This window comes from Harpia harpyja, chromosome 3 (genome assembly GCF_026419915.1).
Source record: "Harpia harpyja isolate bHarHar1 chromosome 3, bHarHar1 primary haplotype, whole genome shotgun sequence".
Lineage (NCBI taxonomy): Eukaryota > Metazoa > Chordata > Aves > Accipitriformes > Accipitridae > Harpia > Harpia harpyja.
Genome location: NC_068942.1, coordinates 26,156,651 through 26,278,546, shown reverse-complemented (window position 1 = coordinate 26,278,546; position 121,896 = coordinate 26,156,651). Strand labels below are relative to the sequence as shown.

At 40.9% G+C, this 121,896-nt stretch overlaps 1 protein-coding gene across 2 annotated transcripts; it reads left to right on the top strand.

The window, feature by feature from the left end:
- Positions 1–806: 806 nt before the first annotated feature.
- Positions 807–85,234, top strand: CD109 (CD109 molecule). Of its 2 annotated transcripts, none has more exons than XM_052781703.1 (33): positions 807–914; positions 2,459–2,619; positions 19,445–19,473; positions 23,094–23,324; positions 23,469–23,594; positions 32,474–32,513; positions 33,157–33,241; positions 35,475–35,571; positions 36,653–36,788; positions 37,659–37,768; positions 39,498–39,737; positions 40,090–40,191; positions 40,286–40,348; positions 41,848–42,024; positions 44,513–44,665; positions 45,415–45,489; positions 45,945–46,005; positions 46,555–46,690; positions 47,455–47,572; positions 50,287–50,400; positions 50,614–50,832; positions 52,403–52,547; positions 53,542–53,718; positions 57,792–57,873; positions 59,178–59,406; positions 59,941–60,106; positions 61,233–61,423; positions 65,009–65,164; positions 65,250–65,315; positions 72,355–72,491; positions 76,712–76,868; positions 77,284–77,386; positions 79,908–85,234. In XM_052781703.1, the coding sequence occupies exons 2-33, from the start codon at positions 2,604–2,606 to the stop codon at positions 80,096–80,098; spliced, it is 4,128 nt and encodes a 1,375-aa protein (XP_052637663.1). In that variant the 5' UTR covers positions 807–914; positions 2,459–2,603; the 3' UTR covers positions 80,099–85,234. The 2 variants fall into 2 exon arrangements, with proteins under 2 accessions (XP_052637663.1, XP_052637662.1); XM_052781702.1 differs by lacking the exon at positions 807–914 and adding an exon at positions 1,981–2,141.
- Positions 85,235–121,896: the final 36,662 nt, after the last annotated feature.

Below are 121,896 nucleotides of genomic sequence, written 5' to 3'. Positions count from 1 at the left end.
ATGGAGCTTGCATGTTGTTATGGAATGGCATCTAACACTTAATTTCTGTTTATCCATTTCTTATCCATGATAAGTCTATTCAGGACAGATGAAATTCTAATATTAATAATCAATTTCTTCTCTTACTTCCTGCTGTAGGATTCCTTTACTGGTATTCTTGTAGAAGAAGAGATCAAATACATACACAAAAGTATCTTTAAATAACAATCCCTTAGGAAAAAAAAGGCAAGATGGGAGTCCACGATACTGTTGCACAACTGGGCAAAGTCTGTGACGTTTGCAAGCACTTTCACTAATGGACTTTTGGGCTACATCCATGCTAACGAATTAAACAGTGCCAGCAAATGTTCTTGGGACTGGAAGTTGATTGTCTCTGCCCTCAAGTTGACCTCGGCACGGTTTTGCCCTGGCCAGCAAGTGCTCTCTTAAACAATTTGTGGTGTGGTTTGGGGTTTGCATGGACCATACCCAATAGGAAGTTTGGATGTGGCCACCTTGTTTCAGAGACTAAGAGAGCTGATTAGTATTGACAGGTAGAGTGGAGTGCCAGTTGGGCTCAGTGCCAGAGACCGCAGAAATGTGTACTATGAGTAGCTTTACCGTCTGAGGCTGGGGTGCTTGGGATGCAGCACTACTTGGAGGCACTTTTCCACACCAATTTTCCAAGAAAAGGAGTGGCAGTGAGTGTTGATCTTCCCTGCCACAAGCAACGAGTTAAGGACTTACAAATAACAACAGCAAGCATCTCCCAAACTTTGCCTTATCATGCACCTTCTGCAGGTGAGGAGCTGCCAAGACTGACCTTCCAGGCATGAGCTGTGGTTGCTGTAATATTACCCCTTCCCTAGTCTACAGAGATGGCACCCTCTCTCCTGTCACTACAAAGACTGGCGCTCCAAAAAGGACCAGCAGAGGTATGAAAACTTACAAAAGCAAGTTTAACAGATGTGAAAAGACTGCATGACCACCTGGGATACTGTTAGAACACAGTGTTTATGTACATTTACTGTTCATATCTGATTTTCCTAAGAACAAAACATGATGCTTCTATTCAGGGCTATAACTGACTGCATTTTGTCTGTGTAACACAATGTGGAGGGTGCCAGCCCAGCGCTTCTGAAGAGGCAGACTTCAAGAACAGGGTGGAATTTCTAAGTGTATTAGACTTGTGCAGGGACGAAAGAATTCAGATAAATCAAAACATTGTTAGATATCTGTGTCTGTTCTACACAGTTACAGTGGACACGCTGAAGGAGCAGAATCTCACCCAAGCTGCATCAGTGCACTTTTTGGACTCTGAAGGGGGGGTTAAGATGCATATGCAGGCATGACCTTATTTTGCAGATACTGGGCACAGAGGACAGTCCAGCCGGAGCTACATTACCAATCGGTTCACGTTTAGGTAGCTACAAGGCTCCCTGAATTTTTGCCAGCATCGTTCTCCCTGTTCAGACCCAGAACCGTTCCCGACTTGCCTCCGAGCCTGAGCCCCATGCCAGCGCGCCTCGGCGGGCTCTCCAAGCCCCTCCAAATCTGTGCAGAGCAAAGCCTTATCGATAAACGGGCAGTTCCCGACAACAGACTGCCACTCCCCCGGATGCCCCAGGCAGAAAACATTACTCTCGGCGGGTTTTTTATTGTAGGATGTTGCGCGGCGGGTTTTTTATTGTAGGATGCTGTGCTCCCCTGGGAATCCCACCCGCTCCCCAGCTGCATCCGCCCGAAGATGTGGGGTGCGAGGGCTGCGGGGAGCAGAAACGCATCCCTGGCCGTGGATGTGTCTAGGTACAGATCTCGCCGCTTGGCTCCCCGCCCCGCTCTCCCCCGGGCCGGCCTCGGGAACGCCCCCGCGGGTGCTCATGCGGCTGCCGCCGGCGGAGCCTGCCTGGCGCTGGGGCAGCGCCGGCCTCTCCCTTCCCTCCTTCCCTCTCTCCCTCCCTCCCTCCCCCGCCCGGCCCCGGTCCCGATCCCGATCCCGGCTCCGGTCCCGATCCCGGCTCCGGCCCCGGCCCTGCGCACAGCGGCGGACCCAGCGCGGCCGCGGGGCAGCGCGCAGGGAGCGCCATGGCGCGGCCCCGCAGCGCTGTCCGCCTCCTCTTCCTCCTCCTCCTCCTCTTCTTCTGCAGCTCCGCGGCGGCCGGGTATGTGGGGCCGGGTGGGCTGGGGTCGGGCGGGTGAGGGGGGCGGCTCGCCTCCCCTCCCCGCCCGGCGCGGAGGCTTCCCCGGGGGCTCCCCGGCGCCCTGTCCGGAAAGCGGGCAGAGGAGCGCTGCCTTCTCCCCGTCCTGCAAACCCTGGGTGCGCTCGGGAGCGCCTGGTGGGTGAGCATCCCCTCCAGCCTCCGCAGCGGAGAGAGCTTCGCGACATGTATCGAACGTTATGGTGTGGACGCTGTTACTTTTTGGGGGGATTGTATTTCACTCCCTGCCCTTTCTCCCTCTGCCCGTTTGGATTTTCCAGACCTACGTTCCTGGTGGCAGTTCCCTGGAACATCAGGCCTGGAGCAAACGTGACTGTTGGGGTGGCTCTGCTGCCGGACGGCCCCGCACAGGTCACCGTGAGGGGAGAAGTGATCAGAGATAACGAGACCATCTTGAGCGGGGAGATGGTCTTTGAGAAAGGTAAGAGAATGGAGTTGGCCTGGAAGGATTTAGATCTGCCTTCTGCTACAAGTATTTTGTTGCTCGCCAAATAACACAGCTTCTAAACGGTACTAAAATCGGAACTTTATTTTGCCAAGTAGGGGGCACTTATGGGAAAATAATGGTGTACTCTGCTGTCTCTGTGTGCAGGTGGGCAACCGAGCTGGGCAGTGAGTGGTTGCAGGGGTGTGCTAACTCCTTGTAAACTCTGAAAATAAGCAGATAGTAGCGACGTGTGATGGATATGGGGTTTTTGAGGAGCCAGGAAGCACTCTGGTCCATGTAGTGGGGCCGCTGAAGAAGAAGTACAGGAGGAGGTGCTCACTGGTAGGCTTGTTGTTAAGGTGCAAGGTGGAAGCAACTGGGATAATGATAAGGGTGGAACAAACAAGGTGATACGGCAGCTGGAGCTGGCTGCTTCTCATGCCTTAAGAAAGGGAGAACCTGAGGACAATAGCAAAGTGGAGATGATCGTGTCAGACACCGTTACTTGGAAGCTGTGTGCATTTGCAGACACAAATTTTTGAGGATCTAGAACTGAAGTGTGGGACAGGTTGGGGGTTGAAGATAAGTAAATCTTAGAGCAGGCTGATTTATTGTATGCCCCCTGGGCAGCCGAGGATGTTGTGGCAGTTCTGAGTAGCTGGAGGGCTGAGATATCCTGGCTATTGCTCCTTTTCATAAAGGCCAGCTAGGAACAGAAGCATAGCGATGTTATGCCTGAGATTTGCCCTCATGAGAGAGAAAGTATTTTGTCTGGATAATCCAGCTTTCGAACTGCTCTTAGTATGAGGCAATATAAATGACACCCAAACTCTAGCTTTTTTTTTTTGTCAAAAGTAGAGAGTCTGGGTGCAGTATGAGGTCCCAGAAAAATCTACTCTGCTATAATGCACTTTCTTCTTGTTGGTGCCAACTAATTTTTCTATTAATGTCTTATAGTTAATGTAGATGCCTTAATTGGAAGCGTCACACCTTCATTTCAAAGCCTGCATGAAAGCTCACCTCTCTTCACAACCTGTAGAGAAGACTGAGGCTTTGAGTGTGATGGAGTGCATTTGACCAGATCAAAAAACTCATGGCCCCGTGATGCAGAAAAGCATATCTGATCAAAACTCTTCTTGCTATTTCAAATATTCTGAAAAAGTTTTCCAGAACTATGCATTGGCAGGTTTTACTTCAGTTTGGGTATTGTTCATCCACTCTAATTTTATATTGTTATCAGGTATATGTCCTCCAGCAGCCAGTGTAAAAGCATAAACCTGAGGCAAATTTCCTGTAATGCTATGGCTGATTAAAAAAAAAAAATATCTAAATGTTCATTCCTGATTTAAATCAAATTTATACACCTGATCTGTTAGTGTCCAAATCTAACACTAATAGTTGCGGTGATGTATGCCTAAGGCAATGACTTCAGGAGAATGGATTTGCTAGCACCTAAAATCTGCATGCAAGACAGATTGGCTGTCATGCCTATGGTCCTTAATCTTAAGTCTCCATAACACACTGCATGCCATATTTAGATTTTGCTTATTCAAAAGTACAGACCAAGCCTGTTGGACTAGACATTGCAGAGGATTCAGCAGTGCATAAAGGAACATTCTTACTCTGTGGAGAAAAGAACTTTGATGTGTTTATTATGCTATTTGTAGTGAGCTTGCCTTTTTAAGTTCACAATTCCTCTTCAAACCTTTCCTGCCAGTATTTTGATACAAAACCCAAACCGAAACAAACCCAAACCAACTGATTTATTGTTTTTAAAAGAAAAACTGTCTTCTCCTTTTCTTCCTGCTTCTGTTCTGTTTAACATCAAGTTCAGTGAGCCTTGCATGAGTTTCAACCTGTCTGTTGTTGTCCTTTTCAACGTTAAAAAGCAGACAAGCAACTGGTAATTCCAAGCATGTGAAAATATGTGGATGTCTCTATCTGAACAGCACACAGAACGATGCTTGACACTAGGAGTTGCTGAAGTCAGGGGAACAGGTGTGACACTGTATCAGACTCGATATAGTGAGGAAAAACGAGAAATGCTATAGCATGTTACTTGAAGTGCATGGACTTATTGATAATCTTTAATCTTTTTCCTGTTTTTTAAATATATATTTGAATTTTCCATGCTTTTTTACTTGATAAATGAAACGGAAAAAAAAAAAAAAGGTGCCAAGCATGCAGTGTATTTCCTCTTGCAAAAAAATCTTGAAATTTAGTATGTGGCCATCCATTCTTTAAAGTCAAGTTATATAATCTGTTAGTCATTTGTTCTCTGTGAACGAATGTGTAAGCAAAACTGTTACGGGCCAGGAGCAAGGGAGCTGCCCTGTAACAGAGGATGTAGTGTTGAAAGTGCGTATCCAAAGGTGCTGCAGGAGTGGATCAGATGTGAATAGAGTTACTCAGAGAGAAAGCAGTTTGTCAGAGAGAAAACAGTTTGTCAGAATAAGATTCTAAAGCTTTAAATTCTTCACTGAAGAGCAAAACAACCTTAAGACAAAATATGTAGCGATATTGTAGCTGTGTTAGTCTAAGAATGTGACTAAAGGAAGACTGGGGGAGGTTTTATTAGGCCAGCTGTTGCCGTTGAAGGAAAAAACCCAAACATATCTCCAGGCACACAAAATCTTCTTTAAATGACATCATTGCTGCATATATTAATGCCCCGAAAATGTTGCTTTATCTGTCACTTGGGCCCATTAGGTTACACAGAGTGGCTAATACATTGGTGTTACTGTTCCTGCGGTGCACATGAGTTTGATGACTTTTATTGCCATGTGTCTATGCAAAGTAAGTATTAAGGGAGGCAGAGTGTAACTGAAGTTGTTGACTGTGCTGAATATCCAGAAAACTGGAACTGCTCACTTACCTTGGTTAGGCTGTAAATTCAGTGGCACTGTTGCCTATGCTGGCTCAATTATGCTCTAGATTTTTCCTTGCATGGTGACAGCAAAAGCAGGGGATTAACTGCTTTGAGAAACTGATCTGACTGAAAATTAAAATTTTTATTTTGTTGAATATTTTTTTAGGCAGACATGTTCCCTGGTTTGGTGTGCCAACATTTGTGCTGATGCAACTGAGGTGGGCACAGAGCTGGGAATTGGATGCTGGGGACAGAGGACAGGCTGAGGACACTATTTTTATTAGCACTGTTTAATCTTGCAGGCCGAGTTCAGCCAAGTACCTAAGCTCAAGAGCTATTACATACCTGTCTGGAAAAGTGCATCTGCAGTTGCTTAAAGTTAAGGATGCGCTCTGGTTCTCCAGCAGCAGCTCAGTATGGTACATGTGCCAGTCTAAATTTCTGAGTTAGCTCTGTAAAAGGATTTTGTTGAATTAGAATCACAGTTATTTTTTCTTTATGTAATATAACTCTTGCTTTATGTGCTTGCCTTCTGATGGTTGATAAAACATTCGCTGTTTTAATGTTACTGGAAGTGAAATTTTGATATCTGAGTGATTCTTGGGAAATTGTCCATTAAGGAAAGGCTTTAGCAGTGGAGGTTGATTCACATCTTTATTGTGCTTTTCACATAACAAAAAGAAAAGAAATGTATTTGTTAATAAGTGGCTAGTTTGTATTCTTTGGAGTGAGGGAGAAAGTCTGGATGCACACACGTTTAAAGAAGTGCTGATATTTTGAGCTTGGCTCAATATTCCAGAATCCAAATGTACTGTAGCAAGTGAGATTGTTTAAGACCAATGTTTTGGTACAGAAATTAAGTTAATTAGATTAAATGCAGTGAAAACAGACCAACTGAATGTCTGCAAGCAGGATGTTGCTGCTACAGGTAAACTTTGTGTGAGCAAGCACAACCAAAAAAAAAGTCAGTGCGTCACCAGGAGAGAATAGGTTTTCCATTGTCTGCAGCAGACTCCAGAAAAACACAAAGCACTAACTAAAGCTGTTTCTGTGCACTGTATCAAGTCTTGACACATTTTCTGTGGAGATGCAGTATCAGAAAGATCCTCAGCCTGATTGAAAATGACTGCAGAAGATAACAATGGCTTATGTGCAATTTGAGCCGTTGGGTTTTCTGGGTCAACAACAACAACAACAACAAAAGATGGGAATGACAGACAGGCAAGTTAAATTTTATGCACGAATGTCTTGATTTTCAATGATTACAGTGAAGGGTGACTCTTGCCATGCATATTTATCCAGTCATTGATCAATAAAGATGTAGTTTGAATTGGCAAGAAGTGTTGTCTTACAGGGTTTGCTACCCAGACATTGCAATGTGTGTTAGTGTATGAGAAACCTTATACCTTAATTGTGAGAGCTTCTGAAAAGTCTGTTTTCCTTGTTGGTACTGGAATGATTTGGAAAGAGTAAGTAGCATGTAAGTTGAAAAAACAAATTAGTTTTAAGAAAAGCTTTGATGTGTATTGAAGTGTCATCATTTACCACACTGCGTAAACGTTTTTAATTCTTAAGAATAAGATTTAGTTAGAGCTTCTGGTATTTAAAGGTACAACATAATGTATTTAAGGCATGGTGAATGAGAACTACTTTGTGAACTGAAGAATCTGGTTTACAATAGCATGTGTAGTTTAGTTCACTGTGAATTACTTGTACGTGTTAATTAATTTGAACTGCTTTTCTGTACTTCAAGAGAGGAGTAAACGTACTTGTTAACAGAGGTTACTGGGCTAGAGCATGGTGAATACTCAGCTAGGATTTACGAAACATGACAGCGTTTGTGAGAACGTCTGTCAAGCTCAGACATGTAGTGATCATCCATATAGACAATGGAGAATCTGCTTTTACCAGAAGGCATGTTTTGCATGCTTAATGATATGGTTCTGACCACGTTGTGTGTGAAACAGTGAAAAACACTAGGAATAGTAAGTTGTAAAGTAACAGCTAAATGGGAATGAATGGCCTAAATACACCAGTCCCTTTTGTTAACCTTTAGTTGCCTCTGTACCTTATTTCAGAATAAAATGACTGACTCACTGGTGACCACAAAATCTATGCTGAAAATCTGTGGGGTAACAGGTTTTGCTGGGAGTTTAGTGAGAGAGCTCCTTTCTGCCTAACTCTGCATCAATGCCTAAAAAGCCAAACAGCAAGAGAGCAGGAGTCCCATGATTTTGTGTCCATAACTTCCGCCTCCAAACATATGTGTAACTGTACCTCATGAAAAATAAGTTGTTAAATAGTCAGCATGTGCAGATAACCTATGCAAAATCAGAATGAAGGAAAAGTTTTGGGGAAGGAAGTGTTGGGGCTGGATCCAGAGACAAGGGAGCTAGTAGAGAAGAGGGCACTCTCCTACGGGCTTTTGTATTGCTGGAGTACCGATAAGACAAAAAAACAGGTTTCTGTGCCTGTTGCTGAATCCATCCTGCTAACAGGCCCATTAAGTAGTTTGCGGAAAAATGGAAGTAGCAATCCCATCCAGTACTTGAGCTTTATCTTATTGATTGGATGCTGTTTGAGATTTGAGGGAAAGAGTCCTTCTGTCACTCAAGGCTTATGTGTTTGTATGCGAGGTCGTTCTGGTCACCATGTTCTTCACTGATATCCAGCCAAGGAGAGTGTGGCAGATCGAGCGCTATAGGCTGTTTCACAGTACTTTGCGAAGGGTGGAATAATTCACTCATAGCTGAAATGGTGGCAGTGGGGCAGCTCTTACAGAGGAGGGAATATCACATATGCCAGTGTGGGGTTCCCTGTTGCTACTGTGAACTGGAGGGGCTTTACAGCTTTTGGGAAAGGGAGGAGAGAGAAGAACAAAGTAAAGGCTGTGAATTTTGGGGGAAAAAAATAGCGATGCCAATAAACAACAGGAATTGGGAGGTAAGATGCTATCAGAAACAAGAAGGAAGGGAAGCAAAGGGAGAAAGCTTTTGAGGGATTCATATTAAAGGGATAAGTACACATTACCCTAACATAGCAGAAAGGTAAGAAATAAACTAAACATGATCTTATCATTGGCCAAAAAACAACAGAAAAAAGGAAAACCGTGTGTATAAAGTAAAAATGAGATCAGATTACAAAGGTTGGGTTTAAAGGAGTAGCTTGGGTAAGAAAGGACAAAACTGGAAAGGCCAAACCATGAGTAGGAAAGAATGTGAAGGATAAGAAGGCAGCATTTTTAAATATCATATTGGTAGCAGGAAAGCTAGAAAAGGATGGGGCTTGCTACTCACTCTGATGAGATGGGCATTGGTCAGTGATGCTGAGAGGCAGTAAGTGTTCAGTCTTCGCTGAGAGGATCAACTCACTGCCATGGAAAAGGGTTAAGAATTAAGGCAACAAAAGGGGAAGAACACGTTAAAGAGTACTTCGGTAAAGTAGATGTTTAGGTTTGATAAAATTGCCTGTAGAATATTTAGGGAATTGACTGAAATAATTTTAAAACTGCTAGGTAAGTTTTGAGAGCATGAGTGAAGAGAGAGGTTCTGGAAGATTGAAAACCTGCAAAGAAAATGTGCTCCACCATGGGCTGGCGGGGGTTGTAGGTGGAAAAGAAGTGGGACATTGCTGTATTTTGACTTTAGTAAGGCTTTTGATAGTCTGGCGTGGCACTCTGACAAGCCAGCTGGGGAAGCGAGGACAGCATGGAACTCTTATTAAATACGTTTGGCTGGATGGAAAACAATGTTTGCAAAGTAGGTCTAAGTGGTTCACTCTCAAACTGGAAATGGGTTGCCCTGAAACTGTATTGTACAGTATGACTGAGAAGGATGAAAAAGGGAGAATGTTTATAATGTTTATTAGATTAGTGAAGGGGTGGCAAGGATGCTGGGAGGAACAATTAGATTTTGAACTCATTTTGGCAATAAGGGAAATGATTAGGGGAAAAACTGGAGTGTGATTCACTAGGGCAACTGCATAGTTCTGCTCTTGAGGAATAAAAGAGTGTGCTTTTACTGGATGGGGAGGGTGAGGCAGCAGTCCTGCAGAAGAGGGAGTGTGTGTGTGGGGTGGGTAATGATTTAAAGGTACCAAAAAGTGAAAGCTTGTAAGTAATGCTGGGGTGCTCAAACAAGAAGGCAAATGCTATACTCAGTATGTATACACAGAAATATTTTCTGTAAGCTATGAGAAAGTATTCTAGTAATCTTCACAGGTCTAATTAGGCATCCTGGGGAATGCTGTGCCTGATTTGGGGCACTCCTCATGGAGGCTGTGAACCAACTGGAGAAATTCTGGGGAGAGCAGAGGGAAAGGTCGGAGATCTTTCAAGAGACAAGTTCAAACTGGACAGAAGAAGGTGGGCCTTCACATGAGATGGAAATAAATTGTGGAACTCAGTGTCCCAGGTGGTGTGGATGGAAAATGTGATTACATAAATTCCTGAGACAAAAGTCCATCAAGGGCTGGTCCAATATAAAGACACTAATTTTGCCTTTTCAAGCCCCAAGTCTGAGATTGCATAGGCTGGGAAGAGTACCTAAGGAAGGGTCACTGTGTACTTGTTCTGTTTTTATGCTGTTCAGATGTCTGTCCTTGACCATTGCTGGAGACAGGACCTTGGGCTAAACTTTTGGTTTGACCCTGGGAGTCTCTTCTACATTCTGGAAAGCATTTGAGGAGGGATGGGAGGAATTGGGGTGAAGTGTCGGGAGAATTGTGCTAGGCACCTGGTTATTACACTTCAGGTACATAAAAGGTAGCTTTAAAGAGAAAGAGGTGGGAGCTAACAGTGGATCTCCAGATGGGTCTAGGGTGATGTCCTTAGTGGTGTCTAATTAGAAAGAGATCCAAGCCGAAGTGTTGAGGGTTATAGAAGTAGCTGCAGAGGGTTATAGAAGTACCTGCAGAGGCAGGAAGCAGTTGGGAAATTCATGGGTCTTCAGGCATACACAGGTGACTTCTCTTCTCATGAGACTCTTATGACTATCTGCACTGGCAGTGTTGCTGGTTCCCATGCTCTGCTATCCCTGACTACCTGTTTGTGAAGGCAGAGTTAAGATCCTATCTGCAGAGGTTGAATAGTACACGGCAAGAGATGATGCTGGCTCACCTAGATTCACTGCAGTCCAAATAAGTAAGTGCATAGAAAATGTGGCCAGAGTGACAGGCCCCTTCTCCCTTCTCTCTTCCTGGAGGTGCAGCTGTGAGGTCCAGGTGCTTGTTTTATATGGTTAGGGATTTATATTGTCTTTATTTACCGATGAAGGAAGTCTCTGGTAATATTTTTATACATCTAAATGATTTTGTGATCTCAGAAAAGTTATGTGGCTTTGTCATCACAGACTCTGAATGCATTCCAGAAAATGGAAGAAAACCAATATGAAAACAAACCTTCTTCATTCACTCCCTCTAAGAGGAAACTTAAATAGTTCCTGAATGTTTATTTGCAGTGAATGAGTTTGAGAGGTGTCTTGACTTTGAAATTTTGCTCCAGTTGCAGCAATTGATGCGATGAGGGTGGTATTAGTACCGCCAAATCTCTGCCATAGACAGTCTTAGCCACATTTTGTCCTAGTATGATTTCCCTATGTAAACTAAAAACTACAGCTGCTTTAAATCGCAATGATAGTGGCTTTGTCTGTGTTTATTCCATGGACATCAGAATGGATAATAATGATGGCCAATAGTGCCTTGAAAGCCGGATGTGCAGATGCCTTTGAGTTTGTGTATAGTCACCAAGGGAGAACCGAAGTGAATGAAATGAATTTCCCATTTAGTTGTGTAAAAGGCTTAAGTCTGAGATTATTCTGAATTGTCTGCATAGTTTCATAGACTGGATCTGACGTCAAAAAAGTTTTCTCTGTAGTATTCAAAACTTGTCTTGCTAACAGCTCTAAATTTATAATTCATGGGAATATAGTTGTTTGGGTATGGTAGGCAGTGATAATGTCATGCGCATGACTAAAAGTCCATGGATGGCTCTTAGAGGCTGGTCTCAGGAAAAAGCTGGAAAGAGCCTGTGCTTGTGTTTAAGTGTCTGGGGTGGTAGCTGCTGGATAGCTGTCAGAAGGTCTCTGATTAAAGAGGTGATTTAGTTTTAGAAATATGAAGCTGTTTTGTTTTCCTACCTGCCATGCATTATCCTCAGATAAACCACAGAGTGTTCTAAAGTATTGTGTTCTTGCAACTGGCCGTTCTCTGACCACTCAGCTGAAAGTGGTATAATCCATCGAGTTGGTTGTTTTACTTTAGAAGACTGAGTGGAGAATTAAATGTCTGAAATACAACCTAAGTCTAAAAAGAAATTAGAAGGGCCAGTCTGCAGGAAACTTGGTGCTTGCTTGTGGAAGGGATCGTGGATGCGGCAGGGCAAGGGAAGGGTCGCCCAGCATCAGCAGCGTCTGTCTGTCTGTCTGAGGGGGTGGGAGGTGGTGGTTTTCCCCAGGGGTGGATCTGACAGTGCTGGTGAGGGAAGAAGGGCTGAACTGGTAAAAGGGACAAGCAGGGAGGTACCACGACTCCTTTGCCATGTGAAGTAGAAAGACACAGGGAATGCTGTGGTGAGGGGGCAGAGGAAAGGAAGGACAGCACCCCTTCTCTTCACACCTTCTGGTAAATCTGTATCTATTCTGTCCTGACCATGAGTGTTTCTGGTTGTGCTTTCTATGATTGTTTCCACCACTCTTCTGATCATGGTGTAAAAGCAGATTGGGGAAAAACCTTTGGATTTAGCTGGAGGAAGTTTTTTTTTTTTCATGAATTGTCCTGGTTGTCTGGAAAATATCCCTACACTCTTGTTGTGGTTTAACTCCAGCCAGCAACTAAGCACCACGCAGCTGCTCACTCACCCCCCCGCCCCACCCAGTGGGATGGGGGAGAGAATCAGAAAAAAAGGTAAAACTCGTGGGTTAAGAACAGTTTAATAGAACAGAAAGGAAGAAACTAATAATGATAATAATAACAATAATAAAATGACAATAATAATAATAGAATTGGAATATACAAACCAAGTGATGCACAATGCAATTGCTCACCACTCGCCAACCGATGCCCAGTTAGTTCCTGAGCAGTGATCCCCCCAGGCCAGCTCCCCCCAGTTTATATACTGGACATGACATCACATGGTATGGAATACCCCTTTGGCCAGTTGGGGTCAGCTGCCCTGGCTGTGTCCCCTCCCAACTTCTTGTGCCCCTCCAGCCTTCTTGCTGGCTGGGCATGAGAAGCTGAAAAGTCCTTGACTTACTTGGTATAAACACTACTTAGCAACAACTGAAAACATCAGTGTGTTATCAACATTATTCTCATACTAAATCCAAAACATAACACTATATCAGCTACTAGGAAGAAAATAAACTCTATCCCAGCCAAAACCAGGACAAATGTCCTTCCAGATTTTTCTTCCTATCCAAAATACATACTTTTCTTGTGTTTTCAAAAAAAAAAAAAAAAAAAAAAAAGAAGGAAGCATAAATACCAAAGCCTAAACTGTCCAGGGAGTGAAAAATATTTTTTCTTCATAAAAGAAGGCCTGCAGATCTGTCAAGTTCACAGTTTTCTTTAAATGTGTTATATTCCTCATCTATTATCCTAAAATTAGCACCCAAATTAATACTGGTTAGTTATGCAAGTAGCCCAAAATACATAACGTGAGCCACTGCTGTTAGGTTATGGCTAAATTTGGGCCAGACAATAGAGGGAGGGGCAATACAGGACTCAAAACGCATGCAATAGGGATTGCTAGTGGACATCAGTGTACGGGCAGTATTATATCAGTATTTCTGTCCTATTAAACTGTCTTTATCTCAACCTATGAGTTTTACTTTTTTTTCCTGATTCTCTGCCCCATCCCACTGGGTGCAGGGGGAGTGAACGAGCAGCTGCATGGTACCTAGTTGCTGGCTGGGGTTAAACCACGACAACATTGAAGAACATTATTTTTTATTTCTCTGATGTGAGTTTTTGAAATAGACTTCACGGTAGAAAAAATTCCATTTACCACTGCAAAGACAATGCTTTTCTGTAAACATTTCCTAAGCACGGATATGTGAACACAGCTGCCAGAAGAACGATGTGGCATCATTTCAGTAAATCAATCTGAAGTGATTCCAGTTATATTTTTCTGTTCTCACACTGGACTAAGAAGGAATGAGGATATAGGTAGAAAAGGTTAAGTGAGAAAGTCTGTAGCGATACCTGCCACATGAGCTAGAATATAGAGTCAAGACCTGAGTTTGTGTAAATTAGTTAGAGACTGAAGTGCTGCTGTACTGATTTATATTGACACAAGCTCTAGTTCACTGTGCCAAGCCATATAGTCATTTTTCTGGAACCTCTATCGTTTTTGGGGAGCGGAAGCTGAAATATTTACATCTAGTCCTAGTGCTGGTGGGATCAGCTCAAGAAGGGGTAGCCTAAGTTTCTGGGTTTGGGTCAGGCCCGTGCAATGGGAAGAATGTAAGATGCCATCGTTTGTACAGCTCTCCATAAGTCTAAAAAACCATGCATGTATTTGGCTCTGTAGATTTTTTCCTATTTGCTTTGCTGATAACAATACTATTAGACCTCCAAAAAATGGCATGGAGGCAAGGTACATTAAAAAGATGACTTAATTTCCTACTGCTGTCTGTACTGGTGACATGTCAGTACTACGCTTTTGGTTCCTCTTCTGCTGGACTGTCCTAAATGCCAAGGACTCTGAGGAAAAGGAGGCAGGACAATGTGGCGTTTGTTTCCACAGTATTTCCGTGTATTTCCTCAGTGCAGTATTTATTGAATGAATACAGTACAAGCTTCAGGAATTCTGTGAGAGAAATGATTTTGCGAGTGACGAGGAAGGATATTTTTTCTTGAAGGATCATGTGACTTCTGTGAGGATTTTTTGGTTGGTTGTTTTTTAACTTTCCTCAAGATTAGCCTGGAACAGTCCACTGATTTTTTCCTGCCTCCTCCTTCAGCTAGGGCACAGCTCCCAGCTGGGAGTTTTCTTTAACTAATCCCTTGCGGTAGCAGGGACCCATGCTCTCACTCTCGCCTGGTCTTTCCCTTCCGTGGCCCATTGCAGTCATGCTGGTTAGTCCGCTGCTGCGGAGAGCAGACGTGACAAGTCAGGAGGAAGCATTTTATGGTCTGTGATGCATGGTGCAGGTGGTGTGGCTGTTCCGGGCTCCTTTCGAAACCTACTTCTACTGCCTGGAGTTAGTTACCTGTAATCGTTGGGAGCTATATTTAATAACTGAAGGGATCCCTTGCAGGGATGTGCCGAAAGAGGGTGACAGCTGTTGCCATTTCTGGGGACAGTGGGCTTGACTGATGTCATGTGTAAATCATGTGGAATTGTTATACACTGCATGTGGGTAGAAGTGTCCAGCTGCCTGAGAGCAGAGCTTCCAGCAGAGCAGTGCCATGCGCTATCTGTTGGACCTTGGTTAACTCCTTATAAACCTGACATTGCTGTACAATTAAAATGTAAATTTAATTCATCAAGTGGACAGAAAAATGTGGTGAATTTAAGCAATTCAGCATTGGCATAAAAGAAATATTTTGCCTACGGCTCTTGTTTGAGCACATCCGAAGCCATCTCTGGGCGTAGCTGAGCAGAGCTCCAGGGGATTGATTGCAGCTTGGTAGTCTCTGAGAACATGGGAAAATCTTGCATGACAGGGAGATTCACCGCAACGCCAAAAAGTTTCGGATCTGCCCAGGCTGCTCAGTTCCTAACAAAATAATTACATAGTGACATGAATTGGAAGATTACCTCATGCCCTGGAGGCTCTTTTATGATTTTCATGGCTGGGAACGAGACGGCACTCTGGGCTTTATCAAGGCAGCCTGGGAGGCTTTAGCTCCCCAACACCGCTTCAGAATGTAAAATGCTTTCCAAGTTGCACGAAGGACAAGTGACTGTGATTTAAATCTCCCTCCTCCCCAACTGCTTCCCCCTCTGCATCACAGGTGTATCAGGCTCAGACCTGATGTTAGGTCTCCCAGGCCTGGGAACATGGAAGAAACCCAGTATTTCTACCTTAAGATTTCTGTCTTTTGCATGCTAGTTGTTCTCGAAACGGGTGGAGGCAAGCAGGCACTGCCCTGATGAGAAAGCTGCAAAGTACCTGCCATGTTACGTGAAAGGTTGCTTTGAAAGCTGTTAGATGCTGCGCAGGGCGATGTGTAGCAGTCTTCTTCGGCGCTCTGCCCTTGCGGTGCGTCTGTACTAGTGTGTTTGCATTGGTGTGGGTAAAGATGGAAATAGAAACCCCGTGGTGTGGGCTATGGTATGAATATCAGATTTGTGCTTGGTGTCTCCCAACGTACTGAAGTCACTGCTATAGCCGTTGCTATAATTAGCTGTGATGGATAGATTAAAGCTAGTGTAGCAATACTTACGATGTGCATATCCACTCAGATGCGTGTGGTACAGAAAACTATGTTCCTGTTCCTTGTTAATAACTGATTATCAGCAGTGACAAAGGTTGTTTTTTTCTGGTGACGGGTTGTGGTCTTACAAAGCCCAGCTTTAGCACAGCCTTATTTCACAGACGGATGGGAACTAGAGCAGGGTTAGGCTTTTAGTATACAAGTGAGAGAAATTTCAGGAGGTAGCTTTATACCATCTCTGCTGTTGCTAGTTACCCTACATCCAGCTTCCTTTACCAGTGAAATATCATAATCCTTTAAAAAAAATTCTTTCTAGTTAACAGTAACTCTGTCTCTCCTGAGTTAGGAAGACCTAAGTTTCCCTTAGCTAAAATGATGTCTCTTTTATTGTGATTGTTCGGGCATGGAGTTGTTTGGGTAGATGTTGGGAATAAATACATCAGTGAGTGGAGAGGGGTTTACGCTGCCTACGAATCGGGTACTCTGCAGGACTGTGTAATTCCTCTTCTGTAGCTGGTGGTTGTCCTGTAGCCCTGGGTGCCAAGCAAGCTTGGCCAAGCGTGGGGCTCCCTGCCACCATGCAGTGGGGCAGGGTGCCCTCTCTGCTGGCTACTGAGAAAAGAAGTGTGTATTTTGCCTGAGACTCCTGTCTGCAAAACTTTAAAGGCTGGTGGGGTTGCTCAGAGTCAATGACTGCATGGACTGCTTTTCAAGTGAAGAGGAGAGAGGGATGATAGGAAAAAAATTGTGGCTTTGACAGTAGCATAAACATGCTGTGGAAAGAACTGTGTTGCTTAGGCCCCGATGCCACCCATCCCTGTTAAGCTTTTGAATACCAGAATGAAGTACTGGAGTGTGCTACCCACAAACTTCATTTGTGCGATATGAGTCATTTGGTTTAACCCAGGTTATAACTTGAATAGGTGGTACATATTGGATGGGATTTTTCCTTTAGCACTCTGGCAGCAGCCAGGACAACCTGTGTTCAGTCCATCGAGACTTCCTTCTGTTTGCCACTGTCAAAGGAAAGAATTCCTTGACTTTTAAAATTAACATTTATTGGAGTTCAAAAGTCAAGTGATTGTTTCATCTTGGAATGCTTTTATGTCCAGGATCAAGAAGGACATAAATGAAATAAATTAATTCAATTTTTTTTGCTTACTCCATGAAACAAATGAGTAAAAGATGGGTATAAACCCATTGCTTTTTAGGAGATACAAAAAGTCTAACTGAATGGAATCAGCAGAAGAAAATATGAGTCAATATGAGTCAGCAGTGTGCCCTAGCAGCCAAGAGGGCAAACCACATCCTGGGGTGCATCAAACACAGTATAATCAGCTGGTCAAAAGAGGTGATTATCCCGACGAATTCAGCATTGGTGTGGCCTCACCTTGAGTACTGTGTGCAGTTCTGGGCCCCACAATTTAAGAAGGATGTTCAGGTACTCGAATGCATCCAGAGGAAGGCAGTGAAGCTGGTGACAGGGCTGGAAGGCATGTCCTATGAGGAGCGGCTGAGGACTTTGGGTTTGTCTAGTTTGGAGAAAAGGAGGCTGAGGGGTGACCTCATTGCTCTGTACAGCTTCCTGAGGAGGGGATGTGGAGAGGGAGGTGCTGAGCTCTTCTCCCTGGGATCCAGTGATATGCCTGTCAGTGTTTAAGAGGCATTTGGACAATGCCCTTGATAACATGGTTTAACTTTTGGTCAGCCCTGAAGGGGTCAGGCAGTTGGACTAGATGATCGTTGGAGGTCCCTTCCAACTGAAATATTCTATTCTATTCTATTCTATTCTATTCTATTCTATTCTATTCTATTCTATTCTACTCTATTCTATTGTAAAATACATTACATAATTAAAATAAAAGCTGTGGCACTAATGGTTCCATGTTGTAATGATATCCAGGAGCTTAACAGCACATTTATTTCGATTCTAAAAATATTTGAGGCCACATTATCTAAAATAGTTACAATAATAAGTTATATTAACCCACATACATTAGTATGTTAGTTACTTATTGCCATGGGGATGTAATGCAGTGAGGATGGTTAATTCTGGGTGCTCCTTTGCTTAAGGGTGGTAAATCCTGTGCATGGTTTTGAAAATTTTAGCTTTTATCTGAGCTGCAGAATCAGTGGAGAATAATAACTCGGGTGGAGTAGAGGATTGAATAGATTGTAAAGGTGTTTCAGTCTATGTGAATGTAAAGTAAAATATTCAAGTAGAGAACATGGACATCAGACCCCACCAAACAGAGAAGTAATGTTGCTGTAGACTGGAGTTCATACTTTTGAAGCCCTGCGAAAGGTATCGCACATCTTCTATCAACCATGTAAGGGAGGAAGGGGTGGAGTGGATGTATCTGGTGCAGAGGAGGCTGAGAGCTGGTGCCCAGTGAAGAAGCAGCTTTAGGTTGTTGTAGAGGCAATGGCTCGGCACAGACATACTGCCACACTGCTGGCTTTGTTTCATAGCAGTGAAACCACCAGGTAGGAGGTTACCGCTAGAGGGAATGGCCAGTTTTTTGCCGTTTTGCCTTTCTCTAATAACGTGTAGTTTAAAGTCTTTTCCTTTTTTATTCCTTCTAGAAAGTTGTTAATCTTGATAAAAATGACTACGAAAAGTAGTCGCCTGCTAAACTGCAGAGGAGATTAATGCAAAATATCCTGGGTTTCTCTTACATGTGAAGGAGTTGCAGAATCAACTTCTTTGCAGAAGCAGAAGGATGCTTTGGTCTTGGGGCAGTGGTACCTGAGAGGGTACTTGTTCTCAGGGTCAGCAGTGCCAAACCATACCCTCCTTGTTCAGGTAGCTCCTAGCTGGGACACTGTTGGCACCCTCAGACCATTATTTAAGTGGAACACTGCATTGCAGTTTTTCTGGGCTGTTGTGCTCTGGCTGGTTCTTTTAGCAGATTTGGGATGGTAGTGATTTTTAGGGAGCTGCTGAATCTGGTAGCCTGATGGTGGGCAGTTAGTGTCTCTGGGGTATTGGGGTTCCCCCCTGCTGGTGTGCCTCTGGGCTTGTGGTGATGGCTGAGTGATGAGCTGAGTGCTCCCCTGGCATGGGGCTGGGTGTTATGGGGGTTCCCCCACCTGCCGTCCTTCCTTCGTGCTCCTTCATGCGTCTGTGGAGATGAGCAGCTTATCCCGTAACCTAATGGTGCCTGACAGTGGTCTTGACAGGACTTGGGAGAAATAAATGTGGGGAGTGAGATGTTGAATGAAGTATAAACACAATATGTCAATACTGACTAATGCAGCAGTTGGTCCAGCCTCTGTATTTTTTAGTTTCATGTCCAGATGGTGTTTGGCAGCAATCACCTGGCAGATACGCATGTGCATGCTGGCCAGCTGGTTGCAGCCATTGCATGTGTGTTGGCTGGATGGTCCGTGTGCCCTGAGCTCCAGAGTAGCCGCATCAAAGGAATTCGGTTGTCCGATGGGTATTGTGGGCAGTGTGGGAATGGGGGAGGAGCACTGCTCTTCTAATTAACCTGATAATGTTGATGTTTGGGTAAGTTTTTTATAAGGTTTCTGACAGTGTGGTGTTTCTTCTTTTTTATTCAGATTCCTTTGGGACTCTTGTTCTTCCAGTAGTAAGTATTTCTTTCCTCCTTCCTCAGAAAATGTTGACTGTCTGTAACTTTTCACCAGTTGGTGTTGATGAGATGATGGATTTTGTATGTGATCCTAGCTATTTTCACATTCTCAGATGAGTGTATTTACTGACCAATAAGCCAAGGAGTTTTCAGGTCAAGTGCTCTGTACTTGTTACAAGTAATTACAGGATTTGGGAGCTGATTTCTAGCATCAGCACAAGTTATCATAAAATTTGAACACAGAACTTTGCTCTGTGGTTTTTTTTTGAATGGCTGATACCTACATCTCTATTTCAGACACACCATGAGGGCTAATTAGAGCTAAAAGAATTGTGCAAAGCAATAATTGAGAAGTATTAAAATAAAAATGTATTTATACACAGTCTTCTTAAGGATTTGGAAATGCACGTTCAGTGAAAGTACATAATAAGCTCACTAGTCAACAAAAATGTATAATATCAAATTATGTGTTGAGTATGAATCGTGAATTTATAATCCTGGATGTTTATCATGAAAACCTGATCTAAAGAATTACGTATTTGTGTCAGGAAAAAAGTTTTACCAAAGTCTTTATTTTTTTCAACATCTGTAAGTCTGAGTATCCCTAAATCCAGTGGGCTTAAATTCTGATCTGAAATAAGCTGTATACCTGATGAAATAATCTGGAAATGTTTGATAGATGGATAATCAATGACAATGAGCAGCTCAACATTATGAAGCCTATTAGGTTGAAATGCTTGTTTACAAACTGCAAGTTAGCAAACATAGAAAATTCAGTTTAAAAAGAAAAAGATTAAATCAACAAATTCCTTGATATAATCTGGCCAGGTCTTAAAACTAGGCGAGGTGAATTCCTCCCTCTCTTGCCACTATCTGAAGTGATGAAAACTGACTCATTTTTTAACAGTAAGATGTTTTTTTCATTTGTGTAGCCATGGTAGACTTATGTTCTGCCCAAAGTGTAGTTGGCTGGTAGCAGAAGGTGGGTAATGAGTTTCTGGTTTCAGCTGTCATCTTTTCCAGAGGAAACAGTAGCTTCCTTGTCTGAGGTGCTCGTGATGGTGGCTGGTGTGGTCAGGAGAAGTATGTGAGATGGCCTTTTTTTCTTTTACATTAGGAGTGCCAAAATGGGGATACTAATACCATTCACTTGGGGGATGTGTTGACTAAGATAAAATATTTTCATAGCAAGTTCCTACTACCTACTGTTAAAAGCTGCCTTGCTCATATGTGGGTTGAGAAACAACCCTTTAGAGAAGGAGTTGGTGGGGCTGAGGTGAATAGTTACCATTATTGTAGCAGTGACCTTCTGGAAGTGTTGTATTAGTGCAGTTTCTGTTAGCATAGATGTGTGAACAGAAGGTGGGTTACTTTGCACCTCATCTGTCCTAATACACTGCCCTGGCAATGCAAACTTCATTGCCTCTGGCTTTTACATCAAGAAAAGTACAACAGGCAGTTTTGTCACCAAGTTGCAGGAAGGAAAGATCTTTTGAAATAGAAAAAATATAAAAATCAAGGGAGGAACTCATGCTATCTATCTTTATTCATGATAGGAAAATGATACAGAAAAATATGAGGTCTCTAAATTTATAGAAGAAGAAATCAAAGGCAATCCTTGCAAGTATGTTAAAATAATGCTGTAAGAGCACAAATCACTGCTATGATGAGACAAAAAAAGCTTATTTTCCCCCCGTTTTGATTTTGAAAGTTTATAATGTTTCCTGGACTTCTTGTAGGGAATCCTGACTGCTTTTTAGGGAATACACCTTCTTTAATAAATGGTAATATTAATAAATGAATTAATTTTGAGGTAATATTTGACAGATGCAGTAACTAAGGCTGTTCCTCCTATTTAATGTGTTCCAGAATACTTGGCATGGAAGTTGGAGAGTGTTGAAATATGTGAATCATATGTTCTTGGCAATGTGTTTACAAAAACCTGCAGTTGAAGAAAATGCAGAATCTATTTCAGTATGGAGCTTTGCACCTAAAATTTAGTTATATAAGTCCAGATTTTAAAGGGGAAATCTCTTTCTTCCTGTGTCATCATACACCTGCTCAGAGTGAAAAAGAGAGCCTGTTTATTTTTCCCCTTCCTGATTTTTTTTTTTTTACTTGGCTTGTTTTTAAAAACAGAAGGTCAACAGAGAGGGATGAAATTGTAGTTGATTCCTCTTTATAGGTAAACACACAGAGAAGGAGACATATTTGATACAGACAATTGCATCTACCTCGTTTGTCACCCTATGACATTTTTCCCTCTTTGGGAATTTCTGTTACCTCACTGTGTGTTCTTAAAATGAGTTTTGACAGCACAACAGCCTTTCTTTATAGAGCTTGGTAGGATACTTTTGAAGTGCTGTGCCTGGTGAGTTAACAGCTGTAATTTTCATTACCAGTGCAAGAGGAGTGCTTCACTTCCATATGTTATGCTGAAAAATGCAAGCCTGTCTGTTTTAGTTGTCTTGACTTCAGAGATTTTACTCCAGATTTACTGTTGTAACTGCAAACAGAAGCATGTGACTCTTAAGCTTTTTAGCAGGGCTACTTGTTGGAATGAGCTGTGTGCTGTGTTAAACCCCTTTTCCTTCTTCAAAGAGACGCTCCTAAGCAGACAGCAGTACAGAAGCCAGCATCTGGGCTGGGGTGTCCCTGGGGTCATTCGTTGCCTGTGTAGGCTCTGCTCCAGGTGAAATTCCCATGTGCTGCAGCAGCTCTGCTTCGAGCCTTTCGACCCCTGTGGCTGGGATTCCTCCCACCTAACTTTGTGAAATGAACTGCTGCAGCTGAATTATGAGCTCTAGATTTCCTCTGTCCACTGGAGAGACAGAGAGAGAGATGTGTGCATGGTTATTCTGATCTTAAGTGGTCTAAATTTCCTTGCCAGTGGTATCTGTCTGTGTTTACTGCCAGCACTGAAGGAGCCTTCAATGTCTATCCTAAATAAGTGAACCATATAAAATGTCTCTTCCTTTATTCCTTAATATTTTGGGAAGAATAATTATTTTACTTTCTAGATGAGTCGCAACATGTGAATCATTAAACTGAAATGAGACAAAATCAGTGAGGTTTCTATTGAAGAACAGTACCTCACCTCATGAGATCTTCATTCTGAATTTGACTTTTCTACCCCATAGGACATGAAGCTAAAGCTTGTAAGGTTTTCTTACTGTCCTGCTCATCTTGCCCACATATAGCTTCTTCAGCTCTTTTATTTTTGGAAAATTCATTACCAAAAAGTGATGAAGTCAGAAAAAAATTAGCCCCCAAAATCAAACCCAAGAAATTTCTAAGTAACTGTGAAAAGAAAAGAGAGAGCACAATGTGTGTGTGTCTATGCATGGTATATGAATACATAGATACTTACATTGTTGAAAACCTGATTACTACTGAAAATTAGATGCAAATACATTGAAAAGATGCTTCTGCTAACACATTTTCAGGTAATTGTTGAAATGACACTTTAAAGCCCTGAAATCCTCTTTCTCTTTTAGAGAATTTACATAAGTTGACAAGTTCAGGAATGTCAGATCTTTATGTCAAATGTTTTTGGAATAATAGTATCTTCAAGAATATTTTGGATAATTAACAGAGTCTCACTATTTTGTTTTTAGCTGCCTTTGAACAGTGCTTCTGGGAATTATGAATTACTGGTGGAAGGCCATGCTGACGGCCGGCGCATCTTCTCTAACCGTACCAGCTTGATGTACGTGTCAAAGAGCATCTCCGTATTCATCCAGACTGATAAATCTGTTTATAAACCGGGACAAGACGTGATGTTTCGGATTGTCACTGTCTATCCTGATCTCAAACCTTACAAAGCATCTCTGAATATATATATCCGAGTAAGTGTCCACAGGAACCTAGTTGTACATTGGAATTTGTCATACATTTCAACTTTATGTGACAAATAAAGATCATACATATTGCTACCTAAATCTTGTTAGCAAGACCACTTGCATTTAACATGCATTTAACATTTCTCCTAGGACCCTCGGAAGAAATTGATTCAGCAGTGGTTGATGGAGGAGGGTGATTTGGGCGTAGTTTCCAAAAAATTTCAGTTATCAATGAACCCTCCACTAGGAGACTGGTCCATAGAAGTGGAAGCGAACGTAAGTATTAACATTGCCAAATCACAGAGAGATTCATTTCTCTAGATGTGAATAAAATTGTGTTTACTTTGGTAAAGCAAAAGCAGAAATAAGCATGGACCATGAGATGAGGAAATCCTTCCCTTGTGGCAAACCCAAGATATTATGGAAACCTCACAAGATTTTCAGTAGTATATGGTTTTGTAAGGAAAGATATAAAAAAGAAGCATACATATTTTATCCTAAGGTCTGTGTTTTGATTCTAAAATACAAATGTTATTTAAAAAGTGAGGATTTTTCATATTAATATAAAAGAAAGATGTTAATGGAGTACTGATTTTTTTTTTAAGTCAAACGCCCTTATGTTTATTTTGTAAGCTAATATACAGAAATTCATTCTGTCCTGCTGTACAGCCAGTCACTGTCTCAAGGGGTGTGGAATCAAAGACTATTTACAAATCTCTGCCTAGTTTTAGGGGTGTTTCAGCAATTCGCAATGACTGAGGAGTTACTGAGGAAAAAATAACTATGCGAAATAGAAAGGATGAATAGTAAAGCAGAACTATGGCATAACAAAACTGGTATGATCTAGTTTGCACGTTGCTGTTGGTAATAGTTCTATCAGTCCAATCATTTAAGCTGTACACTCCTCATACACCGTGGAATATGTTGCAAAAATAGCTGGAGGTTTAGCTGTTCAAAACTGTGTGTCAGATTTATTCAGCCTGCTTTAAGTGCCTGTAATTTGGGAACTGCATTTCCGACTTGGCTTGCAGTGGCTGTTCAGAGATATTTAGCAAGTACAAACAGGACTGCTTAATGTTTGCTAATGAGGGAGATGATGGGGTAGAAAGCAGAAAAACTCACGTGATCTTATATTACTTGAGAGTAGTATTTACCAGTACCAGTTGTATGTTTGATAGATTCTACAGGCTGAGGTAGGTGAGGGTGGTGCTCAAGTGAGTGTCAGGACTGGATTTTTCGAACACATTCTCATGTGGGTGTGGAGTTGTTACTATTGTCTTTGATGGGAAAAATGTTTTAAGTTGTTCCTGCCCTTGTTCCTGTGCTTGGCTGCTCCTTCCCATCCCTGCGCTGCTGTTCAAGAGCTTCCAGTCACACTGAGGCAGCTGTAGTAAGGCTGAGATCTAAAGCATGCCAGTGAAGTAAGTGACCCAGATTGAAAAGCATCTCTGTGTTTTCGTTTGCCTAACTCAGACCAGTTCACTGATCTGGTTGACAGCACAGCCCCACTCACAGCTGCATAGGTACTTTTCAGGAGGTGGGGGAGTGTGGCTCAGACATGGGAAGAAAGGCTGGTGACAGTGGCGGGCTCCTCCATGGCTCGCTTGCCAGGCAAAAAAGTGTGTGAATTTTTGCTTGGGCTTTCTGTGAAGTCTCAAGTAATCCTGAAGTCAGGAGGGCACTGCTGAAGGAACTGCAGCAGCTGTTTTCAGGATCTGAATATGAGAGCCACTCCCTCTTGAAACAAAACCAAAATGAAGAGGAAAAAGAGAATATTGTAAAATTGAAAGAAAAATGCCTTATAGATTCATCTGGGCTAATGAAACAGCTGGGAGAAAACAGACAAGTGAAGTGAAATCTTAGACTGTAGTTGCCGGTATTCTAAATTGTAGCCATTCAGTACTACTACAGAAGGTTAATGAGCCTGGAAAACATATGGCAGGGTGGGAATGTCTCTCAAAGTCATGAGTAACAAAGAGAAAGTAAATAGGGAACATTTTGTTCACTGTCTCTTCCAATACATAGCTAGAGGGCACCAGGTGAAGGAGGTAAAGAGCAATTTCAAAATAATTAAAACAGCATAACTGAACTATAGAGCACAGCACCAGTGGGTGTTGTGAATACTGAAAACTCAGGTGGGATCAAAATATGTCTGGACAAATTCACAGAAGTACACTCCATCAAGAACTGTTAATTAGGAGGCCCTGAGGCTTGAGCTGACACAGTGTCACTGCTGGCTACCCTGGTTGATGCAGTTCTCTTGTGTTGAATCTTGGCTGCTGCCAAAGACTGGACATTGGCCTTCATGTTAGATCTACTGGGGTACAACCTTTCCTAGGTTGTTTTTATCATGTTTTCATCTCATTTTTCATACTATTAAATTTTTAAAACTTAGGGGTTTAGCACAGAGTGTTTGGGGTTCTTAATAGAGCTCTAAATGCTTCAGCAGTATGAAGAATACCCAGGGGCAGGGATAACGCTCATCACTCCAGGATATCTTTCTCTGTTCACCTTTGTTACAGGAGACAATTCAGGGTGGAAAGTACTGCAAAATGCTTTTGGTACATTTAACAAAGTGCTCTTTTGGGAAAAGATAAACTTGGGCAGAACAGAAGTGGGATTCTTTTTTTCATTGACAGAGGAAATGGTTAATATTTAAGAAACACTGCATTTAATAAGTGGAAACAAGACGAACTAGGAGAATAGGTATCAGTATAAATGAAAGTCTGAACTCTTGCATATTTGTAGGAAATGTAAAGATACCAAGAAAAACTTGATGGTTAATAAAAGTATGAAAGAGTTTTTGAAGTTTGCTAGAAACAAAAGAAATTCCAGCGGTGGCAGAGCCCAGTAACATGAGCAAACAGTAATTATGTGGCAGAGATGGAAACATTTAATAGGGATGATGGTTCTGAGTGGTTAAGTGAATCTCAGTGTAGGGAGATTTGAAAAGACCATCAGAAGATGAATGCCCTTAACAGAAAAGAGTTAAGTGAGGTAACATGGGAAACTATGGACCTGTCATCTGGCGTGAGAAAAACAATGACAAAGGTGATTTGGGATTCCACTGTCAAAGAATTAAATTCTTTAAGGCTATTATGGATTTGGTTACTAAGGTATATTTACTGACGTAACAGATTTTTGTAAAGGCTTTTCATTGTACAAAATCCTAATGAAAACCAGCAATGTATGTAAAGTCTGTCAAAGAAGGATGGATTGATTTTTGGGCAATCGACACTCACCCAGGGTGTTTCTACTATAAACTGATGACAGAGTTTGCAGAGGGAGCCAGGGGAGGAAGCTCCACGGTGGGAGACTGCAGAAGTCCCATCTGTTGACTGTATATCAAGGTAACAAATGAATCAATGCATTTATTGATTACAGTCTGTGAGTGGTGTTACAGGTTTTACAAGGCTTTTTAATCTAGTGGAGAAAGGCATAGTATGAACCAACTAATAGAAATTGAAGCCAGACAAATTCTCTTTGGCATATATGTCTTTCATCAATGAAGCTCTTAATCATTGGAACAAACAAAAAATGGGAGTGAGGGCTTCTCTATTGCTTGATGATTTAGCATCAGTAATGGTTGCCTTTCTGGAAGATGCATTATAATACAGAGTGCTGGAGTAGCTGAATACTAGGGTAACCAAACCTGGGATAAAATGAGGTCAGGCTAAATGGTTCCTTCTGACATTAAACTCTTTGAATTGAAAATTAAAATAGAGGAGAAAAAGAACAGTATATTACATAAAAAAAAAAGTTGTAGGTTTTGGGGTCCAGAAAAACCTGGCTATTCTTACAATGCTTATCCTGTGGAAGTAAAACAGCAACCCCGAGCCCCACACATAGAAACTTACGTTGTTTACTTTCAGACTCCTTTTCCTCTGTTGTTCACACCTGCTCTGCTTTAGTTTTCAAGTTCTGTGTTAAAAGAATGTAATGACAAAGCAATATGCATTATTTCTGTAGCACGTGCCTACGCAGCATCTTACATTGGATAAGGCTATCATATGCAGAGTATATTAAATAACTGTTGCAATATTCGCATTATTACACTAGGTCTGTCTCATGGGTTGTCTCACAGACTGTTATTTTTCTGATAGCATGTCATACCACTGGATTAATGAAATCTGCAAGAAACCTTGCAGAATAAAGGAAAAGAGCTTTTCTGATGGGAAGCTCTTTTTGATTCTCTTGGTTACAAGTGAGCTTATGCCCTGAAATACAAGGTCATATGGGATGGGATTCAGTTTGAGATTTAAGACATGTGGATGTCTCTATGCAGGTGATGTGGTAGAGATTTAGTTGGTGTTTAGTGAAAACTAGTGAGTGACCCAGATCACTCTGAGTGGATATTCCTAGCTATTGCCTGGATATTCCTTGCTGTTCTGCAGCCGTTCTGCTGTCCAAGGAAGGTACAGTTCTTTTCTGTGTCATATAGAAAGTTGCACAGATTCACCAATCCCTTCCTGAAAACAGAGGTCACTGAGAATTTAGATTTAGTGCTAAGGAATAATTAGTATATGTCTGGCATTTTTAATAGATCTACCTGCCTATCCTTAACTAGTACTGCTAGCCCTGGGTCCGCATGGCATCCAGCGCAGCTTATGGATCTACTCAGGGCTTTAGGAACATCTTCAGATGGCAAACCTAGGCTGATCTCCGTATGACTTAGCTATCCTGATGCCATGACCTGAGCTTTCTAGTTAAATAGTCAGCGGTCCAGCATTTATCTCAGGTTTCCCTCTTGTCTTTAAAGAGTGTTGTTAAGTCACTAAATAACATTTCCCTTGTAGTGGTTACAGATCAGTTCCCAAGTGTACTGAGTTGGGATTCCTGGAAGTACTGCTTCTGAATCCTGTTTCAAATCAGGTTCTGGCTGCTTGCTGCTGTTAAATGTCCTGTAGTACTTTTTAATAAGAGTTCAGGTGTTAGCACAGCTGTTCTGAGAAAACACAAGACAGAGTAATTACAGTCTGGTTCCCAAGTCTTCACCTTGTATTTTAGTTGGATGTCTTATATTTCCTGTTGTGGAGCCTGTTGCTGAAAGGCTTTTAGTTGCTGAGTTTTAGTAGTAGGTATCTCCAACCAGAATTTGTTCCTAGTTACAAGGCATTTTGTAATCTAATTTATGGAAGTTGTTATTTGGAAATTTATGATCAAATATTGAAGAGTAGTAATGTTTCAGGTGCAACAAGGGCTTTCTAAAATATTTTTGAAGAGTATTATATTTTTTTAAAAGCTTCAGGTAGAAAGCAACTTTCAAAATCAGGTGGGTTTTATTATATACTTTACAGTTGGAATTTTTTAACTTTTGAGGTTTTATGTATGTTACAGTGTATCCACAGTGATGTTTTACTGCTAGGTCAGCTACAGATTTCACATTTGATCCATTGAGTTTAAGGTTATATATACCATTACTTAAAAAAAGTGTCACCTTCCTTCAATATCAGACTGTACATAAAACCTTTGGAACTGGCTGTGTATTCAGTAGTTTGCAAATGAGCACTGATATTTAATCAGGATCTGACATCGGTGGGACTCTGCTTAGTTTCTGGAGACCGTGCTGGTGGATTCAAACAGAAGTTTGGGAATTCATACAGTATTTTATTTCGGGGTTTATTGCCTGCATGTGAAAATAAAGCACGAAAGTGATCATGAAATGCTTCTGTTAATTCTGTCTGGATAAAAATCTATTTTATTTAGCTGCAAAGCAGAGGCAGAGGAATGTTTCTGACGGGGGCTGTGCGATGGCGATGCAGCCACGGGAATACAGCCGGTGCCAGCACTGCGCTTTTTCAGGGCAAAGCCCTGAGACCACACCCAGAGTCTTTCCCGATGCTATAACTTGTGACGCACGTAAATGTCAGAAACAAGTAAGAAAATGGACCTAGACCAGATTCGTTTTAGGGACTTTCAATTGCCAAAGAAGAAGAAAAAATTTGGGGAGAACAATTCCTGTGATGTCACTGGTTGGATTAGACCCAGATGACTTCAAATAGGACTGGTTCATCACAGCAGAGCAAAATCTGGACCGTAGTTGTTAGCGATTGTTAGATGGAAAGATCCACAGCATCTAAGGCTCAACTGCAGAAAGGCTCCATCATCCTCAGGATCTCAGAATACTTATATGGATCTCTTTTTGGCACTGTTTTCTTAATACTCTGGGCAATGTGCACAGAATGTAATAGATGTTTTGCAGTTTAAGAAATGCTGATTTAGAGCAAAATGCTAATAGCCTGGAAGGGTGAGTGTGTTTGAGAAGCAGGAGAAGGCATGGAAGACAAAAACTGTACTAGAATAAAGCAGCTCTGGAAACAAGTGGAATAAGTGTGGTGGTGTTTTCCTATTGTAAAAAAAAAATCTCTCTTGGGTTGTATATATAACTAACTGCTTGTCTCAAAAGCCACCACTCCTGGAAACTGGTTTAACAACTTCCACTCCAAAATATTTGAACAATATTTGCCAGAGAGACAGCCCTGCCCTGAGGAACTGAACTGATACGGAGTGGTTGAAGTGCTGTTACTTGTCCTATTCCAAACCAGTTTGGCTGAAAAGTCTGTGTTAGTGGGAAATGTGGCTTGGTGTTCAAATCATCAAGATGACCTAGTAGGGTATTTTCCTTTCCCTGCACTGTGAAGCACAGCTTGCTTTCTGTCATAAAGGTTGTCATTTTAGAGAAGGTGCAGCCAAGAGCGCTAGTCTCACTTTAATCTCTGTTTTCTACTGCTTAAAGTTCTCTTAGCTTTTAATTTTTTTTTTTTTTTGACTTTTAAGGTAATGTGAAACAAAATCTCATTTTCAAGGGAGATGCTTTTTCATCCTGCCAGCTGGGGTAACGTTCTGTTCATGGTTTGCTTAACGGCAAGGATGACATACATGCTTAGCGTTGGAAATAAAAGATGTACAGAGAAGCAGACATGAGATAAATTCACTACAGGTCATTTTCCTAAGATTACCTGATAGTAATCAGATTGTGGACTGCATATCAGTGCTGTACCATTTTGTGTTGTAGGGATTATGATTTGCACAAATGTTGTGAAAATAGCAGATTCGGCATATATCTTTTCAAGCCTAGGAATATAAATACGACAGTTATTTTGGTGATCGGTGACTTAATAATGGAATCAGTAGCGATCTGATTTTTATTTTGATAGAAGTCTTTTGCTAGGAAAAGTGTAAATATAGAGGTACAGGGGTCTTAGTGTGGTCTGAGATGCTTAATTTGCAAAGCCATTGATCAGGTAAGAGAGATCAGTTATAATTGTTTCCAGCTTAGATCCTGGTCCTGGGGTATTTCCCACAGGAGTTCTAAGTTTATCCTCTCTTGCCACAGACACTCATTCCCATCTGACATATCTTGATGCTACCTGACAATTGGTTATCCATATTCTGTCTCCTTTGCCCCACATTTCAAACCGTGTTCACTGAGATACTCCAGCACGTATGGTAACTTGTAGTGGTGTCACTGTTCTCAGAAATAATCAAAGTAATCAGAATTCTGAGCTCCACATCAACATAACCTCATCATGCAATTGAGCAGCAGCTGATGATATTAACCTTTCAAAATAGCCACCTCCTAGTGACAGACTGTTGTCTCTCTTGATCTTTTCCCTCTTTACCAGAAGACTCTTACGCGAAGAGGCAAAATAGGCTTTCAAAAGGAGCCTCTCCCTTTCTGTCCTTTGGGAAGTGGAGACTTCTTCGGTTTCTCAGCCCGTTCTTCCAGCCCGGCTGAGCTCAGATTTTCCTCTTGGAAAATTGTTGCTCCAGTGTAATCGCTGTGTCAAGCAGATCAGCTGAGATTGAGAGCTCCAGTTCTAGGTGCTGCTGGTAAATCACCTCATGCCATTTCCCTGCTGATGGCAACTTTTGGTATGATGCTGTAAAAAAATCATTGAAGGAGGGTTATATGTCTGCAGACAAATGATGTACATGGTTGGTCAGAATCATAAAATCATAGAACCATTTAGGTTGGAAAAGACCTTTAAGATCATCAAGTCCAACTGTTAACTTAGCACTGCCAAGTCCACCACTAAACCGTGTCCCTAAGCACCACATCTACATGTCTTTTAAATACCTCCAGGGATGGTGACTCCACCACTTCCCTGGGCAGCCTGTTCCAATACTTGATAACCCTTTCGGTGAAGAAATTTTTCCTAATATTCAATTCAAACATCCCCTGGTGCAACTTGAATTACTCGTACTTTAGCAAGGAAGAACAATTGAGTAAGACAACAAAAAGCAAAATTTATGTGGCTGACTACTGTGACTCTTTGGCCCGCTGTCATTGTACCAAAGAATAAAAATAGCTGCTGAATTTTTAATGTTCAGAGAGTGAAAAAACCCTTTAAAATTAATTTCCCAACGATGTGCCACATATGGCCTGATGTACCACATCTCAAAGATGTGCCAGAATATGCTTTCAGATACCCTCCTGAGAAAATCAGGAAATAAGTGAAAAAATTAGAAAAATAGGAAAATAGAAGAGAACAGAAGTAACAATATATTGTATAGTTGTTTATTTCTTCCACTGATTTTTAACTAACAAATAAACAAGTCAGGAAGATATAACCCAAGAGTGTCTCTGCTGAAGTAAGTATGCACTGTAGACTGTAAGAAAATTTTAGCTGCCTTTTGAATAAATGAAGAACCTTAAGATTATACATGCTTTTGAAATGGTCTTGTCCTCTAGATACTGTAGGAGCTTCTCTTTTGTGTAGAAATACTTGAGTTAATTTTAAATGAGCTAGTAAAGGTACTGCTGGTAGGTCAGTCATGGTTCATCATGATGACTGTGAGTACTTATGCTAGGTAGTTTTATGCTAGCTAGCTCGGATATTTGTTTCTTTATACAGAAAGCAGGCATATGTAGATGTCTGCAGATCTGAAGCTCCCCAAGCTCTTCATTATATATACTTACAGTCTGCCACATGTGAGCTTCTGTGTCCTTCTGTGGTGCAAATACATACTACTGGTTCCTATAGGAGATCTGTAACAGGAGCTGATAATGGTTGAGCCATGATTTAAAATCACATCATGTCAGAAATTGTAATTTAACTTGAATATGGGTGGGATTTGGCCTAGAGGGTATGTTAAACTTGGTAATCTAACCACAATTGTATGTATTTTCTCATATGATTTTTTTTCATTAGGGTCAAGTTCATTATCAAAGATTTAAAGTGATGGAATATGGTAAGTGTTACTTAAGGGCATCTAGTAGTGACCAAAATTGGAAGTTGATTCTCCATTAGTTTAGACTAGCTTCCCTTGGCTAGCACGAACCTTTTGAATACTCCCGGAAAGTCTAATTTCCAAATCTCTTGCTTCTCTGAGACTGATTCTGTGTCCTGAGAGGGAACATTGTCCTATCAGCTGCCCTGTTTATCTTTGCTAGTTTTAATGACCTACTACTGTAGTGTCTGGATGTCATGCAATCTTAAAAGTACTTATATTAAGTCTATGAGATGCAGTTATTGTCCCTGTTTTTCCAGGATCATGCAGGCAATGTGTTCTTCCCAAAATATCTGTATGAATGTCTGATCATGAAGCTTGCTGATGATTTTGTAAATGCCGAATAAGCTAAACGTTTTCTATTTCAGTCTTCCAAGCTTGTGTGCAGACTGCTCTTATGATGCTTGTTGTTATCCTTTCAACAAAAAGTCTTAGTCTGGGGCATGAATATGGTTGGGTTAAAAATATATCTTACTTCATATTCCTTAGGAAACTGTAGTAGTCTATGATATTACATGTTCTACCCTTATTACTTAAAAAAAGAAAAAGATGTTATTTCTTGTGTGAATTTAATGCTTTCTGTAATTTTTTATTTTTTTTTTAGTTTTACCAAAATTTGATGTTATGATAACAACACCATTATACTACTCTTTGAGAGAGGAAGATGTAACTGGTGTTGTCACTGCAAAGTAAGTAAATTATTGATAACATTGTCACCCTCACTCTTAAGAAAATGATTGTGGGCCTCTAAGTGTCAAAGTGAAAACTTATATTTAGAATGCTGAAAAAGTGCCTTCTAGTCAAAATTAGTTCGCTAACATCCATTTCTAGTAACTGGATTTTTTTGTAATACTGCTAGATAGATCTTCAGACTTCTAGTTAGTTTTTTTGGTCTGATAAATGTATTTCTAGACTATAACCAAGACATTTTTAGCTACCTTATTCAGAAAATTTCTTGAGTCTTTTGCTTATAATGTATATTTTGAGGCATTTTTTTGTTCTTACGGCTCTTTTATGGTGCTCTCCAACTTACCATGTCAAGGTCTGTAGGTAGAGTAACTATATTTTGTTAGACTACTTGGAAAATTATGCAAACTTCTGTGCACATCCTTCTTGATCCAATTTATCCACATTGTGGATTTGAGGTATATACTTCTCCTGTCTATCAAAATACCTATACCTGTAAAAGGGTGAAGAATTAAAAACCCTTGAGAACTTCAAAAGAGACTCCACTGTAGACTATTGTATAAATAATATTTTATTTTTCAGCTGAACAAATACCTAGACAAAAAATTTAGGATACGTTAATCTCAAATAGAAATTAATTTTATTTTGGGAAGATGAGAGCCAGATAGAGGTACCTGATAGGTCCATTCAAGACGACCTGAAATAAAAGGTCTTTCGTAGGTTATTTAATGCATAAAATACGTAGCTTCTAAAGAAGCACTCCATTTATAAGTAAAATGCAGAAATGACTGTTTAACAGGCTATTTTAAATTAAATGTTTGGACTTTTGAGAAAAAGCTTCCTTTCCTAGAGCCAATGCAACCTGATATTATAAACCATCTAGGTTTCTCGTAAGGGGCAATTTTTTAAAAAAAGTTTTCCTCAATTTTTTTCCCCAATCTGCTTTGCTTTTGGAATCCATTATATGCCAATGTGAATTTGGTTTCCTAAGTTGTTTTGGTCTTCCACAGGGTACTTGGCTCCTTTATTAGATATACTCATAAGGTATTTGAAAGTGTACCTGTCTGCTGCAATAAATCCAGACTTGGATGCCAGTGAATTGCCTGAAATTGAATCCCAGCAGTGCCAAAGTTTTACTGATACGTCATCATTATTTATAGGGAATGACTTCATTCCTGATGACTGTTTTTATAGGCATAATGCCTCTGTATACAAAGAGTTTATATGTCCCTTACGCTTGTAGATGTCATAAAACCCTTTCCCTTTCTCATCTCTGGAGTATTATTAGATTAAGTTAAATACAGGGATGCTACCCAGTGGCAGTATCATTTCAGGGTTAATGGCAGCTTATTACTGTAATTAGGTCTGCTTGGAAAGACTGAGTTCGGGTGCAAGACAGTGTTGTCAGAGTTCTTCCTGTAACTATGCTATTTGATTATTCTTTTCCTCTGCTTTTCAGCTTTGATATCTCTTAGATGGCTGCCAGTCAAATCCATGATGATGTAAAGTACTTAAAGTTATCACATCTGAATGTATTACTACTGATGGACTAGAATGATTTTGCTCCCCTCCCCACCTCCTTCTGTCTGAATCTGATAATATCGTGGTTTCTCTTATGTATAACTTTGAAATATTTGTACAAAATTTTTATTTTATTACTGCTCACTGACTGCAGGTTGCTAATGGCATTCTCAGAAGTGAATATGTTACAGTTTTCAGATTTGCCACAGCTGCAAATTATGTTTGCCATGTAATAATGCCATGATTTCTTTGGACTGTGATTACTAAATAATTTGAGTACAAATATCTTGTGATCTTTCATTTTGTGTTAGCATTTGGGAAGCAAAACACTTGCACTTCCCACGTCCCTTTTTAACTCTACTTCATATTAGTTATGATGCTACGTTGGTGTTCTATTCAATAACTGGCTTCCAGCTTAGCTTAATATAGTTAATTTTCCTACATTGTCCAGCCCACAATAATAGTAATAGGTTTATAGAGCTCTTGTGCAGGAAAGAGCAGCACTGTGTGTCCTCTCCAGGTTTTGGGCTTCTGACTTTATTGTCGATAAACTGGTCTCAGTATTGAAAACTCCATGTTTCAAAGTGCAGATGTGTTCTAGCCATGTTTGAGGCCAAGGAAAAATATTTTAGTAGAATCTTTTGCCTTGAGAGCTCTTCAGGAGCCCAAGGCCTGGAGGTGGCGCGTTGTTTGACTTTGACTGATGTGTTTCAGGTACACATATGGAAAGCCAGTAAAGGGAACTGTAACGGTCACTTGCCTTTCTGTCTCTTACTGGACAAACAAGAGAAATATAACAACAACAATGGAGGTGAGTCTTCTGTTAGCAGTTTGTAGCGTTGTAGACTTTAAGCCTGTGTCTTCTTTTGTAAGTTAAATATGTCTGGGACCATTCTCAAGTGCTGAGTTCAGCTGGCATGGTCTATGGAGTGACTTACATGGATAGTATTAACTCTTTTCAATTTCCAGAATAAAGTGTTTACATTCAGACTGCTTGTTGGGAATGATACTCGGCTGCTGTAGTCCCTTGAACTGTGCCTGGAAGTTATTTTGGAGCATGCTAGTTGGCCCAGGTAGAAAAACTTTGCAGGAGCTGCTATAGCAGCATAAGTGGTGGAGGACCCGTGCCCAGGAATGCTCCCTGGCTCTGTGTGTGCCCCTGCACGCTCAGCCCTGTGTTACAAGGCCAGAGGAGACCACTGCAGTTGTCTAGGTGGAGCTCTAGCATGGTAGAGACCAAAGCATTTTGCCTACTAATTGCCTAGTAATTACATTGGAGTTACTCTACTAGTTGTAACTTTGAGCATGAAATTTAAAAAGGCATGCAGTTTTGATCTGAAGACTTAGGAGTGGTTATAGATTAATGGTATCCCTTTGCAAAATCAGGCATTTTACTTTTGAGCTGTGGACTGTGTTTAAAACCGGTTCAATTTCTGCTAAATGGTGTGCCTGTCATTTTCTGTTGGCTGACTTCAGCAGTTGGCTGACTTCAGTGCCTTCAGCAGCACTTGGCCTACAGAAACTCTGAACTCAGGTATGTTGGATTGGCTATACCCCCCTCCTCAGGTAGGGACCTGTTCATTGTATTTTTCTGTAAAGCATAGGCGCCACTGTTCTGGCCATGTAGAAGTGGATAATTCTAGATATTAGGAAAAAAAACCCCTTTCTCCATAAGGCATTGTTGACTCTAAAGAGTAATGAACTTCTGTGGGATTTAATAAAATGGTTACCGAAAGCAAAAAGTAAAGGTCAGTGTTCATAATTTTCTGGTGTTGACACTCCAGAATTTCTGTGTGGGGAAAGCTACAGGACTTAACCAGAAATAAGCTGTTGTAGATGGAAAGGTGTCCTTGGCTTTATTGGCTTAACAATTTTTTTCTTCTACACTGCAGATAAATGGATCTGTGAATGTAACCTGTAACAAGCTTATGTTGCAAAACTTGAACGCTGGTCAGTCGTGGCACCAAGGTGACAGTGATTACACAGAGCCAATAGAAATTATCGCAGTGGTCACCGAGTCGCTCACAGGTATGTGTCTGTGTGATGTCTTCTGAGAGAAATCCAAAGAGCAGGTGGTGCTGGAAGAGCTTACCACTATGTGGAAGGGCTTGGAGCGCTAGAAAAGTGTCATGTGTATCTACATGCAAATATATTATATGAAAAATATATTATCTAAACTGTTCCTTGCCTAGATATTAAATACTTTAACCAGCTGTTAACTCAGTTGAATACAGTTCTATGCTAAATGATTATTAAATAACCAAGAAATATGTTTAGGTGGGGGCTTAAAATCAATGACTGATCACTTTTGATGAGAAAAGCAGGCATAAAGAATTGCTAGCATTAGCCTGAGTCTTACAAACTTAAGTTTAATCATAACCTTACCTTACTTGTTTGTTTGTAAACCACCTCAGTAGAAAGAATTCTCTGGCCCCATTTTGTCCACTGTCCACCCTCTTCTAGACGGGCTGATTTGCAAACTTAGCCTTTTTGTGAGTTCATGTTCCACTGTACCTTGCATATTAGAAAAATATCATTTGGTACAAAATTTCTGCCTATCCCAGAAACTAGGTTTCATTACAGACTTTCTGTAGAAAGCCTGTCAAGGTGAAGTTGGCTGATTTGGGATTCCTAAATTCCTTCCTTGTGTCATTCTGACTTAGTCTGTGTAGAGTAGAGCACTACGTGGTATGGCTTATTCAGCGTTGTGAAAGACAGTACCAGTACGTATACCACCTTTGTACCGATTCTCAGCTGGAAGGCTGAAGAGCGATAGGAGTGGAAATGGTGAAAACTATGACAGAATTTTTTAAAAATCATGAACAGTAAATAGTATTGCTGCTAAAGGATTATGTATGCCAAAAGCATGTTGTCTAAACACATACAATTCTTCAACAGGAATCTCCCAAAATTCAAGCACCATCATATTTCCAAAGCAAAGTGACTATTTTATTGAATTTGTGGACTACTCTAGAGTTATAAAACCTTCTCTGAACTTCATAGCTACTGTAAGTTCATTTGTTTTATTATGATCTATGCATAAACAAATGTGACGACTTCTGTATTTTTGCTTAGATGCCAAAGCTTGCCTCGGATTTTTAAGTATAATTTACAGATTTGTTTTCAAATTACCTCTTTTTCATGATACATATCGGCAAATACTAAACTTAGAGGCATTTGCTCTAGAAAAGGGTAAAGTGACAGGGAATGCTGTAGTGTTGGCAGGATATATTTGAGTATAGTTTGTCAGCATTCTTGTGGAAGAGAAATCTTTTCAGTTTCTAGCTGATTGTTTTCCATTAGTTGACTGTGCTTTAAAACAATAGAGCAGTTATTGAGTCCCAACCCTCCCAATAATATTTGTATATGGAAGTGTGTGTATACATATATACACACAAATATATACTTTATATAATGCATATATATATAATTAAGCAACTGTTACAAAATTCAGTAAAACTCATCAAACCACATTGCTCTCAAGTGAGTGTCTTTTCTGCCTTCTGTCCTGTCTTTCTCATACCAGTTGCAGTCCTCTCACAGAAGTATTTCACGTTCTTCATGCTGTCCATAGTCTGCGTTCGGTATTTCTACGTTTAGCAGAGGTTGCATATTGCATCACTGCATTTTGCTTGAAAAGGGGAATCAACTTTACAATTCTTGAGCCTTTACTGTATAGAAATCAGACCTAAATACCAATAAAATAGACTGAATATGCACTTTCAGAGTAGATTGGCTCAAGCTATAGCTAGCCTGATCATTTGGGTCTTTGGTTTCCGTCCTTTTCATTTTCCTTGCCAGCATCCCAGTTTGACTCCAGCTCTCACCTGCTTCTTCTTCCTCTTCCAAAGATGAGCTGAGTGAGGGGTAGCTGAGGCATTTAGCAATGCTTGCAGCTGGCAGAGAAGAAGGTATCAGTTATGCTCCCAGAGGAGTGTGAAGGAACAACTGCTACTGTTACTAGTAAGTGGAGATCTGCATACGCTGTACAGAGAGACGATAGGCAAATAATGGCAGAGGAGGAGAGGTAATGGAGTGACCGACCTCTGAATTGAAAAAGAAAAGGGAAACATTAGTTTGGTTTTGAATGTAGAAGTTGAATTTTTGGAGTGTGTAATGCAGAAAGAGAATAGTTTTACTATGGATGAGAATCTGCTTGAATGTGGGAGTAAAGGTTGATGTAAGTTGTAGTTCTGATTGATGGATGCTGGAGTGAAGAAGTTGCAGATTGTCAATTTTGGGCCTGTTTTAAGTATTTCCTTCAGCTCATTTGATGAATCCATAAAGACACCTAACTTGGCACCATCTTTGCTCATCTGACACATTTTCCTGCACATGACATAATGTTAGTTTGTCCTTTGTTGTGGCGGTGAGATACAAGTGATAAAATTAAATATTCCAGCTGTAGGTAGGATATGTGTAATTTGCCTAAGAGACAAGCATTTTCAACAAGAAGAGTAATTGGGAGAGCTGAAAGGCAGGTCCCCTCTCAGTTCCATCTGCTTTGCTTTTGCTCTTTTTTTACTCCTTGGAGTTACGAATAACTTTTTTCTTGGCTGACTTGCCTACCTGCAGTGCTCACAAGGGATTAAAAATAAAGTTACTGATATGTGAGAAATCTGAGGATGCCCTTGTTTTTTTGATATGATGTGTGTGCAAATATATTGTTACATCTTATGCATTGTGCATTTTAGTCTTACCCTGTTCAATGGGTGTTTTCTTTCTTTTTGTTTTTAGCTAAAGGTGACACGTTCTGATAGCAACCAGCTGACAGCTGAAGAGAGGCAGAATCTTGTCACAATCACTGCACAGCAGTCAGACGTGCTTTTTCACCACTCTTCACTTTCTCACCTTGAGAATGAGGCAACAGAGGAGAGAAATCTGACAGTCCATGTCCTGAATTACACGGTCCCGGAAAATGGAATAATTGATATTGAGTTTCCAGTCCTGTCTGACACAAAAACTCTGAGAGTTCAGGTATTACTTTGTAATATGTTGCTTTGGAGCAGTGACACACCAAACTGAACGGGCTGTGATCAATCACATGCTGTTCCTACCATCTGCAACAGCTGATATGTCACCTACTGTTATTTTGCTTACCTCATATTCATGTTAGAGCTGGAAAGAAAGTGATGGAACCTGTCGAAAATTGATCTAATAATTGCACCAAGATAGCAAGGGAAAAAACCAAACAGATACCCAAAGCAAGCAGTAGGGTGGTCCTGTACTGCCATTAAGGCTACTATGCTCTTGTAAACAGTACTGTATATGTGAACATCACACAGATTTTGCTGTTTTGTTAAGAGCTTTGTTTTGCATTGTCTCACAGGCAGAGTTCCTCAGCAGTAGGACCGACATAGGTGTTTATGATGTGTTCAGCTCCCCCAGCCAGACTTACCTCCAGGTTAAAACAAAGAGCCAGGATATAAAGGTACAGTCTGAGACAAAACTTGCCAAGATAAGAACTGTTCAAGTTACTCCTCATGTTTCCATACTTATCCATATGAATTGTATGCTTTTCCTAGGCTGGGAAGCCTTTTGAGCTGAGCATTGCAAGCAACAAGCCAGTGAGGGAGTTCCACTATCTGGTAAGTTACTGATTTTACATATGGGGACAATCCAAGATGACTTTTACCAACTTGAGAAATACTCCAGTGAGTGGAATGTGATTGAACATTAGAGGGATTCAGCATTTTTTATTGTGCTTTGTGAAAGAGGTGGCCCAAAAACTTCCTTTCCACTGGGATGGTCCTTTTTGAACGAAAGCTCCATTTCACTACCTAGCAGAAATGCCGCTGGCGCTGTAAGGAGGTGCTCTCCAGGAGAAGCGCGTCTCTGATCTGGGTGTTGGATTACCTCTGCTTGCAAATGTGTGAGACAAGGTGCAACTGTGAGAGCAATACTGTCTCTGTGCAGAGCAGCTGTGATGGGAGAAGGGGCAGGGATGTCCCAGGAGCAGCCCAAGCTGGGACTTGTCAGCAGGTCCTGCAGGTGCAGGTGGAAGGAGGGGGCTGGCGGAGCCTCTACGCAGGTTCAGGACTGTCAGGGCTGAGCCTGCAGGCATGGCGTGAGGGGAGGACCTTCCTGCTGAGGAAACAGGTGGTGCAGTGGGCAGGGTGGCATTGTTAACAAGGGAACTTTGTAGAAAGCATTTAAAATAAATGGCTTGGGTAATGGCTTGTTTAATGGCTCGGCTGCTGTACTGTATCTTACAGCGTCTGGACTGAAGGGTTTATTATATATACCATCATCAGTCTCCCATCCTGTCTGTAACACATGCCTGTCTTGTGCACAGTCTACACCATAATGATCGTGATAACTACAATTCTTTTTCTTTCAGAGACTTTAATAGTAAACCGAATAAGGAAAACCTTAGGACAGTATAAAATGTGGACATTCATGAGTATTTTCTAAAATAGAAACACTCTTTAGAAGATTTAAAAGCAGTCAGGTCCAATGCAGTCGAAGGCAGGGAACTGCTCTTCATGGCTCTGTCTTCATTAGTAAGTGGTATGGTCCAATAGGAACAGATTTAGACTGAAAAAGTTGATGCTATGGGCCTGAACTCCAGGTATTTCAAGATACCTTCAGACTAGCTCTAATACGATCTGGTAAAATGAATGCCTGTTTTTAACTGGAACATGTTAGTGGGCCCCAGTTCACACTCTTCCATGGTGCAAACCAAAGTGTGGTAAGTAGGGGTGTTTGAGAGATTTGCTTTTAAAATTGTATTCCTGATCCAAACTTAAATGCTATTATAGGTGACCCACATGACCCAGCGGTATTACTGTTGTATTTTTATGTTCTCATAGCATATGTTGTGCTGTGCACTCGTCGTTGTAGTTCTTTACTTGTCCATAGTGATACAGGAATTAAAGCATGGAAAAAAATCTATATCTAATATTTAAATATTACATTACCTGCCTGTTCCCATAGCCAGTCTCATAGAACTGGTCAACCACATAGTAAAAGAAAAAAAAATCACAGCTGTATGTCTCTTACTTTAACAGCTATTTATAGAAGGAATTGCAGAGCTCATGACATACTGAGATACCAATATATTGAGTGTTTCATTTTTCCCTTTCAGGTGTTATCTAAGGAACAAATTATGGCTTATGGCACAAAGGCTGCAAAAACATTCACTTTAACAGCAGAAAATTCCTGGGCTCCTTCAGCATGTATACTGGTATTCTATGTTGATGAGCTTGGTGTGGTTGTAAATGATGCTTTCACTGTCCCTATTCAGCCTGTTTTGGATAACAAGGTAACTATATTGAACTTGAGTCTGAGACCATGTTTTTGTCTGTTTGTTACATGGTAAACAGTATTTTAGATCATAGGATTGTAAATGTAAGAACTTCCTCACTGAGCATCTAATCTGAGGTTTGCATAAGTCCTTGGAAAGACTTTTGATAATACCAGTGCAGTTAGGGTCCAGCTATTGCATATCTGAAAGAAATTTCTACTAGCCCTATGTTTTCCACATGAACAGACACACAGCATCTCCTTGTGTTTTTAATAGTTTGGTCAATTAGTGAGCCAAAGTTTGCTCTGGCCAATATAGTGGAAAAGTACTCATAAGTGCTCTAAGTGTGGAACTGTAAACGTTTATGAAGACCTTGTTCTAGCCAGGCAGTGGTCACATTGTATGTGGTGTGTCCAAGATGGTGAGAAAGCTGCAGGCACACGTTTGTTGATTATGGTTATTATGTACCAGCATCTGAAGAATCTAAATAAATAAAACCCAAATAAGACAATTTAGTTGAAACTTGGGAGTTTAGGGTAGATATAGATTCTAATGAGAAAGGCATAAGGTTGGTTCAGCCTTCTGGAAACAAGTTGAAATCTTTCCACTGGTTGCAGTGTCCACAAATAAATTTGCATTATATTTTGTAGCAATGAGGTAAGGCCTGATCTTGAAAATACCAGTTTGATTAAATGTAGTTTATGGATGAAAAACATGATCCTAGTGTATCTACAGAGAGGATGAAAAATTGGGATGATAGATTATGAGAATTTAATATCAACCTTATTGTATTTGCTATATTTCACTGGATAGTGAAAAAATGTAAGATAAGGAAAGAACTGATCTCAAAGGCTTCAAAATTTCAAGCTATTTCCATTTTGCCATTTCAATGCTAGCCACTGAAATTAATTCAGTACTGTGGAAAGCTATTTTCTCTGTAATTTGTAGCCTTGCCAAGCATTTGATTTCTGTAAATGAGTTAGTAAAATCAAATATACAGAGCTGCAGTGCCACAGTGTACCCAGAAACAAACCATTTTTCTGCGTGAATCAGTCTGACGCTCATTGACATTGAAGCACATGGTGCTTCATTTATGTTGGCAACATTAGTGTGTTTGCTTTTGCTCTGTGATTTTCATACTGAATGTGCTTGGAAGATACCATTACACAGATTTATCAGAGGAAGGATATGATGTGGCTGTAGAGTCAGATGTCTAAATACATGTATTTACACGTAGGGTCAAGATTCAGTTGCTTAAGCACAGACATCTAGTCTCCTCCAAGAGGCCACAGGGTGTTCAAGGTGTCATCACGGGATGGGTGGATGTTTGAAAGGTCCTCTGGGAGACCTATCCCTTTCTGGAATGGGAGCTGAGTGTCAGACAGCATGCTGCGGGACATCTCAAGTGGTTCCAGGTGCCTTCAGGTGACTGAGTCTCATCTCTGTATGTGAGTTACGTGTCTAAACTCAGTTTACAGAGAATCAGTTATCCTAAAAGAGTGTGGTTTTAAGTTATTCTTCCTGGACTGCAATGCCTGCTGCAGAAGGGTAAGTTACGTGTCCTGTCTGGCAGCACCACTGGACGTGTCTTGCATACCTCTGAACTTCTCAAATGGCTCCGAGTGCCAGTGTTTGTGTAACTGAATCCCACCCACAGCCAGTACAGTCAGTGGAGCCTGTAGGACTGTTTCCTTCACCACCACTTGGATTTATGCTTCATGGTGAGGTAAACTGCTATCTAGTCTCCATTATTTCTTTTGGCTCTGTGTGTGGTGGGAACTTAAACACTGAACTGAAACGTGGACAGCTAAATGTAGGCAACTTAAGTGTGGCGCTGAATTCCACCTCAAGACTTTGTAGTAGTGGTGTTTTGATGAGGGAAAAGAGTAAAATTGTTCATTTTAAACATAAATTCTGCATTGTCATCTGATGCAGTGGAAATGGGATGCATTAGAAATACCTTACAGCAGATGACCCTTCCTTTCTTCAGTACCCTGGGGAAGGCATACTGATGCTGTATTAGCCTATTTATTTCCTTCTTCCTTACCCATGCATCTATTACTTATATCCCTTTTCTGTATTGATCTCACTGTGGAACATCTAGTTGTAATCTTTGAGGGATGATTTTTTTCCCAAAACAGTCTTTCCCTAAATAGGATACAAGCTGTGTTTGCATTGATAAACAGCAAATGCGTTTCTTTTACTGCCCTCAGCTGTAGAAACTGGTGTATCCTTGTGGCTCAAGACATTGCTGCTTGTATACTAAGAGTTGGTTGAAATGACGATGGATCCTGATGCTGACTTCCCACCAGTCCAAGGAAGTGAGGAGCTAGGAGAGGAAGAGAGCGAAATAAATGCTGTAGTATTTTCCCAAAAGTCCTAGGAAAAGCAAATCCAGAGTCTTAATTATAGGCAATTAAGCTAAGAAAATGCTTCCTCGGAGTTGTTAGTGGCTGTAAATATCACTGTATCATTTAAACCAGTGCTGTTTTTTAATTTTTTCTAGATTAAAATCTCTTGGAACAAAGATAAGGTCAAGCCGTCTGAGAAAGTATCCCTTAAAATCAGTACAACAGAACCAGGATCAGTAATTGGACTTGCAGTGGTTGATAAAAGTACAAAGCTTCTAGGAGAAAGTAGTGACATAACAGAAGATTCTGTAAGTAAATGGGAAAAAAGGTTTTCATTGTTGTGTGTATGAAAGATGTATGTTTATGGAAAAGTTACAGTTTATATGCTGAATGAGTGGTGTTCTTTGGGCAGGGTTTTTAGTTCTTAATTACACAAATACCTTTTACTTCTGCAAGTAGTTTATCAACACAAGCAGAAAAGACTCTGAGGCTTACAAGTAATAGGCCCAGCATTTCTAACTCCAGTTAACTCTTTATTGTTCTTCCATTTGATAAACTGCTCAGTTAACACTTGGCAGTTTCTTCTTTCAGGAAAGGCAAGTCAGAAAAACTCCCTAATGATTTGTGCTTTGTGCTCTTTAAAATTAGTAATATAAAATAAAGAAAGAATTTTATTTTTTGAAGAGCAGAATAAATTATTAATCTTTTAAAATTCCCTTTACTTGCAGAAGCTCTAGTGCATCAACAATTTGAAAGAGCTGACAATATACATCATTCCCAAAGTGCTCAAATGACATAGCCTAAGTGCCATAGAATATCAGTGGGCTGTAGGCTCTTATTTTAGGCTTATATAGTCTTGGTCACTCTTCCATTAATCACGAAACCATTGCAGCCTAATCCCCTTCATCCTGTCAGAGATTCTTTTCTGTTTGACATGAGAGGTAAGTGAGCTGCTGCTTGAGGTACAGTTCTATGTATTAGCATCTACAACAGTGAAAGTTCTGAAAAATGTGAGTTTGCATTCATTTTTCAGATGATATTGTTTTTCTTGTCTTAGGTCTTCCATGAGCTCAATTTATACAGCACAATGCAGTATTTCCCCCTGGTCAGAGGTTCTTTTGGTGTCTTTCAGGTACTTTTTTTTTTTTCTTTTTTTTTAAATTCTAAGCTGGGTTTTTTTACTGCTTAGTGATTTGCACATCACTTGCTAGAAGAAAATACCCTTTTTAAAGTTTGGGACTGTAGACAATGTACTGTTTTCATGGCTTATATGGGTTTTGATTTGTGAAATTTATCAATATGTAAATACTCTGAATGCAAAGAAAAATGTTTATACTTTCATAAATACGGATTGCTTTATGCTTGATGTTGTCTTCCCTTTGAAAAGTTTTCAGTCATTAAGGCAATATTCATATTCAGATGATCTCAGTTTTGTTGGTTCCTGTATATTATTTGCTTTAGTTCTATGGTTGCTTTATTATGATGACTTTATTTTCTTAAAAAGAAAGAAAAGAAACAGAAAATAGATAAGCACTGTTGATGTCCTGAATGTCCTGTATTGAGATCTACTGTATAAATTTTATCCAGAAATGCAGCCTTTGGGTATCAACTGATGCAATTCTTGAGGAGGATAAGGAACATTTTCTTTGTAAGTAATAAAAATAAATGTAGCCAAATCTAATTTACTGAGTGGGGAAGGAGGTCCATGGGTTAGGGCCCGTATTAGGTCTTCTTGCTGTACTGCATACAGGCTGCATCCAGCCTTGCAAACCATTACCGTTTCCAAGGTTCAACACATACAAAATGCGTATGACTAGTATTTTAAAAACTTCCTTTTTGCTGCTGCCCTGGGTGACACTACCCCTTAAAGGCCTGAGGATGAATGGAGTTTTTATTTGCAGTTCCAGCTGATACATGTTGCAGTGGTTTGTCATGTGTAGCCATATTACAGCAGTTCCATAAGCACTTCAGAGAGGCCATGTAGAAATTTAAATTTGTGTGAAACTTTTTTTATTCTTAAAAAAAACAAGCCAGAAAAAAAAATAGTTCCTTATGTCACAGAGTAGTGTTACCATATGTAACAAAGCTATAGATTATACTCCAAACACTGTATTAATTTGACTTTTATTAACTGTTTTAATTTGATTTTTCTTAAACCTAGATATTTGTAAGTAGGACAATATTTTTTATTTTGTAGATGGTGGAATGATACCCATAGAGGATGGTTTCGGTGATGGTATGCCGGTGTCTAAAAATGGACCTCCTGATTTCAGCAATCTCTATGTGAGGACACATTTTCCAGAGACTTGGCTTTGGATCGACACTAAAACTAGGTATAAGATTAGAAGTAAATGGAAACTGATTTACACTTGCCGTTGTTCTTTTGTAGGTTTTATTAGCATTCTGCACTGGTGCTGAAGAGCAGGGTTAAAAATGTAGTATTATTTATATTCTACTACCACCTAGAGGCCACAAGTGAGACTGGAGACCCACCAAATGAGGCATTGTACAACTGCACAAAATAGGACAATGCCTGACTGAAGGCCTTGTAGTTTCAATAGAAACTAGATAAAAATCCTGGAGACAAAAGAAACTCTCTTCCTTTTACAGATGGGGAGATAACACATAGGGAGACCCAGTCTTTTTCTCTACAGTACGCGAGAAGATGGTGATTAGCCCAGAATGGGAAATCTGTTCCTGTCTGCACCTAATTCAATGAGCAGTTCAAACTGTCAAATGATGGTGAAATCTGACCTGTGTCATGAAGCACAATCTTGTGTTCTTTCACAGCTTTCACAGACAGGAAGTAACCATCATCTGGGATTGTTTTAAAGGATCTGTAAAAGTTGATTACATGTAATGTGATTCAATGTAATTGCCTTCAATTCATGTAATTTAAAATAATTTAATTTTTTTTAATCATTTTGATCCCATCACAAATATTTCTAAATGATTAGGAAAAGAAAACCAGATAATAAGCAGCTTTTCCTGCCGAGAGTTTGGACTTAAATTTTGATGCATTTTAAACATTTGTGTCCACTTACTGATGTCTGTAAATGGATGCTTCTGAAAGCCTAATCTCCCCTTCTGCCATCAGATCTGACACAGACACCACAATGGAAGTCATTGTACCTGATACCATCACATCCTGGGTAGCCAGTGCTTTTGTGATGTCTGAAAACAGCGGGCTTGGAGTGACGACTGCTCCAGTGGAGGTACCATGGCACTAGACAGTTTTGCTTTAAACACTGGTAACACTGTAGGTTATTACTGGAAGCTGTGTTCTAGTTCTAACAGCAGCCGCCTCCTTATACTAATAAAGTAATTGAGAGGCCATGTGTATTCAAACTGTAAAGAAAACATCATCAATGAAGACATATGTGATACTGCATTTGCCTCCCCTTCCTGCTCATATAAATATCTCAGACATTACACAGATACCTGGGTGCCTCATTCTGTTGGAGCACTTTCAGGCTGTGCCCACTTCAGAATCTTCGTATGTAGAAAGGGACAAATGACTGCCTGAGGATGTCATTTCCATGTTTTCCATGTTTTCTTTGCTCTGCCAAGAGGGCTTTCCATGAGTTGATAGTGCATGCAGGGAGGTTTGCACAGACTAGCTGGGAAGAGGTGGCACGGATGGGAGAGGCATGTTGTCTGCTGGAATGATCATGCCAGTGCATTGCTCCGCTAGTGCTTATGCCAGGAGGGAGGACAGGATAATTGCTTAAAGACTAAATTCTGGCCTCGCTTTCATTTATCTGTCAAAACCAGTCTTGGACTAAAGATAGGTGCTACTTTTTGGGTGACTTAGCTTGAGGAGCAGAGGGGACACTGAGAGCCAGCACAGGGATGGGATGCTTCTTGCTGCCGAGTTCCTGTCCCCCGAGGCTCTTTTTGTGCTTCCAAGTGTTCGAGGAGTTTAGCAATTTAAGCTAAATTCAGCACTCCTCAGGTTAGGTCTCTGACCTGAGATTCCCAACGTACAAGTGCAGTTGTCCTTGGCTCACTCCGTATTCATGGAAACAGCTACTTAGAGAGAGTTATTTAGCCTGTTTAAAGTAGGAATGACTTTTTGAAGTCTCATTTAGCTAGTATTTATATATGTTGAGTAATCCTCTGAAGGTAGTTATCTCCTTCCATTCATTATGTAAAGATCCTAGAGAAACTATGTTCCTGAGACAACTCCACTTAAGTGCCTAAGGTTAGAAAGGTTGAAACTGTGCAGTACTGGGTCATAGATTTCCAACTTGATGCCAGGACTAGTGCAAGCATAGCTTGGAGACAGCCATTTACCTATTTAAGTTCTCATGCCCTCCAGTTCTTGGGGAGGGGCAAGTTTTGGGATCCAAACCGAAATCTAGCCCCAGATTTCATAGTTGGCTGCTATAGCAGACACAGAACATGTGCTTTGAACATCCTGATCATAACTCCACCACAGAATTTGGAGCCTGATCTGGATTTTGCAGCTAAGGCTCCTTTGAGAATGGAATCATGATTCTTGTTTCTTTCGCTCAGCTTGGCAGAGATGGGACAGAACGAGGAATAGTTTTCTGATTCAAACTGTATGAAAATATATACTTGGCCTCTCATCCTCAAATTTGAGAAGTAGAACAGATGTTGAGATTATTATTTAACTATAATCACCCACATGTGCTGTTCAGTACTTCACCCTCATTGGGATGTTTAGATTGCGCTTAGAGTTCCATATGGCTGAAACATGTTAATCAGTACCATACAGAGAAGCAAATAAAAGAAATGCATGAAAACTGTAATGGGGAAATAAATAAGTGACATCTGCGTGCTTAATGTCATTTACTGCTTTGCATCTTCTTTTTGACTTCTACTACACAGTGTTGATAATTTTACCCTATCTTATTTTATTGTAATATACCAGAATAGTCCTGAGTGTAAAACTTTAGTATTGCAAGAGCTTTAGCAAAAGCAAAACAAAAAAGACAAGGAAAATAGGTACATAGGGAAAACCTCGACTAAGAACTAACCAAAATTCTCCATCAGAACTTCTCTAATGTCTAATATCTAAAGAAGTTTTTGACACTGAAGTCTTTAGCAAACACCTTTCAAAGTTTTAAAAGGAAAACATTGGAATATTTGCTAGCTAGAAAGAAAGCTGAGGGGTTTTTGGATCTGAAACTCGAAACACTTGGAAGAATTTTTTTAATGAAAACCAAATTAAAACCATTTTTAGTTGACATTTCAATAATAAAGGATATCATGCTTCAGCTGTTCTTATTGTACAGATGTTCATAAACAGTGAAATTTTGATCCCATTCAGCTTGATGAGAGCTTACCACTGACTTCTTATAGCCAAGACTTCATCCAAACCCCTCTGTTCACAGATAAAAGTAACTGCTTGCTGGTATATTTCTACAGTTTTTTTTTAATTAAGAAAAGATGTATTTTTAGGAATATAACTAAAGAACTTATGCCAAGATTAATCTTAGAAAATAACACATCATTCTAAGGTGTTGGTGAATTACAGAATTTGGGAGAGTTAGTTATTTTGTATTCCAGTTGACATGGAGATGGGGCAACTGACAGATTCTTAATCATCCATTACTTGTGCACTCAAAACAGTTCACAGTTACCTTGATGAGATCCAGGACAGATCACAGCTTCCAAACTTGCCAGGTGATAGACTCTTAGTCCCAATGCAGGTGCCTCTATTGGAACTTGCCCTGTCAAAGCCATCAGCAGCTCCCATCTGAATGGCTCTGCTGAGTTCCCACAAAGGTGCTAACGACCAGCAGCATCTTTGGCTTCTGCTTCAGCCCTGCAGTAATACATTTTAACTGTAGAGTACACATACTCCGTCATCTGAATTTAAAAGGGATCAGAAGACAAGTTGTATAGTTATTTTCTTGCTAGTATCTGTTTGTAGGGGTTCACTGCTGATTTTGTTTTGCAGCTAGAAGCTTTTCAACCTTTCTTCATTTTCCTGAACCTCCCATACTCTGTCATCAGAGGAGAGCAGTTCATTTTGGAAGTGAACATCTTTAATTATTTGAAAGAAGAAGCTGAGGTAAAATAACAGTATCTTTGTACTTGAATGTTACTAGGCACTGCAGGGTTTTCTTCACTGGTGGAGACCACATCTTTCTCTTGTGAGAACTTTAATATTTTCTTCAGTAGGCAGACCATAAACCTATTTCTCTATACACAAAAAAGGTAGCGGCTTATGAAAGCAGTTTTTCAAAATTAACACTTTGTATTGCAAATGTTACTGTATTTACAGGTTACTGTGATCCTGGATATGAATGATGCTTTTGAAATTATTCTAACATCCAATGAAATAAATGCTACAGAAAATCAACAGTCTATATCTGTACCAAGTGAAGATGGCAAAACTGTTCAATTCCCAATCAAGCCGAAACAGCTAGGAGAGATTCCCATCAAAGTGACAGCAATTTCATCTGCTGCTTCTGATGCTACCATCCAGAAAGTTTTAGTAAAGGTAAACAGTCTGCAGCTTGGCTTGTTCCTGAAATAAATTGTTCCCTAAAATAAACAGGGTGCAGCAAAAAGGCAAACCCATTTACTTGTCTGCTTCTTGCTCTGTAAGGCTGGTTTCAGGTCAGGTGGCTTTAAGTAGAAAACACTTCTTTTAAAATAATTTCTCCTTTAAAATTCTTTAGATCCCCTTCCAGGAATGAACACATAGATCTGTTCTACAACAAATAGTGTATCAAATGCTTCTGAAAGCAACGTGAAACCTATCTGTGCATCAGTGAACCCCTGGTGCTACAGCTAGCTTAATAATCTATGGAGTTTGGACTAAATAATGATGTTATGGATAAGTATAATCAGTTTTGCCATACACCTGCCTTTAGTTTTTAGTTCAAAACCTGTTTTCTATGCACATTTTTGTATTTTGCTAGTGGTGGAAATTTAGCCACCAGACTTTCTGATAAACCAGAAACTGGTAAGACTTGCCTAACTTTGGATGTCTAAGTCTGATTCATGTTAGGCTTCGTTTCAGTGGAAGGTGGTAGACATTTGTACATCTCACCCTAAAATAAATGCTTAAGATCATAGATCAGAGAATGGCTGAGGTTGGAAGGGAGTAGTCCAACCTTCCTGCTTAGGGCCAGATCAACTGCAGCAGGATGTTCAGAACCATGTACAGTCAGGTTTTTAATATCCCCAAAGAGAGGGACTTCACAGCCTCTCTGGGTGGCTTATTCCAGTGGCTGAACACCCTCACAGTTAAAAAAGTATTTTTTTATGTTTAAAAGGAAATCCCTGTATTTCAATTTGTGTGCATTGCCTCCTACTCTGCTATTGGGCACCATTGCGAAGAGCCTAGCTCCATGTTCTTTACACCCTCCCTTCAGGTATTTATACACATTGATGAAATCCCCCTGAGCCTTCTCTTCTCCAGGCTGAACAGGGCCAGCTCTCTCAGCCTCTCCTTAGACCGCTTAAAACCACTGTCTTGCAGGGTTGTGAGCTGTTTTCAGGTGGAGCCACTTACTGCCCTTTCTGCTGAAGTTCAGTTGTGCAGAAGAGAATAAAAGCCCGTTAGACTAAGGTGTAGGCTGAGGAGAGAAACTCATTTATTTTCTCTGCTTCAAGGACATTTTTTCTCAAGGGATTTTGCATGCATGAGGAAATGAAACCTTTATGGTCACGTAACTAACTTCACTTTAAGTCCTCCTTGTATGTCAGGCTGTAGGGTTGCAGACAGCACGGACGGTACCACCTCCGGCCTCGGCGTGTGCTTGGCCATGGAGCTCCGTGCATGGTATGGAGCTCACTGGAATCAGAGATGCTCTCATTGACTTTGCGGGTGTATTTTTGTAATTGATGCGTGGTCTTGAGAAGCAAATAGCGGAGGTAGGTCTTCACAAGAAAAACATTTCTGTGTCAGTTTGGATGGGCCAATAGCTCAGGTTCTTGATGTGTTAGCAAGCAGCACAAAATACCTGACTGTTTTAGATCCCTTAGTACACTAAGCACGCAACTCCTGTCCTAAAAGCAACAAACTGGTGGAGATTACAAATATCCTGTCTTTATTTTGATAGGCTGAAGGATTGGAACAGACATATTCTCAGACAGTCCTTTTGGATTTGACTGGGAATAAACCACAAGCAGTGTCAAAAACTTTGGATTTCACTTTTCCTTCTGATGTTGTAAGTGGCAGTGAAAGAGTGCAGGTCACTGCTGTTGGTAAGAATTATCTTATTCTGTTTCCATCTTTATCATTTACTGGTCAGCTATATATATATTTTTTAAATAGTTTTTTGCCTGCTGGGCTTTTGTTGAACTCAGTATCTAAGATATATGTGTCCATAATCCAGCTGCTGGCATCTTCTGCACTGCAGGCATAGGTGGCTTTTAAAGAACAGAGCAGTTGCCAGTAGTAACTAGAAGTAGTAAACTCTGTCAGGTAGAGCAGGAAGGCTGGTGTGTAATAACCTGAGCTATCCTAGCAGGATTTGCCAGAGCTTCTCTCAGAGCCCCTGCTGAAGGACCCTTACAAGATTTTGCCCAGTATGGCTGTTGCTTTATACATTTTTAGGGAACTGCATTTATTTTTATTTAATTGCTATATTAATGGATTAAATCATTAATTCAAAATAATTTACCATCATGCATTAGGCTGAGCATAAGAAGACCTTATGGAGGGTGTTATTCCTTTGATTTATTTAATTTATGATATTATGGTATTGACTATCCATTTTCAGAGTTAGAGAGGGAGTCAGATTTTAATAAGGAATGTCCTGCAAAGTTTGCTAGTATCTTGTTTTAATTCTGCTTGTCTGCAGAATAAAACCTAAAAACCTGACTGTTGTTTCTTGTGACACCTAGGCTTTGATAACTGTGGGTGAGAGAATAAATACAAGAAGTTTCAAATACGTACCATTACTGAAACATTTTCCTGGATTAAATATCTTTTTGCCTTTTTTTTTTTTTTTTTTTTTTTTAATGGCGGCTGTTTGAAATTACTCTGTGGTTGGAAAGGTCTGTGGGGAGATGGGTCAGTGGACACAAAGTTGATCAGAAGATGAAGTGTCTGTTCTGCCTGGTTAGTGACATTTAGTACAAACGTTCCTAATGTGTCACATTTTCTCCCAGTTTAGACGATACCACCCTTTATGTGTGAGGTATACGTTTATTTGCAATAAGCTTTAATTTATTTTCATTAAATTTTATCTTTCAGGTGATTTACTTGGGCCTTCTATCAATGGTTTGTCATCATTGATTAAGATGCCTTATGGCTGCGGTGAACAGAATATGATCAATTTTGCTCCAAATGTTTATGTTTTGCAATACCTGACTAAAACCAGGCAGCTGAGAGAGGATATTAAATCAAAAGCTGTATCATTTATGAGGAAAGGTCTGTATGCTTAAAAGAAAGATGTTAGATTTTTAAGAACTCTTACTAGTAAAAAGATGTCTGTGACTCTGCATTTGCTATGTGAAATACTGCTCTGTTGGTATCATGAGAACTGGAAGAAAAGCCCATCTTCTCTTTCTTTTCCTCTTTCTTCTGGGCTGACAGAATTAAAGAGCAAACGATTTTGTTTACAAGGGCAAGTTTGCTCAGAAAAAAACCGTTGTTTTGTATAGTTACTTTTTTTTCAGATGAAAAATGCATTTTAGAAGGTAATTCATATGGATTTCCTAGGTGGTTGTTATTTCTCCTTTGATAAAACCATATGTGAGCAAACATTTCTGACCTCTTCTTGTGGCACGGAGGTTGAAAATTAGACAGTGGGTAGAGTGAACCGTATTCACCCCATGTGTGTATCTGTCTTCAGTGACACCACCCCCATCCTGCCACGTCCTTGTAGAGCTCAAAGAGTGGCGTTTGCTCTGGTGGCTGGCTTTTGCACACCCAAGTTTCAGACTTGGTCGGAAGTGAACTCTGTGCTGGAAATCAAAAGCTGGAAAATTTTAGTTGGAAATCATTGTATATTTTAATCGGGAAATACTCCAGGGCATCACAAAGTGTGGAGAGCACAGTTGCACTGTGCTTCTCTGCACCTTTTGGATCAGCCAGTGTCGAAGTGCAATGTACCACACTTGCCACATGTCAGTCTGCATGCTGAGAGCCTGGTTCTCGGAGAGAAATGAGGCCATCCTCATGTGAGCTACACCCCTACTAAGGCACCATGATGACATTTCCAAGTTTTGTTTACTCTCTGTAAGTCTTTGGTGTTTTGTTTTTTTTTAAGTTGTTGACATTTCCCTTGGAAAAGACGCAGGTCAAAATAAATTTTCCTTTCATCAAGATCCCAATTTTCTGTCAAAAGCAGTTAAATGATTTTTTTAAACCCTTCCTACTACATGGTTTAGTTGAAAAGTAAGGTGGGGGGGAAGAGGTGTGTTATGTAAACAGCTACTCTGAAGTTTGTAAGCAGTCTACCAGTCTTTGAAGCCTGAGTTTTTGCTACCATAATTTTCTGAAGTTTTCCAGTAACAGATTTATTAAAGTTATTGCAAAGCAAGTGAAAATTATAGGATTAAATGTCACTTATATACAAAGCATCATGATACTCAACTTGTTCCTGGGCCTTTGAATTTAGGTACGTTTTTGACACTGTAGTAGCAAAACCAGTAAGTATGCTGAAATATTTGTAACCTTAAGATGGAAAAGAACCCCAACCTAAAAAATATTTTGTTTTTTTGCTTTATTTTAACAATCAATTTCAGTTGTTGCACTGATTTTTTTAAAATGTAATCTTGAAGTTGAAATTTATCTTTAGTTTGAGATGTAACTTTTATAAGCTCAGTTTTTGAAAGGATTGTCATGAAGTTTAATTTAAAACAGACTTTATTTCACATGTCAGAAGTCACTAAATATTTGAAAAAGTGGCCTCATAATCTGAAGTAAATATAATTAATTTTAAGGCTAAATGCTTGTGAGAAGAAAGGATCATATAGCTAGCAAAGACTGCTATGATCTTTCTTTTAGCAGTTTTTATTTACCTAGATCAAAGGCAAAGCAAAAGAAAAGTTGCCTTTTAAAAAAATTCCTTCAGTTGTGGGAATGACAGATCCCATCTTGAAATCACTTCTTCAAAAATAAAAAAAATCCTGGTTGATCTGAAAACTTTGGTGCTAGACCCAAAGCAAGCAACGAGTTTGAGCAGTATTTCCAAGCTGTTTGAAATGTGAGACCCTTTCGTCCTTCACGTATTTCTGAAGTCCTTTCCATCCTGATGCACTCCTCTTTCAGCCTTGCTCAGCAAGCCTCCTACATCTCTTGGGTTCCAGCCAGTCCTCTGGGAGTACTAGTGTACATCTTCGTAATGGGATCCTTCTTTTCCTTGCCTTTCCACTTGTATGTGTTGACATTTGAAGTATCGTTTTTCATGTCTGATTGAGTGTCCGTTGGAACAAACACGGTGCTTCACAGCCCCCAGGTCTCCTGTTCCAGCATTTCTGCAGGCTTCCCTGTGTTAGATACGCTCGTGTTTGGAGAATTTTGCGTGACTGCAGCGGGGTTGGCGTTGAGAAGAAAGGAAGCAGACTGTAGGAAAGAGCTGAGTGATCACTCTGTCCTCCCTCTGGTTCTGCTCATCTTTCTGATCCCTCCCAATCTTAACAAATTCTGAGATGAATTTATCCCTGTGTAAGGGCTGCTCAGCAGTCTTTGTTAAGCAGGCTGTTGGTCTTAGTTTAGTGCTTTTACACTGCCAGCGGGGTGGCGATTATAATACTTATATATGCTGTATATTGCCTGTTCTGCAAAAAAGCAGACGACCTCAGTTTTCAGGCCTTCAGTCAGATACTTTTGAAGAGGAAGCAATCTATTTGTATATATACATATATTCGTGTTCCTCATAGCACATTATTTTGAGGCTTAAACTTTGACAGTGACTTTTGCTTTCCTTGGTGAGAAATGCCACTCATTCCTTCTTTTTTCCTCCCGCTCAAGAGTGCTTGACTCCTCAAGATCATTAACTGAGATGACAGATTTGTCTGTATGGGAAAGATTCACCAGTTTTAATCATGTAATTAACCACTGTCGTTGTGCTAAATACATTACAAAACCCCTATATTTAAGTGGAAGTTGTAATTTCAAACTCTTCAAAAGAGACAAAAACTAAACCTGATGCTACTGGGACTAGAATTTATATGGGAAGTTGCGCTGGTATATACTGTAGCAGTTCAGATTCACATCTTTGTATCTCATCTATTATAGAGAGACCCTGACTGGGATTTCATCTTACACTCTAACTTAGATTTGAGGGACTAGGCCATTTGTTCCTCAGTAATTAAGGCTGTGGTTCATTCACTATGTATCTATATTCAGGGTAGTACGTAAGCGGGCGATTAATCCTTTGTCAGTGAAAGCAAGGAACACTTTGCAGGGGAGAGAGTTGTAGTTGGATGGACCTCATGGGACATATTTCTAAATTCATTCATTTGTGTAAGGCTTAATGATGGTTGCCTGAGGGTTTTCCTTCTGCCTGGCTGATTCAGTATTGTGTCTGTATCTGTCAGGTGTTGGATTAATGAATATACTTTCTTAATTATAATAGCCAAAATAGTAAAGCCAAGGAAAAAGGCAAGGTGGGGGAAAAGAAGAAAAGATGTCTTGTGAAATGCTATAAATAGATACGATTATTGTTCTGGTTACACAAATGGCAAGCAAAATGTAAGGGAAGGAAGGCTTTAGATATCAGCAACTACAGTGAGTAGCATATCATAGGAAGCTCTTAATTTCTAACATTAACGAATCTTGGTTCTTCACTGAAGTCAGCTATTGAGTAAGGATGCTGCTGGTGGTCGTGAGCAGCTAGTGAGCCCTTGGGGCCCTTTTATTATTGATGTTCAGCAGTCAGGAGAAAGCTGCACTTGTTCTGGATACTGAAAAATCTTTCAGTACCTTTTAAATGGATCCTTCTCAGGATTTCAGGATCTTCACGTCTTTTGAAATTTTTCACTTGTTTCAGAACAACCTATTCCAGCACACTTTTCCTGATAGCTAGTCCTTTGATTTGACAGGCAAGCTGCTGAAAAGGTCTGTTTTTGTAGCTTTGCTGTAGCCTTGCTCTTCCAGCTGGAAAATACTTCATTTTTGCTTGTCCTTCCATCTGCTGGGAAGATAGACTGTTTCTGTAGGTGCACAAATCCAGCTCCCCAAAGCAACAAAGCACTGAACTATAGTTGCTACTCTGCTCTGCGCTCGCTGTTGTGCTCCTGGAGCCACCCAGTTATGCGGGAGTGTGTGTCTCTGCACCACGCTGTCATGTTTAGGTGGCAGATGAGTGACAGCAGGAGTCATCTTCTGCGCGGTTTTATGTGTTCCTACATATTTGGGAGATTTTTTATGAAATATGAGCTCAAGTTCTTCCCTTTTCAGCCTTAGAAAGGTTCGCTTCGTATCAGCAGACAGTTTGTGCTGGAACTTGTATGAGAGGAAAGTGTTCAATACCTGTGTCTTCTTTTCCACTTCAGGCTACCAGAGAGAGCTGCTTTTCCAGAGGGATGATGGCTCTTTTAGTGCCTTTGGAAATGAAGATCCCTCTGGGAGCACATGGTAAGTAGTTCTGCCAGATTCACTGTGGAATTTGCGTATTTTAGATATTTTCCCTACGACTAAAAATTTTTTGTGAAGATGGTAAAAATTTCCAGCTATATTAGCCTTCTGCCTGGTTTCCATTAGGTGTTTAGGCCAACTCTAAGGTCATTCTGCTGGATAACATGCTCTCAAAGCCATTACTAGGGCAAGGCTTTTTAATTTTGCAAGAGATGAATGATGAATTATTTTAGCCAGGGGAATAGTTTGGTCTGGAAGTTTTTCTGTTGCTTTCCTCAAAGGAATGAAGAATGATAATTAAATGGCTTATTCTTGCAGTTGACTGAAACCATCTAGGGCTCTGTGATCATCATTGCTTCAAACAGATTTTCAGTTCTCCATACTGGAGGCTGAAGACTGACTGAGGCATTTCCTAGGGGGTGAACAGAGTTACTGGTGGTAAAAATTTGTCCTACTTACTTCTCTCACACCTCCTTTTTTTTGAGACTGTAAATACAGCTGAAAAAGCCTTTCCAGTGCTGAATTTCACCCTGAGAAGCATAGGGAGCATAGTAGCAGAAGCTAGACAGATAACAGAGACAAGTTCCAGCACTTTGTTCAGCTAACCCATGTTCATATACTTACGTATTTCAGTACATGTGGATAACTTTAAATAGAACCATCTCAGTTACTGTGCCACTGACTGAATCACTCCTCCTGGAGGAGCATCTTTCATTACCATCAGCAGGATTTGCCTTAGACTCAGTATTGATGGATTGGAAAATGAAGATAATTCATCTGTACTGGCAACTCTTGTACTTAAATAGTGCAGTGACAGGTTACATGAATGCACGTTTGGCAAAGAAGGGAGTCAAAGCAGAACTTGGGATTATTACTAATAAAACAACAAAGGTTGTTTCAATGATATCATTACAGGGATAATTGTGATAATTAACATCACACTTATAACTGCATTACTTTGTAAACTATGATTTTTGCCACTTTAGCTTAGCAGCAGAAGACAGGAGAGCAACATTTGAATAAAGATATACATGTGCTGGCAGACTTGGAGTCTATATGCTGTATTTATTTTTGGAACATAACAGCTGCAAAAGGGGTGATCTTTAGGAACAAGGACATAGCTTCATTTTTTGGTGGATTAAGCTTAGTCTGCTTGCTTGTCTGGGTGAGGCATGTATTTTCCTCTGTGCTTGGGAGGTGCGTGTAGAACACCTCATACATCACAGTATTCTTACATCATCTTAAACAGAAGAAGTTGTAATACGTTGCTAATTTCGTCATATTTGATTAACCTTTTCCCCAAGGTTATCCGCTTTTGTATTAAGATGTTTCCTTCAAGCTCGTCCATTCATAGATATTGACCAAGATGTACTCATGGATACAGCTAAATGGATTGTCCGGCATCAGAAATTAAATGGAGAATTTCATGAGCCTGGGAAAGTGTTACACAGTGATCTTCAAGGAGGCACCAATAATCCAGTCACTCTCACAGCTTATATCATGTCATCCCTCCTCGGGTTACCAGATAAACAGGTACTGGCATTCATAAATAGAATTCATAGTTACTGGGACACTTCATAAATCATCATAGTACCTGGCAAACACTTGGTAGTTTAAGGAAATAGCGGGACATCTGAACAGAGACTAAATTTAACCTGATTTTTTTAAATTTCCCTTATCTACCTGAGACAATACAAAGTTGTGCTGTTAGGCCCTTCGATTTTATGTGCCTTTGCAAAATCTAAAGGCAGTTGCTTTTAGCAAGAATATTGTCATGGCTTTAGTCCAAGAACTTGCAAAGAAATTTATGGGGGGAACTATCCTTAGAGATGTTAAGTCATTCCAATTGATTTCATTGAGATTACTCATGTTCATAAAAGACAGTGCCAGATCAAAAGGCTTGCCTTAGAGTTCGTGCCTGTGACTCTGAAAGAGATTTTCAGTATTTCTTGACTGTTGTTTGGTGATAGTAATGTTTCTGTTTCTGTACGTTTTTTTTTTAAAATTATAATATTTCAATATATATTTTATTCACTGTACATTCTTCAATATGATCTTCATTTCCAGCATGCTTATGTCATCAAGAGTGCTACAAACTTTCTAGAAGATAAATTAGAAGAAGGCATTTCAGATAATTACACCTTGGCACTTGTGACATATGCATTGTCCTGGGCAAAAAGTGCAAAAGCAAAGGAAGCACTGAATATACTGAACCAGAGAGCAGAACACCAAGGTATTGCACAACTTTCTTATACATTTGTATAGATGGATTTTTGTCAAACCATTTAAAAATACCTATCATGTATCTACAGCTGCATATAGAATGAGAGATGAAGAGAATCCTTCTTCTGAATTCAAATCTGTTTTGAGGGTGATATAGAGAATAAGCTAAGAACTTCCAAGACAGCCTTAATGAAAAGTGTCCATAAATGAATGACAATTCACAACAAAGCTAGGCCTCTCAGTCTCAATTACTGTGTTCCATGATGCTGTTGAAGAACGTTACTTGTCAGTTTTCCCATGTTACTGTGTGCACTTATAGGATCAGCCTGGTTAAAGAGATGGATGAGGTTAGCTATTCCAAACTGGTTTGGATAGATCAGGAGGGTGGTGGGGGGCAGTTAGTTAAAATCACTATCGGAATGAAGAGTTGAAGGATTGGACTTTCTGTAAGACAATACAGAGTTGCATTTTCTGTAGGGACCCATCATCTCATTATGTTTAGCCTCTTCTGAGTTCAGCAAGACTGAATTTTGTTCCCTGTTTTGGGGGAAGAACAGACCATACGGAGTATAAGAAATGGAAGGGTTTGGCTCAAAATAGTAACTGCCCCCTGAAAAATCCAAAGGAATTAATGTTGTAGCCTGGAAATGGAGCCTCTTGGGTGTCCCTCTGTGTTCACTGAGTTAGGTCTTTCAGACAGTCACTTTTGGGAAGGGAAGAAGTCACTTTTTTGGAAGGCTTCACTCAAGGATGAGCCTAGTGAGCAGCCATGCTGCCTGAGGTGCCTTCTCTAGTCCTGAAGAGAAAGGAGCACCCAGCAACAAGGTGGCCTTTTGACAAGGGCTCCCTTATGTGAGCACTTTGGGCTGACAACAAAAGGATCGACTTAAAGTTCACTGAAATCAATGGGAGTCACAACTTGGATTCCAGCTTTTTTTGTATCTAGATTCAGCCACTGCTGAGGAAGTGCTTAAGTCAGTCCTTTATGGGACATGTGCCTAAACTTTAACACAATTTTCCAGAACCTTGCTAGATCCCATATGTAAACATTAATTAAGAGATTTCCCTTAAGTCTTTCCCAGAAGTCCAAAGACTTCAGTCTGTGGTTCTGAGGTTACTATTGGTTCCTTTTGCAGGAGATTTTCGTTTCTGGGTAACACCTGCTTCTGAAATTTCTGATTCATGGCAGCCACGGTCCATCGATATTGAACTTGCAGCATACGCTCTGCTCTCGCACTTTCATCAAGACAGATTAGTAGAGGGAATCCCTATTATGAAATGGTTAAGTCAGCAAAGAAATCACCTTGGGGGATTTTCATCTACTCAGGTAATACCTTGTCTCAAGGGGCTTTGTTATACTTTCTAAATGAGCACTGTATATCTAAAAAAAAAAGGGACCATTTGTTTTTTTACATAATAATTACTGAATTTTGTTTTGCTGTAACAGCCTTGGTTACATGCAAGCTTGCATTCTTTGCGATATTGGCATCTTAAATGTGGACTACCAGTTTTAGTATTTTGGCAAGTATAATAAAAAAAAGAATTAGAGGGTCACCTTGATTATATAAAATATTAATAACAAAAGATCTTAAATTAAGAAGCAGAAGTGATGCCCATGTGAAAATAATTAATCATATTTTCCAAGCAAGTATGATAAATATCTGTGCTTACTTTCTTTCCAAGGAGAGAAACCTCTTCCTATTCTTTCCATGTGTGGGTCCTCAAACTCCTGAAAGGCTAGTAACTGAGACAAAAAAGGGGAGTAGGTTTTAGAGAAACAGCCTAACCTAGTGCCTCTGCTGGCAGTTGGTCTTAACTCAATAATGTACTTTTTCCTCATTATTGTGTAGATTTTTGATGGGCCATGAAATTTGGAAGATCTTCATTATCTCCAGGAGGTTTCCATGTTATTGAAACCACATCTTGTAAGCTGTGATGGCATCCAGAAAATTTATATAGTACTTTGGATTGCATTAGTTGAAACTAGCCTTTAAATTAACTACAAATGCTGGTCACAGTAAAATGTCACATTTCATCATACTGCTTGGTACCAAGCTGTACAGGCTATCCTTCATTATTTTCAAATGTTTGTTGGTATTAATCTGGGATATATTAGTTCTACTAAATAAAATGCAATTTAAGAACCCGCCTGGTTCCCCTGAGGTTCTAGTATTCTCCTAATGTGTTAATTCTTGCTTATTATTTGAAGAGGCTGATTGAAGCACTGAGTTGAACAAGCTTTTCTCTATTTTCCAGAAACCATTTTTACTTGAAAGTTTGCAAATCCAGCAGTGTACCATTTACCCCTGAGGATAAAGTTAAGAAATGAATTTAATCCTTTTGTTCTTCCATAGTCTAAACTATTTTGATTTCAAAATTGCTCCAATATCTCTCTAGATGCCTTTGTTAATTTGTGGAAATGACCCCATACTTTTTGTTTACTTCTAAGATTGCTTTAAAAAATTTTTTTGGAGTGTTTCCTTCCATGAGTTTATTACATTAGAAACTTAATATATTGTTACACAATAAGGAGGAAAGTAATCAGTTGCACGTGTGATGTTTTGTAAGTTAGGCTATGATAACTCACTGCAATTTATATACGTGGTATAGTTTGCTATGAATTTGCAGACAGTATATTTTGCTTTATAATGCTTTTAATGTTTGGGCATAAAATGTACACATTTCATATATACAGGAATACAATTCATACAAAAAATAGCATATATATGAATGTAGATTTAGATGGTGGGGAAGAGTAGCAAATTCTGCAAAGCCTGTGTTGCTGGGCAAGAGCAGCCTGTAAGTCTGGCTTGAGACCATATTCCCTAACTTTTCAGGTTGTGTATTGGACGCAGCATTGCCCTACCGAGCCGTGCAGCTTGTGCTTCAGCTGTGAATGTTTCCTAGTGAAAAGCCTTGGGTATGCCTTCTGCTGTAGAGCATGCCAAGGGGAACGTTTATCTTCTCTGTAGGTGGTTCTTTGCCCTCTTGTTTTTCACCTGTGTTTCTGAGAGTCGCTTGAGCCTAGGATGTGGAAGAGCTCTGAAGTCACCTGCAGCAATGGCAGATAGCTTTTCTAGACATCTTGAACTCTCTCTGAATTTAGAGTGAGCAATGTAAATGTGAGAAATGTAGTTGTGAGGACTTGGAAAAGGTGCTTCAAGGTATTCCTTGGTTTCCCCAACTTAGGTAAGGGCAGGCATATTTCTGCTTTCAAATGATTAAAATCTGATTCTCTAACAAGACCTTATAGCTCCTTAGGTCTATAAGATAGATCAGATATACAGATGTGATAGGTCACTGTAGTTTCATTCACTTCAGTGTGAAAGAAGTTGTGTAAGTTTGGGCTTCCAAGCTGTAGATCTTCATCAGAAACTGCCATACACTGGAGGTTTTCAAGATGCAATTGGACAGGGTGTTAAATAATCTCAGCTAGGGTCCCTTCCCCACGAAAGGTTGGACCAGATGATCTTTCGAGGTCCCTTCCAACCTGGGCTGTTCTATGATTCTATATGAGTAGTCTGAATAAGGGCAGAGTCATTCAGATGCTTTGTCACTGTCTTCTGCAAGGGAGTAATTGAAGACATTCTTTCAGGGTAAATATCAGCCTCCTACTGAAAAAGTCTGCCACTTAACTCCAGACTATTAAATCTTCCTGTAGCCCATTAGTTGCATCTATTCTGTCACACCACATTAAGCACTGGAGTTGGGATCCCAGCCGTAGCGGTTCACTGTACCAGCAACTTTGGCACTGTTGCTAATCAGCTGATCTTCCTGGATTTTAAATAATCAGTGAAGCAGGTCATCTCACACAAGGATGTGGCACGGGAAGGAGAGTGTTTTCAAATAATTTAGAGTGAATAGGCAGCATGTGCTGGTACCTTAAAGTATGGCACAGTCACCATGTCGTAGTTAATGAGCTTCTGTTACGTTAGAATTTTGTTACTAGAAGTGACCTGAGAATGAATAAAACACTTCTCTATGTCGACCCTGCAAGGCCAATTCCTTCACTCTCTGGTTAAAAATAGGTGCAAAATGAACTACACGAACAGCAAAAATCCCTGAGAAGCATTAGAGACATATAATTGATTACTGTATATTTTTCCAGAAAATAGTGGATGTTAAAATCCTCATTCACTAAACTGTGCTGGACCAAATGTTCAAAAACTGTCTCTGTGTGCAAAACCTGGAGAGCTAAGCCTGCAATCATACACAAAGATAAACAAAAGAGATTTTTTTATATATATATATATATATACACATATATATATATATGATAATGTGTTTATAAGCATATTCTGCAGTGGTTAAACAATTGCACAAAACCTTTTGGTCAAGTACAGAGTATAAAAATTGTGCTGAACCCCTTCAAAATTATTGCCAGGGGTCTGATAAAAACTCATTTCAGGCTTTTTTTAAATAAATGTTAGTAGTTTTTCAGACCTATAACTTCTGCTTCGGTGATCAAGGTACCCTGAATAACTCCTGTGCAGTACTGGATATTTAATGCATAGTCACTAAATAAATCTAGAAAGTAGCAGTATCATTACTTTCCTCATCGGCTCTCTCTTCACCATCCGTGTGATGTGTGATTCTGACTGTTGTGTCTACCGGCGTGTCAGGTCTTCCACATACCTTGCACAAGAGCAAAACTTCCTTAGCTGGCTCCCACCTCATTCTCCATTGCATGTCACAGTAGCTAACTTCTTGTCCTCTGTTGCTGTCCCTCTTCTGTGCTGGGATCCTTCATGCCAGTGCAATCCCAACGGAGGTGTGGAGGTGGCTGCGTGAAGATTCCAGCATAACCAACAAATGAGACAATGCAGAGACCGTGAGCTCCCCAAGGCATGGCTTATACACAGGTAGTTCACTGTGCAGGCTTTAATACAGAAGGATTTGTTTCTCTCAACAGGACACGGTGGTGGCTCTGCAAGCCTTGAGTCTATTCGCAACTCTCACTACTGCAAGCAAAACAGAAATGGATGTAACAGTGACAGCACCTTCTTTGAAAATGCCAGAAACATTTTCAATTGATACTCAAAACCGCTTTCTGCTGCAGACCAAGGAGGTACTGTAAAAACCGAGGAATACTTTCGTAAAGTCTGCTGACTGAAAGTACTTTGAAAATACTGTTTTACTCATCTTTCTTTCAGATTGCCCCTGCACAACCAATGACAATTACAGTGGCAGCAGAGGGAACAGGATTTGCTGTCTTTCAGGTATGCTATGCAGTTATTCTTGCTAAAGATATGCTCTCTATAAGGAAGGTATATTTTGGAAGATTTATAAAGCATGTTAACAAGAACAACCTTCTGAAATGTCAAAGCACTTTACTAACTGAAGAATGCTGTGAACCAAATATTGTGTGAATGGACGTATTCATGTGATTGTTTATGTCCGATGGCCTGGCCTTTTAAGTACTGCTGGATGATTGACAGTTTTGGGGCACTTCCATAGGCCAGAGCCATATCAAAGCAGCCCTGTCCTCCTGCAGAAATGCAGTGTCCGTTTGCAAGACAAAGGACTGCCCTGGTACATTGGCAGGCACAAAGGTCGGAGTAAAAAAGGCATGTGGACCAGGCAGAAATGCCTCATTGGGAACCTGTGGTAAACCATGGTGAGGCACAGATCAATTCAGAACAAGATGACACTGCTAGTTATTAGTTATTTTCCTTTTATTGAAGTAGAATACAACAATAGTACAAAAGCTAAAACTAAAAGAGTATTACGGCCAGGTTCTCCAGCAATTTTTACACTGTTCTGAAATAGCATGAAAGACAGAGTCAAAGGATCCTGCAAACTGCTGACAGTAAGAGATGCTTAGCATCAGCCAAAAGTGGGGGCATGGCAAAGAGTGGAAGGATGTACAGTGATCTTCTCTCTGCCTGTCCTGTGGAAGACTGTGTTTCAGTGGTATAAATTCAAACATCTTTACTTATATTTAAACAAATTAAGCTGGGATCAGTGCATACTGTATTTAGAACTAGCAAACCATAAATAGCCTTTTCAGCTGCTTGCTATTCCGCCATAACAGAGATTATGTTCTGAAGAAATTCTGCCTCCCAAGATTTTCCCTAACCCTATGAGAAATATCATATGAGAAGAAGACAGTATTGGATCTGATTTGATATGTCCACTAATGGGTCTCTCTTCCCTGCTGACCTGTCCATGATAGTAGCTTAGAACCACACAGGTGAAAGAGAAGACCTTTGAAAAGCTACGGATAAAATAGAAATACTAGTCTCTGAGCGTGAGAGACTCATTTTACTGGAAGTATATAAATAAACTCATAATTGCTGAGTGTATTGCAAAACCAGACAAAGTTCCTACTAGACTCCTTCTAGTCGTACTTGGGAAAACTGAACTTAGGCTGCTTTTAATCGTCTTGAAGTTTTATGCCAGGTCAGATTCCATCACAAGCTCCTTCCAACCTGACCTTCACTTCAGTGTTCTTATGCATCTGGGAAACAAAAAAGCATGGTGATGGTTGGTAAATATGCTTTTTGATAAAAGACCTTCACAGAAACCTTCACAGCAGCCTATCAGCAGTGAACAGCAGCTAGAGATACACCTCATTCATTTAGCACCAGTCTGCAAAACCCACAGTGCCATAAATTATGACCCGTGTTTATTAATTCCCAGAAGTGCAAATGAAGTTTACAGCAAAGTTCAAAAGTTTCAGAGGATAATTTAGACTCAGACCTGCAGGCCAAGATAGGAATGAACATCTCGGCAGATCTGCATTCACACATCTGTGGTTTCAGTGTGAGTGTGTATGTGGAATGTAACAAAGCGGGCCTCCAGAACAGTTAAGGCTACTTAACCTTAATCGTTGTTGAGAAATACTCCCTGATATTAAGTCAACTAATTTGTCAGGCAAGCCGATCAAAAACTTTTCAGCAAATTGTTTCTTGCTGGAAGACGCTGATTTGTTGAAATGAATGCTTTTTGTGGAAGCACATTGGTTCCAATTACATTTTTGCCAGCAGGAAAATTTCACATCCAAACCAGCATGTCTGGTGAAGACTGAGCAGAAGTCTTCCACCCAGAATAGCCAGTAGTTGACTCCATGATTAGAGGGCTCCTTGGAGGTGTATTAACACCATGGTTTAAGTTCCCAGTTTGTTGTATGAACATGCAAATGCGCTCCCAAATAACTGGTGTTCAGGAACCAACGCCAGATTACCTTCTTCATTTAGGTCACTGTGCTGTTGCCTTTTTTCCTGCAGCTTTGAGTCAGAGATGCTGTGACTTGATTCAAAATATTGTACTTAACACACTGGAGTAGCTTCTCCAAAACCTTTTCTTTGCTGGGATCAATTCTTTCCTTCTGCTTCCTTTGGCAGGTCTGGTATTGTAAAAGAAAAAGCACTGATGCCATTTGAATGAGATTTCTCTTTTTCCCAGACACAAACTAGATCTGGGTCACATTTAATAAATCAGATGGCATATGACATTGCGATCACATTTCTTCAGCTGGGTTTCATTGTCTTAGGCCTGCCAAAGTACAGTGGTGAGATTCACTGTTCGGGGATTTGACTTTCTGGCCAAATGTAGCATGTCAAAACAGTAATTCATTTAAATATCACAAAACACAAGATTCGGTCCATTAATGGAAAAGGCTGCTTTTCCAACAGAATGGATTCTTAGAAAAAAAAAACATTATTTTTTTGTGAAATCTCACTGTCTGTGTGTGCAAGTTGGCAGTGCATTCACTCTTGACCCTGCAGGATCTCATAAAATGTATTTATTTTGGTTAGTAGAATTGCAAAAGCAGACATTTACTTGTAGCTTTGTGGTCCTGCTGTCAACAAAGTCTCCTAGCTCATCCCTTCATTATGTGGGCACATACTATGGCACTGAGAAATGGGCTTGGCAAATGCCTCACAAATTTGGTGTGGCCCGTGCCTTCTGGAAGGAAGGAGAGTGCCACTGATACTCACGACTAGCAAAGAGGGGAGGGTGGGCAGGCTCAAGGAGGATGGGTATGGGCAAAGTGGATAGGTGAACAAGATCTCCTGGTCATGTATAGAAAGGGAGTGAGAAAAAACTGAGAATCACTTGTTACTCATTATTGAAAAGCACTGACTGTTTTTTCCACTTGGTGTATTTTCACTAGATTTAGGCAAGGGACTGAACGTTATTCAGTGTGGTGGTACTGAAAAATGTACACTGTGAAATGCACTCATATTTCTCCATTACAGTTTGAGTGGATATTAAGTAGTCAGAAAGGGACAGAGAAATATTGGAGATGATTTCATTGAATTCATGCCCTCAGTCAAGCACATTTATGCTGCTAATTAAAGAACAAAAAGGATGGGGAAAGAGACATTGATTAGGGCATTATAAATGAGTCATGTTTTTTGAAAGGTAGTGCAGTTGATTGGGCCAGATACTGTTACAAGCATCTCTCATGCAGAAGATTAGGTTTTAGTTTTCTGTTCTTGGGCCTCTCACCAGAACTGGTTGCAGTATGACAAGACTGGAGCAGTTCTGCCTTTAGCTTTGGCAGCTGCTTCTTTAAAAGGGTTAAGAAGAAATGCAGTTATGCAGTTGCTCGTTTTGTTGATTTAATGCTGGTTTCTGTATAATAGCCTTCTGTCCCCAAAGTAAAAGTGTATAAAGAAGGAGGCTTTAATTAAACTCTGTGTTGTGAAAAAGATTTTTCCTTCATTGTCATGAGAAATCAGGAAAGGAAAGTCAGACCGTAACAGCAATAACTAATTCCATGAAAATACTAGTTGATTGACCTGTTCAGTATGTGGTTTCAGACATCCTGCATTGGCAGTAAGTTCCCATTCATTAGCTTTTTCTGGCAAAAGTTGAAACAGCTTTGTTTCTGTGATGACAGATCGTTGAGGCACCGCCAGCTTGTCTTTACCAAACTTTCTGCATGCCTTTAACTGGCAGGCTTTCTAGATTGGCTCCATCCTTGGTACTGCCTTCTCCTGTGGAGCAGTTGTACAAGATAAATCTTCACTGTTGCACCATGGTTGTCCTGAGCGCCTGTACAGAATTGGCTCTGTACTCGCACAGCGTGCTAAATTCAGCAATGCGGGGCAGGGCAACGGGAATCGTGTGTGTGGATTGAAAGAAAGAGCATAGCTTTCATATCAAGGAGTGAGAGACGTAGCAGCAAAAGCAAAAATCAGAAATTAAAGACTCCTCTGTTTGCACAGACTTGCTAGCCCATAACTGACTTGCTAACCGATAACTTGGACAACCCCCTGTCATAGCTTTAAATTTGGACTGACAGTTTTCCCTTTGCTGCCAGAAACTGTTGTAAAGGGACTATGATTTTCCAGAAGCACTCTTCATTCCCTTTTCCTTAGCCAAGCAAAATGCATGTTGGGGTCTTGCAAGGGGAGTTATTTGAGCCACTTTCTGATTATTTTTCTACCAAAATCAAAGAATCTGATCCCCTCCCTGCCCTGCCGTGGGTTTTATCTTGATGACTAAGGGAACAGATAATGATTATTAGTTTGTATGTGAAAACTGTATGTAAACTTACTGTTCTGGTTTTGGTGAAAATCACTATTTTGGCAAATAATGTCAACTATTCTTTGATAGTAAATATTGCCTTAGTTTCTTATATTGGATTTTGTCATTCTAGGGTTTTGAAAGTTGAGCTTTCTAATTCATCACACTGAGCAATCCATTCTCTTGTACTCTGTCAGAGGTGGTGTCCCATTTGTGCCACAGCAAAGGGATGCTGCAGTTACCTTCAACATTGCATCGGGTGTTAATCAGTCTGAAGCACCTTAGAATGTTTTCTCAAAGTTAAATTTCATTTTTGCTGTCTTTTATTGGGTATAAGTACACGAGTATGCTAGAGCAGATGTGCTGGGACAGCTGATAAAGTTCATTATCCTGTATCCCATAGTGGCCAGTAGAGAGAGGATGACCAATGAAGGCTACTAGAACAGGACAAGCATGAAGTGATATCTGACTGGTATAGCCTCTTGCCCTTCATGAATTTGCAACACAGGGCCTACCCAATCCACAGGTCATCTCTGTGTGCTCTCTCTGGCTTGGTGGATATTTGCTTGATAGATTTTTTTTTTCTTCCATAAATATGTAACTTTTTAAATATGTCTAAACTTCTAGCAACCACAGCTTCTTGCAGCAAGTAGTTCTGCAGCTAATGGTGTATTGCATGAAGAAGCACTACCTCTTTCTCCTCTTGAATCTGCTCCCCTAGTTCTTATATTTGGAGAGAAGGCATAAGAGGGACTGTGCTGGGTCAGAGCAAAGCTCAGTCTAGCCTGGTGTTCTGTTTTCCACAACAGCCAGAGGTGGATGCTCAGGAGAGAGTATAAGGAGATAAATACACGTAATATATTACCTGACTGTCTTCCACCTCTTACCATGTATTATTCGAGACCTTCAGCTGGAGATAGTTTCTGTGGGCTTAGAAAATTTTGGTTCCATGACGTTGTCTATTTTGCCCTTGAATGCTTGTACAGTTTAGTATCTGCAGCATCTTGTGGGAAGGAATTCCACAATTTAATCTTGCATTGCATGAAAAGCTGTTTCCTATTCATCTTTCCTATGCAAGTCATTCTTCTGCAGACCTTTACTGTGTCCTTCTTCCAACTTACCTGTTTATGGCTGAATTTTCATCTATTTTACCATTTCTTAAATGGTAAACAGATCTGGTAGTAATCAGTTCAAACCCCATTATTGTGTACCTAATAATTTTTTCATTCTGCAACTCTTTGCAGTAATCCTAGTCTTTGCTACCTCAAATAAATTAGTATAATCAGCAAACTTAGTCGCATCAGGATTCACCCTGTTTTCTACATCATGTATGGACATGTTTAATGGTGGTCACCCAGCACAGATTCCTTTAGGACTCCACTCCTTTCATGTATGAACGTTCATTCCCACCCTCTATTTGTGTCTTTTAACAGCCCTTTATCCCGTGGCAGCTTCTTTTGTTCTGGTACCTTTCGCTAGTAATCTTCCTAACCACCTACATACTAATGTAACACCCAGGTAGTTTACACTAGACAGTTCTGTTGTCCGTGTTTTTTTCATTTGATTCAGGTAGCTGGTGGGTTTATAGCAACAGCCTGTTCTCCAACATGTCATATTTACTCATTTGTCCACTAATTTGACTCTTTATTATAGTTTTGACTGTGTTTTCTGGTACAGATAAGTTACAGATACCAAATTTACTTGATATCCACAGTTTTCTAGACCCTCAGTACTCTTAAAAATTGCTGTCACATTTGTCATCCTCCAGTCTGGTACTAAGGCAGTCCTTACCTCATCAAGTTCAATTCTGTAGGCAGTACAGCCTGGTTTTCAACTGCGTGATTTTCTGTCATGGCTGATAACGTGAGAGTACTCATTGGTTGCTCAATTCCAGCTCCAGCATTTCTGCTTTGGCTGTTGGCATTGATAATTTTATAGGATATTGAGATAATCACGCTATCTCCAAATTATTCAGACCTCTTTTAAGGGCTTCTGGTTTTATCACTCTTCTACCACTGTTTCAAGCATCTGATACCTGTCTACACTAGAAGAATTGGAAACTCTTCAAACTGTGCCTAACAGATGAGCTTATTTTATATTAATGTTACTGTCCTGCACTGGACATCCTGTCATACTTTCTTACTTGGCTCGCTTAGCAGAGCTAAGAGCAGAAAGGGTGAGAGCTCTGTCCTTGAGGCAGACTGAAGACTGTATCTTTGTCTTTGCACAGATGAACCAGATGATGAAACTACTTAACTGTAAGAAAATGGTGTTGTTCCGAGCTTGGAGTAACATGCTGTTCCTCATCTGTTTTGAGTGTATGAATGCTGTGACATGAAGACTGAAGACAAATTCTGTACATACGCTATGTATTTGCTCTTGCTCTGCTTTCATATACAGCCTGTCTCTTTTAACCCAGTCGGTGTAGGTCTCTGAAGTTTGCCTTTATTCGTCCCATTTCACGCTGTCAGGAAGTAGCTGCACACATTATAAACCAGCAGACAACAACTAGGGAGAAAATTGCTGGTTGTCCTAGAGCTCCCTTGCGTTTGCCTCAGTTGTGTCCTGCTAATTGCTTTGGTTCTGCTGCATTACAGAGTGTTCAGAAAGGATATTTCTTTCAGAGAATTCCTATGAATCTCATGTGTGCAACTGTCAGATACAAGGCAATGTATCCTGTCTTGTGAGCACTCTGACGTTATACTGTTAGAAACTTAGTGTTTTAACCACAAAGATTTGCTTTACATGTCATCTAATGTCTCTATTTGCAATCCACAGCTCAATGTTATTTACAACACAAAACACACTGATCAGAGGCTCCGATCTGTCCAAAACCAAGAAGCCTTTGACTTGAATGTTGATGTAAAGGATGACAAAGATGATAAAAACCATTTGACCTTGAATGTGTGCACGAGGTAGGTAATTCAATTGGAGCATCTCATACACCTCTTTGTCTATACAGCTTTCAAATTATTTCAAATGAGCTAAATTGTCCATTTGTATGGATTTACTAATGTATGGGATATAAACATATAACTAAAGAGAATAAAAGAATTACTTTGTAAAAATGGCAGTAGTTAAGCTAAGATGCAATTCATAAGTCAATAAAGAGAGTGATAGATCTTTTGTGCCAAATTATTGTGGGCCAGGTGATATTTTTTTACTGGTATGCATAAAGATGGTGGTACCCTAAATGTTAGAGGTATATTATATGGAAGAGTTTGTGTGAAATACAAGAAGAGACTCAAAAGTTTCTTTGGTGCAAATGCTTCTTAGCTATATGGAGAACTGTGGACAGACTTGAAAATTGAACCAGTGTCTTCCACATTCTAATTTCTAGTAGCAGACTGTGACAAACTGCCCATTACTCTTACCTTTCATGAACAGAATGCTTTGCTTTTGATCTAGAAATAGATACTTCTCTTTTTGTAAAGAGAGAAGGAAGTTCTGAAGTGCTGAAAACACCATGAAATAGAAGCAATCGTTCTTTGGTCATCTCTATAAATAAACTTTGCTCAGAACAATTTTGGCAGGAGTCAAAATCCATGTTTACATAATGATAAATTCAGCTGGGGTTTTGTCTTGTTGTGCAAGTATCTTTGTGGTCTTTCATTTACCAATATGTCTTATAGTTATGAATTTGGTAACATAATATAATGTAATCATCATTCTAGAGTTGAAAGAGACAATGGGTTTTCCAGCCAGGCTAATTCTATTCTTTCTGCTGAATAAGGGAGGAGGGATTGCATCTGGGATGGTGTTTCTTGTTCAGTAAACACCTACTAAGAACTGAGCTGACACTGCTCAGTATCATCTCAGAGACCACAGAACAGCCACCAGATGTTACCTGGGTAGAATTTGGATCAGATGAGAACAGGTGACATCATTGAACAGTCATATTGCATATTCCTAGGTCAGCCAGTCATTAAACCAAGTTGTTTCTTTGACTGCTTTGCTGCCTCTTTTTCACTTGCTGTGGAAATGTTTATACATGTATTTAAAAGAAATATATGAAGATATTTGTTCTGTAGCAGTTTCTTCAGTATGTACTTCTTACTGTAGTTAAAGAGCACTCCATATTTCACAGAAAACCCTATAGGACATTGTATGTCTTTATATCTATTTATGTTTTTTATCTTCTATTATCTACAAGGATGTTGAGATGACTACATTCTTTGTATTTTAGGATTTCATCTGTTTGTGAATGCTTCCTCTAGAAACACTGTTTTCTTCTTGTGACATTATAATGGGTTCCTTGTAAATGCAAGATTTGCAAAGTACCACCTGATGCACCGTGATTACTCTTGCATTCCTTTCCTCCACATCCTCTTTTTTTGTTATTTATTTAAACTTTAAACACTGTATGCCTAGAACTATTTTTATGCTCTGCCTACCACAAGGGAGCTGTGACTGGAGATAGAGCCTCTAGGTGACACCGTCATACAAATAATCAGCTATAGTGAATATGATTTCAGTACAGAGAGGATTGATTTAATTTGGGAAATAGCCAGCAGGCAGGAAGCCAGAGCCCTGTTTTCATGTGTTTCTGGTAACCAATTCAGTGATACAGATGGTGGGCAGGGACACTAGAATGCATGAGAGCTCTTGAAATAGAATGGGATTGTTCTCTTTTAAAGTTTTCTATGAAGTGTCAACAGCTTTCTAAAGTCTAGCACAAACTCCTGACATGTAAAGGGCTTACATGATGGGTCTGGGATAAGTCTTGGCTGAGCATTCTGATTTTCTAGCTAAGACCTTTGGCTCAGGAATACAGACAGGAAGGGCTCCATCTCTCTGGGAAGGCTCTGGGGTGAGGATGTTTTAATTGCAAAGTGTTCCAAGGATAGGGGAAAATCTAGTGGCATTATAAAACTGCCCCAGGAGAATATTTGGAACATTAAGATCCATCAACTCTTATCATGGAAAGTGGACTGGTATAAGTTCTAGTAAGTCTGTGTTTCTATTCTTTAGGCAGAGACTTTGTCTCTGGTTGCTTGGCTTGATGCTAGTCATCCTCTTCTTTTTTTTTTTTTTCCCCTATATATTGCATATAATATATGCATTATCTATATTAAATTGCTGAATTAGTTTAAAGTTGGTCTACTTATAATCTTTACAACATGATGTGCTTTCTGGTAGAGAAACCAAAGCAGGCAAATAAAGACTGCTGAAATCTCAACCAGTTACGTAGGTGTGGGTATGCATAGTCAGGTAATGGAGGCTGCAGCTTTGCAAGTTTTTTCTTTCTCTAATCTGCAGAATATGCCACCTTCTTTCAACCAGCTTGATAGTGATTGGCCACGGTCATCTCAACTAGGTATCATTTATGACACTGGAGCAGATGATGTCTCATTCAAATTGAACTGATTCTTGATTAGAGGAGCTAACTCCCTGTCTGGGAGGCAAACACCCAGGGCTGCCAGTTTCTTCTCTGGTCAGTCTTGTTGCCTGCAAACCATTTCCAGGCATGGGAAACTGATTGCTGATGGTTCTACTCACTCTTTTGTTTGTGCTTTCTGCCTACACTAGCTTGGTGTTGTTTTCTCCTCTTTGCATCATCTCTGAGAGGGTCTAACACAGATCTTATATTGCTGAAGAGCTGAACCATAAAATTCAACTCAAAACATTCTCAGTTCTCTTCAAGTACAAGTTTCAAGTCTTCTTTCTTTCTCTTACTGGTCATTCTTCTTGCATGGTGATTTTTTTTCTTTTTTAAGAGACCATGGAGTTGAGGAGACGATACCAGGAGCCATCCCCAAGGCTGTCTCTCTTTGTTATGAGACCCAGATCCTCGTAACTTCTAGAGATATATCTTACTCACTTCTTGACAACATCAAGGTGGTTTGGTTACCTGTTGGTATTTTGGTAGCACCCCAGGCTGGCTAGACAGCTTGGGTATTTTCCTCTCCTCTTATTGGTAATTATGCAGAAATAATTACATCCAGTTCCAATTCAGTTAATTCATTTTCAATAGCAGCTACTTTGGCACAGCACATCATCCAACAGATGTTTTCATTTGATTCCAATCTCATGAGCCAACTGAAGTCAGCAGTTGTGCTGTATTTCTTTCAAAGTCATATCTGCATTCAATCAGCCATGCTGCCAGGCTTAACAGCATGCTTTGAAAGCAAGTCTTCCCTTTTTTTAAACCATCCAGCTCTACAAAGAAATAGTTTTATTCAATTACTTTCAACTACTGTCAGGCCTTCAAAATGAGGTTTGGAGACACTTCTATTCTAGTATAACAAAGATCACTTACCCTCCATGCCAAGGGGAGGGGGGGAAACTCTTCTGCCACCTGCTTTATTTAAAGCAATACAATCTTTTGCAGGTCATTTAGGTATCACTTGTAGCACAGAACACCATAAATATGTTTTGATAGTTCTGTTGTGCATAGTAGGTAAGGCTTGCTCAACAGAGCAAAGCTTTTTAGTCCAGCATCTGATTCTCACATTGGAAGAAGATGTAATAATAAGTGTTATTTAGGAAAAAAGAAGGAACTCAACTTACTAAATCTTCTTTTTCCAAAACTGGATGAATAACATGGCTATGCCTTTTAAAACTGGAACTTTGAGAAATAATCTGATGATGACTTTGTTAATGGAACCATCAATCTCTATGAAAGAAATATAAAAAGGTTTGGGAGACTTTTGTGGTGTACACCCTTATCTCACCCTCCAAAAATGAATAAAAGCAAAACAATGCATCCATAAGAGGAAATATGTGTATTTCAGTTCAAGAGTTCCTACAGCCATTGCTGAATTACTTCTTTTGAAACGTGTTTAACTGCAATATTTCCTGCATATTTATGATGTAAACCTGCACTTACAGATGCCAATGGAAAGCTCCTAGTGGTGCCAGTGTAGTCTCTCATATGATTTTAGTACTGTAGTTTTCTCAGTGCTAAACCTGCTTTTGCATACGTGGTTGAATTTATCAGGCAGAATAATAGAGAAATCAATTATTATCTCTTTATTGTTAGAGATTTTCTTGTTGACATTTTGTTCCATTTGTTTCTTAAGTATTCTTCAGGATTATTGCTTCCATAGTTGGGATTTAATGATCAAACAGTTTCTTTGAAGATTGGGCTACTGTGTTTCTACTAAAAGTTTCTTTGTCTCCGTGTTTTGATAAGGTACTTGGGTTCTGGCACAGCTCCCAATAGTGGTATGGTCCTCATGGAGGTTGGCTTACTCAGTGGTTTCTCTGTGTCGCCAGATTTCATTCCATTAGACAATACAGTTAAGAAGATGGAAAAGGACAATGGGAAAGTCAACCTATACTTAGACTCTGTAAGTTGAAAATAACAAAGAAATGTGTTTGTAGTGGTGTTAATCTTAACTCTGCCATTGTTTGGTTTAAATTTGGAAAGACATTATGATTCTCTTCTTTGGGGAAATCAACATCTGCTCTTCATGTTGAATTAATAGTTCCACTGTTATTTATTGAGACTGTTTGGATAGGTACAATTCAGTTATATTTGTAAGGAGTTTCTAGATTAGGCCTTTTAAAAATCATACATAAGAAGGCAGACATTTGAAGAAGTCTGTAATGTGGCCAAAATGACTACAAATGAGTTAAGCATCTTTATATACATCCTGACTCCAAGTCTGTAGAAATGGACTACTGCTAAGCTAGAAGTCCTTACGTCTAACATGAAACCACCATCACCAGGGTTCTCAGGATGTTTCTCTTCTGTTTTTCCAGCTAAATGAAACACAGGTTTGTGTGGATATTCCGGCTGTGAGAGACTTCAAAGTGGCAAATATCCAAGATGCTTCAGTGACTGTAGTGGATTACTATGAACCTAGTAAGTGTCAGTCATTCCAAATGGATCTTAGTGATTCAGAGGTTTAAAAGAAATTTCTTTTTGTGGAAGTAGGACAATTTGTAGTGAAGAGAAAACCACATCAATCTGAAATTTACTTTTCTAATTGAACTGCAGCCTTTTTGGACATTGACATGCCAAATTTCCTAACAAATAGTAGTGTTTTCCCATATATACATTTACTGTCCTAATGGGTTGGTTCCTCAGCTGGTGTGAATTGTCATAACTTAATTGTCAGCTGGTATAAATTGGCTTCAATCTGGCCCAATGCGTTCCCAAAGCTACCAAAATGAAGCAGGAACTTCACTGTGGTTCACTTACCAAGTTAATGATTATCTTTCAAGTAGCTTTTCCATCTGTTTCTTGTTTAAGCTAAGAGTCCTTCACTGGAGAAAATGCCAGGGTCTTGATTTCTATAGTTTTGTAAAAAAGATGTACATGGGAAAAACAGTTTCAAAGTTGTTTGGGTTGGGTTGGTTGTTTGGTTTGGGGTTTTTTTTTTTTGTGTGTGTGGAGTGTGTTTTAGAGAAAGGCAGCAATGTACAAAGCTCTTGGGCAAAACGAAAAGCAAAGAAAGATTACGAGCTGCTGGAGGAGATATTAGAGAGGTTTTCATCACACCAGCCAGCTGAAACATTATTAACGATTTGGGCTTGGTTTGAGATAAAGGCATAAAAAAATTGTATAGGCAACTTTCTTCATGTTGGTTTGTTTTAGCACAAGACAAAAGACAACCAAATATGCTCTGATGTGTACTGCTGCAGCTAGATGAGGAGCATGTTTATTCTATGTAGGCTGAAATGTTTGTTTAATCACAGAATTTTAAACTAAAATAGGAAATTAGCAGATGTAACTACACTGGCCATTAACCTAGAGCATGTTTTAAGGCCTAGTGGCTTAACAAATTAGAGCAATTTTTATTTGAGACAAACACATAACACTTAGAATCTATGGCCAAAACCAACTTCCATATGCTTCAATTCTTAGGAGAAGAGCTCAGACATATTCTTCTATAAGAATGCTATTAGATAGGCTAATGAATATGTGTATTAAAAAGTCACATATAAATGCACGTCAACATTTTTATTCTATTTAAATACATTTAGTATCCATCAATATTCAATCAATATTGATTTAAAGATATGAATTAATATCCTTAACGACTAAAATTTGTATGACATAGTGCTGCAATAGAAAGCTTTAACTTTAAGAAAAAGATTGCTTCAAATATTAATTTACAGGACACCCTTCCTATTACTATGTAGCATAGACATATGATTGGCCAACATATATACATATGCCATGATTCTGAGTTCTCCTGAGAGAACTCCTTCCTACCTGATAAAGGAACATGCTTTTATTTTAATCTCTTATTTTCCATCACTCTCATAGTTGGTGACCCAAGCTGCCGATGTATATTTTATGTGATGGTGACAGTCAGGTTCATGTAATATTCAGAGCTGGGAGATGTCTAAGGAGTCCTCATGCTCTGGCATTTATCAAAAAAGTTACGTCTATGTGGCAGATACTACAAGTGGTGTAGGTATAAGAACTGGCTTGGATGCCAATACAGCAGTGCCAGCAAGGAGATCTGCCAGGGTTAATATACACAACTACTCAGCACAAATGACTGCAGCTTCTCTTACCTGACTTTGTTCAGAGCTAGTTGGGTGTCACTGTTGGGTAAACATTTTGGCCCGTAGAGGTACATCTTTTATTTTACTTTTTTTTAATATCTTGAGGCTTGAAAGGAAACTGAATATCATTTCACTTAAAAAATACTAATGATAAAAAAAGAAATTGCAGTGTCCCTAGTTGGAATGAAAACCTTCAAACCAAAAAACCCACTTATGGGTATGAAACTTTGTAAAAGCTTGTTCTGTGATCAATTACCATGCATTGATGTTTTTGAAATGAATATGATTTCCCAGGCTTTCTAGTCTGTTTGGCTCTGTAGCAACCCTTCAGGTTGAAGGACTCTTAGCTTAGACAAGGAATGGGGGAGCAAAATACAGGAGCAGGGGCTAGGTGTGGTGGGCAGTCCCAGATTCAGGAAGCTGAAGCTCCCAAACATAATAGTGAGAGAGAAAGAGTCAGTTATGAGAGACCTAGCTCTTAAATGTCATAGCCAGTAACCTGCCAGGTAAAGCACCCGAATTCCTTTGTCGTGGGGGTTGCTGTGTAGGTAGGGGCAAAATTCCTTTTAAAATGTTTGACCAAGGTTTGTGAATAGATTGGGTCTAACAGTTGAGATTGAGTCTATGAGAGTGTACCTGTCACCAAGCATTTGCCTGAATATATTGAGAAGATTTTGATGTTTTGGGAGAAGAAAAAAGATTAATGCCTAGGCTTAAACACCCACTCTGGGAAGCATTTTGCAGTGTATGACAAGGTCTGCATCAGAGTTTAGTGCATCCTTTAAAAAATGCTTTCTTTGTGAAGCTAATTTGTTGGTCAGCTCTCAGAAGTTCATTAACTAATGTTAACTAACCTTTCTGAACAGGGAGAAGAGCGGTGAGAAGCTACAATTCAGAAGTAATGCAAAGTATAACCCCTTGTGACTTCTGTGAAAGTGATTGCAGTCTTTGCCACCGAGATGGTTCTCCAGCCTTGCTTCAGCGCTCTTCGTTGGCCTCCTTGTTCTGTGTGCTGTTTGTCCTTCATGTAAACTTGCTGTGCAGTTGGGTGCTGTAAAAGGAAACAGATTATGTTTCATATCTAAGGTTTCCATAAATTATCCAAAGAAAATTTTATGTTCAGATACCAGCCCGTCTTTAGCGATTACAGTGACCAAACTCCTGCTGCGTTCAGGGAGAGCTGGGCTGGCCCATATGGTAAATTTCTGGCTGTGCCAGAAAACTTCTTTAAGTGTCTGCTGGAAAAACTTTCCAAGAGTTAGTTTCATACTGAAGTTATTTTCTGAAGAAGCACAGAGTTACCGAAAAAGCAGTCTGAGAAAATACAAACCTAGCTCCATGTTTCCGCTCCCTTTTTACCCCAGCTTTCAATTGTGCTTGTTTTTTAGGGATGTATGTTAGTTTACTGAGCTTTTCTGAAACGCTATCTGCTTCTATGTTGGGGTGTTGGTAAGCAGAGCACTAGGACCTTGGTATCAGAGCTCGCTTTCTTCTGTTCTGCAGACATGACACTTAACATTAATACTGAATTTCTCCGTATGCTCTCATGGGGAATAATATGAAAAATAAAAGGAGCTGGCTTCAGAGCAGATCCAAGAGCCAAAAAGTGCTGCATTCACAAACTGCTGAACGCTCCAGAAAATTGTCAGTCTTTTTTTATCATTACAGAGAAGCTAGGTGGATTTTTTGCCAATTCATAAGCTAATCATGTTTGAAAATAAGGCCTCAGGATGTTCTCAAGCATTTTACTCTGAAAGGCTTTTACTGTAAATGCATCAAAGATGGAGTCTATGTCTGAGACTTTATTTTTCCAGGGTTATTCAGAAAGAAAACTAATTCTCATTCCATGTGAGAATGCTGGTGTCCACCGGCGTATTTATGGCCAGCAGGATGAAGGTTGCTTTGATTCTTTTCTGGTTTTTGGAAGTCTTCTAGAAATGTCACTCTGGGGCATCATTTATGTCTTGTGTTTGCAGTGTCATCTTTTCAACGATTTAAGTGGCATAACCCTAAACGGCTGTTTGCTGCTCTCTGTGCCATGTCAGCTGGCTGGCCCTGGATGCCGTCTGTGCATGCAACTCCTGCGGTGGGTTGGCGGGAGAGGCTTTTCGGAGGTGTGGGCTGCACATGCATTCAGTCCAGCAAAACAGTTGATGTGCTTGCTTAACTTTAAGCACATCCTTGTATGCTTAAGTGCTTTGCTGAAGTGGGGTGGAGGAGAGGGACGCTGAAGAGCAACAGGCACTTTTACACCCAAACCTGCTCTTTGCACATGGGGAGAATTACAGGTCTCTATGAATGCAGAAACGCGTGAGCTTGGGAGCTCTTTGCTCCTGAGTGAGCGTATGAACGTCTTCTCTGTCTGGCAGCCGGTTTATCCTTCTTGAACACTGCCTGTGATATCTAATGCTTACTTCTTTTTGATCAGGAAGCCAAGCTGATAACATTCCTAGTTACTAAAATGAAGTTAATAGCTGTCATGCTGACTAGTGGAGGTAGAAATTTTAAGGCTATTGATTCCCTTTCTTTCATACCTTTTTGAGACGGAGTGTGTACGTATGCACATGTAATAATATGGCAGTCACTTTACTTGAGCAATTTCTAATTGTTATGCAAATTTTGCTACTGCTTAAAATGTATATTTTTTTATTTTATGCTCATTTATACTTTTGTTCACAAAGGAAATTAGTGGATGGTAGCATGGGAAGAGGCCTGAACTTCCCGAACTGGCTGCCTTCTAATACTGAGGTATAGGTTTTTAACTGCAAAGCTAGTTTAGGTGGGGTTATTTGTTTTACTTTAGCTGTATTTAGAATTTACAATGTTTTTCACAAACTTGGGGTTCTGTTCTGTCTCTCTGGCAGAGCTTAGGCCTGGTTCTTTGTAGTCAGTTCGTGCTTTTCACTTGTGCTTGGTGCACTTTGGATCTGGCCCTTTGAATAGTTGATTAGTGCCTTAACGTGAGTGCCTGTGCTGCTCTGACCCACGTGAAGCAACACTGTATTTATTGAAATCCAAAGCACTGCTTAGTAGGACGCAGGATCTGACCCTCTGTAAGTCATGCCCTTGGTTACATGGGTCCAAAGCTAACAGAAACCAAGATACAAACTGAAACACATCTTTGCATCTCAAATCCTTTACCCATGTGTGGGAGGATAGCTTGAATTGTGCCAAGTGTAAGATCTGGAGAACACTCACACTCTAAACTGGGATGTGTTTTGCCGTGGGTTTGATTTCTTGGTGACCTATGAAAGCAGGTCTTTTGCCTTTGGGGACAGCAGCCTTGACATGTTGTTTGCCTCCCTTTAATGTAATTTCAAGAACCCAAAGCTCACATACTTTCAGTTTTTACTATATGAAGAGCTTCTAAGAGGGGCATTGATACCTGATTAATCTTAGGATAAAGAGGCTTATTTTCTAAACAAGATGTACTGGAGATAAACTACTCCTTTGCAGTAGATAGTAGGAATAAATTAGTTTTATTTTGCAGGCAGTCCCAGCTTCCTGAGTATCCTCCAGAAAAATGGATTTAAACTGTTCAGCCTAATTTCAGGCAGTGCAGCTTTTATTAGTATTCCCTTCCATTTGTTTTTGAGACAAACACCACATGTTTTTAAATGACTCTTGGCTGCCTTGCACACCCTACTAAGAAGCATCAGTCATAATGCACCATATCATGGAAATTGTCGGAGTCAGCGAACAAACATTCTCTTTTATTTTATTTTTTTCTATACAGCAGGTATATCATTACAGACACCCAAATCTGCCTCTGTACTAAGCTATTTTAGGAACAGCGTACATCACATGACTTTAAACAAATGTTTACACCGCGTGGCCTTTAACATTCCTACACCGATGCCTTCAGTCACTTTGCAGTTGCAGCTAAGTGCTTTGAATGAGTTGCAGAGGATAAGTTTTGTATTGTGTGTTGGCAGCGAATGGAACAGAGGAAAGGGAGTATTACATGGCATAGTGACTTTTTTTTGTTTTCCTCATCGTCATATGTAGGAACCTTTACACAAATGCTCAGCATACATATTTTTCCATTGCCCTGTAAAGTCAGGTTTTGATGTTAGAAGGGCCATGCTCCCACTGAAGGTATTAGGAACTCATTTAGCAAAAAATCTTTAGGAGCTCTTTAGGAACAAGGTCTTTGAGGAGCTTTAAGGTGTGGTGCTAAAAGCAGGCAGGAAAAGGTATTTCGTGATGGAGTCTTCACGTTTCATTGCCTAAACATTTCTGTGTGGTTGCTGTTTCTTTGAAATCCGAGTATTCTCTGGTACTTCCCGTGCCCTTTTCAGCCACATGCTGTTGATGGACATGATCTGTGCAGGGCCATTAATACGCTATTAAATCAGTAAGATATAGTCATTTATTTAGGATTGAGTTTAAAAAAAAAACCAAACCATAATGCATTTTAAAGTATCTCCCGCCCCCAAATTCTACCTTTGCTGTCATCCATGATCTTAGCTGAGGTTTTCTATACAGGTTTCCCTGTGGGTGTCATCTAGAAACGTTCTGTACCGAACGCTGTTGTACGGAGCAGGGAACGAGTGCTGCCGAAGGGGTTTACAGCACCTCGGAGTCTGCGCGCTGGGCCAGCTCGGTGCCTGGTGTGGTTCCCAGCATGGCACTGCCGTGCTCCCATTTACTTCACAAGCAGGAGCCTGTGGCTTGTAGATGTCGGTGGCACGTGATAAAAGGCGGAAGTGGCTGGACTGGTGCAGGAGAAACAGAAGAGCCAAGGTCCAACGTTAGGTGCCTCTCTTTTGCCTTGAAAGTCACTGTTGAAAATCGGACCTAAGATTCAAAAATTGTTTTTAATCAGTTTTCAAAATACTATCCTAGCAGTATTTCTCCAAATGTGTTGTTCAAGTTGGTGTGAATATTGACAAAATTTGGTTTAAGCAGATTCCGGTAGAAAGCATATATATTTACATAGCCATTCTATAGGCTCCAGTGTATGACAGCGTGCAATGTGTGTGCAATTAAAAACATAAAACATCTTCACAAAGTGCCCAAACCAGTATCACTGTGTGATGTTCTGTTTTTCAAAATACACAGTTAAGGTTTTAGGAAAGATTATATTTGGAAAGCAACTGGTACATAATGGCATAATTTTTCTATCATCTCAAACACTAAGAAAGAGTATTCAGTTTTAATTCTAATGGCCAATAATATTTCCATGGTAGCCTTTCTTCTTCTACCATAAATCTTTATGCAGTGAACCATATTTAAGTGTTTAGTCCTCTAAATACACAGAAGATTTTGAAATTAGATGTTTTCACTAGTAATTTATCCATAAAATATAACAGCAGTATGTGATCAAGTCTTTTGAGTTATTATTAGATTCTCCTTTTCCCCATGTCAAAATATTTGACTTCAGTGTTGTTTCTTATTCAGTTTATTGTATTTTTGTGTGCCACTTGGAAATATCATTGCACTAAAGCTATTCTATGCAATAAAGTCTGACAGTGTGCTGTATTAGATCAATCCAGTGATTATTTTTCCTAATGGATAGCTTGTTATTTTCAGATGTGTATGAGCATTAATTGCTTATGTGCTACATTTGAGTCACCAGAACTCCAGTGTTAAGATTTCTCTTTAATTTCAAATCATACATTGTATTTCTGTATTTCTTAGTGGTTACCAAAAAGCTTCATCAGCCTTGTTCAGATCTTATGATGTTATATTATGAATTGATTTTTCTGTGTTTTTTAGTACTGTTAGGTTGGGTGGGATACTAATATGAGGAAGAAAATACAAAAAAACGCTAGCTCAAAGGAAGTACTGTATAAGCAGGTGTAACGTACCATACATTAGCTGTCCTACTGGCTATTGCATCTCTTCTTTTTCCATATCAGGCCTTAAGCAATTTGAACTAAAATTCTTGGCTGCCTTGAGACGTAGTCAGATACCCACTTTGATCTCGTTTAGGATCATCATACGCATTTCCACTTTTGATCAAATCAGAAATGGTAGAAAAAGAATGCTTTTATGAGCTGTTTTGAGCAAACAGAGGTGAACTAACATGCCAGCTGTGCAAATTGCTTTTGTCTTTTCAAATAATAAAGCAAATGTTAAGGAACTAGACTGTTTCACAGGATTTTGCAAAATTGTCATTGATTTATTTTTCTTCAAATAAAGTTTGCAATAGCTATTTTTAAATTCCATTAAAGATGACTTTTAATAATATATGTCTAGTGTTTGCTTGTTTAACCATACAGCCGCCTGTAGTAGATCGCAGTTTCTGTACTGGGTCGACCACTGCCCGTCCTCAGCATGTCTCAGAGGCTGCCTCACCTGTGTTTTAACGCTCGTAACTTGAAGAAGTGGTGCAGTGGTGAGTTCCACGGTCAGGCTGCTAACCGCGACCTTACAGATCATTGTTTGGGACTTTTCCAGCTCGGGGGTCACCACATTTTAAAAGCGTATTATTGTAGGCAACGTGAAGTTATTAGAAGCTTTGCCGTTAACGTCAACAGAAGTAGTATACCTAAGGTTATGTGATGAACTCAGTTAAGGCAGGCCCTTTGTGATCATGGAGGACCTCAGGAGCTGTATTTTCTGTGAACAGGAGCAAACCTTTCAGATGATACAGAGCTTAGTGCTGGATGGGGCCTGAAGTGGCAGTAAATGAGCTCCAAGTAATCTACATACCAAAGCATTTTATAAAAAACCTAATTGAATTGATGTGCAAATTTTTTTTTTTTTCAGGTGAACTGCTATTTTAATTGTCATTTTTCATGCTTTTAGAAGTTTGGCCTCCATGAGCCTACCTTTCCCTAATTCTCCTCACAATTCTCTCACCGTTCCTCCTGCCTGTCTTTGGAAGAGCTGCCTGGCCCATTTCAGCTTCGAGGTCAGGTTCTGCTCAGCCTTGCTCACCTCTTTTACTCTGACCTCTCAGCGGTCATGAGCTCAGCAACCATCCCGGTGCTGATGTCTCACAGATCTACCCTTTTGTCAAGACTAAAATCCCGTTCAGTCTCACGGATAAATAGCTATCAGCTCAAACTCAGGGTGGATAAAAGACGCTTGGGACTTGTCAGCACAGATTTATGAAGCTGAAATCATGTTTAACCTACCTGATAGCTTTCTGTTTATCTGGACTTTAGTAAGGCTTTCTCTCGTGACATCCTCATAGATAAACTGATGAAGTATGGGCTAAATGGGTTGATGCTGAGGTGGGCTGAAAACTGGGTGAACAGCCGGACTCAAAGGGTTGTGATCAGCAGCGCAGAGCCCAGCTGGAGAGCAGTCACTGGTGACGGACCCCAAGGGTCGATACACGTATAACGCTTTGTATGCTCTTATAGGCACTCACAAAGCTGTATCACTGCTTTCCTGCTGTCGTGGGTTGATAGCGGCCAGCAATTAAGCTGCTCACTTGCTTCCCACCCCCAGTGGGATGGGGGAAAGAATCAGGAGGGCAAAGAGAGAAAAACTCATGGGTTGAGACAAAGGCTGTTTAATAGGGAAGGGGAAAATAGGAAAAGAAAAAAGGGAAAACAAGTGATGCAAAGGCAATCACTGACCACCTCCCACCAGCAGACCAATGCCCAGCCAGTCTCTGAGCAACAGCTACTTTGGGAATTATCTCCAGTTTTATAAGCTGAGCTTGACATTACATGGTATGGAACATCCCTCTGCTCAGTTTGGGTCAGCTCTCCCATCTGTGTCCCCTCCCAACCTCTTGCTCACCCCCAGCCTGCTTGCTAGGAGGTCAGCGTGAGGAATGGAGAAGGCCTTGACGCAGCTAAAACATCGGCGTGTTATCAACGCTGGTTTGGTCACAAATCTGAAACGCAGCATCATCTGGGCTACTATGAAGAAAACGAACTCCATCCCAGCCAGATCAGTAGACCTGCAGCCCCCCCAGCAGGTCTCCTTTGCTGTGATTTTTTCATGTGTCGGGGGGTGTGAGCATGGACAAGCCTTGTGCCCCCGTGATGCTGAGAGCTATTGCGATGACCAAGAGCTTGGAGTTTCTTGTGTCCTCTGCCTGTGTGTATCTGCTGTTGTCTCTTCCCTTCTAGTGAGATTGCAAGCCTCTTGCCGTCTACGTAAAGTCTGCCTTTTCCTGCGTTGGTACAAGTTTGTTGCGATAGGGTCTCTCGCTGTATGTTCCAATAATATCCTTTTATGGGGAAATACAGTAAAGCCTAGGAGTATAAATTTGGAAATATTTTATTTTGATAGAATTTAAAATACCTCAGTTGTACAGATCAAGAATCCACTGAAGTAAAATTACCGTATTAGTTAGCTTTGGAAAAAATCCCGTTTGATCATTTGTTTTGCTCACCTAGAGCTCTGCCTGCAATCCCCAGACCTTGTAGACAATACACCTATTTCCTACACCTACAGCAGATGATAAAAGATACAGAATGTTTCAGTCTTGTTTTTTGCTTTTTCCCTCCCATATGTGTAACTGCTTTAAGAGCTGCAGGTTTGTGGGTTTATATTTTTTTTGCCCAGTATGAGAGGATAATAAAGCAATAAAAATACTCTGCTGAATCTTATTGCCATATGTTTTAGTTGTGTGTTCTTATCCTTAACACATAACTTATGATGATGTTCCTTTAATAGAAAAACACTTCCCAAAGTGGAAGATGGTTTCATGGTTTTTCTGTTTTCTAAAAATATTTTCCCTTACGCTCAAGACAGCATTTGTCCGATGTCTGCTGTTTGTTCTTGCTCCCTTTCTGCCTCCTTCCTCCCCATTATTAGCGCACTAGGGACTGAGGAGTGGTAATCTTTAACGGCAACGAGAACTACAGCAGGCTGTGACTGCTGAATGTGGAAAATATAAATTTCTAGTAATATAGAACGGTGGATGCCGTTTGCAGGCTTTGCACGCTCCGCAAATTATCCTTTTCTTGTTTTCCCTTTGATGCCTTTCATTTGAGTTTACTCCTTGTTGCTAGCGTGTTGCTGCAGTCCCAGTAAACACAGCACAGTCCTGAGGGGTGACAGGACCGTGACCTTAGAGGAGTAACCGAGGAGGCGAATCTTCCTATACTGTCTAAATAATTGATGGAAAGTATCTTAAGAGTCATCAAGCTCAGTAAGTTCAGGGGAGAGATGAGCTAAACCTGTAAGGGGGAGAAACGGTTGGTTATGAACCACCGGTGCGTGCGCCCTTTGGCTTCTCTTGGGAATGACCCAAGTCCCCGGCACGATACAGAAAGTCCTGGGACTCCGTCAGAGGTAGAGCAGTCCCTGAGCGAGATGTGCCCCGTGAGACATGGAGCTGCTCCATCCAGTGACCGCCTTTGCGGTAAGATATTTTCCACGTGAAAAAAAGAAAATGCAATCTAACACAGCCATGACTTCCAGGGTTGATTTTAGCTCCGAGCATACTGTGACTGAGTACAGCTGTGCTTACCTGGACAAAGGAGAAGTTAGAACCTTGTGCATCAAAGTTTAAGCTGGCCTTCAACTGTGAGAGATTAGGAATAAATCTGATGTAATAAAGAGTATCGTGCAGCTAAATTTTCATACTTTTCTTGGGAAGCATCCTCTGCTGGTGTCACAACTGGGCTGGATGCGTTTCTGCTGCTACCTGCTATAAGCCAATTCCGAAGTCCTTCCAGCGCAAGGATCCCTGGATGGAGCTGCCACTTGCTTATTGTCCTCTTCTGGGCTTTGAAAGCCTTAAAATAACTGTCTGTTTGTTGCAGTGGAGGAAGGATTAACTTTTGAAGGCCCAGAAGGGAAAGTTACATTGAGTGGAGTTTCACAGGGGTGTGTTGGGGTCCTATTTGGAAAGCTAGAAAAGAGCCTTATGAAATTTGCAAGCAGCGATAGGCTTGGGGGGGAATTCCAGCACTGCGGAGACCAGAATTCAAGTATGGCCATGACAAAATGCAGAAATGCTCTAAAAACATCGGTTCCACTTTAACAGAGATAAGAGCAAAGCTCTGTGCTCAGGAAAGACAGCGCTGAGCCGCAGAGATGCAGACTGAGGAACGGCTAACAAGGCAGAAATTCTGCTGAAGAAAAGCCGGGATGCGAATGGATCATTCACTGAACGCAGGCCGAGCTATTGCATCTGATAATGTTTGTCAAGCTATTGGAAAAGAAGCAAACATGCTGGGTTGTGTAAACAGGGGCGTTGTCCGAAAAGCAGCGCTTTCTCCATCCAACATCGCTGCGGTCTCGGCTGGAGTAGCTGCTCCTGCGTGGGCACAGCACCCCAGGACAAGGGGCTCCAAATGGAAACGGCAGCCGAAATGGTCAGGGACCTCACAGACGAGATGTGTGAGGAAGGGGTTAAAGAAAGCAGTGATTTAATCTATAGAATAGGCAGCAGAGGTTAATGTCATACCAGTTTATCGTAGAGGTTGTGATGCTAATAGTAAAAGTAGTGGAGAGATTTAAATAGCAGGAAGGAGCAGTTAGTGTAGATACTAATAAAAAGAGTCAAAGGATCTTGAATACTTAAGTTTCTGAAAATAGCTTGTAGGCTAAATAATCTCATGGAAGCCTAAGATACAAAATGCAACTGCTGTAGCTGGACAACTGAAAGAGTGCAAAGCCTGACAGTGGGGCTTTTAAGCAGTTAGGTACAAATGAGCTAGAAACGCCTGTACTGCGCTGGGAGACTGACAAAGGCCGATGTAAGACAGCGTGGGAGTTCAGGGAGGAGCTGTCGTAAATCCTGCCTGGACATGATTTCATGGACATGCATGGACGTGATTTCTCGGTGTCCCTGACACTCTTATTTAGCTGGGTCCACAAACCTATCATTGGCTCTACGTTCATAAGGCCATAGCAAGCGCTCGAATAACCAATTGCAGAGCAGAATAGGCTTATTTAGACACAATACTTGCTTTGTGTTTATATTCCTACCAGCAATTTACCTTTAGTTTTTGTCTTTTATTTTAGGTACTATTTGTTGCATTTGGTATCCTCTTTTATTTTCTTCGTTTGCCTTCAATTTTAAGTCTTTTATGAAATCCATGCCGCTGATTCCTTCCAAGACGACTGCAAGGACTGCTTTGTAGTTTTACCTTACAATATATTTTATATAGTTTTATACACTATTGTGTGCCGTAATCTCCCAGCTGATATATGAACAGATTAATAAACCTAGAAGTGTATCTTCTAGGCCAACACTTTTATTACGGTCATTGAGAATGCAATAAAACTGATTCACTGTTCATGAAAGCATGTAAGAAAAGGGAAACCCACTGAGTTTATTACAATGCCATTCAATATATTTTATTATTAGAAGAAACTAATATATGGTTAAATTTTCAGATGGTTTAAAATTTGTAGGGTGGTAGATAATAAGAATTTAATTTTGCAGTCTGATGGGATGTACTTGGTACCGTGGTCTCCATACTGAGTCACTTATATGGAAATTTTAATTTCAGTTTTGTCAATACTTGTTTAATTTCAAAGTATTTTTCTACTAAATATGAACAGAGAGAGAGATTGTATGAATGTAACATGGAACAACATCTTAAATCAGCTCTGGCTGTCAATCAAAGCATTGTATTTAATTTTTTTTTGTTTCAATATTGATGTGAACCCTAAATAAAGCAAACTGGGAAGATGAGACATTTAGGCTATGGACCAGTTCCCGGAAAGGTGGTTTTGGCACAGGCTACTAGGTAAAACATAGAAGTGACCAGAGCTTGAGTGTAAGTGTAAATACCGGTATAAACGTACCACCTTTTCCGACACGAGCGGTCCTGGAAGTGTCGGGCAGATGCATGTGTAAGCGGTGCAGAAGTGTTGACTCTTTTCTTGCTCTCTGCCCCATGGACACCCTTGAAATCCCCGTTACCCCTTGCAGAGGAAGCGCACGTTGGTGGGGCTCGCTTTCAGACCTCAGTATCCCCTTCCCTGTGCTGTGGTAGCACACGTCTGTCTGGCACTAGCAGGGCGTTCATGGCGTGAAACCAGCCGAGACCTTAGGCACTGCTACTTAGGCAAGAGAGGATTTTAATATGGCTGAAGCGAAGAACGAGAAATCGTATCCCTAATAAAGAAGAATAAAATGATATAAAAAAGAGCCTCTTGATCTGATTCACAACAGCCGCCTGCCAGGGAGACTCTACAGATTTCCCGGGGGATTCTTCTGGCTCACTTTGATGGAAAGGGAGGATACTTTAGGTAAGTGGATAGACATTTCTTCATATTTTTTTTTAGAGATGAATGCTTATTAAAATGCTGGATCAAGGGGCAGGGATAGTAATATAAGCACATGTGGAAATAATGTACTGAGAAAGCTCTGTGGTTTCATATGGAGAAAAAAGATAGCAGCCAACTCTAGCTCAGTGGGCAGCTAATTAAGCCAGAGATCTCTCTGTACCTTGTATTCTAAGTTCAGTACAAAAGCATGTATCAGCAAGGTGCCATATGATTTTTCCTTTATAGTTTGCAGTTTGATTTCAGGAATGAACTATGCATCATCACCATAGTGATCATTTAAAGGTGGATGGGTTGGCTGGAAGTTAGATGAGAGTCAATATGATTAATGTGTCTTGTTCCTGTGCATGATAATTTTCCTTGGTCAGTTGTTCACATGCAGCTTAGGTCTGTTGTTTCTCCCTCCCTGGTTTTAATTGGATCTTATTTAGAATAATAAAAATATGAACGCTTTTAATGTTTAACAACATTAAATTGTATTGAGACAGTTGTAAGGAGTGAGTTTGCCATTGCTACATATTCTGCTTGCTCCATTTAAAATGGGATGCTACACCTTTCATGGTTCCTTCCCCGACTCCATCCACCATTTTTCCTATACACAGAGACCAACCACAGTCTAGAAGACTTTTATTACAGGACACCGGAGAAGCAAAGCCAAAATAAAAAGGTGTGAATGCTTTGGGAGGAAGCACAGCGTGTGGTCTCAAGGTGGTACCTCTCACCAAAGGAGTATGAGACATTTAACAGTGCATTATACAGAAAACAAAGCCTAGCGTGACCTATCCAGCTCTGCCTTAGCTGCTTCTCTAGTTTCATTCTTTTTCCACTTATTCATAATGACTTTATTCTTCTACATTTGCAATAAGTAGGACTGGGATAATGCTGCACAAGGTCAAATACAGGAACACTCTCAAACACAAACCTAACCCCTAAATCCCTCTAGATTAGCACATTTCACATGGCGACTGGTGGGGCACATCTGGCTTGCAGGAGGTTTGTACCTAGCCCATTTTCCCGGAGGTGATTGAAACCAAGTTATGGGAACTCCGAGCAAAGCCAAGTGCCACCTTGTGCTCCCCAAGCCCGGGCAGCTGCAGGCACAGGGTGGCAAGGAGAGGGACACTGAGCCAAGGCTTGCTCTTTGCACTGTCTTGCCCCAAAGCCCGGGCGTGAGAGTGGCCGTCTCCCACCCGGGACATCGGTCAGCCTCTGCGCCTGCTCACCGGCCAAAAAATACCTTTGGTAATGGGATGTGAGTCTGTCTGAGAGACATAGGGAAAGGTGGCTGTGTGGAAGAAGGAAAGCAAGAGAGGGAGAAGGAGCAAAGCTTTAATCAGGCTGATGATGGACTGTTGGTGCTAGATCAATGTATAGATCTGTATTTATTCTGTGCTAGTGGCAGCAAAACTGACTCTTCAGGCTGACATTACGTGACTTCTTTTACAGGTTGCAAACCACATTCCTACATGTATTCAAGATGATTTTTGTTGGCGTGAACCTCTTGCTCTACATCGTGTACGTGTAATGTAGATCACTCTGTGAAGGATGTCAAGGAACAGGAGATGCTAGCATAAGCCCAGCGAGACTCAACAACGTCAAGCTGCGGTGGAAAATGGCAAACAACAGAGTCTGATAAATAAGAGTACACTTGGGAGACACATGACGCCCTTCCACTTCTCAGCTACTGGGAATGCCATGGCCATGTTTCCTTGAGGTCTGTGATAGGAAACCAATGATGTGGCTGTGGAGCTCCGAGGGGCAGATAACAAGGGTAGTCTAGAAAGCACAGCCACCACCGGAAGGTTAAATGAATTAGGGTTGCTTGAAGCCCCTAGAGGTTACGGCTGTGGGATAAGATATTTCTCTGTCAACGATGTCTGGCTGTATCAAAAACTCTTGAAATGTTGAGAATAATTTGTTTGCTGTGACTGTGACAGGTAAGATTAGAAGCAGGTGATTAAATTGCAGAAAGAAAGTTTCAGTTTGTACATCAGGGAGGACCTTCCTAATATGACAAACAAACTGAGGGATAGGCTGTTGTGGGAGACAGCCAGCTTCTTCAACAAGACACTCTTTAAGAGCAAGTTAGACAAACATCTGCTAGTAATGACCTGGGTCTGTACGAGTCTGTCTAGGTGGTGGAGATGCAATAAATAACCTCCTGATGTCCTTTCCAGTGCTGTTTTGCTATGAGCTGAGGTCTGCAAGCTCTGCTGCAGTGACACCGCATCGGACGGCTTTTATAAGAGACCTGCTGAGATGTGCAAGGTGTAACTTGCTGCTGACGCTAAGCTAACCGCTGAAAACCTGCTTTGAATTCACTGGAGTTACAGTGGGATTACGTGGTGTAAATGAAAATCTAGCCCATAATTCCCTCCATAAGTCAATGCTCATTCTTAAAAGCACAGTGGGACTGCTGGGACATCAGACTTCTGATTTATAACAGGGTTCACAGTATTTACAGAATGAAACAGTCGCCTCAGTGGAAAGTATAGGATCAGGCATTCTATAAGAAGGGGTGTCAGATACAGTGATCTGAATTTCTGAGTCTTTCAGGGGTTGTCTATGCCTGATAAATGTGAGCGGGTAACCTAACTACAGAGCTGAGTTGCGTAAACAGACACCAGGTAGCTGTCTCCCAGGCTGTTCCTAAGGTGAGGCTGAATCATATCATAGGATTTATAGGTTTCAAATCCCAGTCCTTCATTATTATAAAGCAATTTAAATGATGTCTTTGTGATTGTGCTGGTTACAGCTGTGTTGTTAAATTACAGTGTGCAGATTCAGCTTTACAGAGTATGAGCAAGCTATCCGGGGAGTGTTTTCATTAGTGGCTAAGATTCTGTGCCAAGCTTTGTCCTCCAGATCATATTTCTGCTGAACTTTCCTGCTTCTTCACCATTTTCTTCCCCAAGGATAAAATCAAAATGCTAGAGGTTACAAAACCAGAAAAATGATACCGAATATACCTTGGGCACGTAATAACGCTCACAGAAAGCAAGACTGTGATAACCAAGATAACAAGAATGCTTTTGATTTTTAGTTACACTTTTCCATGAAACCAGAGCTCACATTTGCCTGTTCAAACAGATGTTGAACAAATGAACTATTTATCACTGAATGAGGTGTGTGCTGAAGGCAGGTTGTTAAGCAGAAGTGCAGCTCTACACCCAGTACCTTTAAAATACATTTATAGATGAGACCGGCATGGTCCCAATGCTTCCTGTTATCGTATTTCTTGCCGTACTTGCAGTTTTACCACATTTTAAGTGCTGTGACTGGCTGGGCTTTAGGAGTGCAGGACTACACAACACCCCAAGAATCAGGGCCCTTCCAGGGTGTCTTAGGCTTAGAAGTCCTCATGGACTTTCTTAGTGAGTAGCCCTGCTCTTGCTGTTCCCGGGCACCGAGGTGCTGCTGGGGAAAAAGGGCCCTTATTTAAGCGACGAAATATCTATCACATGCAATACATTCACCGGTGTGCTGGAAAAAGCAGTGTAATGGGTGGTTGTTTCATATTTATCAACAAACTGCTTCTCCGGGAAAGATTGTGTTGAGGGTTGAAGCTTGAAGGGGTCAACTGTGCAACGGAGTACTGTAGGGCGTCAGTCTAGGTGCGAGACACTGGCTGGTGGACGTGGCTGTTGGCAACGACAGCTGACAACCGCTGGCCTGATTATTCAAACCAGAAACAACCCCTGTTCCTTGGGAGGCAGACACAATTGCAAGATGGAGGTTGATGACATGGGTAATAAAACAAATAGGGAATTTCTCTTTTCCTGGTGAGAATACTCACTACCTCCAGAATGGCAATTCGGAGAGAGAATGAGCAAGGATATAGGGATGTCCTGACATCTTTAAACTTTTAGCTCTTGAAAAATTCTTTGGCACTGCTCTGTGTCTTTTCAAATATCCCATTCACATTAGTACAGAAGGAAGTCCGTCCTGGTCGTTCAGCAACACTGCTTGCTAGAGCTGCTAGTCCCCATTTCAAGTGACTGCGAGCATGACAGAGAACGTAGCTGGTAGCACACACTTGTTGAGCAGAAATCAACCAAACCCAACCCACAGGATTACGTGGGAGCAGCGGTAACTGTAGGGAGAGATTTTTGACCTCTGCAAGTTACTAGTTTTGCATATCCTCATGTGTATGGCTTGAATAGAAGCACAGCAGTTTGTTATTTTCTGTTCTACAGCTTGCAGCTGCATGTATAAACACATTAAATTTGAAATCCTCCCAGATCTGTGAAATTCCCATAGATGTGGGTCTTATATCCTGGCAGGAGTTCAACTCAACATCTCCAAATGAGTGTTGATGAGGTATGCACACTCATCAGATACTGTCTGTATTTCCATTCTTCTGGGGTGCAGATGCCCGTGAAAGAAGCCACAATGCTGGGCCAGAGCAAATACCAGAATTGCTGCCCTTGAGCCACTGTAGCTTTACCATCTGGGAAACAACTGATTGCATCCATTTTAAAAATCAACTGCTGTGTTATTAACTTTTTAAAAATTGTTATTTCTTGGTGAGAGCAGGAATCTAAACATTAGCACAAATCGGTGCATGTGTTGCAGCACTTAGAGCACAGACAGAGCCAGGCGTGGAATTTTCTTTGGAGACCACCAATGAGTCTCAGCTGAGGCATCTTCTCAAAGTGCGGATATAACGCTCAGATGCCAGCTGCACATATTTTGATTTTTTAGGCCATCTTCAAGTACTAGGTTGAATATTTCAGAATCAGAAATGGAGATGAATGTCAGTTCTTGGTTTCTGAAAATCCCAGAGTCCCAGGGAGCTGTAAGTGATCTGCTCCTTTGAAAACGAGCTCACTGCTGTCCAGTGACCTAACCACAATTATAAGAGCTTACTAGTAGGTTCACACTGGGAAAAACCTTGCCAATAGTCAAAATGAAAAAATCTGCACATAAAGTATTGGCATAACTTGGGTAATGCCTAGTGAGTGAGCCTGGCAGGGTCTGAGAACCAGGTGACAAAAGGTTTTTTTAATCCTCTTTCTCCTGATGCCAACAAACAGCCCTGTGTAACTCTAGTTCTACTCCTCAGCATGCTGTACTGGATTTTATCTGTTTTTTTTAGAGCAGTCAGTTTTTGTGCAAGTTTTTCCATACATGAAGTTAATTAAGCAGAGAAAATAAAGGAGGTAGAAAGATCAAATGACTACACTGTTAGATTTTTTTCCTTTTATTACTTACAGCAGAGCATACCAAACTTATGTACCATCATGTTTTACGAAGGAGACTGATGCTCAAGCAGAAGGGGTTCACATATAATTTGTGATTGAAAATCTCATTTTTATAGCTTACTTTAGCTTACTAGTTTAGAGAAAACGCACATTCAGCCACTGTCCATTTTCACTGCATCCTATGACCAAACCATCCTATTACAGAGTCCCAAAGCCACAGGAACTTACCAAGTTTCCTTTCAAGCTTCCAGATGATCTACAAGTATTTCAGTCCGTCTTGTGTAGACTCCTGATACAAAATTAGGTCCCTCAATTAAAGAAAGAATGTGCAGCTCAGTACCCAAACATTTTTTAAACAGGACTTTCATTTAAATGTAATTATAAGAAGAATTTATAGCTGGTTTTATAAAAGCATATCAGATGAAGTATTTCAGATATGTTCACTAAAAGATTTTGCAAGCAAAGAGAAGATTTTCAAAAGCTCAAGAAACAGTTTAGTCCCCAGCTGCCATGAGAAGCAAATTCCCATTTTGAAAAATCTCCTGTAACTGGTTGTAAATGATGCACTAATTCCTAAACAGATTTTTCCGAAACTAGATTCTACTTCAGATCAACCTTCTGGACAGCCTTTCATGTGCTAAACTGATGGAATATGGCGTCCAGCCTGAGCTGAGTGTAACCTAATTGAAAACTTGTCAACCAAAAATGTTCTAGTCAGATCATTATACAGCCGATTTATGTTCTTTTTCCCGGGGTATGTGAAACTTCAGGTGTGCACACACAGTATCCAGTTTTAAAAGGTGCGGTGGAGGAGCAGTTGTCACTTCAGCGTGCTCAGGTAGGTCAGGACTTGGTCAGGCACATGCCATTGCCACCGACTGTATCGTTATCGCTAGCTGGGACAGCTAAGGAGTCCTTCTCCGTGGCCCTGACCCACGTACGCCAGGCATCGTACAGTCAGGGAACAAAAATATGGTCCCTGCTCCAAAAGACTCACTATCGACACATGAAACGGGGCGGACGCAGAAGGATGAGGACAGATGAAGGAACATGAGGAAACAGCGAGACAACTGCTACAAAGCAGCGGGTAGATCAATCTTGATTTGTCGCATGTGGCTGGTAGAGCCCAGGTGTAGACAAAATTCTGGACCAGATCCTCGCATCTTCTCTTTGAATCTCATTAAAGCTACAAAGCATCGACAACTATAAACTTATTTTAACTGTGTAATTAATTGGGGCTTATGCTGCTTTGCATGATTGCTGCTTGAAAGGCGTGTAAAGATCATTAAGATTGCTTTGATAAGGACCCTTAGTGGTGTCATGATCAGTTTTAAGGGTCAGAGGAGGAGCTGTGATGGGATTTGAGTTCACCTATAAACTTTTATAGTGATTGCAAATTTAGGGTGAAAGATTACCTCGTGGTTTAAATGTGAAAAAAAATTTGCCTGCCTTTGTTTTTATTACTCCCCCATGTAACTAAATAGCTATTCTGGAAATATCATTAAAATGGATTAAAAAGAAATGTTACCCATAAGAGAAGTTTCATCATTGCCTTCAATTTTCTCCATGGAAAACAGTAGGTTTTTAATGTAATTGAATGTCAAAGCTCTGCAGATGTAATTGTTATGCTTTTTAAAAGAAAAAGTTAATTAAATAGAAGTGACACTCCCCTGATTAGCTTTTCTCCCTTTTGGATGACTGCAGCTTCACCTCTGTGTGCAGAGCTGGTGAGTGGAAAAATGACAGAAGAAACCGAGAAATGAAAGAAATTAAAAGCACCCTAAAATTGCTGGCTCCGTCTCCTGTTCAGCAAATACCATCTTCATAAATAGAAAGGATGACCACGGTATTCTGGAACTGCCTTGCCGTGCAGAAGGTGATTCAGAAACGGAGAAGATCCAGAAGAACGATGGGGGTGGTGAGGAGAGAGGGAGAAGTCCAGATTTAATAACATTGGAAAATTTGAATCAGACCTGAACTTCTTTAAAGTTTCCGAGTTTCTGTCCTGAAATTTGGAAATATCAGAACCGTACAATTTCTCCAGTGGTTTAATATTTGACTTTTTGCAGCCTGGGGAGAGGTGATAAAGCAGCTCAATTCAGAGTTAGCTCCAGAGAGCTCCTGCATCTTAGGCACACACGCTGCCGAGTACTGTAATAAAGCCAACAGTTTTATGCCTCCAAGAGATTGACCTCATTGCAAGGGCTTAGGAAGCACAGTATTTTAGGACTGGGAAAATCTTTATCAGCCAACTATACTGGGAAATGTTTGGGTCTGAGTGAAGGGTAGCAGACATTCTTGTAGAGGTAAAAAAGATACGTGCTCATCTGGCTGTACTTCAGAACGCTGTATGGACTGCTCTGCATGTGGTATGTGATGTGTATGAACATCTGGAGCTAGCAGATAGTATTTTTGATAAACTACGATCATTTTGTACTTTTTCAGGAGCCCGGAGGTCTATTAGAAGGTGTTACAAAAGCTGAGCGTTTGTCTGCAAGGGTTCAATTTGGAAAGGAGAGGAAAATAAGCAAGAAGTGGATGCAGATCCCCAGACATCCATATTCAGAAGGCATGTTTTACCTGCCGCGCTGAGCCGCAAGCACAAGGGCCTCCTGAGTGCCCAGTTTTGAGAGTTCAAGACGGCTCAGATGGCTGTTTTGGCCCGAGGTTTATTATTGCCAGTGCCTTGGGATAAAAGGAGGAGTATTGATCACGTTGATAAAATTCCAGGAGATATCTGCAGAAATTTCTCAGAATTTCCAGGTTTTCTCTTTCTCTTCTTTTCAGTTTTGATGCTGAATATGAATTCTCAAACCAAGATATTATTGAGAGATTTCTATTTTGAGTGTTTCATGATGAGTGCATTACATATCTTTGCAATGTCATCATTCAGTACTTTATGGCAATGAATTAATTCTGTAAAAGTTGTAATTCACCATAAAGTTAGGGAAAAGACCATAAAACATTTCTGGAACTGTAGAAAAATTGCAAAGTCTAACTCACCTAGCAGAAGCTTGGAAATTTCAGTAAGCCGAAGTTCAGATTTGATTCAAATATTCCAGATTCACTGAGTTGTGATGGTTTTCCTTAAATGATCTTCCTGACCTCATTTAATAAAAATACCTTAAACTCAATACTGATTTAGTCATTGATATTTCAAAAATTTGGCAGGGGGTGGGGCAGTATTTGCACTTCCCTGAACCCTTTTGATAATATTGAAAAAGATACTGTTTTTCTCACAGTATTGTCTAGGAGAGTCCAGTTATGGTAGTGCCTATTTCTCTTGTTATGGATTAGAGAATGTCTGATATGATGGAGCCCTAAACACACCTGTTATGTAAAAAGCTGAGTTTTAAGACCTACATCACATGAAAACTGCCTCTCCAAATAAATACCTAAATATTTGGCTGTTGTTATCCTCTTATGGATCGATTTTCTTTGGACCAGAAATTCTAACTGAGGATTAAAGAAACTCTTCCCCCCCAAAATTCTTTAAATTTCTGAGCTCTGGGTAAAAAACTATGAAGCCAAAAGTCATACTTTATGGTAATACAAACTTTTTTTTGTCCTTAAAAACCTCAAAGAAATCAAGACTTGCGCCAAAGCCGTAAGAAGACTGGAAGAAGTGGCATTCAAATTAAAACAAAGCTTTGGATTCTGGTGAGAGGCAATACTGAGATAGTTGCTTTAGAAGAAACAGCTACTGAAAAACAAAACCCCAAGCCCAAAACCTCCCAGGGAGAAACAGCAGGTTTTGGCCTAGTATGTGTCTATCACTTCTTAAAATTCCAGTTTTGTGGCTCCAAACTCATAAAACAATGAAGAACATTTTTAATATTAGCAGATGAATACATTGCTATCAATCCAGTCAGACTATCGGTGAATGGTATGTTAGGAATTGGTTTCAATTCTCTTGTATCAACATCACATAACATCATGATCTGACTTCTCAATGAGGTAGTGTTAAATTAAAGCTTCTAACCCAAGTTAGTCCCTGCACAACAAAATGTTTCCATCCATGCTAGGAATCACGTGGATCACATTTCAGGACTGACCCTATGGATTAAGCTAAAGCAATGGGGCTCCAAACTGTATTTCCTTGCACGAAGAAGATTTTCTCACCGATTCCCACAACATGAACATACTTAAACTGTGCTGAAAATGGGCTTGGTGCTGTGCACGCTGCCTGGTAACATAGTCCCTCCCTTCAGCTGTCTATAGACTGAAAAACAGACTGAGAGAAGGTTAGCTATTGAGAAGGCAGACAGCAAAAGAAACTTGAACACATTAGAAAAACTTATCTGTAAGTCTTGCGATGAATGACAACTACCTTATTTCAGGAGCCTCTCTGTCTATTGATCATAGCAATGACCCACTACTTAGAATTGATAAACTGAACTTATAGACTAACATTACAGGATTTCTTCCTTCCTTCCTGAACTCATATGAAGTGTCATCACTTACCTTGAAAAACGGTGGCTTTACCTCATAGCATATCAAATGACTGAGCCTATTAATTTTTTCCAATTTTAAAGAATGCCTAGCAATAAAGCTTGTTTAACACATTAAGTGGTCCCAGCAAGCCACGTATCAGCCTTTGCCATTCAGTGAGGAGAGTGGTGTGTTCTCCAAATGACAATGGATCAAATTGTCATGGTGCTTGGAGATTCATCCAGAGACGCTGGGCAGCCTTAACTCCCAGGCATGTCAGGGGGGCTAAGGAGCGCTCAGAAACTTGTAACTTTGGAGGCTTCTAGATAAGGTGCTGGCATAGTGCTTATTCAGACTGATGAGCTCCATTCACAGTCTTGTTTCCTTTCAGGGATGGGTTAGACCTCCCATCTAGCTCTTGAACCATGCTTTCCTCTACCTCCTGGGCAACAGGTTGCCACTTACAATTCCAGAGCAATGAAACACATAGACTTTTAGTAAATTAAAATACAAAACCCCCGGTGTTTTCAATCTGCAAATTCAGTCATGTTTTCTTCACTGAACTGGTCGGGTTCCAGCACAAGTTGAGGCTGCCTGGAGAAAATGCTGGCCTGGGACCCTGGTATGGAACCAGAGCGGGTGGCTCTTTTGTCTCCGTAACAGCCCTTAGTTCATTAAGTGTTGCTAGAGATACCCTGAAAATTTTCAAAACTGAAAATTCACAAATTCTGTATGGTGGGCCACAGGGTAGGTGACAACATTTTGGCCTGCCTTCCTTACCCCTGTGAAAATCTCATATAGCTCAAATTAAGCAAACCTAAACTAAACAAGAGTGAGTCAGCCTTCTCTACTGCCGTCTGACCTGAGGTGATCTCTAGGAAGCACATACCTGTTTTCTACTCCCTTTCCTTGTAGACCTTTCCCCACCCAGATCTTTACCTACTCAATAACTGCTCTCTGCCAGGCTTTTCTGTATCTCTTCCCTTCCAGTAGCAGGTCACTCTTGGGGTTGCCCTGAGGACTCCTGTGCAGATTTCCTCCTCCTCTTCCTCTGCCTAGCTTTTGTTGACTTCATTGTGGGGCTTCTGCTTCTTTTGAGAGAGTTTATGACCATCCAGAAATTACCTCTGCTAGGAAATTACTCTTTTCCTTAAAGGAATGTGTTCTTAAAAATAACACTAACCTTTCAGGGTAGTCTCAAAGGATGACTAATATTTTGGCATACTCGCAGCAGTTCGTATTCTTTCCTTCTCTCTCTTTCCTTTCAGTTCCATTGTGTGGAATTTCTAACTCTCTTTAGGACATAATTGGAAAGCATATCTTTGTTTATCTCTTTCGCTGCACTTTTTTTTTTCTCTGTAACTCATTTTGCTACTCTAGAAATAGGAAGGTCTCTGAACAAATAACAATAGGTAACCAGTGCTTTGATGACCATTGTCCTTATTTTCTCTAGGTTCTTTCAGATACGGCTTTTGTCTTCCTTATTTTTTGCCATCTGTGGTGGAGACGATGCAAGCCTTATCATTTTGCAGTAGACAACTGTAATAATTCTCTTCTTCCCTCTTTTTATCCACAGCAATTGAGCTTAGCCTATCCTCTTCAGATTTAAAGGTTTTGGAAAGTATAGACAGTATAAATCTCTGTTCCTTTTCCTTCATCCAGCTGAAATGGTGTGGGTTTTTTTTTCTTTTTTTTTTTTTTATGAAGAGGGCCAGATGATTACTGTGCTGTCACCAGCATCCTCTGCTAAGTTGCATAATTGCCAACTTGAAAAGGCTCCTGGATGCTTCTCTTTCCCAGCACATGCTGTTCTACTGTTCACACCATTTATTCTAATACTTGTCAGCTATGCGGTGCTTTTTTTTTTTAAACACTAATCAGCCTGGAGACCCCATGAGGATAAGTGTTAGTCCCTTTTCAGAGATGACATAATCAGAATGATTAATTTCTGAAGGAGAAAGGGGTGAAAGCCATTGCACCTGCTGGCTTCCAGAGCAGTTAAAGTCACAGAGGTGACTTCAAGGCCAGCTTTCCAGCAGTGTCAAACCACTGTAGCTTCTGTCACCTTCAGCTGGGGTGGGAGAAGGTGACAGCTCGGTCTATGTCTGCTTGGGGCTTGCAGCCCCTCCGCTCTACGTGGAGGCTTGCAGCAGCGGGAGATGTCCCGGTGATCGTGCTGAGACCAAGAGGATGCTGGGGACACAGCCCTGGAGGAGGCTCTCCACATCATCGACCTGAGGCCAGCTGCACTAGATAATCCTTTCTTGCAGCTGACTGGACTCCTCCAAGAAGAGTCCGAGAGCCCACTTCATTTGCTGTCCCCCACTCCATTTAGTCCCTGCGTTGGGAATCTCACTTGCGTCCACATTGTTCTGCTTGTTAGAAACCTTCTCCCAACATCCAGCCTAAATTTTTCACTTCTGCTTATGTGCTGGGCTGCAGAAGGCAGCCAGAAGAGACAACTCCAAGAAGAGGTGATCGCCAATGGTGTGTTTTACTTGCTTTTTTATGAATCTTCGATGCTTAGTTTTTTCTAACAATTAAACAATGCTGTCTGTCACGATCACCTTTTTTCTTTGATTTCCAGCCAGGAGTGAGTCTTCTCTTAGGATGCCACTTTATCCCATCTCATCAGCTCAACGCCATCATAGCATGAATGCAGTGCAACACGCTTTCTGTGGGACAGCTGCCCTAGGGAACACGGGAGCGTGCCTGCTCGTGAAAGTGGCTTGGAGACAGAGACACGCTTGCAACATGGAGACTCCATCAAGTGCACTTTAGAGATAACAGTGGGGTAATTAATAAGCTCTAGAGTAGTTCAGGTAGCTTGGAGTCATTCGGTGATCCCACCTGAAATACTGTTGCCCCATTTATTGCTATGCTGTTGGAGATGTAAGCAATGAAGGCAGGTGGATAGGAGCCCCATGGAAACAAAAAAAAAAAAGGTATTTTTCATCAGGATCCTTTGATGGTGCCATTCCCCTCTGTGGTCCAAGATCAGCGAGGACAGACCCTCAGGGCACACTGCAACGTGTCCCATAACTGAGGGGTTCTGTATTGTGCTGCCCTGGTTGTTCTTCACCTGTTGTGCAGGCCTTTCTGTTTGGCTCATGTTCCTTTTCCTCGGCCTGATGTAATTTTTACAGATGAGGCATAAATGGAAAGATTCCAACAGACCTCTAGTAGCTTTTTCCATTGACATAATGCTTTATGCTTTTAAAACTGTTTCAAATAAATATGATAATTAATAGAGATAGTCAACAAATTAGGAACATAAGGCATTTTTGGAGGATGAGCAAAGACCACCCGGCATATCACATATTTCCCTTACACACATATCTTCCCAGGCCTACTCTAGCCAATTGCTACGCAAACAGCTCTAATATTACAATCCTAACTGTTTTATTGGTTATGCCTAGACTTGCCACAGTTATAATTAAAAAGTGTGCTATATGCTTGACCAAAGAATCACGGAGCGTCCCAGAAATGATAGAAAACAGGGCTGCTAGGAACTTTAGCTGATCATTATTTCCATTGTTTCCATGACCACTTGTCATGCCTGACAGATGTTTGTCTAACCTGTTCTTAAAAGTTTCACATCAGCCATCGTGCTGCTTTGGTGCTAAACCAACATTGCCCTTCAATAACCACTCCACTACCACTCCTGCTCCCTAACAACGGGAGTTCTTTCTCCCCAAAATTCCCATCCTGTGCCCCTAATGAAATTAGTGTTGGGATGACAGTTCAAACTGGGGATATGTTTTACTGTTCCTGGGTAAATAATGTCTCCCTAGAGTTTCATTCCATAAAGCCCACTGGCACAAATTAGAGCTGCAGTTTCTCACCTGGGCATTCAGAAGCAGGTTGCTTTTGCCAATCGCAGTAGCAGCAAGGGTAGAAATCTATTTTTCAGAAGTCTTGAGAACCTGCTTCTCCTTTCTTTTCATGTATGACTTTTTATTTATATAGATACTCATAAGAGAAAGCACTCCCAATGCTCTGGCACCTTTGGCAGACTTTGAAGCGTATTAAAAAGATCACTTTGCATTTCCTTGAGCGTAGCCCCAAAGCGCAGCTAGATCAGAAGGAAGGAAATGAGTTCACCCCTCTGCCATCTGCAGAATTTTATGTCCCTCGGTTCCCCACCCACCTCCTCGCAGGCGAGGAATACGATTCTCTCTCAGAGACTAATGACTGTCTGTGGCTCGCAGGGCGGGGGGAAATAATTTCCAAGACATTGAGCCCTAATAGAGAATTTTCTGCTGTGCTCCCACTCCTACAACAGTGGGGCTCAGCGGCAGCACGTTGCTAAGGCAGCTCTGACCAGCTGCCACGGGGAAAAGAGGACATCTCTTAGGAAAGGCTTGGCTTCTTAAGACTGGTTTTAAAAACCCAGTCTGGCAGACAGCCTGATGCCAGTGCAAGTCTGTGGAGAGCCCACATTTGGTATCTTCATGAAGGGAAATGCTTCATCAGAAGAGGGAAGCTGAGTCTCCAAACAGAGCCGAACCATTGCCCTGTGCAGAGCACAGCACCGTCACCTCATCTCCAGCTGACACAGGCTCAAAAGACAGTTGCAAAGTTCATATCCAAAAAAAAAAAAAAAAAGAAAAAAAAAAAAGGGTGCAATCCTTTAGCCATCTGGTAAGTGGAAAAAAAAGCAAACTTTGCTACAGCGGTTGCTAATCTTCGCCTGGCGGCTGGGATGCTGACCAGACGTCCCGATTGCAAAACCAAACAGCAAAAGGCAATCACACACCTGTCAGGAAACGAGCAGAAAGCGCAGCTCTTCCGAGCGCTCGGCACAAACAGCCAGTATCACCTACCCGGAGCCAACCCCGCAGTGTCCCAAAATGCTGCGTAATGCCACTGACAGCTCCGGTCAGCGGAGACGGTGATTTTAAAGCAGACCGTTGCCTTTGCCACATCCCGTGGTTGTTTATTAACGCAGTATGGAGGCCTTCAGAGTGGTGAATGCTCCACATATCTGAGAATAATGCTGGCAAGGAGACACCTCAGTCCCTCTTTCATGAGCGTCCCATCCTCAGCGAGAGGATGGTGTGGTGGGAACGGAGCGGAGGAGGCAACTGGGTTTCATTTCTTCCATCTCTAGAGAGGGGTAGGAATGAGGAGCAGAGGTAAAGGGAGTGAGCAAGCGACCCGTCGCTCCTTTTTTAAAAAAGAAATATTTGGGCTCCTGTCTTCGGGGTTATGACTTCTCAGCGGGTGGGGGAAAATCCTAAAAATCAAGGTGCGGTACTGGAAGCCATGGGGGAAGAGCAGAAGGCCCTGTCCTGAAAGCACTGGTGAGATTTGTTGGTTTCCCACTCAGCGCTGGGGTTTTTTTTGAAGCTCCTATCCTGAGGTGCCTAGCTCACCTCATGCGTTGTGTAGTGAACTGAAGCCAGATGCCGAAAACTTAGACCGTGTGAGGCTCAGGACACCCAAGACCCTCTCTGGACTCGATCCTAACGTGTATCCAGTTCAGCTCTGATGAGGAGCGGGCCGACTGGCCTGCCCGAGCACCAACGCCATTTCCACCCTGCGGCATCGCTAAGAAACCAACGTGAGGCCGCTTCCAGTCAACGGTAACAACAACCCGGCCCGTTTCAAAGTCCTCTGAGCCGCAGGAAGGGATCGTTTTGTGGAGATGTCAGGCTGGGTTGCCAGAAATAGGTGCCTTGATTTGAGCATGGCTTGGACGGGTTCTTTTAAAAAATTAATAGTTGAATGCGTTGGAGGCAAAAAAAGTGAAACAAATCCTGTTTATAGACTTTCACTTTAACAGAGAAAATTAAAGTTGCTTTTCCTGCTTTTTGCTGCTTACATATCTCTCTAAACAGGGATCCTCTCTGTAGCGTTTTACAGTTACAGAGGATGGAGTAACAGTGCAAAAATGGCATTACATTCCCTTGATTTCCCATCCTTTTCCCATGGGGATTTAGGGAGGAACCGCACCAGACACAGCATTTGGCAGGGCTTCAGTCTTTATTTTTTTCTGAGCCCAGAAAGCTCTGTTTCTGTTTGATCCTGATGAGACTGGTGTTGAGGAATTTGCCACCAGTGAAAGGGCCACTGAGCTTTCGCGGAGGATGAGGCTGCAAACATTCACTGTTACTCCTGGATGAGAAAGGAAAACGGCATGCACGGTAGCCTCATTTAACCTATGTGCTGCCCCTCAGACAGCCTGACATCAGGCCTGCCGCGATGGCAAAATAGCACTGCTCGGAGTCTGCAAAAATAATTAGGATATTCTGCTGCTGCGGGGACCCGGGCCAAGCAGCAAAGACAATTTGCCTTTGAATGCAATCAAACGCGAGTTTCTGCTCCGAAGGCTGGGGGGAAAGGCCAGGAGGACAATTTCAGAGCTAGCGGGATGGCTGGCCCCGGGGCCGGGTAGCGTGCCAGCCCACACCGAGCCGCTTGGCCACTGCCGCCTGCCTCCATCGTGCCAGCCTGCGCTGACCCGCTCGGCCACTGCCGCCTGCCTCCGTCCGAGAAAATGACGGGACTTTTTAAGAAGGTTTGTCAACCGAGACTTTTGATCTTCCGGTATTTAAAAGATCCCCAAACTGTTATCATGGCTGCTACTGCTAACAGTAATAATCACAGAAAATTCTAATGAATGTAATGGTTTACCTTGAATTGTCAGGACCAATGGCAATGTTCCAGTATTATCACATTTGTTTATGGTTTAAAATACATTCAGAACAGATTCAGTTTCTTTTTTTGGGCTGAAGAAAAGAAGGTTTACAAATACTGCGGCTGAGCACCTGTTAGACTTCTTGCCGGTCTGTGTCCGAGCTTGGATCCAACCGCTTTTCACCATCAAGGTGAAATTCCCAGCTGCAGCAGTGCTGGAAATTTGCTTCTCATTCATTTTTCCTCTAGTTCCAGGAATGAAATAACACTATAAAAAAATGCATCAAAACAAGCCTGGAAAAATATTTGCTGTAGTACAGAAAGCAGGAGACAAGAAGCCTCACGAACCACAGCAATCTCTGTGTGTATGTACTTCGATCAAATCAAATTTGATTGGCAATGTCTACCTTATTTCTTCCAGACTCATTTTTCTGCAACAGTTGAAGTACCACGTCATTTGGTATAATGACTGTGTGCTTTTTTCTAAGACAGGTCTTGTTTGTACTCTCCTCTGAAGCAGGGAACAGTAACTCTTATACGTGATGTGATTTATTGTCCCAGCTGCTCTTAAACAACACAGGCTTATAGTCAAATCAGTCTGCCGAATAAATTTATTAGTTGAATAAACCTGAAGAATGAAACTCAGTGAAACTTCTCACCAATATTTCACAGTTTCCTATCTGAATAAAGCAAGCTCTTTTGCTCAGATTTTGTGAACAGCTGAGTCCATAGAGTATATATTTTACAACACTACATTTTACAGCATTAAATATATTATTTCTTTCAAGCAGAAGTCCCGATGAAGTAAAGGCAATTGAATACTGGATTGCTGGCCGTTGCAATGGGAAAAGAGTAAAGCATCCCGCGAGTTTGTTTCTCAACGAGCAGTGCAGCCCTCGCTGCAGCTCTGCCCGGGGATCGCTGCCTGTGGCTCTGATGCAGGGGATGGCAGGCAGCTCTCAGTCCCGCGAGCCTTCCTCCAATTTTATACCCAGGCACTCGGGGCTTCTGGTTCATGGCCTGTACTGTCGGAAACTGGGTTGCTGAGCCACCACCACAGCTGGATTTCATTGCTGGTGTCGTTTCCCTAGCACGGAGAGGGACTTGCTGCCTTTTCAGTCGTTCAGGGATGACCGTTACTAGTCTGTTCTTCTCTCGGGCACAAAGATATCTCACCAGTCCAGCAGATGAAGGCGATAGACGGTTGGCAGCCAGTTGTAGTCCTCATTTCAGAGCTGAGGATGGAGATGAGGAGGGCTTTCCTGCTGTCCCACACCGAATACCCTCCCGTGGCCGGTCGGAGACCTCCAGCCTCTTACCTTGCAGCCCTGCTGAGTCCTCTCCCTTTCCCTTGCCTAGTCTCTCTCGTGGTTTAACACAGCAAAATGCTCGCCAGAAAACAAGAAACCCCAAACCATTCCTGTTCACAGATGTCAGGGAAGCCAGGCTTCACCCCCGTGGCGAGCGTTGGGCTCCTATCCAGGGGTGGCCGCAGGGGTGGTCCAGCCTTGCCGCAGCGGGGCGGCTGGGGGGGCTCAGCCAAGCTCCCCACCATGCCAAAGGAGAGGGCTTTGAGAGAGAAAACCCTTTGGTAAGCAAAGGGATTAATCACACCTGGGGCTGGGAATGGCAGCTCAGAAGCGCAGAACAAAAGGGAAAAGATGGCTTTGATTATAAGAGGATTCATAAAGTCATTACTCGGAGAGAAACCCGGCACCTGGGAAAGGGACATGTTGCTGGGAGGGGGAGAGCAACAGGGGCTTTAATTTTCATGTGTTTTTTTCTCAGGCCACAAAGCAGAGATCACGCAGGGGATGCTGTGCCCCGGCACTGCTCTGCCACACACCGGCTGCTGAGAAATGAGCTTCATCGTCCTGCTCTGCCCATGAACATCTCCCTGGGGGATAAATCCTCACCCTCTTCACAGGCACCCAGGCTGGGAGTTGCGTCCTCGGTCCAAGCCGAAAGGATATTAATCAAGATTGCCTGCAGGTATAAGCAAAGGCAAACAGTCGGTTGTACAGCCGTGACTCCTCCACGCGGAGCAGACCTTTGCTCTGTTTTCCTGAACCATCAGAGTAACGAGGAAGATTTACACGGTAAAGCAGCAATGGATATCCCACAGGGACAGAGATCGGGGATGTAGCTGCTTTGAAAATTTCCATGTGAAACTGAAAAAATTAAAATTTCAATTAAAAAAAAAGAAAAAGAAAGAAAACCACAGGTTAGGTTTAAGCCCAAGATGTCAGATTTTGGGGGGGAATGCTTCAAAATGGCACATGCTGAAAGAATTGTGGTTCCCTATGAAAAAGCAAGAGAAAAATTTCCAGGGAAGCTTTTGCCTGGTCAAAAAAGTGCTTTTCCATTAAGAAATAAAAAAAAAGGTCAGACAATTTCTCCCCCCCTAGTCCTGGTTAGGCCCAGCATTCCTGAGCGGACCGTATCCGCTAGATGTCAGTCTGTTGCCATGCAGGAAAACCAAATGAGCCAGAAATGTCTTCAGGAGTTTTTCAGGATGAGGATATTTCCACTAAGCTGTCTTCTGTCAAAAATGTTGCCAATAACTCCTTAATTTCTATAAAATTCCTCAGCTTTGGATTTCCAGAGTTTTTCAAAGCGATTGCAACACATTCCATGGACTATGCCAGCCAGATATTTTTCCACTACCACATCTAACCCCTGACTGACCTTTGATTCACCGGATCTTTAAAAACTTTTAAGCAATATCTGAATAGCATATAAAGAGTTTAATCCCCCCTAATTCCACCACCCCTCACGCCTCCCCCTTCAGTTCATGATGTTACTGATTTTCTAGAGACAGAGTACCTTATTTAGCTGAAGTATGTGCACACAGCAAAAAATTTCTTTCTGCAATATTTTACATAGCTGAAGTAAACGCCTTTCTCCCTGATACCAACACGTGAAGACAAACGGGGTGTACTCCATGAAACATGGCCTTTAAAAAAATTTCTGTGGTTGTCCGGCTCTCGGCAATCATTCATTTTGGGCTGCAGGTGTTGCAAGCAAAGGCCAAAAAAGCCCTTGGAGATAATGGCTACAGAAAAGGATATTCTTCCCAGAACATGTGACAAATGTGGTGTTACTGTAAATTGCTTGCATTGCCTTTCATTCCCAAGTTGACTGCTGTGGAATTTGTGGCAGCTGTATCATGAGAAAATGTGGCCATCAGTTTCTGAAAGTTATGGTCTGGGTGGTGGGCTGTTTCACTATATTCTGCTGCTTCTATCTTCATCAGTATTGTTCGCACCTTCTTCAATAGTGATTCTGTTCGAAGAAAAAATGTAGGATTTACCTCTGGTACGGAATGCAATAGGAGAAATTATTTAGACCCCAGATCAGAATGGTACTTTCGATCCTAGCTGCAAAACTATAATTTTAGGATTGTTCACATACTTCCCCTACTGAATTAGAGCTTGAATTTTCAGAAGATTAAGACTCCGTTTCACATACACGTACAACTATAATAAGAAGGGCACTTCAGATTTGGAGGGTTTTGTATATGACAAACCAGCTTTTCTGAATAACACACAGAGACACCTAGGCAATATTTTAAGTACAAAATCTGCTAGGGCATCTGTGTTGAAGCCTTTTCTTGATGATCAGTTGTGATTCCTTCATGCTCAGAAGAAACTCTGTGACTTAAGAAAAGTTATAAATTTTTTTCTGAAGAAGGTTTTTTTTGGTAAAATTAATTTGCACCCAGTATTTGCTGCTGAATTTCATGGGCTTGCATATTTCCTACACTTTTTAATACTGGATTATTGGGAGACAGATAATCAGTTGTCAAAAGAAAAGACATGTGTATCAGATTTGTGTTTGCAAGGCTGGACAAAATAGGAAAGAAAAAAAGAGCCTTCTCAGTCATAAAACTTCAAAGCCTCACCTTCCTTTCAGAATGCAGGAGCGAAAATTGAGAAATGTACCTCCTCATATTAAATACCCTCTTGTTCTGCTAGGTGGTGGGCATCAAGTAATGGTCTTGGGCAAGACCAAGGGCCAGTTTTGGCTGGCTACCGGCCTTATGCTGCTAATGAGAGGAGCACATTTGATTACAAATACCAAAGCCTCATCTCCCCCCGAGAAGCCGCTGTGAGTGAGCTGTACAAATTAAACTTGTTTTTTATTTCTAAGAGAAGTGGCTGGCATAACAGAGAGGTGTAAATAGGTAGTTAATCAGTTGGGTCACTTGGTGTTGACTGGAGGTTAGTACCAAGTAATTTGTCAGTAAAGGGACCCAAGAAGCCATACACATATAGCTCACTCAAAAGGAGCCTAAAGAAACCAGCAGCAAAGGTTTGGGAGAAAGCACTAGCTAAATACATGACTTGCAAACACTATTTCCAGCCACATTTGGCTTTCATTTACAAGTCTTGCTTTGCACATGGGGTCTGTCTCACAGGTGTAGTGTGTTCCAGACAGCAGAGATCAAACAAAATTAAATAAATCTGCCTATTGAGACTTAACACATGATGCATGCTGGAAGATATGATACAACACCTTTGGTCCTCTGTAGTTATTCATAAGTTGGAACATACTCGTATTTAAAGAGGTTCACTGGAAAACTGTTGTTTAATTTGTTCTAGCCTAACACCTTCAAACCATCAGTGGGATTTTCCCTCTAACTGCAACAGTTTATATGAGCTGTGACCTCTCAGGTGGGTCGTCTTTGTTTTTCAGCTGCTTTGGGATCATTACACTGTCTGCTGGTGATAATTATTTCTCCCAGGTCTTTTGGAACACATAGTAATCAAGCAGTTAAAACAACAAGGGAGATAACCCAGCCCCCCTCTATCCCTGGGCAATTTCACCCTTGCATGAGCCCTAGCTTAGAGGGTCACCAGAAGGTTTTAACTCTTCTCACATAATAGTCCAGGTCCCTCTAGCAGATGGGAAATAATAGCGCTTTTGGCTCCAAAGTTTGTTCAATGTGCTGCAAAGCCACATTTCCTTTTTAGCTAGATGGCAAGGTTAGGCTTTGCATGTAAAATCATCTGGGAGAAGGCTTTCTCAACACAGGTGCTCTGGGCTCTTCCTTTGACTAAAAATGTATTGCTTCCTTATACATAATTTTTTTTTAGATTTGGCTCTGGGGCTAGAAGTACAGAAAAGGTTGCTTTATTCTGAAAATACTCCTTAATAACAACAACAGAAAAAAATCCAAGGCTTTTTAAAATTTTTTGACCTCTCACATGGAAAGAATCTGCTAGGCAATGTGTTGCTAATAATCCCTCTATGTAAGCTCTCTGTAGGATTTATTCTGATACCCCTTTCCCTGAAGAGTGTCCTTGAAATAATGGGAAGGTTTATATGTTCCCACAGCCCTAGAAACTATGCAGTATGGGTTTTTCCTCACGCTAAGGCCACCTCAACTTAGTTGATAGAATAAGGGTCAGGTGAAGATGCTTCTTTGAAGGACCCAGTGGTCCTTCAAACTGTGAATAGAGAGATGAACCATAAGCATGTTCTTGTACAGAAACCCAAGAAGTGTTTCAGCCCAGGTAGCAATTTAATTAAAAGTGACTCTGTCGTGGAAGAGTTCTTTGGAACAGGCACTGGGAAGCAGAGGAAAGGCTGAGAAGTCTAAGACAAAGCAAATCATTGCAAATGGTAAGAATAGGTCTCCAAAATGTTAGTACAAAGCCCGCAATGACAAAAGTGGTCCAGAAATGAACACCAAGGTACAGTACTGCCCTTGCACTGAGGAAAGGTGGCTGGTTGGAAGGTGATAAAAAGTTCTCTCTTTTTTAGAGACAAGAAGTTTCAATCAATCTAGGGAGGCATCCGTGAAGAGGAATATTATGTCTTCTGAAAGAGAAATGTCACTTCTACAGTGGAATCCAATTAGCGGTAGCATCCAATTAGTTTCTCTCCATTCTTGAAACCATTCTTGAAAACGGCAATTAGGAAATGTTACACATTGGCAGACAACGTGAATGAAGAGAGTAGATCAGCAGTTAAAATGCTGATTTACAAAACCCCAAGAAGAGAAGATGGGGAGGAACTCCGCTGCCCTGAGATGCTGCATCTTGACTTGGTGTGATAAAGTGGGTGACCAAGAGGAGTCAGGAGGGCTCCTAAGGGAGAAGCCGCTGGCCATCAGACCCTCTTTTTGAGGCCAGGAAAGCCTGAGTCAGAGCTGTCACAGTGCCAGACCCCCCCTCAGGGCTGTCTGAAATGTCACGATGGGCCGTCTGGGGACACTAAATAAAATGGCCAGACCCCTAAGGACTGGATGGATGTTGTTATACTGCTGCAGTAAATGCTGCCAGTCCCCAGATAATCAAATCTAGAGTCTGAATAAACAAAGAAATGCATAAGGATGTGAGAGAGGAAAGCAGCCACAAAAAGCAGCACCTCCTCAGATCAACTGCAGAAAGAAAACCAGCAAGAAGGTTGCATAAAACAAAGGACATGGCAAAAAGATGAGAGACGGGTGGAAACACAGGGACGGTGTCACTGGAGCAGCTGCTGAAGGAGATGATAGGAAAACACTTGACCAGCTCAAGTGGGTCCGAAGTGCCACGCTTGCAGTGCTTGGCTCATTCGTGGTAACAGGGGGAGAGTGCAGAAAACAGGGAAGGTGGGGGAGCGTGATGGCAGAGCTCTCTCCGGAGGTGCTGGACAGACTAATAGTACAAATCGGTGCTGCCTGAGGTTAGGGAAATGCCGGGTACCTGCAGGCAGAGCCTGTGATACCGCAGACTGCGGAGACAGAAAGGAGAGGAGGGGAAGTGGAACTTTTTATGCAAAAGCAGTAATATGCTGCCAAGGCAGTAACTACAAAACAAACCCCTTTGAATCAATTTACTGAGAAAAGGAGATAGAAATATCTGGATAGACGTTTAAGAAAGAAATAAGTTGCTCTGCCAGGACAATCTGCCTTTAGACAGCTGGAAAGAAACGTGAAAGGGGCTGATTTGCAGCAACCTTCTGTTGAAGTCAGGCTGAGAGGGAAAGCTTTCGTGTCCGAACATCAAAGATGCCTAAGAGACGTAAGACAAAGTTGAGAGATTTTTCAAATGTTGTTCTTGCCCTAAACAATGCTTGGCAGACTAAATATGATTCTTCTTCAAGGTGTGAATTTAAGTTAGGATTCAGGTCTGAGATGGGGCCCGAAATGAGATGTGTAGTAGCCATATTACTTATTATCCATATTAATTATATTTAATAAAAATATATTTTCATTTGATAATAGTAGTCCAGGGCAATAAGGAGTTTAAGGATGAGTTTTCCACTGCTGGGGCAATGTTTAGCAAGGTTATCTTTTATGAACAGTACTCCGGGAATCAACTGTTCCTTCTGAGATTTTTCAGAATGGGAGATTGTGACACAAGCTCTAAGAAGGTCACAAAAAGAAATGAATGGGATTGTTTTGCCCGTATAAAAATAACAGGGAATGCCAAAATTCATCATTATTGGCAGCTTCAGGGCACATTGCTGCAAGTCAGTGTTGCTGGGACAGTGTAGGGAGGTTTGGACCATATGTGCTTGCACTTTGCCGAGTTCTCATCGTTCCTTATTCATTTCTCACTTTCCAGCACGCTAAAGCCAACATTTTTCATATTTGGATGGCAAAGTCCAGCTGAGTTAATTAAATCAGAAGTGAGCAGGATACCAAGTGATTTCATAGAGTATGTCAGTTGTGTTTTTTATGCAGAGGATTTTCTCAGTATGCTCTGGAACATGGAAGAAAAATCAAAACGCGGCTGTATTTTCCCCCCATTTTTAGCGTGCATGATGAGTAATGCCCTTCCAACTGTGCCATCTTTCTCAGGAGAGGTGTGGCAGCTCCTCACAAGCTCTGTGCCTGCCTAGATAAGTCACAGCTGAGCAGCCTTAAGCTTCAGACAACCAGCCAGGTTGGCAGAGTTTGACAAGTTAATACACGTCAGCTGAGCCACAGTAATTCTGTGGATGTGCTTTAAGCATGTGGCAAATCTAAGTTACTGTACTGTAGCTTCAACCTCTGCCATTGCAGGCTAAGAGATCTGCAGCATCCAAATTAAGACTTATCTTCTGTACTTCCTTTGCTGGGAGAGTTACAATACAAAGAAAATGGGGATTTTACATCAGGGCTATACATACGATGTGGCTGTGCAATGGTTATGAAATATGCCTTCTGCTGTTCAAGACCAAATAGTAGGTCAAGCTTCATCATCAGCATGTTTTGACCTTTATTTGCCAAGAGAACCGAACAGCCCAGTTTTTACCAGTAAGCAGTCCTCCTTTCAGCTTCCACTTGTTGTGGCTGCTTTCCTCTCTCACATCTGTGGATAACGTTGCTTAGTCAAACTTCAGATTTGATTATGTGAGGACTGACAGCAGCTGGTAAATAACCACGATAAAGTTTTTTGTAGTAAGGACATCACCTCTCTGGGAACTGCTGCAAAGTTGATGTGTTTCACAAAGGCTATTAGCAGAACCAAGACAGGGTGAGTTTGTTTGCTTAGTATAATGACAGCAGGATTTGAACCCTACAAACTTAAATTTGCTCTACCTTTGTTTGTTTGTTTTTGCCAACAGCTTTTTCTTGTCAGGAGCCTACATGTTCAGTGACATTATTTAGTGAATGTTACTGTATAAGAAATGAAAAATACTTTAGACTTTTATCTGAGATAGTCAGATGCACTACTTGGCAAAACTGAAATTTGTTTTTCTTGCCATTAGAGATATAATGAAGTTATTTCATAGCATGTGATCTCATTAGTTTTTACACATAGTTATTCATCAACTAAATTATACTGCAAGCCATTCCCATTAAGAACAGCAATATTGAAGGTTTAGGCTCTCACAGCACAACTGCGTGAGAATCCAATGAGGTCAAAACATAGTAAGCAGCTAACTGATTCCCTCAGGTAGCATTAATGGAGAGGAAACTGAACTGCCCACATGCATAAGACAGCTTTCCACGGATTTTCCATTAAATGTTCTGTCAGTTTGCTGAAGTTTTCTTTACTTGTTGAAAGCAGCCAAACTAGTATTACGGAAAAGAAGAATTAGTTAGAGGTGAGAGAATAATACTCTGGGAGTTTCCTTCAGATTTGGGAGTTTCTTTTTAATTTTTTTCCACTTTCCCAGCCAACCACAAGATAAACTGATACCTGCCTCAGTGCTGTATACAGTATTGTAATGTCTTGCAGGACCAGGAAAAATGTTTTTGTGACATGCTGAAAAACTGGTGCTCTATCTTTTTTTATTGTAAATATTGCTAGAGGAATGAAGTCAGTGGGGGATCAGTTTAGAGAATGGTTGCTACTGGTGTGAATACCAAGTATCAAAAAGAGAGTGAGAATGGGTGGGGATGTCTGAAAATATACAAAGGGAAACCTTTGAATATACACTGCACTTATGTTTAAAATACACTTCTAATCTGCAGTCACTTGGTGATGCTCTTGAGTCGCATTTCAGCTTTGGAACTGATAATTGGCAGAAGGGAATATATTACTTAATTGTTCTTCCATTTTCACTCCTCTCTCTCAGCTGAATCCTGAATTTAGGATAGGGTCCCGTCCTGAGCTCTCTCCTAGGTCTCTCCTGCATAGACTCAATGAACATGGCTAGACTTATTGTGAGTTCTTTTGTGCCAGAAATGATCAGCCCAGGAGGTGGGATGCATCTCACTATTTCCAGCCATCTAAAAATATCCACCGAAAATTAGTTGTTCAGACTCTCTTCATTGTTGCTAGAGAGACAGAGGCCCTTCCAGAGAGTACTTCATCTCAACTCCCCATAAGCCAGGTAGCCAGCTCTCCTTTGACCAGAGAAAATGCCTATATGAGTGTTATGTACTGGATTCCCATTTTTTAGGGGTACCCCTTCCTAAGTTCCTTTTTGCTTTTTTTTGGCCCTGTGGGATAATCCAGCCCCATGTTGCATTCACAGTACAGCACGGCTGGGATCTACCTGAGATACAGCAGAGAGCATGTCATGCTATAGAAAGCAGCACGAGGCATATGACCAAATGTTCAGAGATTTCTGCAGTATCTCAGCTGTAACAGGAATCTAAGGAGCTAAACCATATCTTGAAACGATGCTAAAAATAGCTGCATCAGCTCTGCCCTGGTATTTCTAAGACTTCTGTTCATGCCAGCCTCCTGTGGATGCACTGGGGAGCTAAGTCTTCTGAAACTGCAGTTGCTGAAGGTCTGGTCCTAGGACTATTCTGACACACTGCTGCTCATCTGAAACACTTAAAAAGGGTTATTAGAGTGATAAAATGATCTGGTAAGTTCTGACTTGTATACAAGGCCAGAGAACCCAGTCACATTTTATATTTCAGCATATATATCTTTCTATAGCACCTTTTCCCTCAGATGGGTATGATCTTTAACATGTGGACTCCTTGGGTTGAAAAGGTTCTTGTAAAGCATAAATACTTACACGTGCGCTTTATGTTTTGTGTTTTAACAGTGCGTAACAAAGGAAGCTACCTTCGTGATGCCAGAAAATATGCCTTAAATAACTGGTGTTTGTAAGAAAATAGCCGCAAGTTACACAACTGATGATTTTGTATTTATAGGAACTCAGTGGGAAGTGGGTGACTCTTAAACCAGGCTCAAATATGGTGGCCTTTTTATTGGCAATGTCCTGTCTTTGCATATGCTTGAAAGCTGTGAGTTAGATGTTATTTGTTTCTTTGGCCTCATGGTCTGACTAATCAGATAGCTTAGAATTTGCAGGCATTGAACCAGCACCAGTCTTCCTTAAATTCTGGGTATGTTGATGGGCCATTTGTCTAGGCATGGTGTTTCAGAGTTTGTTCTTGATCAACAGCAATTTGAATGTGATGTAGCAGACCCTGTCTGGTCTGAACGCTGCGTTTATGTTGTGGTGAGATCTCAAGTAAATGCTGTTGGAAAGTTTTATTATCTGCTGTGAACGGTGGAAATACCAACAAGGAAAGTCAATTAGCGTCAAACATTATTTTCGTACTGTCACATCCTGAGGATTGCTTAAACCTGGTCAACTGTATGGGGATGTAATGGAAATAGGGTGCAGTAACAAAAGCAAAAAAGCTGTTGAAGAAACGGTGACCTGTATCTGAGGAATTTTGGCAAAAAGGTGCTCTAAGGACAGCTTGCAAGCCAAATGCAGCCTCCTGCAGTTCAGGGCATCTATGTCTGAGCCACTCCTACCATGGAGCTGTCAGTGACCTGAACTTGGACTTTTTTTTTTTTTAAAGTCCGCAGGGCATTGATCGATGTTGCTGGCAGATTTGCTGCTGTGGTATTTTCCGATCCCAGTGCCTGGCGGTCCCTCTCTACTCGTGTAGAACAGATTGTCCCGTGGCTGCAATGCAAGGGCCATGGCAGTTTTATCCCTTACCCTAAGAACAAAAAGCAAAATGAAGAGTCCGACTAGAAATGTTCTGAAGCTTTCAAAACAAAATGCAGATGGGTCAGAGGCCTCAACCTGTGTGCTCCATCTATGGAAAGAAATAATTAATTGCTGAATCAGTGAATTCCTCTCCAGCAGATTTCTCAAGCACTATAAAAGAGTCTGATACATTGAATGAGACATCTGTGTTGAAGAGTTGAAGAAACGCTTATTCCTATTTTGTCTCAATCTGTTTTTTTTTCTATTTGTTTTTCAAGAAAAGGAAACATTCTCAGTAGTCATTGTCCTGATATCTGGAAAATATTCTGCTACTTTTTCTGAATGACCACAGGAAAAAGTCTAAAGTTGTATATTTACTGCAAATTGTATGAATGATATGAATTATTAGTCATACAAAAAATATTATTTTTATAAAACAAGGAAGAACATATGTTTCCTGTTTGACATAAAATACAGTTGTCTTACAAAGGGACAGAAAGCATTGAATTCCGTATAACAGAAGAAATAGTAATCCAAAATAGTTTTAAAGTACATTGCCACAGCCTATCCCAGTCACTGAAGATGTTTCCCACTCCTTCCTTCCTTCCTCCACCTGTTATTTTTTTTTTCATGCAAAACCACACTTTGCAAGAAGAGGGATTTTATATCAGGACTTGATTGGTAACTGAATGTAAGTGCTGTTTTTCAACTAACATATCTGAATGTTCAGTATTAGCCATTTCTGGCAGAATGGGTGCCTTTAAAATTTAGACAGTTGTTCTTGCAATAGTTACTCATTTTATTTACAGGATTCTCCATTTTAAATATAGCTTATGCTCCAAATGACATAGTGAAATCCATGATTTTAGCAACCTCAGAATATAAGATTATTTGTAGATTGTTGTTTCTAGGATAAATGCTATAAACAGACATCTTTTTACTGTGTTCTAAACCATATCTAAGTGATGTCTTTCTACCCAGCAGAGGGAGATCTGGTCCGAGTGACTCAGCCAACCTGGCAGTGTCACCCCACGTCACACTGGGTCATTTTGCCCCACGGTCCCTTGCACTGGAGCATCAGGGCACAGTGGCCTGGCTGCAGTGATGTGGACTCAGAGATATTTCCACGAGATTGACGCCGTCTTTTGCAATTACTGGTTGGATGATGCTTAACACAAATTTGCAATGATTAGTGGGTCATTTTAACCTTTGGTTTCTTTTATGTAGGACCACTGTCTAGCTGAGCTTTTGTGCAGGTGATTACGCCTAGGCAAGTGCATAACAGTATTTTTACTGAGGTGCATCTTATTTTTTTAAGGTCAGTTCTTCATTTTATGAAGGTCAATCAGAATTCCCATTCTACCCACCCCAAACTTGACTCCAGCATTTTTATGCTTTCCCAGCTCTTTCCCAGTCCAGCATCACCTGCAGTTCCAGTGGCAGTGCTCTCTTTGTCGTTGAGATCATAAGGGCAACACCTGTAGATCCAGCAGAGATCCCTCTGGAATGCCCCTTGAGATTTCCAGTTCGGCAATTAATCTCTGATAATTAGCCTCCAGGCACATTTACATGAAAAAATTAAGCATGGCAGGGAATGATCCTGGGATTGGGACTCCATCATTTGTGCTTTATGTAAACTGTTAGAACAGTTATGGTTGTGATTTTGGTCCGAGCCAACTAACACTTTCTCAAGCGATATTTGAACAGGGGTGAGGTTGACGTGGACTGGAGGATGTGGACCGCTTAGGCTGAGCAACAGGCACCTTAGATGCAGCCACCGTGTTATGGAGGGGAAGGAAATTAAACAATGTGGGCGTAGGATGTTCTGTGCCAGGAAACGGGTCTAAGCATGGTTTACTTCACTTGTAGATTTGTATTGTCTAGAGTTAGTTTTTTCAGCAGTATTTATGTACAATTTGTACATTATTTATTTATTTTTGAGTTGTCTATGAAAATGTGATGTAAGACAGTGCCAGAAAGTGTGTGAATGTTAAGATACACAACATTGACTGCATTTCCCTTACCTATAAGGCCCAAACTCCTTTTGTAGGAGGAAATTAGATGGATTTGTCAGAACTATATTGACTATGGCTCATCTCCTTGCTATTTTCTAAATGTTTTCAGATAACATGGATTTTCATTCTAGTACTGACCTGAGGCTAGCCTGACTGAACTCTAATTCTCTGACTCCATTTCCCTCATTTTCCAAAGGAAGACCCTTGATTTGCCCTTTACCAGCCTTCTGGAGCCTCAACTATCCTCCATGAACTCTTCAAGGTGATGGCTTTGAAATGATGTCAGAGTAAATTTAATCAAACCAGCTTTTCTCACTGCTCTTTCATCTGCTATTTCCCTGCTCTAGACTGGATTCTTGTTCTCACTCGCAGTAATACCATTATCTCCTTTGAACTTTTTAATGTTGTTGTAAGCTTTCTTTTCCCACCAAGCAGGGAACCATTCTTTGAAAGGTCTTCAAATATTGCCTTGAAATGAGACACAGTTTTTGATGAATTTGAGTATTCTGTTGAGTTGTAGGAAAGTAAAGGCATTCACAGGTCTATGATCCCAGAATAAACCCTGCATTGTTTTAGTTGTTAAATACATTTGTGTGAGACATTTAAGAAAATGTGGGAATAAGTTGTGTCAAAAGCTTTAAGACTATTTTGTTTGCCACTGTGATTCTTTTACCTTTAGCAGTCGTTACACTGTTTAACTTAGGGGAGAAAGGCTTATGCATGCACACATGTCAAAGCATATAGAAAATCACTTTATCATTTGTCAAAATGTGTGCTGAACAATTTGAGACAGCGTTATGCAGACCTTTTTTTGGGGAGTGATATGAGTGACTAACTTGGTAATGGAATTGGCAGAGACAACGTTGGCTAAGGGCTTGGACCAAGAGCTTTGATGTAATAAAGCTGCATTTTGAAGGCCTTTTCTGCAGTGTTTTAGACAGTCAGGAGATCCAGCAATTACTGTTCCATTATATCAGTTCCCAGTGGGTATTACATGCTGATCCCCATGAAGTTGCTTAAGTGCCTTAACTACCGAGAACTTACAATTTAACTAATACAATCTT

Bases quoted from the DNA above. Each gene is read 5' to 3' on its own strand.
- CD109 (XM_052781702.1), top strand. From the start codon at position 2,065: ATGGCGCGGCCCCGCAGCGCTGTCCGCCTCCTCTTCCTCCTCCTCCTC. The intron at 65,165-65,249 runs GTACTGTAAAAA...TCTTTCTTTCAG, and splicing joins TTCTGCTGCAGACCAAGGAG to ATTGCCCCTGCACAACCAAT. The intron at 65,316-72,354 runs GTATGCTATGCA...TGCAATCCACAG, and splicing joins CAGGATTTGCTGTCTTTCAG to CTCAATGTTATTTACAACAC.